Genomic DNA, 144179 nt, shown 5'->3' on the forward strand with positions numbered 1-144179 from the left:
AGTAATTACCTTTTTAAAAAAATCAATATTTACCTTTACATTTATTAAATATGAGGTACATTCTACAATAAGGGTTAAAATCTTTTCCTGCTTTTCTAGAAATATTTATTACATTGCAGAATCACTCTGATGAAATCTAAAAAAAGATTGATTTTTTAATTCCATTCCAAGTGATGCTAGCTATTTTCCAAGAGTGCTTAAGAGTAAAAATAGGATTTTACCTGGCATTTTTTAAAACACTGATTTCCTTTTTAACCCAAGAGTAAGTTCCCCAAAATACACAGTCTTCAAGGTAATCTATGCACTATTACTCTTCTGAAAATATACACAGTCACATATAAAAGGTTTAAAGGCACATCCCACAGTGTTAGCAATAATAACAAGAATCTTCTCTAGTCTGGAGAAAAGAATTGGATGGTTGTATGCAAAGATTAAACCATAGAAGGGACTGAGAAACAAATTCTAAAGGAAAAATAAAACGGGGAAAGCAGAAATACACTGGCAAAAAAGCAGCTTTGGTAAGTTTGACCAAGACTGCTATTTTTTACATGCTACCAACTCATTGCAGGACCCAGACCTTTAGTTCTGCTGCTTGTACATGGAAAGAGTCTGTTTTACAGTTTCTGTCACCCTTTACCTCACAGGACAAGAAATTCCCAGCAAAACAAAGGAATTTTAAAATTACACGACTGCAGCCTCAAAGAACAATAATAATCAATAAACCCAACAGTCAAATAAAACACTAGGAGTGTAAATAGAAAAAAGAAAAAATTAGGACCTAAAAAGAAAATAAAATTAATGTCAGCAGATGCATCAGAACATGGAAGAAATTTGTCATTATTTGTCAACAGGAGGCAGTGAGTGCAAACTAAAATACAGAAGATTATACCTGAAGAGAAAAAATAAAATCACTTTACAGTGAGGGTAGTCAAGCACTGCAATATGATGCCCAGAGAAGCTATGGAGTCACTGTCCTTGGATTCCCAGTCCTGGTCAATCTGCTCTGGCTGACCCGCCTTGAGCAGGGGAGCAAAGCTAAATGGTCTCTAGAGGAACTTTCCAACCTTAACCTTTTGCTGAGTGATTTCATCTAATGGCCAAAACCCTGTCCATGAGGCAGCACTTGTTCCAGGCTGCCTGCCTTGGTCCAGTCTGGTCCAAACAAGGCTGTTCTGCTTCCAAGGCTCATTTGATCTGCATGACTCCACCCCACCCCTTGAGAAGGCAGCAAGGGAAAATAATCTTTTTCTCTCAGGTTGTTTACTAAGGTCCTAGGCTGACTGGAAAAACACTTAATTTTTTTTTTTTCTGAGAACAAACCAAACAGATTTGTAACACTAACCCTTCCCTGGTTATTGTCTGGGGCAGTAAGCTTTAAAGTCATCAATGCGATGTTAAGTTTATGCATTAAGTCTTTGTGCCTATTATGTGAGGTTGCTCAGGGGATGATTTACTACCATTGACTATGTTAAAGGCTTTTCACATCGCTCCTTAAAAACTTATCTGGGGATAAAAATAGACCACAGAAATCAAGAAGCAATTAGTCTTTTTCTGCTGAGTTGAACTAGTTCTGGAACACTGTCTAACTTGTCATGTTTTCCTTTCAAAAGAAATAAAATAAAAAAATAAAAAAGAAGTGAAAGAAATCAATCTAAAGGTGAAGATAGATCCTGCACACCAAGTTTATTTGACTGTTAAAAATCAGACAGTAGCAGAACATTTTGTATGCAGATTTGCTTCAAAACCTGCCCTCTATCTAAACATGTCCTTGATAACCTAGAGAAATCAACTGATAAGATTGACTGTCTCAGTGGGAAAAAATAATGAAAAGGAAACAAAATGTACCTCTTCTAATAATTAAATATCAAAGTCTACAAAGTCACACAAGGTGTCTCTTGTCAGATGTCTGGGAAAGAAAATTTTGGTCCTGTAAATCTTGCTTCTTTTTCTGAAAAATAATCTAATGGGTGTGATTTCAAAACATACATTAATGCTCTTACTGCAAATTTATTTCTACAAGTATGAATCAGCAGCAGAAAGGCAGCTCAAGAGATTTTAAGGGTAGGAGCTGAAGGCAATGACAGCCCAGCATGTACTTGTGAATGGGAGCAGTAGAAATCAAAGCCTTTGCCTTCTGCTTCATGGCTTGATTGACTTGGCAATTACACAGGCCATTGCTCTGATCTGCTACAAACTTTCTCTCACAGCATCAAGTCTCATTTTTTAAGGGCTTATGTTCCTGATCAGATTTCTTTTTCAATAAGGACCCCTTTTCATCAAGGAATGCTTGACATATAGTAGAGTGAGGTAGAAGCAAAGAAAGAGAAATTATGTAGGAGCAAATTATGAGTGTCCAAGAACAAGTTGGCAGTATTTGTTCACGTGGAAGAAAATCATATTAAACACTTGCTGTATTCCACAACATCCCAGAAGGACACATTGCTGTGTTTTATCAAGTTATTGCATCCTTTTTGAAATCACAGCCATTAACTTTCTGTTGTTGACAAACTCAACAGCCACACAAAGGCCACTACTTTGGATTTAAAAGCCAGTGAATCATTTCAGCTTGCTCTATACATAGTCTGGTCTTGCCATCTCTTGGATCACTATAGCTCCTTTCAAGCTACAACTTCTGTACAGGACATGGAGGTCACACATTCAAATGACTATGCTGCAAGTAAGAAAATATATACAAAGGATTTAGCAGCCCAGGTTTTAAAAAGAGAGGAGTGTAGAAATAGATTTTTATTCCCCTCGTATCAGTAAGGAAGAAAATAGTTTCTGTGATTCTCCAGTAAGAATTTGCTACAGAAATACTCCAGCATTCTGTGATTGTCTGCAAAGGAACACACATTTATTAATCAATCATACTCCTTCACAGACAAAATGACTGCCAAAGGCTGACTTGCCTATCGACAAATGAAACAACAGCAGCCCCAGGAATAGATAACTTTCATCTTCCCTTGTGGTCCATGTTGAAGCAATTAAGACACTAATGCTTTCTAATGGTACCCACAATCTATATGCTGCTCTTACATGCTTTGACAGCTTGGGATTGGCAGAGTTGAATTTTTTTTCCTCATTGAGTGAATAAGGAAGGTTTTAAGTTCTATGAATGAAATGCATACTCTTGTTTTAAAGAATGGAATAGGATTTAAATTCTGCACTCAGACAGAAGAAAAATTAGACACTGCACTTTTCCAATTCCACCAAGAAGTGAGGAAAGATGCTTCTCCTTTCTAATGAAGTGAAAGAAATTACTTTGAGCAGTTCATTAACTAGACCAGGGATCTCTGTGTCCTGATTAGCCATTGGCTGCATCAGTCTGGGCATGATTTTTGAGGCCAGAGCCAGTGTGTCCTGCTGCCAGGTGCTGCCAGATACTGGGTGACCTCTTCAGCCTCTGGTGGCCACAGAATTCACAGAGCACTGGTGAGGACAGGGCAGGGCTCAACCACAAGCAAGGCTTAGTTTGCAGTCCCTTATGTCCCTCTTCTCTGTATTCTGTCTGCTTTGTTAACCATTGTACAAGACAAGCAAGATGGGCAAGAAGGGGAAGCAACCTTGACCCTTGATTAGAACCAAACCACAACACACACATGCCCCAAGCCAGAAACAGCACCTGCAGACTCAAAGGTTGTGACAGCCATTTCTTGCCTGAGAAGGCTGGATACTGGCAGAGACACAGGGATGAGCACACAGCTCCCGAGAGCCCCAGTGAACCCTGGCCTACATTTCCAGTCTCTCTGGTTCAGCTGCCCTCACACCCAATTGTGCCCAGCCACGCTGCAACAGCAGCAGCTGTGGGGCACAGCAGGATCAGCTTTTGTCACACACCTATCCCTGTACTATTTTATCCATAACCATGTCCTGGAGTTGGCTTCTCAAAGTCACTGGTGTTTTAGGCAGCATCAGGGGAGAAGCAGAGGAAGAGCTAGCCTCAGAAAAAGAAAGAAGACGAGAAGATATGTGGCTGCTGTGGGGCAACAGTTACCAATAAAAGTCTCACTGTTGTGTAATTTTTCTTGTTTGATGGCTTTGGGAAGCCCACCCATTCCATTCCACTGTAGGATCATCACATCTCAGTGGAGATGACTTATTGCAGCTGAGATGGGCAGCCTAGCCATGGAAGCACACTTTCTGCTCTGCTGTCACACAAACCACCACTGATATCACTCTCAGCACATGGTTTGTTCTGCTTCCAAAATATTCTCAACTGCCTGTCATTTCACACTCTCCTGCCTTCATCTTCCTCATCCTCCTCATTATTTCTTTTGCATCTGACAGCTTGTCTTCTCCTTCATCTATAAAGAAGTACAACCAAATTGCATAAGCCTGTTGCATAAATCCCAACTGCACACTCCCCAAGATGCCTGTCATGATGCCTTGTTTCTGGTATTCTGTTCCTCACCACCCCACATCCGCCCCCAACCCTAATGTTCTCCAGCTTTCTAAGTCTTCAGGCAAGAGCTATCGTACTATGATTTTTTCCCCCTGGTGTAATGTCAAAGGCCAACTACCCTGTCAGATTATTAACGACAATTATTGCAATTACTAATTCACGAGGAACTATTTTGCAACTAAATTAAATATCTAAAGTAAGAGCAAGTATATGCGATGAATACCCAAGAGCTGTCAAATCTCTGCAATTAGTACCCTGTTCAGAGCTAAAGGAAAAGCCTTTGAAGCATCACTGAATTACAGATTTTTAAATTTTTTTTACTATATTTCATTGTGGAGTCGGAGAGAGGATAAATCACAATAAACTGACAAACTCCAAGGCTTCTAGGTGCATTCATTACCCGAAATCTTAAACTTCAAAAAACTTACTGCGTATTTACTGACCGCATTAGAAAACAGCAGTAAATTTTCATTTCCCTTTTGGTCTATTTGTGTAAAAAAAATTCAAAGCAATAAAACCAGACAACTCTGCTGCAATCAAAACTACTTCATTTTTTCATCTTCTGTTCCCTTCACCATGTTTAAAGCAAAAAAACCCAGGCTTTCAGCCAAGGCTTCAGTATAATGCCCAACCATGAGAGAAAAACTTCTTTAATCAGCAATGCATTCACAAGTAGTATCATTCTATTTCCCCTGCTAAGATGGAGTGAAAGCAGTATATTCTGATGAACTGCATACAGCCTCTAAACAAGCCAGTGGGATCAAAACAAGAAGTCGCGACTCTCCATCTTATGGCATTTGTTCAAAACCACACTTTTTCTCTCCTCCACAGAGGATTTTGTAAAAACCTATTTCAGAGGTTGGTCTTTGCTGAAGATGGAGCATGACAAGTGAATTGTGCAACAAGAAAGCTCCACAGGCAAAGTCATTTGTGTGAAGCAACCTCCACTCCCCTGTTTGATGGCTATGGCTGTGGAGCTGCACCAGATGGGGTGGAAGTTTCCCCCCTGGGATCAGAGACATTTGTTCATCAGACGCCCGTGCCAATGCAGAGGAAGCTGTGCCAAGGGAAAACACTGCGGGCATTTGATTCTAGCTTCAGTGTTTGTCTCCAGTGCAGGCTGCATTTCTTTACTCTCCTCTAAGGACTGTTTCAGCATCACTCCAAGGGTTTGCACATTAGGCAAATACTTCCTGTTAAAGGTTGTCTCAGTTTCACCCCCATCTCTCTGTGCTTGAATCTCAAGCAGTGAAAGCATTTAACCATGGGAGCTGTGAGCCCAGCTTTTAGGTGGGCATTCTTGTTAGCAATCTTTCTACATGGAAGATGAAATCATAAAATATTTAGTTAGAAGGGACCCATAAGGATCACCAAGTGCATTTGATATCTCTATTTGATGGATTCAAATCAAACAGTTGATACATTCATTGGTATACAAAATGTTAAACATGTTATTAAAAAAACCTAAATGATTTTCAGTCTGCAGGGAACACCTCTGGCTAGGCAGTGTTGGCTGGATTTGGGAAACCCACACCAGGAATGAATTAAACAAGTGTACTCAGTTAAAAGCAATCCTAAAAGCAAAGCTTTTATAATTAAGATACTATAAAAGAGACCCAAATCCTTCAGAGATATCAGAAATGCTTAGAACTCCAGTGCTGTTTGTCTGCAGTCAATTCTCGGTAGAGAATTTTCCTTTGGGCATTGTCTGCTCATAAAAGGAATATTCATTCCATCAGAACTTTTTGCCATTTGCTGAGCTTTGACAGGCTGGAGAATGATGTCCCCCACAGAGTCAAACCATGTGTAAGAACAAAGCCCATATGGCTGTGTTGCATTGTTCTCCTTTCTCTCATCTCTCTCAACAGATAATTTCTGAGCACAATTTTGCAAAGACTTTTAAGCTATAATGCATCCCTAACCAGAAAGAAACCCAGTAAAACTTGCTGCCTCCAGCCTTACTTAAAGTCCCTCAAAGAGCATATTGATACCTGGACTCAAAAGACATTTTTCAGGTCACAGCTTTTTAAGGAAAACTTGGCCTTCTGCAAAAATTACTATGTTCCATCTCATGCTTTGCACCTGGTTATTATTCAAGCTGTAGCTTGTTAGCATGAGGACTTCCTACAGGCTTTTATGGCCTGATAAAGCTCCCAGTATGCATTATAGCCTCACATTAGAGCTGCATAATACTATTAATAACCAAATGTGGAAGGGCAATTTACTGACGAATGACTGTAATTTAATACACACAATCCACTAACAATGTTTTAAGAAAAAAATACATTATATATAACAGAGAAATATCATATCATGCTTTAAGAAGGGACTGAAGGCAGCAAGGCAGAGATAACAACACCTATTAATTATAGGCATTCCAGACAGTCTCTTTGCTGGCTTGTTTTTAACATTCATTAATGTAGACTCCACAGCCATGCCACTGCATGGCACTTTTGCTGAGCCTTTGCTGTCTTTATCATTAGCAAGCTTTACCAAAGCCACCCTGAACCTCCTATGCTGCAGATTATGCTATTCATCAAGGAAAAAAAATCCTATATATTGCAATATCTTTTTAAACATTTGAAGACTACTATTGTGTACCCTGACAGTCTATTCTTTGGGGTGTTTTTGAGTGTCCACATGTTTTCTAGATCTTGCCTTCTCAGTAGCCTCCTCAAGGCTCCTTCTGATTGATCCTTCTCTTCCTGAAAGTGTGATGTTCAAATCTGGATACAGCAACTTTGTTGCAGAGTAGGAGGAGAGATGATCTGCCAGCCAACATCTTTATGGATAATACTTCTTGTTCCCCTGCTGACTATTGAATCTTTGTTGCAGTTAGTGAAAGTGAAGACACAACAGGTCTGCATAACCTGAAATCAGATCTTGTATCATAAATTAAATTTAAAATCTCTTAGCCTTACACTTGAAAAGGACTTTCAGTATTTTGGGAAGCTGATTCATTAATGCTGTCTCTTTGTGTTGGAAAGAGATGACTTCCAACAGTGAAGACTTTCCAAATGCTTTTCCCATGGGTTGTCATGCTGTTGGGGTGGAGTTCTAAGATGTATGTCTGATGTCTGTTCAGCAACTATTTTCAAAGGAAATCCTTGTCTTCAAGGATATTTGTGATCGAACATATCCCCAAAGATCTGCAAGAATCGTGACTATTGCTTATTTGGCATCTTTACCTCAAAAATGAGATGGGAAACAGACACAGAGGTGCTAAACTGAGTGGATTCTCTTACAGCACAAGAGTATAACTGGAGGCACAGGAACTGGCCTGCAGATAACCAAACTACCAGAAGAAATCAATCACAAAAAATGGACACAGAACAAAACAAATACCTCACATGATCCAGCACCTCAGCAAAAGACCAGGAAGTGAAAATACATTAGAACTACTTCCATAAAGAACAATGAAAGCACTTCTGTTTATCTATTCCCACCCACCCCGAGTTACATTTTCCTCAGGTTTCTTGGAGAGTCTGCTGCTAAAATCAAATAGATGACATAGTTTCACAGTGATTACAGTGGCACAGTGTGCCAGTTTCCCCTCTGTCCCTGCATTGACGTGCCCACTAACTGTCATCTCTTGGAATTTAGAGCCAAGGGTCATCCACAAAGTGGAACACACTTCATTTCATGGCTTTCAAAACACCATTAGGACATGATCACTCATCATTTCCAAATAAATCAATCATACCTCCAAGGCTGGAGACTTAATGCCATACTTTATGCTTAACCACCTCCCTCTGAAACAGATTCTCTCCAACAAACTGTCTGCAGGAGGAATATATATCTATATCAGACCAGCTTCCAGGTAGTACTAAATTCATTAATTCCTATTAAATTTACTTTATTTTTTACAAGTGTTTCTCCATCATGTTAAACACCTTCCCTTTCCTCAAATACATTAGACAGATCACCATGACCCAAAGTTCTAAGATATAACACCCCAAATCATTATGAGAATATGCATTGGCTTTTTACTTCAGAGTAGTGCCATGGTTTTTTGTTTCATGGTTTCTTATGTTTATTCCCATCATTCATCTCACCTGGGTACAGAAGAATCATTTAATGTCTACCCTACAAATTCTAACAAATCTGTGAATAATTCATGCAGTGGAAAAGACCAAATTACCACCCACCTGTACCTGTGGATGCTGAGGGATTAATCATGATTTATAAACTCACTTTTCTCTTAAACTGCGTTCCTGTGGTGCCAAACAACACATTTGATCAGCGGCACTGTCAACCTGGGACAGCAAAACAGATGCACCACTGGAAGGCAAAAATTCTTTTCTGGATTGAAGATAATTCATGAGTTGGAGACACTGTAGATCACCTCACCCCAGACTTTGAGGTCAACATCTCATTTCATAGGGGAAGAACAGCATCCACTTATGCCACATCTTCAGCCTGGGACTCCACCTCTGTATAAAGGGGAAAGACAAACAGATAAAACCCACAACTCCTGTGTTGTGGAGCTCAGTATACAGCAAAAGGAAATCAATATTTTCCTTTTTTAGTTACCAGTCAGTGAAACAGATCTGTCTGACCCTCTTCCACACATATTGAACAAAGATTTTTGCTGTTCTGCTCAAAAAAGTACCAGCTTCTGCTGCTAGGTCAGATCAATTCCCTTGTGCCTGCTTTGTAAGCAAAGAGGAAAGTCTTGTATTCTAGGAGCCCTCCTACTTCAAGAATGGAGCCTGAAGTGCTGTCTCTGTTGTGGTGGTGGAGCTCAGGTCTCTTCAGCAAGCAGGGCGCTGCACAATGCAGAGCTCTGTCACAGCACAAGGGTCTCTGCCAGGTTTTGTACCAACCGCTGTTAATTGCTCCAGGGATGCCAATGGAGTATTTGATCCAGAGTTGCTTCCTTTTGCACATTCAGCACACCAGGTTGCCCCCATCCTTCCTTGGGACATTGGCATCTCCCATCCTGGGAAAAGTGATGCTCCTGGGGTCTCCCTGCCCTGCCCCAGGCTTAAGGAATGTCACTGCGGCCAGGAGAGGCTCTCAGCTCTGCACCCACCAGCCACCCAGAGAGACACACCCAGCTGAGACCTTGGAGCTGCTGCACCAGTCCCTCCTCCTCCATCTCCTCTGCCTGTATGCTAAGGGCCTCTGGCTGCAGAGATACCACAGGACAGGCCCAGGGACACTGCCTGGAGCCCCCCCTGCCCTCATCCTGCCCCATGGCCTGAAGACATCCACCAAGGGTCACCACAAGTGCTCATGATGTGTGTGCAAGGGCAGAGCTCAGGCACTTGATGCCTGCCCACTGCCCCACTCAAGAGTGACCACTGACACCCCCAAATGAGCCTCCCAGGCCAGCACAACTCATGAATCATCCCAGCTCCTCCTCCTTCCATGTCGTGGAAGATCCACACAGGGTTTCTGCGCTATTCCCGTGCTCATTTGTCTCCCTACTTGGCAGTGTGCTCCCAGCTGGCTGCTGTTCCCCTTCAGGGAAAGCTTGGAGCTGGGAACACCACTGCACTGCTGCATGGCTCCTCTTACTGGAAACATGGACAAGTTTTTCCTGGAGGTTAACACAGAAAATGCAAATTAGGACAAATCAACTAATTTAGCAATTTTCCCCTTAAATTTGTTTCCAAAGAAACTTAAATTGTTAAACACACGGAAAAAAGCTTTCTTCGTCCTTGTTACCATGAGTGGAAAAAAAATTCCTGATTTCAGTTTCATATTTTTTAAAATGCTAAGATTTTTAGAGAGATAATATGAAATATATTTTTTAACTATGAATAGCAAGAAAATATCCAAGCATGCAAGTTACACTCCCAGATTTACCTTTTCCACTTACCTCAAACACATTGTCAGTAGTCTGCAGTTGTTCATTTTTGCCATGTTTGGGGATTGGGGGTTGTTTTTGTTTGGTGGGGGGGTGAGTTCTGGAGTTTTTTGGCTTTGTATTTTAAAGCTTTCTACCGTATGGATAAAACACTCCCCAAATTCATGATGAGATATTGAGAACAAAAGGAACAATTAGTTTCCAAATATTTACAGGGTAAACAAGCAACATTTCACCATCTATAGCCTTAAGTAACAACCCTCAGTTTATGTTAGGTGTCTCAGTAAAAGTCAGTAAATCTCTAAAGCATAAAAGTATCTTTTCCAAGAAGTCTAAGGCCTTCTATTATATCCAAGCAACACATCAGGCTTTGATTGCTGATTAGGAATAGTCACAGTATGTAGCTATAAATTATTTGACATAATCTTTTACTCAGTAATTTCAGGTACCAGCATTAGGTAAAGACACATAAGTATGACCTAAATCACCCTAAAATATCATGGCTACTGGAACCTATTTAGAAATAGTGCTTTCATGGGAAAGATGCCTGCTCTGGTGCTGGAATATTTCTCAAGGAGGTCAGAATCCACATGGACAGTGCTGGATTGAGTCTTCTTCACATCTTCTTACTGCTTTATTACAGTTTTGTACCTAATCAGTCAGCTGGCTTTGCCTAAATTTGTGTCTGGTTCTAGTTGATGTTAACTTCATGTCAATTCCCAATTCTATCACATGGCTGAAATTGCCCATCTGGAAAAAAAAAACCAAACCAACTTAGCAAGACTATCCTAGGAACATCCAGTGCTTCCTCTTCCTGCAAATGAAGCCAATCAACTGTGAGCTAAACCAAGAGCAGAAATTGGCATGATCTATCAAGCTATCTCAGCTGAACATTTTTTCCCATCATCATATCCCTGCTTTACCTAATGCAGGAAAATTCTTTCAGACAGCTGTGGGGTTTTTTTCTTGGGGTTTTTTTTTTGTCTGTTTGTTTGGGGTTTTTTTTGGCTTCTTTTATACATCACCAGGAACACCTCCCACTGGGTTTCTCAGGAGATTGCTAAAATAACATGAGTAATACAGCACAAGTATTCTATCACTAGTCATTGGGAAGAGGATCATTCTGGCTTTGTCTGCTTCTCTCTGTGATTTCTTTCACTGCATCAGTACAGTCCTTTGTTCTCTGTGAACACAATCATCATTCTTCAATCCTTGTAGTACCCATGTGACAAGTTATTACACTCAAAGTGTTATTATGGGCAAAAGGGGAAATGCCTCGTTTGGGAAGCCAGGAATTCTGTGTTAGACTAATTAAAATCTTAACAGCCTAACTAAAATACAATAAGCTGTTATTACAGTGCAGTTGCAATGACACTAAACCTTGGAGTCCCAATTATCTAAACAACACAATGCACAGCTCAGTAGTGCAAAGATCTCTATACAGCAGTGTTCCCTGATGTTCTGCTCTGCCCCCACTTACCTTGCCCCTCTGGCTCTCAAGTGTGACATAAGTCAGCCTCAAAGCTCATGCGGAAGGACAGGGGATGAGGGTTGAAACACTTTGTTAGCATTCCCAGTCCTTTGCTAGAAGTATGTTCACAATGGTGTTTCTTCCTCTCCTTTGCCAAGAATTATGCCATCAGTGGCTTCTTGCTTCTCCCTCCAGGGCCTCCATTTGAGTAACTTAATACATTTTCTAGGGCTGTTCCAAACTTAAATCTTTCTTCACTGATGTGCAATTTGCTATTATAACCAGATTTGCTATGGGTAAGAAACTCTCTCCATAAACTGAGCACCTCTTCCCTTTGTTACAACTAAAACTGGCTTTGTCAAGCTTTACAGTTTTTTTAACTGAGCATGGTTGGGCTGTCAATAGCCTTAGGGCTTCTAGTATCATCCTGTGCCCCCTCCATTGTCACTCCGTGTCTCTACTCCTTTGCACCACATCCTCTGATTCTCTGGTGGCCTCTACAATACCAAACCTACATTACCCCATGTTAATTTATGCTATGGTAATAAGTATTAAATTCTAATAACTGCTTCTTATAATTGCGTATACAAAATTAAGCTAATTCCACATACTTATACAAAATTAAGCAAGAGCAAAACAAATTAGTTAACAGCTTCCTTGTAATTAAAAAAGAATAAAGAAATGTTGCTGCTAAAAAAAAAGAGTTAAAGCGCTTGGATGGCTAAGATAAAATCAGGAAGAGCCTAACAGGAATCATTCCTGAGGCCTTACAAATTAAGCAGGTTACAGGGCAACAACGACCAAGATGCCCCACTCATCCCAAAGCATGACTCAGGTCTCAGTGTCCTGGGGCTTTGTGCACAGCTGCAGCTGCTGAAAGGTAGAGTGAACTTGCCCGTGTTGCTTCCAGTCCCATGCAACAAATTACATCCCTTCACAGGCAGAGAAAATGCTGAAACAGGATTTAGGAAGAGACACTCCAAATCCAGCCATGCATATCCAGCTATAAATTGATGCAAATGCACCAGGTTCTCTAACTTGCAGCCTTTGCTCTAGATGGTCACAGGGTTTGCTTTGGCTGCTATGAGTACAGATCAGGCTGACAGGGATGGAGATCATGATGTGAGCAGCTGGAAAGGTGGATATCTTGCATCTCCTCCACAGCAGGTAGACTACAAACAGGTCAGTGACATGTGTGCTTCTGCCTGTGCACCTATTACATCTGTTAGTCAGCCAGTTACGCTTTTTCTTTTCTGCTGGATGCAAGATTTTTATTGTTTGTTGATGTGTTTATAATTTGTACTCATTGTGATGAGGTTTGATCCACATAAGTTGTCATCTGGTTGTGGCCTCACTTTACACAAGTTTGGCGCCAAATTTTAGTCAAAAATTGTCATCAGTTCTGCTGAAATATGAGAAATGAGGAAACAAACTGCAGCCTTAGGAGGGCACAAAACAAGCCCATGTCACTTGTCACGCATCCCCTCAATGTCTATCTTCATGTAGGTGGGAGGGGACACTGCTGGTCTACTTTCCCCTCCTGAATACCTGAGAAATATCTAAAGTCTGGAAAGTACTTGCCAATTTTTTTCTCATTTGCCTACACTAAGCAACTTTCTCAGAAACTAAATATAGTGGATCTTATTCTACAAGTCTGTGAAAAAGTCAGTCAAGTCCTGACAGTGTAAACTAAATGAAATAGATTTTTTTGCAAGTATAATGTAGTTTAGAGAAGCAGATGTTATCAACTTCTTGCAGAGAAAAAAAAAGCCACATTTTCAGGCAAAACAGCATCTTAATACATATTAAGGGCCTGCACAGTAGAATAGTTGTTGAAATCCAGAAAAGTCCAATTTGTGAAAGCAAGTAATTGCCTAGAGCTCTCTTTTGAGACGTAGAAAAAAGAAGAAAGCCACTGAAGAACATATCCCTCTATGCTCAGCAGTGTCTGCAGTCCTACATCCTCATTATGCCAGGCACCACACAGAGAGCAGCTTGTAGAAGACTGAAGACTGTGAGGAGATCTACTGTTACATATATTCACAAAACCAGAATTGTTGCTCTGCTTTGAGCTAAACCTATTCACCTTAATCCAATTTATACTTAAATACAGCTTTCCTCATTCAAGCTTCCATGTCACACAATCCAACTGTATTTTCATAGAATGTTGAGGTGGGAATGAGACTCTTGAGATCTTTAGTTCAACCCCTGTTCAGGCAGGGTCAGCTGGAGTGGGTTGCAGAGGACTATGTCCAGTCAGGCTTTGAATATCTCCAGGAATAGTGACTCTAAAACATCTCTGGACCACCCACACAGAAAAACAGTGGTTTCTGATGGAATTTTCTGTTTCATTTGTGCCCAATTCTTATCCTGCCACTAAGTACTATTGAGGATAGTCTGCCTCTGTCTTCTTTATTCCCTATCAGATACTTACACGCGTTGATGAGATCTTTCCAAGCTTTCTCTTCGGCTGATAAGTCGAAAAAGCTCCCACCCCTTAGTCATGTCTGTGGCCTTTATCTGAGCTCTCTCCAGTAAGTCCCTGTCTCTTCTATTGGCCCAGCTCTGGACACCTCTCTCTAGATGCAGCTTTGCCAGGGCTGGGCAGAGGAGGAGCACCCTGCTTTCCACCTGGATTCCCAGATCCTTGTCTGCAGAACTGCCTCCCATCATGATGTGTGATTTGAGCCCACAAACTCACATGCGTGCAGGAGACACAGTCCTCGTTTCTTGCAGAGACCACCCGTGTCCAGAAGATGTGTCAATGTCACACTGGGATTTATTCATTGTCCGTGAGATATTTGGTACAATTTACTTGCCTCCAAAGAATGGCAAGGAGCAGTTGGAAATCTGTTCAGCTCAAGTAAAACTGACTGATCCTCTCTTAAAACACTATTCCCATGTTCTTCTGTAAAAACTATCCTTTCCCGGGAGTCAGAGAACACCTGGCTGTCCACATGCCTGGTTTACATTCACTAATGTGAGTTCTTGATCCAGATGCTGAGAAAACGCCTTGAAATTGCCAAAAGCAATTGAAACCACCTACAGTCTCAGCCTGGGAACCCTCAAAGGGCTGCATTTAAGTAAGAAATCTTCCTTGGTTGGTATGGCATTGTGCCCACACTGTGTTTCCTGTGCTTCAGACTCAGAAGCAGCACCAGGCTGAAAACCTCCATTGCTGACAAAGGACAAAAAAAGCTGGATTAGTCACATTTGGACATCTGCTTCCATCCCTTCTTAAACCTTGAGAGCCTTTGAGTACTTGCTGACTTGTTTCTCCTTTCATGTTTATACAAGTCATATCTGATTCACAGAGGTGGCAGAGGAAAATAATGAGGGAAACACAAGTTGCAATACTAAAAAAGACATATTAGTGTAAACAGCCCATCTGGAAAATGCAAACAAGAGAAACATTATGAAACAGTTTGATCTTAAGTTTCCAGTTGAGCTATGTGGATCCTCCCACACACTCACCCTCCAGGACTGTTTGGAACTAATTTGCAATCCACCACATGCCATGAGGGCCTGAGTCCATGCTGCATGACCCATGTGCACAAAACTCAACAGCAATCCTTCTTTTCGTTTTATCCAAGAGAAAAATCTGTGCTTTTTCTGCTTACTGGTTGTGCTGAGCCGAAGACAAGCAAGGTGGAACATTTTAGAGCAGCTTCCTGCTAATGAGCTAACATTTCCAAAGTGGGCTCAAGCAGATGCAGCTATAAAATACTGTAATTCCAATTCATTAGCCTCTAGTAGAAATGAAGCAATGAATAAGACAGCTCCTTAAGAGTGATCCAAGAAAGAAAATTATGATTAACGTCTGTCTTATTGCCTTAACATCTCTCTTTTTTGTTATATGAGGCAACATGTGTGTTCAACATAGCATTCAAAGGAAATATTTCATTACTCTTATTTCTTCAATCTAAAAAGCTAAATATCATCTACATCAAACAAACGTGTTCCTAACCTACTGAGCCAAGTGGATATGCAATGAGCATTTTTCCTCTCCCTTCAGTATAGTTCTAGTGTTGAAACGATCACACTTCCCACACCCAAGCCCTTCAAACCTTTAACTTCATATGACGTCCAAAGAAATTCCTGCATGATCTGAACTAAATTTGTAAAATTTGCCATCATTCCTCATCCCTCTCAAACAAATCAGTTGGTTGATCAACATGCCAGGAAATAGCTACAATAAACCATTGACCCACTTGGCACATAACCAGTGGACTGAGCAAGGAAATCTCCCACTGCCTTAGTGCCGAGAGATGTGCTTCACTGCTAGTTACAGTAACATGTAGAATTTTTCAATACATCAGCCATGACCTGTACTGGGGCCACAGGCTCTTCAGGGAATTAGCTCTGCCTTTCAGGAGCAGCAAGCTCCCAGCACCAGCCGGCTCGTGGCACTCCATAACCGGAGCTCTGCAGGCACACAAGTCAGGCTCCCATGCAGCAACCAATGCACAGACACACTCTTTCTGGATTCGGGCTCACTTCAGCCTTCTCATTCATTCTGGGATCCTACCGAAATTCTTCAGCTGCTACAGCTGAGGGAAGAAAAGCACAGAAATGCCACTCTCCAGCAGTGGAAATGGAGGCTGAAATTCAGGCAACTCCCATTCTTTAAATGAAGCAGAAAGGGATGAATCCTTTCTTCTTAAAGAATAGCTGCTGCACCAAACACTTATTTTAGCTTATTTTCTTAAGGCAGAGAGGCTTCTCTGAGCCCTCTGAGACAAGCTGCACACACCCTGGGCCCCTGCTAGATAGTCTGAGTTAACACATGCTCACAGCAAAGCCTTTTCTGCAGCCACATATTCATTTCCCTTACACCCATATAAGCAAAAATGTGAGGCCACTGTTTGGAAACATTTTTACTTTCCAAGACAGTTTCAGATATAAATTCTAAAAGAGAACATTATGGTATTTTACCAAGTGTTTTAATATTTTCTCTCCTGTATTGGCATCAAAGGCATCACCTGGATATGCACAAGCCCTTCACTTAAATTATCAGTAGACAAAGCAAAGCAAATAGATGCAGCGCTTATACATATATAGATTCCCCTAATGTTTGGACAGGCTGGTAAATACTCGTTTTTTTAGAGGAAGCCGTTCCAGCCTCTTACACCCACAAATATGCCATTATAGCCGGCTAGAGTCTTTCCAGGCTCTCCCTCTCCTCTATATTTAGCAGATGGACCAGCGGCTCACCTGCTTCTCTTCTTTTAACCAAGTTACCTTTGTATTTTGTTTCTTCCAGGCTTCTTGCTTGAATTTTTGCAGCTGCCACTCCTTTATTCTTCTGTCCCTAGAGGCTTTTGAGTGGTGTGTGACAGATCCATCAGCAGACTCCATAACATCCATGTGCCCCATGAGGGCTGACTGAGACATCTGTATCCCTGGGCCACATCCTCTGCTCCTCTAGAGAGCTGCTGTCCACAAGCGGTTCCCTTCTGAGCACCTAAACACAGCCAAAGACAATGAGTCCTCCTAAAACCTGCTCAGGGCTCTACACCACATTTCATGATATGTGCTCTAAGGCTGAAAAGTCCCAGGAAGAGGCCTTCAATGCCCACTTCTACAAATGGAAAAAATGAAACAGAAAAGGGAAAGGGGAATATGACAACAGATTTTGAGGAATCCAATCTGATCATGTGCCGCAAAAATTAAACTTCATATGCAATAAGCACCCTGGGACCAATGTTTGAATTAGAAGTTTCTGAGTTATTTGTCAGATCAATCTCTGTAAGAAACAACAGGTTTTTAGTGACATTTTTGTATTGCAAACAATTTTTATTATATTCCCCCACGTATTCCAACAGCTGTGCTAGCAATGCCCTTGGTAATAGACTTCAGACTCTCCAGTTTGTTTGTATCTGCTATATTTAGGTTTGTTGTTCAAACCTCTTGATCTGAGTATTGGCATGACTCATCAATTGTTGGCAGCATATTATTATAACTAATCAGCATCTTACAATTAGAGACAATGGCTTCTGAATACAATTGTTGACTGGAATCCTTTTTGAGCTCATCAGCAGTGGCCATTAGAGAAAAAGCTTTACCATTTCTAATCTTGTGTTATTGATCCAAAAATGCTAGAGATAAAACCCTGCTGGGAAACTTCCTGGAGATTATGTCAATACACACTGAGTATTAATACAATAACTTTTAAGAAGACAGACACAATGATTCATCCTTTTTAACACATGCCCAGGCTTCGCAATTACCTTTTATGATTTCCTTATCATTATCTACACTAACTGAAAAGCTTACCTTTCTCCCAAAATATTATTTTTAAGTTTTTACAGGAAAGTCTATTCCAGCCTGAGAATCAGTTTTCCAAGCAGTTTCAAGTGTCCAGATCTAATACACTTTGCAACCACACAGGCAACTACATGTATGAGTTCCATGACTGGCATTTTGGGCAAGTTCCCCTGTGCTGAAATTTTCTCTTGATCCAGCTTCACAATGGAGATCAATCAGTCCCTGGATTTTATTGCCTGTGGAATGTCTGCCCAACACAGCCTCTAAGGAGATTGGAGTGACATTCTACACTGGTGGAAGCCATGGTGTTTGGGGAGAGGCAGCAGCCTCCAGCTTTGGGCCTGCTCTGGAGCCAGATTAGCCAGGAAACCCTGCCTTCTTTTAGGGACAACACACTGCTTGTTGGTTGGTAAGCGGCATCCAAGAGGCAATATTCCAGCTTCCAGCCCTGTTTACAGGCATGTTTCACCTATAATTTGGCAAGGCAAATCATTATGTGGCACACCAAAAAGGTTGCTGATTCAAGGTAGAAGCTATTTTAAAATGTTTTTATGCCAGAATACTTTTTTTTCATTTCAATTTCTACCAGGGAATAATTTAATTCAAAGAAAGATATATTGCCCTACTATCTTTGCAGAAAATTTCAAATGGGGATTATGCCAGCATTTTCACAAACAAATCTTTGTTTGCAAGCCCAGCACACCAGCAGTACCTTCAGAGTGCCAGTGAAGTTTGATGGCATCACCCTCCCCAACAAGGCAGGAAACCTTCAAGAAACCCTGTAGAAATTCTGTGAAATCTAGTTTTTCAACAGCTCATTTTCAACAGCATTGGTTATTAATTACTTTAGCTCATACTCATACAGAATTCACTGTTTGCCAGCTCACATTGTATTAAGTTCATCTACAAGCATTCCTGGCACCCTGTGATACCATGACAAGCCAGGGCTACCTGCACACTTCACAACAGCATCTGTCTGCAGATCAGCCTTCCCAGGCCAGTGTCCTGAGCATACGAGTTTTAAATGCTGTCACTCATCACTCATGCTGAAATGATAGCATAAAACCAGTAAGAACATACAGTTTGGTGCTTTTTCTTCCCCTCCACCTCTCCAAACTATGTAATTTAAGATCTGTTTTTACTCCAGTCCTTGGTGATGGAACAAAACTCAGCAGGAGGGTGATGAAAAAAGGTGCAAATCAAACCTGGACCTACCCTGCTGCAAAACACAGGAGCACAGATTATGGCACATTACTCAGGAGATCACCTCCCCTAGCGCCTCACATTCCAGCACCACTCCTGTGAGAGTCTGAACATCTTATCTGAGAGAGTCAACAGCCTCTGGGACACATCTATACACTATGGAAAATTTGTTCCTCCTTCCCACATGTTGAGTTAGGGAAAGGAAACAGAATGGACATGCTTGATGTGCAGGGAAAATACATCATGTTAGTCTGCACAAGGCAGATTCTAGAGCACACACTTGGGCTGTTAAGATAGGGTTTAAAAGAGCTAATTAAAAAACACCCAGGATGACACTAAATGGATCTATTTCAAGCCCTAAAAAAAGTGGAAAACTAGTAAGCAGGTTCAGACTTCAATCCAAAAATTGTTGGAACAAGCACACAGTGACAGAACACTGGACAGCAGGATTCACAACAGCAGCATCAATTTTATCCTGAAAGACTTTCCCGTTACTCATTTACCAGAACTATCAGCCAGATCCCAAGTCATAATTTCAAGTGTGACATCAAATTGAGTTTTCATATTTGGACTTTGTCTTTCACAGATGCTCCTTCCTTGGCTTTTCTATGCAGCCATCACAACCACACCATGAGGACTGTGACACACAGATTTATCAGTTCCTCAGTCTTTTCCAGGATCCAACAATTGTACAGTTGTTATTTCTATTCTGAGCCCAAATCCATCCCTTCTCCACACTGTATTTTCCCCTTGCTTTTCTCCTGAGTTCCAAAGGAGATGGGAGGAATGAAGACCTCCCCTTCCAAAACCTCCTCTTTCCAAGGAAGGCTAAACTGGATGTGGGCAGCCTGAGCAGCTCCTCAGACTGAACAGTTTCCTTGATGCATACACGATAGCACAGGATTTCAAATGAGCAACTAAGTGCTGGAAGTGAATAAATAATTCAGTAGGAGAGATGGCAAGTGTGCCATTCACTAGGATTAATTTTCTTATGAAAGAAAAAGTCTTCACAGGAGAAGACTTCTTGGAGGACAGCTTTTCTACCAACCAGTGACTTGTGCAAGGATTGCATTGGTTAACTTGTATTCTAGAGCTGTTGACAAAAGTGGCTCTTTAATGTGTCCGGCTGCATGTTCACATTTCTAAAATGCTGCACTGCTGCCATGAGCACCACTCAGGGGGTTCATCATTTCTTGTACAACATGAGCCACATACCAGGTTGCCTTGAGCTCAGAGATCATTCTGCGAAATGTAAGGAGAGATAATAGCTGTTACAGATTCAAGCCTAAACAAATCAATTTAAGAGATTTGTTTCCTTGGTAAGGAAGGAGATTTTAAATCAAACTTTTACAGGTAGCAACCTTATGTTCAAACCTAACACCTCTGCATCAGAGAACATCACCTCATGATGCTACTGGCCTCTAAAGAACTTTTCTGTAATTTCCAGTGAGCTTTATTATTTTCATGGGGAATAAATTTCAGCCACTGACCCATGCTGAACTTTTCTGCTACTGAGAAAATGCAACAGAACATCTGAAAGAGTTCAGAACTGCACATAGAAAATTATTTTCTCTTCCCATTTCCACCTGTCTCTGCATTGTGCAGTCTCTTCTGACTGCACTTGATACAAGGCATTGCACATCCTGGCCAGATTCTCACTTTGGGAACAGCAACATGAACTCGAATTTTGTATTAATGAAGTTGGTTTACTTTGAGAAGCTACTTCACATTTAGTCCTCTGAAGAATTACCAAAGTATGGAGTATTTTAAATTTCTAGCAGGGATAGATTAAGTTCTGAAAGTCTACATAGATTAATGTGCTCTAGATCCTCCTCTATCTCTTTCTTTCAGTAATTACTGGTCACCCAGGAAGAAAGATTTTGAGGGCCAGTAATTTCAGTCAGGTTAATTAACTTGTGATTTGTGTCTGCTCTTTATCAAGAAGCAGCAATAAAGTCTCTGGATTTACACTACTGAAATGATTTTGCTCATTATATCTTTTCAGTTTTAGGTGAATATAAGGTGTTAAATTTTAGTGCTTAGAGCCTTCAGACTGAAAACATACCTAATCCATCCAAACAGGAGGCTACTGCCAAAGGGGTGGTCTGGCTACCCAAACGTGCCACTTGCCGCCTAAATATTTGCACTATTTCCTATTGACTGGATTGAACAGTCAGTGGCTGCAGCGCAAACCTTTGATCCAGCCAGAAAAATAACACCTCCCTAAACTACCCATGGTTAGACTGGAGTGAACTCAGCTGTCAGTTTCCTGGCAAGCACACAAGAAAATGTTGGATTTGATGCCCAGTGCAAGGAAGCAGCTGGGAGATTGGAACAGCCTCTCTCAAAAATCAGTCACTCCACAGTTGAGTTTAACCTACTGTTCCGTGTTGTGGAGAGGCAGTGGGAGGGAGTAGGCAGACCAGGAGGATGTACAAATCTTGGTGAGCTGCTTAGTACATGGAGAGATGAACCTGCTTGGTTAAAATGTGTCTCCGAGGTTGGTCTTTGCTGAAGGCACTGCAAGGCAAGTAAACTGAGTAACCAGAGAGCACCATGGGCAAAGTTGTTCTTGCTCAGCAACGTTTATGACACGGTTCCTTTGCCTAAGCAATTTAAATGAAATAAGAACCCTGGAGAATACACCTACATCTTGAGTATTACCATGGAATAGATCACAATCGCACTTTATGTGTCAGAAATTCTAAATTAGAAGAAACTCCAACATTATTTTTAAAATTAAAAAATAGCAACTACTGTATCACACAGTCAAGTGAAATGGGGTATTTTCTCATAAATATGCAGAATTTTGAAACAGGACAGATATTCTACCAGGTGAACATCAGAACTGAGAAGCCATCACTTGATCGCTGAGACAAATACCCCAGTGCTTCAGATTCACACTCCACCTAAGTACCTTTATCTTCTCCACTGAAAAACCTTTTTTTTCTTTTCATGAAAAGGGCTGAGGAGAGGTCGATTATAACTGAATTAAAGATGATACTTGACAATGAAAATTATGTCAAGAACCAGAAGAAATCACCTGTTAACAGGGAAAAGAAACCCCACTACATCTGTACCTTAACATCTTAATAACTTCACCTGTTCCTCTAAAGAATTTCTTTCTGCTAATACAAGGTAGCCCAAGACTCTCTTCAGCTTTTCTTGCCTGTTGGTACAAATGTACTCTGTGCAGAGAATAGTCTTTGGAAAACATACATGATGGTAGGCCAGAACAAAACATTCTGGAGGACTTCCAGTTCCCAAGGAAGATTTTTATGAGCCTGCTATCTGCTTGAACTTCTTTGAGGCATGGTGTGACACAGGATAGGAGAGGGTAGGTCTCCAGGCGATCACTCTGGTGTGCAGCAATCCAGTGATGAACTTGTTTTAGCCTTTGGAACTCAGTGTGATGCAAACCCCTCAGTCTTATCAGGCAACACAACTGCAGTGACTGTTACCTGCCTTTGTCACTGCTTTATCATGTGGCAGGCACTGTGTGACTTTTGAATTCGGCCTTTCTATCGCTGTTCTCTATAAGGAGCTCAACTAGGGCATCTAATTCCCAGCTTTGAATCCAACAGTGCTGTTCTGGCAGCACAAAGGCTATATTAGCCTCTAGGTAAGTGCTTTCCAACTTGACCTTGGTTGGAACTCCTACTTATTTATTTCACAGTCAATAGAAACACTCTATCCTACCAATTCAGTTTAGTACAGGTGCAACTTTAGCTTCCTCATTCCTCTAATCTATGTACATCCATTTCTATGCTAATTTGACTTTTCACTGTTCCTTAACCACAAGCAGCAGACTCTCATAAATTTCTTGTTCTCTTATTTATTCACCTGCATTAAAATGTCGTCTTGTGACCAGAATACTCTCAAAGTGTTTCAATGACTACTAGTTTTTCCATTCATTTACAAGCACTAGCCTTCTCAGAGTTATTCCAGGAAGGGATGCATTAATGTAGGAGCTCATTGCTACAGAGGATAAGGAAGAGGAATCCTGTGCAAATGCACTTCCATTCAGCCCTACCACAATAACTGGGCAAAAATGAGCAGACATGAGAAAGGCATCCACTTTTTTTTTTTTTTCTTTTTCTTTTTTTTTTTTTTTTTTTAAGTAAAAACATTTTCATAGAAGTAAGATGATCTCCAAGTAGGGAGGTCTGCTGCAAATGCCTGCTCTCTTAGCCTATCTTCACCACAAATGGACCAGTTTTCCAAACACTGGTATGAGAGTTGGTCCTGAGAAAGCACCATTTACCCCACCAGCTCAAACCATTGGTTAATCCAGCCCAGTAACTTCACTGCAACAACAGCCAGCTCCTCCTGCTGCAGACACATGCAGAACAGAACAGGTTTGCCACCTAATGTCAGCCAGTCCTCATGAATTCCCTCCCAGGGTCACAGTTGCAGCCTCGCAGTGTCCACACAGCAGCCCTGCCCTCCCTGCTGAACACACTCCCCCAAAATCAGTAGTCTGATCAAGGCACAGAGGTGTTAGTCAGGAGGACACTCTCCTCCCTGCAATCCAAGGTCACCCTTCCCCATGTGCCTTTATCCAACACTCAACCCAGCTCCCCTCCTTGCCCAGCCAGGCAGCCCCTAATTGCAGAAGGGGGGCAGGAAACCCAGCCAAGCCCCCTCACTAGTGCACTGCTTTCCTACTTAGACCCACCAGAGAACTGGGACAGGCCAGCACTGTTTGCAATGGCACACGCAACTGGAGCTCAGACAGACCTCATTAGGCATTGACAAATCTACCTTTAGAGCTGAAAGTGAAGCTCAAACACCAAAGTAGCTGCAGAAATGCATCTTCAGACACTGGGCAAATTCTCAATTTACCCAGCATTTTAAAGAGCCTTACAAGCATCCTACTCAACATGCCATGGCACTGTGAAGGATTTCTTGTGGACCTTTTGAAAGTTGAAACTTTCTTTATTATTCAGTAAAAGGTCCAGATGTTGGTTGTCCAGATTCTGCCACTGTCATTACAGATTGACATTGCTTACTGAGGTGCAGGAGGAGACATGCAAGGGATATAACCAGACCAGGACAAACACGACATGTGCCACTTTAGATTTATATCCAGAAAGGACTCATCCCTATGTTCTTCTAAAAAAGCCTCAGTCTTTGCTTCAGAGGCATTTCTGAACATTAGGTAAAGAAATGCTCTCTGCTCTTTTCTGCAGTGACTGAGGAACCTGCATCTTCTGAGCTGCAGAGTGCACTGAAAGGGCATCTCAGCTCCCATCTGACACACCAGCCCATTGCTGTTTGTGGCATCTTTCACTTTCCTCTTCCCACAGCCACTGCAAAGGCAGGTTCCCTTCCATGTTTAACCTGCTCTCCTTAACAACTAATAATTCCTTTCTGAATTGCAAGCAACTTGATATTTTACCTTTCTCCAGTTGTTTGACATTCTTAATGTGCCCTTGATATGAGACTGATCAATGTCTTCATGCTAGAAAGATTTAAAATATCACTTCTATTTAAACCTGTTACATTCTGCTCCTTAATAATGTTCTTCAACAGCTTAGGACAGCAGAGACAAGGCTAAGGACTTTCCTAGACAAAACCACAATGGGTAAGCAAGAAAAAAAGAGAGGGAGAACAGTTATGTAGAAATCTCGTGGCAATCAGAAAGCTCCTTGCATCAGAATATCATGTTTTTCTCAATAATAAAACATCAACAAAAAGAAAAAAAAAAAAAAGATGTATCTTCAGTTTGTGCTCCAAATGTGCATAAAAGAACCTTTTCTTCATTTTCCTATCCCCACATCTGTAGAAATGAAGGCAGAAATCAGATGTATCTATTCACTCATAAATAGCTGAGCATCCGCATTCTTGGTTACACATCCATCAGTGCCTAAATTTTCATATCATAGTTGATTAGCCAGCACTACATTATGTTGAAGGAAATACTACTTCCCTGAAAATGGCTATTTGAATTTAATGGTAACTGTTTTATATCCCAGGGGTATTATCACTATTGCAGTCAGATTTCTGCAATTAATTAGTTCATCGTCTGCCCTTGATGATGAGGAGGCGCTTCTCCATGGCAACATTGATTTGTGAAGTTTAGTTTCAGAAAGAGAAGAAACTGACAAACCCTCAGATTTCAGCTACACCAGCAGCGAGAGCACTCAGGCTGCAAATCCTATGAGACAGGAGCTGCTTGTCCAACTTGTGCTGTGCTTCAGTGCTTGGCAGCCTGAGCACTGCCCAGTGCCTCACTGGCCCTCTGCTAGGGTCTTGCAGCTCATTAGTGTTGACTCATTATTTCAGACATGTGAGAAAGCCAGCCAGCAGGAAGGGAAAGAACATATTGTGTTCCATCCTCATCTAAGCAGCTGAGCTACTGGGGAAGGGCCATTTATTTCTTGCTCCTTTGTAGGAGGACTTGTTTTAAAAAGTTCCCATTGTTTGGCTTGACCACGCCCCTGACATCTAATACTTTGCTGGAATAATAAGAAATAGCACCAAGGCTTTCGACAGTTTTCTATGTTGGAAGATCCTAAGACAGTCTGTACATTTGGTGAAACACACTCAAGACATCTAATAACTTTTCCAGCACTTAAATCCTCTGAGTTGCAGAACAATAGAGGCTTAGCAGACATCAAAGCTGCCACAAAGCATTAAACTCACACAGCAAAATGAGACAGAATTACTATGACTTTACCTGGGTTTTAAGGGTTATTGATGTTGAGAAAGTCAAAAGTTGCAAATACTTCCTCATTACTTCAGTAAATTGTAGACCTACTGCTATTTTGTAAGAAGACACAAAACCTCAGGAGAATTAATAAATAATATGAGAATATGTAGCATGAAGTCAAAAAAGCCAATCCCAAATTTTCATTTTCCATACAATTCCATTGTATGTGGTTGCTAAACTTCTGGATTCATAATGGCTGCTCTGTTCTAGTCTGGCTCTGAACATCCCCTAATGAAGATTTTCTGTTTTGAAAAATTAACTGGAGCAGAGACAAAAGCTTTGCTTTCTGCCCACCAAGTAGCTTAATGAGGCTGGTTAAATTCTCTTGCTGGTATAGCAAACACCCCATTATTTGTACAAAATAACAGATCCCCACCAGAAGAAACCTTCCCATTTCAAGAGTGCTCCTCGTGGCTTGTCTCCTGCCCCTGCCAGGGGGAGCCACAGGAACTCCACGGTTCCTGGAAACACTGGCTAACCCCCGGATCTTCACTGGATGTACCTCTACTGTGAAAAATTCTGGGGGTGGGGAGGGTCATTTAGACACCCTGTCCACTGTTGCGAGCAGGGCCTTCTGAGTTAAACAACACTGTTATGACCTTGCTGCATGCTCTTGAAGTAGAGCCTCCTCCAAAGACACCATTGCTGTTAGAACCACCAGCTTCCCATCCCCACTGCTGGTGAACAAAATATCTACATAGAACTATAGATCTATTCCAAACACAAAACCATCCAGGCTTTAAAAGCAGTGCAGATCACTGAGTAAGCCCCCGGCAGCAGGTGCCTTGCAGGCCACAGAAGGATGTTGGGTGGGGGCAAACAGGCAATTCTAGTCCCAGCTATGCCTGACTTAAGGTGCTCTAGTGAACTAGCAGATTACCAGGCAGTGACAGGAGCAAGGCCCAGCGAGCTCACAGCAGTAATTGCTAGGATTTCAAGTGCACTACAACTCTGCTCTTCAGGACTTGCTGGCCACTCTGATGGAATTAATTTCATCCTAATGCCTCATTGTTCTTATTATGTATCCTCCTCCTCCAAATATAGCATTTCAAATAATTAAAGCCAGGTTAATTACTCTGTCAGCCACTGGGAACACTTACAGTGCCACCACATGTGGCAAAGGAACCCAATGCAGCTAAACAACCTCATAATGTTTTCTGTGTGTCTGGATGGGGGAAAAAATCCCCCACCCTCTTCTGCATTTTAATAAAAAATACTAACTAAAGCATGGATGCTATGTGTGAGATTTGATGGGGTATCTGGTATGAGATTTAAAAACCAAAGTTATAAGTGCTCACAACAAAGCAGGCCAGCAAAAGGCTCAGGAACTCTTTGTCTTTTAGGGGGTTACATGCAATAGTCTGGCATTGCCAACTGAGAGATGAACTTCCTTAACCCCAGCCCCGTGAAGGACAAGGGAGAAATACAGCTGCTGGCTGCAGAGGCCATAAGACCAGGAAGGAAGAATTCAAACTGAAGACAATTCATCGTAAGAGCAAATAGTATGGATTTACCAAAAACATCTGTAAGCTGGAAATCAGGATGTCCCAGCCAGCAGAGCCATCACATTTTTAAACAGCCTTCTACAAAACAACAGCTTTACACATGAAGCAATGCCAAGACAGTGAGAGTGAATATACGAGCGCCTGGAAGTGACAGTAGGGAAGCTTACTTTCACAGCCTGAGGTATCCTTCTAGTCTTAGTTTTAAGTTCTTAAGTACTCCATAAGTCCCAGCAGATTTACTGGGACATTTTTTCACATACTCACCTCCCCCAGACACCAATGTCTCAGAGCTCAAGCATTTAACAACAGGGCAGCAGTTCACTCTCTAGGCTTTTGATCTACCCATCATCTAAACCAGAGAGATGAAAGCATTTCTGCTCTCTGGGAAGCACAGCTACTACTTACTTAGGATTTCTACAGATAAAATATCTGGAACCACACAAAAATTTTCAAAGTCTCAGTAAGCACCTGTAAGGCTAGAGAGGTACATAGTGCAACATCTGTTACACCCGAAGCAACAAGTAGCCTGTGTTCTCTCTGGTTTCTTTTATAGCTTGGGCAATTCTGCCGCCATGCTTTCATTTGCTGCCGTCAGTTCAAACAGCATTTGTTCCCAGGTTCATAAATGTTACCTAAGTGAGTTTCCAACAGAAGTCTGCATGGATGTTTAACTAGCAATCTAAAACTAATCCTTATCTCTCTTTCCCTGTTCATCACATCATTCAGAAGCTTGTTTGCACTGTCACTTTCAGGCAGCCTTAGTAAAGTCTGGGAACAGCCATCTTCCACTGCTAGCATTACAATTGGGATTAACACATCTCCTTAGACTGAGCCACTCACCTAAAGTAGCAAACTGCACCATTTACTCTTTCCTTGCTGGTCAAAACTCCTGTTTTCAGAAACTGCAGAATGGATCAACAGCTAAGAAAAGAACAAAAAGCACAGTTTAAAATTCTACACTTTTGTAGAGGACCATTTCTCTCCCTTGACATAATTATCTGTGAAGCCCAGTAATAAACAGTTTGTTCCCTAACTCCATCATGCTGCTTTCAGGGGTTGTTTCCTGGGACTTGGGGTGTGTATATACCATATTGCTATTTGTTTTTTTAACTAGACTTTGCACACACAAAGAGGTACAACAGTCTTTCATCTGAGAAATAGTGAGCCATGTCCTTTTCCACTCATAACCCTTGGACTTCCTTTTCCATAAACCCTGAATCTGGGTGTTGCAGTGACTCTGAGAGCAAAACCCAACGGTGACCTAACCTAAACCAGATTATATCCAAATTCTGCTAATAGGGAAGGATACTGTTGGGGCTTAGGTTTGTTCCTTCTTTCTCTAAAGAATTTTTTTCCCCATAAGTTACCAAGGAGACCAAGTGTTGGATACTTGAGAGTACTTAACCGAAACAAAGAGGTGGACAAAAGTGGAAGGGGGAGATAATGCAGGTAAAAGACAGAGCTCGAGGCAGCTGCGGGCTCTTCTTTTTCCAGCGTTCGGGGAGGGGAGAATGGCTGTTGCTGGCTGGAAGAGTTTTCACTGTGGCCAAAGGGATCCAGTCCTGGGAAATCTACTATCCCCGGTTCGGCCTGAATCCTGAGTTTTCTCTGCCACCTGCGGGAACTGGGCCGGCCCAGCCTCGCCTTTGGCTTCTTCGGTGCTGCACCTCTTGCTACAGTGTGACCCTGCACCCCCTGCGCTGCCGGGACATCTTGCCCCTGCCTTCCGAGACACCCTGCCATCCCAATTACCAGCCCGGGACTTTTCCACTGTTTCAGCTTGGTGCTCTGAGGATCCTGCAGGGACATCAAAACCAAACTGCCCTGGGTTTTGTGAAACAAAGCCCTCAAAGTTCTTAGTACTGTTTTCGTTTGTTATTAATGCTGTAGTTGTTTGGTGAGGGGTTTCTTTTTGGTGTTTGTTTGCTTTGTAATACATACTAATAAAGAACTGCTATTCCTATTTCCCAAATCTTGCCTAAGAGCCTCTGATTGTAATTTATAATTGAAAAAAGAGAGAAAAAAAAGGGGGAGGGGGTTTACACTCTCCATCCCAAAGGAAACTGCAGTTGTTTTTTTTATTACCTGGCAAATACCTGTCTTCCCAAACCAAGATAGATACCTACAGGATAGCAGAATTCACTGGATCAGGCTGCTTTGCCTTTCAAGTCCCTCCACCTTCCAGATCTGAGCACAATAATCACGAAAGTTCAGGGATAGTACTGTGAAAGAAGATTTTATTGTACAAGGAGTTTAATAAGCCTGCATGTTAGAGACAGCTTCCTGAACACTGGAAAAGTTGGGTAAAATGTCTAAGTTACAAATTAATTACCCAAGATGTGTGAGAAAGGTAAAAGACCATTTCTGCTCTTCAATACATATATTTACTAGAAGCTATCCCTGTCATGAAGCCACATGTTGCAATAAGCCAAGCTATGTGATCACTTGCTAAAGTGATTCTGTCCTTACAACAGAATTATGAAGAAATAGGGGCAATAAATGACATCATTGCTCCTTTTTCTATCTACAAATAATGATTTATTTTTATTGTTTTGAAATACAATATTTTTATGGTATTGAAATACAGTTTCCAGAGCAGGTCTCTGGAGATACTTAAGTAATATTAAAGGCACCATAATAGACCAAGGTTGTAGTGCAGCTACACCTACCACAACTGCTGGGTTGCTGATAACCTTTGATTCATTACCATGGCAGCAAAGAGTGAACCATGCCCCTGCCATGTGGCAAGTAAACCACAAACCCACAGTGTGACCAAACACACAAAGAAAACTTTCCCTTAATAAGACAGTCAACACTTTTATCAATGCTGAAGTTCAGTGACCACTTCCCATCAAAACTATTATGCAGAGCACACATGTATCAAACTAGGCAGGATTCAGCTCCTCAATTGCAAAATCTCAGGTTGAACCATAAAATAAAAAATGCAGGAACTGGGAAAGCACAAGGCAAGTGTTAGCCTCTGCAGGAAAACATCAGGGTGAGTGGGTGAACTCCACCTTGGAGCAGTGTGCCCTGGTCAACAGGCCAAGGGAAAAGGCCAGTTCCACTCTCTGTTTGTGAAACCCCTTGTGGAGCACTCTGTCTATCTCAGCCCTTCCAATACTAGACAGAAATTGGCAAGTCTATTTTAGTGACTATGGGTGACAAAAAATCCCAGACTACCAAAATGAAGCAAGCATACAGCTGAAGGTAAAGTAGGACACTTTTTTTCCAGAAAACCTTCTCATTTGTAAATTCACACCATCAGTTCAGTCTCAGGAGGCTATTCTGGCACTATATATGATTCTATCTGAGAAAAGCATCCCACCAGTTTCTCCTGTGTTCGCTAAGATTATATTTTAAGCAATTCTTTAAGCACTCAGAGCATCTTTAGACATTTGGAACTGCAAGCAACTGCAAAAGCAGTAGTGCCTTAATTGCACTCACACTCCATATGGTTTAGCTTCAAAGGCACAGGAGCAGCCTGCCAGAGCTGACAGCTCATCCTGGTGCTCAGCAGCGACGTGTGGGGTGCACAGGGCACATTCTGTGTGGCTCGAACTGGGAACTGGTGACACAATGACTGAAATCACCTGCTAAGCCATCAGCCTCAGAACGAGCCACTGTGCTGTCTCACAGCTTCTACACCTGTGACAGACCACACCACACCGAGGAGCACATTCCTGGGCACAAAGAGTCCCTTGCAGTAGCATTTTCAGTTGCTGAACGTGTCTCATCCTGATGTAAAAGGATTTTCTTTCCCCAGTTCACTCTTGTATCTCCAGGCGCACTCACACAAAGGAGAAGTGGCATTATTAACAATATGTAATTAAAGGGAGATCTATTCTCTGGCTAGACTATAGCTTTCATTTACCAGAAAAAACCCCATGAATTTTACCAGAAAATTTCAGAAAAAATCCCGTTAATTATTAGGAAATATTATAGTGGAATAATTTTCTGAGACACAGTTATTAAGGCTAAGACATGAATGATGGAGGATACTGATAAAGAACACAAACCTGATACAGCACAGAAATAAACCTAAAACTTACTTGTGTTGCAGGACATTTTTTTCCTGATAATCTGATATGTAGAATTTGCAGAGGACTGCAAAATCCAACTTGGTTTCACTTCACAATAAAACCATGCATCTTCAGATTTCACAAAGGCTGAACACAAGTGTAGGTTCTCTTGAAAAATTTCCAGTATCAGCTCAAATTAGAATTTCATCCATGTTTTTTCCAAGGTTTGCAATTTGGGAAACAAAGAAGTGTTTCAGTTTTGTCTAAGCAACTTCACTATACATACAGTGCTCTCTCAAATAGGATAAAGCAGGAAAATACTATGTTTCAAAAGAGAAAATTCACTTGAAGGAGCACAGCAGCATTGCATCATGAGGGTCACATAATTTTCTATTCCCCTCTATCTTCCAGCTGACTGCACAAATGCTAAGCTGCACAATAATTACTCCAGGCAAGCACAGACCTAATGAGGGCAGCAGCACTGACCACCTACCTGGCAGTAACCACCAGCTTTCTTTGGTAACCGACTGTACAGACCTAAGGGAAAGCACAATCACTTTGTCCTGACATTTATTGTTTTAATTGAAGATACATAAAACCTATTATAGGCAGCCCTGTGTGTTCACTGAACATATTTTGTGAACAAGAAGCATTTCAATAACAGCAGGGCAATTCATAGAGGGAAACACACAAAACGGTACCATTGATACTTTTTGTCTAAACAAAAGACTTCGGTTTGGGCACTTGCCCAAGTCAGGGGAGATCCAAACAGCAGGACAAGCAGCTCACCTGTATTAATGCACCAATGGCTCAGAGTTAAACACATTTTACACCTAAGCTGAATTCCATCTTTATGCCTTCACCAGCTGGCTGCAAATGGTGACTTTCTGGAATTTCTGGAATTTTAGAAAGAGCTGGCCCAGCTAGCCTGAGTCTGTATAAATATGCAAAATGCTTCAGTCTTCTGCATTTACAGAACCAGTGTGTACTTATCCTGGTATTACAGCCAAACATGCATGGAAAAAAAAAATCAGAGACACAACATTATTCTTTTACTTTATTTATAGGAACATTCAGTTTTGAAGACAGCTATTTGACAGTTTTCAAAGTATTCAAGAACATTTCTAATGAAGAGAGACTGATTATATTTTAATTATTTCCTGTTGCTAATCAGGGTGAGATACAAGCTCTTAATACAAGGGAAGCTGTCTTGAGACAGGGTGAATGCTATCCAGATGCACAGTAGTCCTCAACAATCACTATTCCCTTCAGCCTTATTTGTTTAGTGCTCCAGTAAACAAGTGGGACTTCATTGGAAGTCCTTAAAATAGTCCTTCGGCACTTGGGTGGCAGCATATACCAGCATCCAGTTTGGTAATTTTTTTTTTGATGTGGGCTTTCTTTTTCCCCCTTCTTTTCTGTTTCATCTTCAAAAATGTCAGGTGTGTAGGTCTAAATTAACTGTAATTCAAAACAAACACAGGTGCTAAATGCACAGACGTACAGAAAATACAAAGCTCAGTAAAGAGACTTCATATTCCAAGTCACAAAGGGAAGGGAACAGGTTAATCAAAAGCCCCAAATAGAGGGGTCTTGTTTAGAACTTGTTAGTTATGTCAGTCAAGCATGGGCAACAATGACCTTGTATTTCAAAATTAAATTTCCGTCTCCAAGTAAACAAAGCAATGCTTAGTTAAATGCAGAGGAGCAGCAAGCCTATCTTTCTAAGAGGAAGTAGTAAATAGGCTTCAGAAGAAATATGAAAGATTTCCTAGAGAATTCCAAAACTCCAGTTATAAAAGCCAGCAAACATTTGCTGTTGGAGTGTGTTATTATTGATACAATTAAACTTGTAAGAAATGCCAAGATGGAGTTTGTGACAGGGAACAGACGGTTTCCTGAACTGCATCAATCAATATGCATGTCATCATATACACATTGTGTGTAGGAAGCTCACAAGAATTTTCCTCTGCTTATTTCCCAGAATCTTAAAAAAAAAAAAAAAAAAAAAAAGGGGGGAAAAAAAAAAAAAAGAAAGCCGTGTGACATCAATGAAATATTTTTATTTGCATTAGGTACAACTTGTCCAGTTAGGGGAGTTAGGGGAAGTTCAATATAATGTAATTTAAAAAAACTTTCCTCCCAGTTTTTTGCAAGCTTTGGCATCTCTATAGCTTGGCACATAATGGGAAGTGCCCGGCTTGACTGACTTTTGTCTAAACTATCAGTGAGCTCCATATAAGCTGCTTAAGCATAGCCCTTAACGTGCTCGTTTCAGATTCAACTTTACTTGCATATCACCTCAGTGGGTCTTTAGACACAAAAGGCCAATGGCTTTTCCAAGCAAAGACTTGCAAAGCTCTGAATCGTCTTCTGTATTCCGGTACTCTTGCAAGAGGAAGACGTATCTGAAAGCTGAAGCTTCCATTACAAGAGAAGCCAATGCCACTACTTGCTGTGGCTATTCAGTTGTAGTTGAAGTTGTTTTCTACTTTCAGCTGACACTTTGTATTCTGGGGTGTTGACAGCAGTTTATTCCACCCCACCTTCCTCAGCATTCTTTAAAAGAATAGATTTTCTTCAGTAAAAAGGCTAAATTATTTCCCAATACAGTAACTCAAACTACTTACTGTATAATCAATGTTTTTAGATACAAGAATCCACTGGGCATTTTATTTCACATAGATACCCATGGGGTCAATTACACTTGCTGCGGAAATCACGCACTTGAGTATGATCAAGCGACACTAGAAATTCAATTAACTTTAGCTTTCCATATGAACCTTTGGATGGACTAGGGCACAGCTATGTGGCTAATTAATCTGTATACAGACCCCATGTTAAGCAGATGGTGAAACTTGGATGTGATTTCATAGTAACACATTTGAAAGTGACAATTCTAAATCTCTCACTTTGTTTCCAAACTGGCTTTGGGATAACCTACTATAATCTGCAACAATCAGCTAAGTAGCATCAACATCCAAATTAACCAGATTCTTCCTGCTATTAGTACACATCCAAAACTGAGGAGTTTTCTAGACAGTGGTTACGTTTGGTTCATTTAAAATTATTTCAGAAAACAGAGTCACTGCTTTGACAGAGAATAATATTTTTCTGTTTGTTTGCTGATTCCTAGCCCTACTATTTACATTATTATTCTATATTATGCTTTATTATTGCCAGCTATCCTGTCTCAAGAAGGCAATAGGCAAGTAGTCTAATTGTCACCCTTCTGTATAAGCAGAATTTTTTCCTCCAAGTTCCATTCCATGTTTGCCTTTTTTCTTGCTTTCTCTTCATCACGTATCACCTGAAAGGTGATTCAACCATCTGCAATGTCACATCATCTTCATTTGTCCAGCTATAACGAGAATACCTAATGTTAACAGGTTTCCCATTTTCCACTTTGAAAATTTCTTGGAGACATACCACATCCTTCAAGCTGTTACAGAACATGAAAGCGGAGGAAAAGAATTCAGTAACACTGAATCTCAACCATTTCCATATAGAGTTGAAAATTAACTAACATTGTCCAAGAAGCCAGAGCAGAAAGGTAAAGAGACAAATATGGAACAAAATAGAACCTACTCTCCATCTTACAACTGCATTAGGTATTTTCTTGTTAATAAATCCCTAACTAGGGGTATTAGTAAGAAATAATTTAACCAAGAATATAAAAAGAATGGAAGTCCTAGGGAAGAGACTGCTACCTCTCCTAGCTGGAAAAAAAGAGAAGTATGAGATGATTGAACAAAGAAAAACACTAAGGACATAGAAGGAGCAAAGGTGTAGGGAAGGGACAGGAGACAGACAACCTGCTGAATTAACAGATACAAGTGGGCATTTTTAAGACCCCTGACAACTTTTCAGTGTGAAATCCTCAATGGAACTGAATGAAACACTGTGAAAGAGCAGAGGAAAGAAGGAGAACTTGCAAGCTCTTGTTTATACCACTGAGTGTACAAAGTCAGAGGATACCATGGGCTTTGCTGGCTGATCAAGTAACAATCCCAGTGAGAGATTCTGGAAAACCATATTTCTGTCCACACAAACCTTGGTAATGGCCACACCAATTCTAGAAAATTAGAGACCACTCAATTTTGTTACATGCAGTAGATACATCTGTGCCATATGACTTAAGGTGTGAAGCCCACTCAGGAAGAATCCAGGATAGGGGGAAGTGTAAAGCAGATGCCTTGACTTTTCAGATAAAGCTAGTGGGACTTTTAAGGACCAATCTTTCAGTAGCCAGTTTTAAAATTTCTTGAAGAACCAACACAAAACACATCCAAACAGGTGAGATGTTTTGCCTTGCCCAATATTTGGGTTTTTTGCCACTAATGCAGGGTCATTAGCAGTATTTATGGCCACAGGAAATTGATCCACATGATGAAAGTAAGCAACACACTGCGATGTTGCAAGCATTACTAACAAAGCACTGCACTCTGAAACAGTGTGTAGCCTCCTCAAGCCATCTCTTAAGCCCTTTGTCCATTTTCTTAGCCTAGCTGGATAAACCAATCTACATTTGATGCTATCCATCAATCTGAATTTTAAAGCTAATACACAGACATGTTTTTAGCCCATAGACACTTCTTTCTTACCTCTCAATTCACATCAAAGAAAAAAGGAACTTTCTTAGTTGTGGGAATAAAGTCAGGCTCTTTCAGTTTTCATGTTTAATAGGAGCAATCACGTCAGTGGTTGAAGTCTGATCTTAAAAGAGCCAGGCTAGTCAAACATAAGAACGAAATCCAACTGCTCTACTTGATAACAAATTAAGCTTTTGCTACAAATAGTGCCTGACAGCAATCATTCCCAAATTATGACAGCAGCTCAGAAAAGTTAAGTATATGTCTGAATTCTTTTTCTTGCCACTATGGTGACAGTAGAGACCACACCTGGACAACTGTCTGCCTCTCCGCTGACCAGCCAGGAGGCAACTGGTAGGGTTGAAGCCTCTTCTGCAGGTACACTGCTGCACTGCACACAACCTCCTACTGCATACAGCCATATAGCAGCAGGGAAAGTGGCATTTTCTGGAGTTTGTTATAAAGTGAACTGGGTAAACAACACTGGCCCAAAATATTTCCCTGTCAAGGAATGGAGGTATTCAGGCACAGAATATCTGAAGTCATACAGAGGACTATAAGACTTCTTCATAGGACAGGCAAGATGAGGTGTCAGGGAAACCGAATCTGCAGACACACCTTCCTAGGAACAGGATCTAATGTGGCAACACTATTAGAAGCAATAATTCAGAGACCAAAGACAGTAATAAACAAATAAAATCTAACATTGGGAAAAGGACAAAGAAAAAAAAGACAGAGGAATCTTTTATCTTAAATTTCTTCCTCTGACAATCAGCATTAGAGAAGTTATTTCCTGTAAAATCTCTGATAATAAGTCTAATTTAACCTAGTACATTTCAGATTGGAATTTAATAAATCCGTGGCTAAACTCAGTCGAATTGAAATGATGTTTTAATATATTTAGCACACTCCACGCATTCTGTCTGTAGCCCTGCAGAGAAATGCAGTTTATCTCAGTTGATGAGGAAGCTGGAGTCTCAAAATAGTGAGGTAAATTCCGATTTACAGTCTTGATTACTAGTCCCACAAAGGGGTAGAAGAGTCACAGTTACACCTGTAGGCTTTTAAATACAATTTATTTTCTAGTGAGAACTGAAGGATCTAGATTTAGATAGAGCATAGAATCAAAACTAGGATCACAAAACAAGCACAGAAAAAATTTCACTGTGGGGTTGTCAGTGGAGATTACAATGCCGAACATCCTACTTGGGTTTCGCACATTGAACGATTATTACTAAGACTCACAATGTATTTTTTGTGCATTTTCAGTATAATTCCGCTAAAGGTATTAAGCTATTCACCCTGACCCATGTCATACCTTTTAGTAAATGCAGAAATACCACATCTTTACCTTCTGTCAGAAAGTCAAATCCACTCTCTCAATACCCTGGACATGTATCACAGGAGGACAAAAAATATCCAGGCCACCACCCACAGGGCAGTCAAGCAGTAAACTACACAGACATTTATTTTTTCACCTGGAGCTTTACCTGTCCTTGTCAGCAACCTCTGAAGTGGTCCAAGTTGTCAAAACAATTTGGTCTGCTCTGCAACTACTTGTTGGTACAGCACTCACTCAGACTTCATACAACATAGTGGTTCAGATTAGAGCGGTTTCAGGTCTGTGGCATTAAAAAGTTACTGTAATAAATTTTAATCACCTATATAACAACATAGAACCTGAACTTGCATCCCTCAGAGGACAAAAGAGCAGTAACATTGCCAGAAAGAAGACAAAGTTAACAACTAAGAAGGTGAAAAGTTTCCCTTCACTCTTCATGAATTACCACACATTTTTATTGCGTTTTCCTTGAGCTCAATACACAATACATTAGATCAATCGTGACTGAACAATGGGACTCCTTTTATAATATCTTGTTAAATATTTCCTTACTTTCAGTAGTACAATTTCTTAGTTTTCATTTGTATTGTATCCACAACCATTTTGGACATACTTCAAACATTAAACCTTATACTATTTATAATTAGACTACCTTGTAGAATTTAGAGACACTTGGGGAGAGGACAATTTACATTTACCAGTGCTAGAGATGTGAATCAGTAAATCTTCCCCCACTTCCTTCACCGGAGATTCTGGGTGTTCACCTCTTTGCTGGATTTTCACAGAGTACTACATGCCTTCTGTTATGTAAGACAAAAGTTAAAAGGATTTCAGCATGCAACCACAATATTCCAAAGTGGTACTGTTAGGAAAAAAAAGTGCTCTGGATATACAACCACAGAAGAAACATACCACCAAAAAAGTGGATGCATTTTACTGGACTTTGCATTTTAAGCAATCTAAAATCTAAACAACAGAAGAAAATTTTATATTTTGAATATTTTTATTCCATTCAAATTACAAATACAAGCATTTGAAAATGTACAAAAATAAAAAAGGACATTTTCTACATTTAAAAAAAGCAGATCAAACTTACTTCTGTATGTACAATCCTTTCGGTGAGAAAGCCTAATCAGCAGACATTTATTCTGTTCTCTTCTGAGCATCCTATGCCAAGTCCCCTCCCCCAAATCCAGCCACACTCAAAACTAAAAGCAACAATTCAAGAACCTAATACACTAAATGTCCTCGAACAGATTACAAAGAAACCATTTCTCACAGGTAATAAACCTGAAGGTGATAATGTATTTCTCTAATGACTTTATGGCAAACTATATCCTGATGGGTACTTTGCAAATCAAGTGCTCTGTAGTTTGTTGATATGTAACTTGGACAACACAGTTGGATTAAATTTTTATTTTTAAGTATTTTTACAGATTAAAAAAAAATTACAGCTTTTTTGATAGCATTCTTCCTTCGCCCAAAGTTTTAACTCTTCAAAAAAAAAATTATCTGCAAATAATTATCAAAAGCAGTAGAAGAGGTCTGAATCCAAAATAAGTGTTTTTCGCAAAAGGGATTGTAATAATCACCTGCTCAATACCACACTGTTCTAATGAATGCAGAAAAAGCACGGCCACAGTGAGAATTTTGAACCATTCTGTAATGTCTATTCAGATATTTTTGGTATCAAGTTTTGCTCAGTAACATTGATTAAAATATCTTAAGCAGTATAGTTCATCTCAATGTTCTGTCATTCATTTGGCCAATACACTGTTTTCTTTCCATGTTCTGACAGCTGATGCTTTTCGAAGCTGCAGTAATGTAAAGATAGGTGAGGCTATGCTCATGTAAAGAGGTGGCTACCTAAACTAACGCTACAGAAAAACATTTTTGGGAGACACAAGCCCTTCTTTAGGTCTCAAATACACCAGGAAACTTTAAAATTGAAAACAGTTGCTCAATTTAAATGAATGTGTCCAGTTCCTCAGAGAAAAGCAAGGTGACGATGCTTCAAAGATAGCTCCCAAGAAGTAGGTTCTGTCCAGCCTTTCTTTTTGCCATTCCTTCAGTTGCCAACTTCAACCACATCATTTAACAGAAAGCTGCTTAGCAAGAGAACAGCTAATGCCTACTTCTACAGCGTCCAGAATACAGGTACCCAAGCCATAATCTTCTAGCTGCTACCTGTAACAAGTTAGAGGCATTTAATTTACCGGGCCTGCTGTGGGCAGGGATCTCATTAAGATGTGCTGTGATGGAGATGAATGCAGGTTGAATATAGGTTTAACAATGGCCCCGTGCCTGCAGCACACTCACCTATGCTAGCTTTCAATTCTGCTGCTTCTACAGCTTGACTCTTGCCTCCAAGTATTTGCAGAGAAACACACAAATACCCCAGATGTAATGTTCAGTTCTGTACAACAGGTAGTTCAGCATGACACAGCCATTCTTTACGTTTTGTCCTTCACGTCATCTGACCAAAAAAATCATCATTCTGTACTTATATGCATACGTACTTAGAGAATACTCAAGACTGTTAAGTTTCTCTGACAAATTTTAGATACAACCCATTTTTCTACTGTCTTAAAATATTTTAAGATTGTCCTATGAGCTCATTTCAGTACTAACACATTACATACATACTTTTTACTTGCTAAAGATTTACTTTTTAATTCAGAGGAAAACTTATTTTTCTAGAAAGATCCTGAGCACACTTTTTAAGCATTACCACAGACACACAAAGATCCATGTGGGATAGATACTGTTAGCACTGATAACAACCAGAACATTCTCCAGTTCACACTACTGGTTAAGATTAAAGGACAGTGCTGACAAGCATTTGAAGTTGACTGAATCTTTTCTTTTCTTGCTAAAACATAAGAATACATCACAGGCAGTTTTGTTGCAAACTGAGAAAAAACCAAGGAATGTATTACCAAGGAAAAGAAACTCTTGAGCACCTAAAATAGGAGTCATACTTGGGAAAACAGCTAAACAGCAGTTTAAGGGTAAGATGTAGCTTCAGAAAAGACACTTACAGAAAGTTGTCTGCCTAGTCATCTACCCCCTTCAACTAAGTTTCATGTAGACCTAACTGTAAAACCAAAGCCAGCAGCAAGCAAAATCAAGAGACAATAAAAAGCTTTTGATGTAAGGGAATTGCTTCACTTTTAACAAGGTAGGAAGATAAACAGTGTAGTTTATGGACCAGCCAGTCAGTATTTGAGAGGTAGTCTCGTTGTTCATTTGACTGAGAGAGGTAGAGCTGGTTGACGAATCAATAGCTAAGGCCAGTCAAAATCATATCCCAAGTTTCCTATGATGGAAAAAAATGTCTCAGCCTGAGACTGAGACACAATGTCACAAGGGATTCAGTTGTCTGGCTCATATTTATTCGCTTTTACATGGGTAAGGTTATTGTAAAATATCCAGAGAGAATGTTCCCAGAGACAGCCAGTAAAAAAGCTTAACTACATTTTGGCATGTGTCAACCACTTAATACAGGTTATATATCTTATGACTGTGAAGGTTAATAAAGCTAAGTGGCTCTCATTTGGCAGATCGATATTACTACAAAAGCACAGACATACCAAAGACTAGACGCAAGTCTCAAATTCCATATGGTTTACCTATATAAAATTCTTCATACAATTTCTTCATACACGAAAAAATTTAGAGATTATTTTAGAGATGAAAGCCAACAAGACATGAGGGTCAGACAGTCAGTAATACAACCAGTAACAAAATCCTTGCTAAGGACATCTGGGTACAGAATCAGACATAATGCTCCCTTGGATTGATGTAGACTCCTCCAGGTCCTGAGTTTTGTGGGTATCTGTTGCTCCAATTTTTGTAGTAAGTTTGCTGATAAACAGGATACATAGGCTGAAGACCCTCTTGTTCCTGTGGCTCTTCAGCCTCACAAGTAAGTTGCCTTCCATTCACAGCATTCTAAACACACACAAGAAGTAATAAGTTTCGTAGTTTATGTATAGAACCTGCATTGGTAAAGCTTTAAGCAAAGTCAAAGATACAAACACAGGATCTCCAAGACAATCCTATGAATGAAGAAACAGGAATTGAAAAATTCCACTATCAGACAGAGTTAACCTCAAATGTTTGTTTCAAATGAAGCTGGACTCTAAAGCTCAATCATTCTAAAGAGCAAATCACCAACTACGAAAATATCTGTCAACACTCCTCTGCTTTATGTTACTCACCAAGAAATGAAAGCTGGAGTGTTTACTTATGTAAATTAGTCACCAAACTACTATAGAATATTAAAACGGTACTGCCACTTTTCACTTAACCCACACAATCCAACAGTTATTGACCAGGATGGACAAACTTTTTTTTTCCATGAAAACCAACATTATGACTTTACAGTATGGAATAAGATTAAATCAAAGCTTCACACAGGAATTCAAGACATTTTATGATTTACCATGTGCTGCAAGTTTCCAGCATCTCTCTCTCTGTACTGGCTCTGCAAAGCAAAATTTTCTTTCTGAAAGAAGAAAAGTTACAGGGGAAACAAGTCAAGATTCAACACTGCAGAACAGTTTTGGTTAATACAGAAACCACCAATCATCCCAAAACGCACTCTGCCTTAGGAAGTGTCTTTACTGATTATAATTTAGAATCCTTCTTACAGTCCAATGGCTGGTGGAAAAAAGGCAAGGATCAGTCAGGGTCACCTGTCCCAACTTGTGTTCCCTCTCCCAATATCTTGTCTCCTTCCCAATCTCCTGTGTACACCCCAAGCGCATCTGCTGGCAGGGTAGTACAAGAAGCAGAATAGGTCCCAATGCTGTCCAGCAATAAAAACATCCCTGAGTGATCAACACTATTTTCAGCAGAAATCCCAAACATGGCCCCATATCAGCTACTGCAAAGAAAATTAGCTCCATCCCAGCCACACCGCCAACTATAAGAGATGAGGTTCAAGATCATTTAAGGAATCTGGAGATGAACAAGTTCATGGGGCCTGACGAGATACATTTGCAAGTTCTCAAGGCACTTTCATAGGAAGTGACTAATCCACTACCCATCCTATATTAGAAGTAGTGGCAGGCCCATGGTTCCCACTGGATGGGAAAGGAGAAATAAGATCCCCACATCGAGAAACAGAAGAAAAGATGACCTGAGGAACTACAGATCAGTCACACTTCAGTGCCCAGCAAGATGACAGAGCAAATTCTCCTGGATGCTATGCTAAGGCATTTGGAAAATAAGGAGATGGCTGTGACCGTCAACATGGTTTCACTAAGGGCAAATTGAGCCTGACAAATTTAGTGGCTGTATATGACAGGACCATAGTGTTGGTGGAAAAAGGAAGAGCAACTGATGTCACCCACCTGGACTTGTGCAAAGCATTTGATGCTGTCTCACATGACTTCCTTGTCTCTAAACTGAGGAGACATGGATTTGATGGGTGGACCACTCAGTGGATAAAAAACTGACTGGATGGTCACACTCAAAGAGATGCCTCATCAGTGGCTGAAAGTCCAAGAAAGCACCAGTGACAAGCATCATTCCTCAGGGGTCCGTATCAGGACTAGCACTGTTTAACATCTTTTTGGCAATGTGACAGTGGGATCAAGGCACCCTCAGTGAGTTTGCCAATGACATCAAGCTGTGAGGTGTGGTGACATGCTGGAGGCAAAGGGATGCCCTCCAGAGGGACCTTGGCAGCCCTGAGAAGTGGCTCTGTGTGAACCTTGAGAAGTTCAACAAGGTCAAGAGCAAACTCCTGCATCTGGGTGAGGGCAATCTTAAACGCAGGTTGGGCAGAGAAGTGATTGAGAGCAGCCCTGAGGAAAAGGACTTGTAAATGTTGGTGGATGAGAAGTTACTTCATGCAGAAGTCTGTAAAAAATCTCCCTTCTTTCAAATTTATCTTTTTCTTCACCATTATGATGGAAAAACTTCATTTGAGAAATGGGCTGTTTCCAAACATCTAGTTAATCACCAACTGCCTGGTTAATGGGCGATCTAAATCACACCAAGTAATGTCATCTAAGACATGATTTAGGGTACAGTTTGTACTGTGGTATCATCACTCCTAATTATGTTCTTCCTTTATGCCACACTTAGCATAGGATCACAATAGGCTAAAGCAACATCTTTACACAATTGTGTGTATTTTTAGTTTTGGAGTTCTTTTCCCAACAGTGTCACAGTGGTAACAACACAAAGTAGCTACGCTGCTGATCTTTGTGCAGAAATCCCTTTGAGACAAATATTCATACAGGTAGGTAACATTTGCAGTGGTCATACATCGATACAACTGATAATCCATATTCTTACCTTCAAGAATTATTTTGAAGAGAAGCCAATCTCAGTAATATTTCATTCTTTCTTACTTTCTCCTCCTTCCCCTTAACCTTTTACCTTTCCACATTTGTTTAAAGTGTTGAAGCAATTTTGAGTTAAGTTTAAATATGACCCCCAAATGCATTCTAAAATTCCTTTAAAAATCATCAATATTTCCCAACCTTCTCCACTCTTCCAACAGTTATTTTTCACCATGTTTAGAGGTCTATTTTTACAACTTTGGTTTGTAAAACTTTTTGGCCTGTAATTCCATTTCGAAGTGTACCTTCTTGCCCATAAAGTCACTGTGCTTTTGCTTCTCAAATCCTAAAATGCAGCCTGCATTTCTGAGAATACACAATTTACCACTTAGTAGGCAGCATTGCTCTTTCATACCTGAGCTAAGAGCATGAGTTCAGCACACAAGGAGGCAAAACACACATGGGAAACAAGAACAGTCCCATCTCCACCAAAAGCTAATGGTCTTCAAAAAATAACCAAACCAAAACAACAACAAAAAAATCCACTTGCTTGAGAAATTCTACCAAGAGTGTATGTTGGCATGATTTAGACACACCGAAAACCAGAAAAGAAAATTCCAGTTGGTTATTCAATTAAAACTGTAAGTCAAAGAAAATCATCTCATATGGCGTAAAAAGACAACACCTTTACTAGATAATGAAATTATACATTTTACAGCCATGGAGCAAGTGACAACCAAAATAATAGGATTCTGTCAAACAAAACTGGTGCTGAGCTACATAGTCTGTGTCTTCCTGCATAGAAACAATTTGGGGTTCTGTGCTTGGATTCCTAACAGAAGTTTGCACTGTATTACCATTACATTTTGCAGAGTTTCATAGAACCTCAGTTTTACTCTAAGAATTCTCCTTCTCGAACAATTCTTCAAAAGCCTAAAACCCACTATCTCGCCATAAACCTCATTTTACCTTTTCTGATCCTTTCCGATTTAGAACTTCCATTACAAAGGCATCCACTAAAAAAAAAAAAAAAAAGCTTGTGCATCATTCTAACCCCATCTGGTAATTTTTCTTTTCCTATTGCAAGATCCTTTATCAATACAGATGATTTTATCCATGCACATTTTGTGCTCCCTTCCATTCAATCTCGTTTGTCCAAGGCAAACCAAGTTCTTTGGTTTAAGGCAAATGATAACAATAATGCTTCCTTTTTCATCAAGGAAGGGATAGAAGGGATATTCCCACCTGCATGAAAAGCATTTAGGAAAAGAACTAGAAGAGTGCAAGAGAGCCATAATCCATAAATTAATCAGTATTATACTAGGTTTAAGAGTTCAGTGGCTGGTGTTTTCAAATTTAATTCAAAAACATCATCATTTGGTAAATGGTATTTGATGCTTTTAATGGTGCTAAGACAATTTCACCTTTTTCTTTCCTGTTTTGATCAGTAATACAAAAACTACAGTTAATGAGCTTTTCTTGGCTCAATAAGTGAGGCATTCTTCCAAGAAGAAAGTGTAAAGTCAGTTTTCTCATGGCCAGACATACCTAGTGGGCTGCATTTCCCTTGTCCACTCTTACTCCTGTTGCTACAGAAGAGCCTTGTTAAATTCTGAATCCTTCAACAACTCTTAATGTTGCACTGAATGGTGCAAAACCTGTTTATCCTCTTTCCTTCAGAAGCACCTGCAAGGTAATAATAACTTCTGTTCTTTCACATTGTCCAAGACTGCCCATCTCAAGCATGTTTAGAAGAAAGTAAGTAAGTAAATTTTTGCCTCTTAGCAATATATCGTTTGAAAGTGAAACTAACTCTAATGATTCCAAGGACTGCTGGAATTAGTGCACCCTCTTACACACCTTTTAAAAATATTATGCAATACAAAAATTCCTCTTTAAGCCACTGGAATTCGTCCATTGCTCAACTTCTCCCTGATTTGCCTCACAAACCACATTGCCAAGCAGAGATTCCTCTCTCATCAAGGATGTAACCTTCAGGCTGCTCACCACTCTTTCACATTACATGTAATAGATAGTTCTGAGTAACAGAGTATTTCCATGTCAATGATTATTAAAAGAACACCTGGACAAAAGCAGCAGTGCTGTTGGCAAGAGTTGACAACGATACACATGCAGTCTTCATAGTAAATAAAGCTATAATGTAATTTTTTTCCATAGTATTCCCATGTTTTGGACTTTGCCGCATTCTTTTAGGGCCATAAGTGAACCAGTTTTTCTCAGTTCTGAAGTGATTCACATGAATACATGAATTGTTATCTGCAAATACTAGTACAGAGAAATTATGAGTGCTCAGTTATATAGCACTTGTACATACTGGTAGCTTATTATTAACACTAGCACATAAATGATAACATATATTTAAAGCAAACCGAAAGTTTCCAAGTCTCAAGAAATATCCAGGAAAGACACTGGCTATCCAGTATTATCACAGGTCCAGAACATTTCCCTTCATTTTAATACCATCACCTGCTGACTCAGGCAAAAAATTAGTTAAATACTGATTCTGGGATACAAACAGGAAAATTTCAGCATCATAAGTTGAATCTTGAATACTTTACAAGATCAAAAAAAAGCTACTGTCCACGATTTGAACAATAACAGTACAGAAGATTGAAAAACTTGCACATTATTTATAACAACTCACCAGAATCAGCCTAAATTGAATAAATCTATTTTCAATTCTAAGTTATTGCAAGTATACAGAAGACACCATTTAAATTCACTCTACTTTGCACCTTTGTGCAGCCTATCATTTGCACTCAGACTGAACTGATCTACTGTGGTTGATAAAGCAGTAACATTTCCCCTTGTCCCGGTTTAGATAGACTGGTATCTGCCAGGGAGGGTTGGGGTCTCCCTTGAAATGTAAGCCCCTCTCCCCTTTTCCAAATTATCATAAATTTGCAATTAAAAGGCTGTCAGGCAAAGATTTTGGGAATAGGTATAGCAGTTCTTTACTAGGGATACAAAAATACAGATGTTGTAGTACTGAAGAATAAGCAAGCAAATAAACAAACAAGAAATCCTAGAAAAAACCCTGACAGAGTCAGAATTACAACCTGACACCCTGTTGGTCAGGGTGTTGGAAGCAGTCCAAAGTAAGCCCTCCTGGAGTGGCAGATGTGGTTCTGTTGGAGTAGAGATGGTCCCGTTGGAGAAAAAGGGTCCAGTAATGGTGAGATGGGTCTGGTCTTCCTCCAGGGATCCGGTGGAAAACTGGATACCTAGTGGCACTGTGGCTCCTTTTTATCTAGGTTAAGGTGGTTTGGCTCCTCCTCCCTATGTGGAGCAGCTTACAATAGTGCAGTGTAATGTGTAATGTTATTGATGAGCTCTTAACGGTCCATTAGCAGAAGATATTCCCATGGAAGTAGTGAAACAATGAAGAGAGATAAGTAGCATTCCACCATCTGATAAGCGACACTGACCCATTTGGGCAAAGATAAGCAATTCCGCTCCACCCAGATGGAATAGAATAACATGCTCTTTTCAAAACCCACGACATTATCCACCCCTTAGTCTATTACCATCTGCATCATACCTAACACAATGAACCTTTTCACTCAGTTCTCACTTAGGATTAGGTTTCCTTGTGGTACACAACTGGTTTTTCCACTTTTTTGCATTACCCACCAAGTGTAACCAGGTCCTTGAGCAAAAACAATCCCACGAATGGGTTCACCTTTGCCTGAGGTAGCGTTAATCCAAACAGTCTTTCCTAAAATACCTTTCATGTGTACCACAGGGACTTTATCTCCATCCACTGTGTGCAAGGGTTCAGACTGGGCAGGACCAGCTCGATTGATGGATCCTCGAGTGTTGGCCATCCATGTGGCCTTTGCTAAGTTCATTTGCCAATTTTTGAAGGTTCCCCCACCAAGTGCTTTCAGGGCAGTCTTTAGTAATCCATTGCACCGTTGAACTTTCCCGGCAGCCGGTGCATGATAAGGAATGTGATATATCCATTCAATGCCATGTTCTCTAGCCCAGGTGTTGATAAGGCTGTTCTTGAAATGGGTCCCATTGTCCGACTCGATTCTCTCAGGAGTGCCATGTCACCACAGGACTTGTTTTTCCAGGCCCAGGATGGTGTTCCGGGCAGTAGGGTGAGGCACAGGGTAGGTCTTCAACCATTCAGTGGAGGCTTCCACCATGGTTAGCACGTAGCGCTTGCCCTGGCAGGTTTGGGGAAGGGTGATGTAGTCAATCTGCCAGGCTTCCCCATACTTGTATTTGGACCACCGCTCACCATACCATAAGGGTTTCACTCACTTGGCCTGCTTGATTGCAGCACACGTCTCACAGTCATGGATGACCTGAGAAACACTATTCATGGTTAAATTCACCCCCCTCCATCTTGTGCCCACTTATAGGTGGCATCTCTGTCCTGATGACCTGAGGCATCACGGGCCCATCGGGCTAGGAACAACTCTCCCTTGTGTTGCCAATCTAAATCTATCTTTGACATCTCTATCTTGGCAACCTGATCTACCTGCTCACTGTTTCGGTGCTCCTCATTAGCCCGACTCTTGGGGACATGGGCATCTACATGGCGGACTTTCACAGACAGCTTGTCTACCAGAGTGGCGATGTCCTTCCATTCATCAGCAGCCCAGACTGGTTTTCCCCTATGCTGCCAGTTGGCCTTTTTCCACCTTTCCAGCCAGCCCCACAGAGCATTGGCTACCATCCACAAATCAGTGTAGAGGTAGAGCTTTGGCCACTTTTCTCTTTCAGCAATGTCCAAGGCCAATTGAACGGCTTCGAGTTCAGCAAGTTGACTCGATCTCCCTTCTCCTTCAGTGGCTTGTGCGACCTGTCGTGTGGGGCTCCATACGGCTGCTTTCCACTTGCGGTTCATCCCTACGATGCGACAGGAACCGTCAGTGAAAAGAGTGTAGCGTTTCTTCTGCTGGCAGTTGGTTGTATGGAGGAGCTTCTTCAGCCCGTGTCACTTGTTCCTGCTCCTCTTCATCTGAGACCAAAGCTTTCACCTTCTGGCCAGTTGGTAATTACTTCCAAAATCCCAGGGCGATTTGGGTTTCCAATGTGGGCGCGCTGTGTGATAAGGGCAATCCATTTGCTCCATGTGGTGTCGGTGGCACGGTGGGTAGAGGGAACCTTTCCTTTAAACATCCACCCCAGCACTGGTAGTCAGGGTGCCAGGAGGAGTTGTGCTTCCGTGCCAATTACCTCTGAGGCAGCTTGAACTCCTTCATAGGCAGCCAAGATTTCCTTCTCTGTGGGAGTGTAGTTGGCTTTGGACCTTCTGTAACATAGACTCCAGAATCCCAGTGGTTGGCCTCGGGTCTCCCCTGGCACCTTCTGCCAAAGGCTCCAGGACAAACCATTGTTCCCGGCTGCGGAGTAAAAGCACATTCTTCACACTTGGTCTGATCCTGACTGGGCCAAGGGCTACTGCGTGAGCAATCTCTTGCTTGATCTGAACAAAGGCTTGTTGCTGTTCAGGGCCCCAGTGGAAATCGTTCTTCTTGCGGATAACCAGGTAGAGAGGGCTCACAATCTTGCTGTACTCTGGAACGTGCATTCTTCAAAAACCTATGGCACCTGGGAAAGCTTGTGTTTCCTTCTTGCTGGTTGGTGGAGACATTGTTGTGATCTTGTCGATGACCTCAGTGGGAATCTGCCGCCGTCCATCCTGCCACTTTACTCCCAGGAACTGGATCTCTCGAGCAGGTCCCTTGACTTTGCTTTTCTTGATGGTGAAACTGGCTTCCAGGAGAATCTGGATGATCTTTTTTCCTTTATCAAACACTTCAGCTGCAGTCTTTCCCCACACAATGATGTCATCGATGTGCTGTAGATGTTCCGGAGCCTCACCCTTCTCCAGTGCAGCCTGGATCAGCCCATGGCAGATAGTGGGATTGTGCTTCCACCCCTGGGGCAGCCGGTTCCAGGTGTACTGCACGCCCTTCCAGGTGAAAGCAAACTGAGGCCTGCATTCTGCAGCCAGAGGAATGGAGAAAAATGCATTGGCAATGTCAATAGTGGCATACCACCCCGCTGCCTTGGACTCCAGCACGTACTGGAGTTCCAGCATGTCCGGCACAGCAGCGCTCAGCGGTGGTCACTTCATTCAATGCACGACAGTCCACAGTCAGTCTCCATTCTCCATCAGACTTGCACACAGGCCAGATGGGGCTGTTGAAGGGTGAGTAGGTTTTGCTGATCCGCCCTTGGCTCTCCAGCTGACGGATCATCTTGTGGATGGGGATCACGGCATCTTGATTTGTCCGATACTGCCGGCGATGCACCGTCGAGGTGGCAACAGGTACTTGTTGTTCTTCTACCTTCAGGAGTCCCACTGCAGATGGGTTCTCTGATAGTCCCAGCAAGGTGTTCAACTGCTTAATGTTCTCTGTCTCCACAGCAGCTATCCCAAAAGCCCATCTGAGTCCCTTAGGGTCTTTATAAAAGCCATTCCTGAGGAAGTCTACGCTCAGAATACATGGAGCCTCTGGGCCGGTCACAATCGGAAGTTTCTGCCACTCCTTCCCAGTCAGGCTCACCTCGGCTTCAACCAGAGTCAATTCCTGTGATCCCCCCGTCACTCCGGCAATGGAAATAGGTTCTGCCCCCACATGTCCCGATGGCATTAGAGTAAACTGCGACCCAGTATCTACCAAAGCTTCATATTTTTGTGGCTCTGATGTGCCAGGCCATCGAATCCACACAGCCCAAAAGACCCGATTTTCCCATGCCTCTTCCTGGCTAGAGGCAGCACCCCTCTAGCACTGGTTATTTTTCCATTCTTGGACATACATAGTAGAGGTTCCTTTGAGGGAATCCGACACAGCATTCCCACCTCCGTAATACCTGGCAGCTTGCTCATGGGAGGCTGAGGGAGTTCCACTTCATTCTAGTGGAACTCCCTCTGTTAGCGTTTCTCTCCTTGAGCTCACGTACCCATGCTGCCAGGACAGAAGTGGGTTTCCCATGCCACACTCCCATGTCCTCCCCATGGTCACGCAGATAAAACCACAGGTCAGCTCGAGGGGTGTACCCTCTCTCTCTCACTGGGGGACGTTGGGCTCTGATTCTGGGGCCTGTGACTCGCACCGGTGATGCATGGGAACTGTTCCTTCTCATCTCCTCTCTCATTTCCCTCATCTCCTCTTTGAGTTCCTTCACCACCGCAGAGACATGAGCCTGCATTGGGCCACTGATCATACTTTCATAATTTCTGAGCTTGTTGGCAACAGAACCCACTGTCTCTCGGTTATCCTCGGCATTAATTGTTGCGATGAATGTGGCGTATTGAGATGGTCCATGAGTTGCCAGATTCCACAACATGTGCCCTGTGCATCTAACCTTGTCGGGGTCATTATCATGCTGTCCGGTCCTCCCAAAAAGTACTTCCAATACTGCCACTTCTCTCAACTGTTGGATTCCTTCCTCAAGGGTCTTCCATCACGTTCTATTGTTGTGCTCTTGCATTCTGTCTCTGTGGACAAATCTCTCTCTCACACTCATTAGAAGTCGTTCCCAAAGGGGAAGGGGCCTTTGCTCCCTTACAAATACCTGATTTATACCTGAGTCCTGGGTCAAAGGTCCCAAATTCTTTGCTTCAGCACTATCCATTTGTATGCCTGTACCCATAAGGTCCCAGACTCAAAGTAGACAGGCTGTATAAGCCTCACGTCCTCGTTGTACAATATCTTTTTGCAGATTACATAGACTTTCATACGTCAGGGACTCAGTAATGATCTCAACCTGTGGCTCTTCTGTGGATTGTGAGGGTCCTCCTGTCTTATCCTTAATATCAGGATCCACTGATTTCACTTTAGACTTCCTTGTTTCCACAGGGGTGACTGTTGCTGGCTGTGGCTCTCCCTGTGGTTCAGCTGGAACCTGGACAGTTGTAACGTCTGTGGGTTCCACTGCCGCACCATCAGACTCTGCCTTCTTGGGGCAGGGTTTTTCATGAGCTGGGGAAATGTACTCCCTCAGCATCTGGCCCACCTCATGCATCTCTTTTACCAGAACCTCAACGCGATCCGGGTGGGTCCTTTCTGAGGCAGGCTGTGGGGCAGAGTCAGGCTCTGGGGTATCATCCCTATTCTGTGGGGTAGGTATCAGGGTGGTTATCCAGGTCAATCTTCCCTTATCTCTGAATGCTAAATATGCCTGTTAGCAGCACCAGCCATTGTATGATATCATTAGCATTCAGAGAGGATTTAAACCCTTCAAAGACTGGTAGGGTAGACCCAAAGAGGTGGGTAAAGGGTTGGGAACAAAACTCCCTCGGTGTCATTTCCTCACAGTAGGTACCATTGTTAAAGTGACTTCAAAAACACACAGTTAGTGTATGATAGCCCTGAATCCATGTGCCTGCCTTCCAGAGGAAATTAAAAATCCATGAGTTCTTCACCTTATTAAGCCATAAAATAACCTGGATGACAGTCACAGTAGCTTTAGTTATGGGGCCCATATTTACATAAGGGCTTGCAAATGGCAGAAATACGGCCACAACCATGTGCCACCCAAAACAGGGAAAACTGGACCACATGATGCTGTCCCAAAAGGCTTCTATACACAAGAACTTAGGTCACCAAAGAACTGCTATTCCTTTTTTCTCTCAATGCCCTCTAGCTGCATGTTGGGTGCCAAAATCTGTCTTGGTTTAGATAGACAGGTATCTGCCAGGGAGGGTTGGGGTCTCCCTTGAAATGTAAGCCCCTCTCCCCTTTTCCAAATTATCATAAATTTGCAATTAAAAGGCTGTCAGGCAAAGATTTTGGGAATAGGTATAGCAGTTCTTTACTAGGGATACAAAAATACAGATGTTGTAGTACTGAAGAATAAGCAAGCAAATAAACAAACAAGAAATCCTAGAAAAAACCCTGACAGAGTCAGAATTACAACCTGACACCCTGTTGGTCAGGGTGTTGGAAGCAGTCCAAAGTAAGCCCTCCTGGAGTGGCAGATGTGGTTCTGTTGGAGTAGAGATGGTCCCGTTGGAGAAAAAGGGTCCAGTAATGGTGAGATGGGTCTGGTCTTCCTCCAGGGATCCGGTGGAAAACTGGATACCTAGTGGCACTGTGGCTCCTTTTTATCTAGGTTAAGGTGGTTTGGCTCCTCCTCCCTATGTGGAGCAGCTTACAATAGTGCAGTGTAATGTGTAATGTTATTGATGAGCTCTTAACGGTCCATTAGCAGAAGATATTCCCATGGAAGTAGTGAAACAATGAAGAGAGATAAGTAGCATTCCACCATCTGATAAGCGACACTGACCCATTTGGGCAAAGATAAGCAATTCCGCTCCACCCAGATGAAATAGAATAACATGCCCTTTACAAAACCCACGACACCCCTACAGTTGTTTTCAGTGACTCCAGAAGTTTATATCACATCTGAACTACCCAGTGAGAGCCTCACCTGGCATCTCATTCTGGGTAGGCAAGGCAGCAATTGGAACATCAGGTAATACAGTGGTGAATACAGACATTTAGTCACACAGGACAAGACATCCTGACAGGCTGCTGCCTTGTTTCTTTTGCCTCTTTACAGCTATCCAAATGTTGCCTTGTTACGCCAAAACAATGCAACCAATCACTTCTTGGCTAAAGGCAGTATTTTGACATTTATTGCTGTTGGACAAAATGAAGCTCTTGCCTCAAGCATAACAGAGTACATACTGATCAGAGGCAGTATCAGCTAGGAAGAGAGCCTCCAGCTCCAGGTCTATTTAGTTCTGCAGTTCCACAGAGAGAAAAAGACAGGTACACTAACAGTTCTGCTAACATACATTTCTTAAATACAGCCTAGTTAACACCTAACCTGAAGAGGAATCTTTCTCCTCCCAAAACAACTTAAAACTCTGTTTATCCAATTTGAGGAAAAAAAATATTCAATTCAGTCTCTTTATGGTTTTTTCTCTATTTACAAATACATTTCCATAAAGAATTTAATTAAACATTCCAAGACTACAGTCAATTTCAGCCAAAGTTCTTTAGTATCCATTAACACAAGCCACAGTAAGCACAACCTAGAAAAATTCAAAGACAGTAAAGTTCTCAAGAGGAAAGCAATAAGGTACAGATTTTCTTATGTCTACTTCCTTTATAAGCTGCTCTGTAAAGGACAAATAATTGCATTTCCTAGTGTTGTTATTGTGCCATCTCGCAGCACTACAGATGCACAAACACCACAACTGACCATATCTTTTGATTCTGTAAGAAGGAGAATATTTTTCAAATGCTTTAAGCAGGAATATTAGCAGAAGAATGATTCATCAAAAATTGCAAGTGTTGAGTACTGTAGTAACAGAAGAAATAGCTATGATGCCCAACATGAGCACAGAAGAGCATTGGTTCTTTTGTGTCATCTTTGGTGCTATACCACCTTTACGGTAAGAAGATGAAAACCTATTATTCTTTATGCCAACAAAATGTTTTCTAACTTCACAATGTTATAATCATCAAGCTGCTCCTACGGCAGCAACGGATCTCAGAATAGTTTCCTTCTTCATTCAGCAACAATATACACAAGTATTACCCACTGTAACGTTTACAAAATAAGGAAAGCTTTTATCAGCAACTGATACTTGGTGAGCCTTAGTAACCATCCATCACAAAAAAAAAATCTACAAGAATATTTTCAATGTTATTAAAAGCTCATCAAAATTCTTCTTTAAGGTAGGTGAAGATTTTTTCCCCCTCTATGAGAAAGGACTTTTACAGATCCTTAAAGCTGCAAAGATACACCATAATATTGGAAAAAATTTATTTCTTATGAACAAATGATTGTTTTAATTAGCTCAGTTAGAATCACATTATTTATGGTATGTACTGGGGATGGAGGAAAAACTTTATTAAAAACAATTACAATATAATTCTTACAAATACTCATAGGTGATGGACGTTTTCTTCAATGTAAGCAGAAATGTAAAAGATCTGACAGATTAATTTAATATAAACACACACACACACACAAGACACTTTAGGGGCCAAAGCCAGGATCTATAACTGACTGGTTTGTTTTATGAAGTGCAATAATCAACGATATTAGCTTCAGTCATCTCTCAAGAACAGATCTCCTCTATAATGCCTAGTGCAAGGAGAAGCCTGAATTCACCTGGAGTTTTCCAAGCAGTCCAGTCCACCTCAAAACCATGCTGTAAGGAAGAATGTAGCCTTACCCTTCCTTGCTCTCCACTTATTCAAACTGTTTCATTTGCTAGAAGCAGCTTTCCAGTGTGACCTCTATGAGCCTGTTTGATCAGACTACAACCCACACAAACACTCAATGCTAGTAAAGAAGTTTTTTGCCCATTGCCGTCTTGCTTGGACAGCATTACTTTAGATGACAAGAAGCTGCCCCTGAAAGCACACTAAAAATTCAATTGTTTGTCACAAAATTGGTATGGGTCTTTTGCTGCTGGTAAATGCAAGAAGAAAAGATAAAATTGGAAGTTACATAATTGCAAGTATTTAAAAGTGATTTAGTGATCTTCAATGAGAATCAAACTCATACTTTGGTAAATTAGCCATGTCAAAGCCCAAATTCCAATCTATACCCATCCCTCAAACGTTAATAACTCAAATGAATGACAGATGTTACTAGCAAGGGAGCTGATGATAAGGTCACTTTTTAAGTTTACCAAGCATAATTTTTCCCCCTTATGAAGACTGCTTTATAAAGCTATGTATATTTTCTCACCAGGGAATTTCAACTATAGTCTTTTCTAATTCAAAAGGAATCATGTCTGTCAAAGGCTGTTAGAAATACAAGATGATCTGTCTACCAGTTTCCTAACCTCTAAGGATGACTTTAACATTACAGATAAGAGATTGGGATATCACATATGTACGGAAACAGCTTGGTTGTGAAACCATTGAAAGACTCCATATATTATTCGGAAAGCAAAATCAGATCAAATTAAAATAATTAAGCAAAGTTAACACTTTCCTTAAGTCAATTTAAGATGTATATAAACACTTACTCACCTGAAGCATAGCTTCTTTCTGTGGTACTGTCAATGTTCTCTCCTCAAATGAGGCTGGTTTGTGAGTGGGTGGAAGATCAATCCTGTAGTAAAGAGGGAATGAAATATGACACATCATGTTTGTGAAGTCCAGTTGAGTGGTCAGATATTATCTGCCAAATCACCCAGCACTCAGTACTCATGGACAAACACCTTCCAGTCAGCAATGACTCAGATATGACATACTGTAATGGAGCATGTCTACCACTGGCTATTATTCAGCCACACACTTCTTGTACAAAAGCACCACCCAGATTTTGTTATTTATTGCATCCTGTGTTAAGCAGACTGAACTTCCCCCATACACTCCAACCAAGGAGGATTAGACACTACTGGCATCTAATATAGTTTTTGAGATACAGCTTCAACAACATTTTTAATGATAGCCTTTCCTTACAAAGCCTTTGAGAAAGAAAAAGTCTTGCACATAAGAATTACTAGTAAGGCTATTTTAACTTTCTCAGTGAAAGCAAATAGTTATAAAATAACTTACATGTGTAAGATTAATATAAATATTCTTCAGATACAGAATTTAAGAGAAACAAACAAGAAACAGCATTTCCAATCATGTTAGAAGTTGCTCAAAAGACTTTTGACTCATCTTGCTAACTCAGTGCAAATAAGGAAACTTATTTTATGCTAAAGGCTCTAAGTTATTTTACTCTAGTTCTTATTAACTATATATGCAGACATGAGCAACATTCCTCATTCAGCTTACATGTTAACTGTATATGGGATGTAAGAAACCGTATATGGAATGTAAGAAGACTCATATTCACAAATATTCTAAGCCCTTGTCACATTTTTATGCATGTTCCACACAGGATCTAGATATCATCCACTTTAACTGACAACATATTTTCAGATATTTTTGTTTCCTTCTTTTTTTGTTTGATCACGTTGAATAAACTGCATGTCTGTGCCAAAGACTTGAAGAAACAACCAACATTCCAGAAAGCACAACAAGTCAGTAATTTCTAAGCATGTATCTGTGGGAGCTTGCTTAATTTTATACAAACATTTTAGGATGAATTTTAAGAGGCCTTCACATCTGCAAATCATGGCCAATTTACTTGCAAGTTAGACCTTGCAGTTGCAACAAACTAGCAGTCACTGGCATCAGTCAAGAGAGAACTCTTCTTTGCCCTCCAGTCAAATCCATGAGAAGTTTTCTTTGAAAAAACCCCCAAACTTCTCAAGAGATAAAGCATTATAATACTTCTAAAGTAATTCTTACCTTCCTCATTTCTTTTTCAGAAATGCAAGAGTGATTTCATATTTGTCTACTCTGAAAATAGAGCCCTGAAATTACAAAAGCTGAATGGCTGCTAAATTAAGTCAGACACCTAAATTCCTGTATAGAACAAATGGTTTTGGCATATCACTTTCAATTGAATAAAAAAAAAGACCAGCACATACTCACGCTTTGTCAAGATAGGCTGGCCTTTTCTTCCTTGGGGTCAGCAGCACTGTCACAAAGATGGTAATGATAAAAAGAGCAAGGACTGCTCCAATCACAGCCCCTGCTACAGCAACAGAAGATGTCTGCTTAAAGGGCACATCTGCAATGTGATAGCATAGATTACAACTTTAAGAAGTTCATATTCTTTCAATACTCAGATAAGCTACTTCAGTGTTGCTCTGAGAAATGCTTCTTCCTTCCACTTGCCAAACAAAAAGCCTTGTCCTGTACTAGTGCTTTTGCAGTATTGCCTCAACTTACCCAACTAAAAAACAGGGAAATCAAGAGTTCATGAAATCAAAACCTGATTTCAAAAATTTCATGGACTACTTTTAATAAGTACTAGCAGCATGCTTTCATTCTCAATTTCAAGGTCAGATGACATTACAAAACATATGGTTTGCACTTACATGAGCTAACAAGGTGTTAATTCAAAAACCTGGGCAACTATGGTTTATTGACAATCTTTCTTAAAGACACTTAAGTTCACAGAAAGCAAAAAAAGAAAAACTTAAAAGCAGGGTATAAAAACCCCATTTACTACTAGGAGCAATGAACACATGAACAAACAGTAAATACTTGGCTTACACTTATCAAAGCAAACCCTAGGACCACCTATCATCTTTATGACTTCACACTTCAAGCTACAAGAAAGTAATTATCATAAACAAATTTTAATAAGGGGAGAGAAAAAGCTGTATTTTTTTCCTTTTAAAGCATTTTTCTTTTGACCTTAGCATTGTCAAATCCAATGCTGAACAACTCTCATACTGAATTAACACACTTTTCAGTCTTTAAAGGCCACTCCTATCACTATGCTGAGATATCAGTTTTTAAGTCTCAAAACTGAAAAAGCGGCTAACATACTTTAACTTTAAATCATCAATGCTTCAAACTGGCATCAATAGCCTCATCAAAAAGTTTCACAATTGGAATAATTCATGTCAGCTGCAGTAAACACTTACCTACAAAATTTTGGCAACATACATTAAACAATGCTCTGATTTACATTGATTACTGAATCAAAAAATTTAACAGCCCAGAAATCGAAAATTAGCACGGTTGTATACATGTAACATATTTCTAAAGCAGTCTACTTCAGCTCTCATCCAAATGCAACACAACCATTCTCTATTTAATCTCTTACCAAAGGAAATTTTGAGGGTCTCTTCAGCTATATTTTCTATTCACAGATATAAACCCTGATTTATCAATTCCTCATATTTCTAATGTTCAGCCTGTATGCTGGAAAGCTGAGCAAAATTCCACAATTAAAAAAAAAAAAAAGCCAAAATACAACACTTGACCTGCACTCAAATAAAGCAATTCCTGTCCCCTCACTGCTTATCAAAGATCTGACATGAATATTCCCCTGGGATCACATTCACAAAGTATATTTAAATAAATTGAAAAAAACTGAAATATGCCTTTTTTTTGGTGATTTTCTTAATGTTAAGGAATAAAGTCCTAGTGTAACAACTAGCAGAAGTTACTTCGCTCCTCAAGATGAATGCAATATACCACCTTTGGTTTACATAACAGCTTTCCTGGAATAAGCTCCATGTCTCCATCAGATACTATAAACTATCCTGGCTTTGGCTGGAATAGAATTAATTTCTTCTTAGGAGTTGGTAAAATGGTTTGGATTCAGCATGAGAATAATACTGATAACCCACCCATGTTTTGGTTTTTGCTGAGTCGTGTTTATCCTAAGTCAAGGACTTTTTTTTTGTGTGTGTGTGTTTCATGCTTGGCCAGTGAGAAACTGCACAAAAGAAAACTGGGAGGAAACATAGTTGGGACAAGTGACCTGAACTGGCCAAAGGGATTTTCCACACCACAGAACATCATGACAAGTATATAAACTGAAATTACCCAGAAAGAAGTATTGTGCATCACTTGTTTGTTTTCTCCTCCTTTTATTATCCATTACTATTATATTTTACTTTGTTTTCTTAGATTATTGAACTGTTCCTATCTCAGCCTACACGTCTTACTTTTGATTCTCCTCCCCATGCCACCAAGGTGGGAGAGAGAGGTGTGAGGGAAGCAAGCAGTTGTGTGGTGCTTAGCTGCATGATGGGCTTAAACTATGACACAAGCATAATTCATAATTTTTCCTGAAGAATGGGCACACGAATCAGTGGAAGGGTCACCTAACCACTGCATTTTAACTGGCTTAAGTTCAGTTTACACTGGGTGCCCTCTTCTTTAAGTGAGAAAGTCTCAACTAATATACATTCTTAGGTCCAGAATTTTTGAAGATGCTTTGGTCTTGTGATTACATCAGAAGAGTTTCTTGGCTGTTTCATCCTAACTTCATGGTGCTTTTTTTTCCATTAAAGTATGCTATGATGTTAAAACATCTTAAAGTACTATACTTTTAATCAAAGTCCACCCATTGAGTCTCGTTTTGGGTGAGATGACAATAAACACACACTTGCTCCTGAACACCAGGAAAAAAAAATAATATCCCAGCACAGTGACACACAGGAATTTAAGTGCAATTACCACAGGGCACATCTTATTTGTTTTTTTTTAAATTGCTTTGGCAAAACATCAGTAACCAGTGGAATGATCATAAGCCCAGATCACCATGCCAAGCTGAACAAGCCAGAGAGCACTTAAGATGTATTGTGGCACCTACAAAACATTTCAACCACCAGATGGTCAGAAATAGATGCAAATTAATTAACTCCAAATGATACGGTTAAAGCAAACAAAGACTATAGAATGAAGAAACAAGACTACTTCAAAGTATGCAATTCCTAGTTAGTTTATCAGCTGTGCTTGAAATGAAATGCTTTGGACAGCAAATACCTCCATTTATCATTCTCTTAATCTTCTTAAAAGAGTTTCTGAACACTTGTTTTATAAGCTTGGGATCTCCACGGGGAAATACTAAACAGCCTGTCTCAAGCAGCTTAAACACTTTAGTTCATTCTATCCAGCCTCTGGGTTTATTGTGCTTTTCCATCTCCAATCTTTAAGAACATACCTGTGAAACATTTTTGAATACTACCTATGTTCCAGAATGTAAGAAAAAGTTTATTCACACAACAGCCATTTGTACGTACAATCAAATCTTTTTACAGTAGACATAATGTACAAAACATTGCAACGCGCGTAAGCCTTATCCCTATTAATAAGTTCAACTCCAGAACATTTCAACTTCTCAACTCATAGGAATTAAATATATATATATTTTAAAAATCAAAGCAAAAAATCCACAGAGACAAAAGCAAGATATCCCATGTGGAAAACTGGTTTATGGTTATGTTTATTTCCAAGTAACACCATCTTTTAAAGATGATATATCAGTTTTTATTTGAAGAGAGGTATAATCTCTTTATTCCAGAGATAATTTGGATCAGAACCCTCTGCTAGAAATTCCACTCCTTTTCTTGTGTTTGCACTCAAACTACAGATAACCACAAGATCACTTGCTATTGTTTTTGAGACTTTGGTCAATCACATATCAGTACTCCATTAATCCAAACCCAAACTTAAGTTGTTTAAGGATGCTTTTCCATTTGAATTTCAAATAAAGCTGTTGTCTTAGTCTTTTTTGAAGACATGCAGTCATATGCAATCACAGTGTATTGTCTACAACGCTCAATACAACTATTTTTGTGAAGGTCTAAATGCTGTAAGCTACCAAACATCATGAGGATAGAAAAGAACTTCCAGCATCAATGCTCATGAAGCTGCTGTAATTATGCAGCCTATTTCACGTTAACGGTAGCAGAGACTTTTCCCTTTTCAGGTTTCAAATACTAATAGCCTTATCAGCTTCAGTTTCCTCAAGCTAAACACTTAAAAATGGCACTTCAAAATATTTACTATTCTACTTATGAATTAATGTTTTTTCTGGAATTCATCTAAAATTATTTCATTCCTCCTCAAATAATCAGCAGATTTAATTTGGTGAATCTGCTCAAGACAAAGTAGAACTATGTCACATGTCAGACAAGATTTCCTACGTATAATGGATACAATGTCATTTTAAAGAACATGTAAAATCAGTATGGATTATTTGCAGGGAAAACAAATCCACTGCGGTACAGAGACTGCACAAATCATCTGAATTCCTGTTTCATAGCTCTTTAGTTGCACCATTGAAGAGTGCATTTTCAATACCTGAAGTAGCAGCGCAAGTGTCCACTTCCCTACTAATAATCTGAAACTCTGGTTACCCTCTTCAAAGCAGGCATTGTAACTTAGTTGAAAGCAGCGTAAAACCGCTGTTTTAACTTCTGGTCATAGAAACTCTAATGCTTTTTGGCACCTGGGAAAATAAGCACATTCACATTAGCCTCCAGCTTTGGAACTTATATGGGTGTTTTCTCCTTAGTTGTGTCCAAATAACCAGCTTTTAAATTCAATGGTGAGATTCCCACAAAGCCTCCAGAACAGGTCTCAAAAATTGCACCCTGTGTACCTGCAAAAAGCATCTTGTATGCATTAATGAGTTTTGACATCCTGCCGATTACAGGCCTAACAAAACACCTTACTGTATGTATATATACAGACACTAGAATAAGCTTTAGAAATCAATGACTATAAAAATAACTTTTCATCTTATTCAAATACAAGCCTCTGACCTGTTTACAATTACTCCTCAAAATGTTGTTCATAAGTTAGTTTCAGTGCAATGACTTAACTTCTAAGTATATAGTTACGAGAAGGCTCATTAAAATGCTAAGAGGTATTCATTTTTATGCAGAAAAAACCCTAGAAAATAAAGCTTTAATTCTGCAGTAACTCATTTAAATTGGTAATGTATTTGCTATATAGAAGCATTAAGTTTACCATGGATGGTGCCTAGATTGGAGTAATTCAAAGCCCCCAAAGATTATATTTGATCATTGCCTTGGGTAAACTTATTTTTAAATCAGAGAGCCAAAACAGCCACTTTTTATTCTTAAACAATATTGAATGGCAACTTGAATTTAGCCTTTTCTTTTTTTTTTTTTTTTAAACTCTGACATAGACCAATATAAGCACTCTGCATTAAAACTCAAATCTTAAACAGTAGTACAGCATTGGGAAAAAAAAGCAGCTCAAATACATTTTCCCCAGATTCAGTATTTCCATTGCATCAAGTCACAATATAAAAACTTTCAAAAAAAAAGTTTCAAAAAGTTTATTCCTCCTCTTGTGTAAGTATAAACAATCTGAAAGTGACCAGCCAATGAAGTCAACTGCAGGTACACGTTTAGTTTTCAGTGGTTACTACACATACCACTCCCTCCGCGATATTACCGCACCATCTAAGTGAGAAACAAAGTCATCATCCTCATAAAATTCATCATGCATAAAACCCATTCCAAATGTTCCACCTTCATGGTAATCCATTGGTCTTTCATAACGGTCCTGGTACCTGTTAGTATTATCTACATTGTTCAACTCAGGCTTTCCAGAGTCTTCTAAATAATCTTTAGATATTAAGTTCATTGGGTGCTTTGTTTCTTTTTTTATACTGCCAGGGTAAGAACCCATATCATCTGACTGAAGAACATCTATTTGGGACTCTTTTTGCATATCTGATGGAGGAATGTAGCTCTTAGCAAAGTAGTCACCACGGAACGTCTTCCTTCTCTTATAGACGACAGCTCCAACCAGAGTACCAAGAAGTAACAGTAAAAGAACCCCACCCACCACACAACCGACAACGATACCCCAAGTGTCGTCCTGCTTTGTTGGCAAGGTTGATGTTGGGAAATTTATAATTTTAGGTTCTGTTGCTAAACCTGTGGTGCCATCAGTCGAAGGATGCCAGGGAACCGTGGGCAGTCGAGTGGTAGTAGTAGGAGGATCTAATGGAAAGAGCAAAGAAGTAGACAAGACACAGAAAAGGCACAGAATGTCAATGCGAGCTAAATCAGTTAGGATTTATAAGAAAGCAAAGTTGATGGGTATGTTCTACAAGAATAGTTTTTCATTCTCAAGTTCATGGCACTATAAAAGTCTTAAAGTACTTATAAATTTTGAACTAGCTTCCTTACACATGGTTTTGAGTTAAGCTGCAGCAGAAAGTACGGGAAGTGAACAAAAGAAAAATAACCTTCAGGTAAACAATTTGCCCTCCTCAAAGTAAGGAGATGGAGTTTTTCCACTCAGATGGAAAAATTATTCATCATTATTTACCTCCTGTTTACCTGTTCATCATTATCTACCTCCTCGAAGGAGGAAAAACCCAAGCAGCCCTCTAATTTTCCATCCAGCCATAGGGAATTCTGGATCAAATTAATTGATTATGCCACAGAGTCAATTATTTCACATTAAATTCCCCCTTCAGAAATAATTCAGGGCACTGAATAGAAGAATGAAAAACTATGAGTTGTGTGTGCTCAGTCACGTGAACTACAGATTTTTAAGCTATTCTCTCCAAAAACATTTGTTTCATTAATAAAACTTACTCAGCCTCACCTTGGGATTAGTGAAAGAAGCATAGTTAAAAATGGCATGTATTAATCTCAAAGTAACATTTATGTTGAGCAAAGAGCCTTCAGGTTTTTAAAATAAAAAAAAAAAAAGAAACATTTGAACCAAAAATTGTTTCTATGCATTCCTACTATAAGTCACTAGATCCTTCATGCACAAAGAAATTTCCATATTCATTCCTCAATAAAAAATATAAACTGATTTCATGTCAGGTTATGAATGTAAACAAGAGACTGCCAGATACCAAGCTTCTCCAACATGGAGCTTTTTCCTTTGTTCTTAAGGTCTACTGGAGATGTATGCATCTGTATTGCAGACAAGGTTCCAAGCGATGGGCTGATGACACAGATTATACCAGTCAATCACAATATTATATACAACTCCACGTCTGATTTCTATGCCACGCTGAAAAGAAATTACTTTTTGCTTTGCCCAATGCAAGCTAATTATTTTAAAATCAAAAAAAGCAATTCTAAACATGTTATTACAGCTTGAACCTTTCAGAGAGAATATTACACGGACAGCCAAGTAGCTCATTATATCATGTTATTTAGTTAAATGCCCATAAGCAAGATCCATGAAAGCAGTACTACCACCACATTAGAGGCACCCTAAATTTACCACCACAAAGAGTAAACCAGGTAGAACTAGAGCTCTGTCAAGCTTTGACAAATCACAATTAAATAGCCATAAATATGATTTTTAATCTCACTACTCAGAGGCAGACATACAATTTTCTCATACTAGACAGAATGCTCACATTTGTTATGATTACTACACACCTTGCTGCTAAATGCAACATTTTAAGCATGACATAAGTAAAGTTTTACGCAGATTTTCGAAGGGCATAATTATATTCTTTAACTATGTAAAAAGTGATGGTTTGTTAGGGAACTATACATAAATGGAATTAATTTGACAGAAAAAAAGAAACTGAACAAGAAAGATGCACTACTAAAATGAATAAGAGGAATTCAGATTAAGATTTTAGTATAAATTGATTTAAAGTGGGTTTGATAATTCAACAAAGAAGTAGAGATTAAAGAATCCAAGTTTACCAGGGTTCTATGTCCCACACATCCTAGGTCATGAAGTTCAAATCCCTCTTCCTTGAAAAGGTATTTGCTTTAGACAAAAGATTTGCAACCTTGAAACAATTTCAAACAGTACCAGCAAAATCCTTCCAGACTATATATACTTGTTTGGCTTTAATTAACTGGCTTTGTAACTTTTTTGCCTCTGATACTGAGGTCTTAAGTCCTATCCCTCCACATCCACAAGTAGGTAGTATTTGCATCCTGGCAAATTTAACCATTGCATATGTGAAATAAGCACAGTGGCAATTACAATCTTATTAATATATCAGAAATTCAATGTTTTACAAAGAGTTTTTCCTTCAAAACTTCCCATTCATCCACCAGTTGTGAGATTGTCCAGTTGCATTACCAACAAGTCCTAATTAACATATTAAATCAATTGCAAACACAGGAACAATTAAGCATTTTTATATGTATTCCTGCAATACATAACCATGATACCTCTAAGTTTTATTTATTTTGGTACCTTTTATTGTTGAAGAATGACAAAATTAAAACGGTCCCTTCTTGCTTATAAGGCCAATTACAACTAAGATTATGTGAGCTCACTTCTGATGTCACCCAGAGCTTTCTAAATGTAAAACTTTTTTTTTTCTTTTTTACTTCCTGTACCAAGCAAGTTTCCCAAACAGAGAACAACTAAGATGAGGAATGGCAAAGTTTTACGTCTACCTCACAATATTTTGTTTGCAAGTCACATCTCAAATGCCATCACCAAATCAAGAAAATGCCACTCTTATGTGTGGCTAGAAAAGACGGTATTATTTAATTTCAGCAAGTTCTTTAATTATAATATTTCACATAATCACTGATATATGTTTCAGTTCTTAATGCTTTCCACATAACATTTAAATTTTATTTCATATGGCATTACTCAAAAGCAACAATTTCCAACTGATGACTTCCTTTAACATTTTACTTCAAACGCAATGTTTAACAGCTCTTGTCTCTTTCACTGATGTAGGCTTCTGTTGTGGCACAAAGCATAACATATTAAAATATCCATGTGGGTCGGGGAGCTGAAAGTAGCCGAAATTCTGGAAAATATTTGGGTTTAGTTTAAATGCATCCTGATCTCAGTTTTTGTCTCTTACTATTTTCTGGGCCCTGTTCAAATCCTTATTATATGCACCCTGTAATAATGATGAGGACAGGTAAAGATCCCAACAAAATTTCTTCTACTTTTACATAGCTACCATCCCCATTAAAATAAGAGACATAACTGAAGAAAGCAAACCCCAATTTTCTGGTACGAACATAGCAAGTCAATTGGCTCCTTCAATACACAATGAAGGCAAGTTTCCTAGTTGGCTTCCAAGCCTTTGACACAGTCTTCTGCCAACAAAAGCAAAACTGGCTCTTGACTTCAAATGAAGCTCTGATACCACCTCAAATTAAAGGACCATGGTCCCTGTACACTGACTAGTTTTCACACTCTTAATTATTTTCCAGATGTTTCCCATCAAAGTCAGTACCAACTTTCAACAGTGTCAGCTTGATAGTTTTATTTTTTCTTTAAATGACTATTCTTAATATAGTTTTCTCAGCTCTTACAATACCAACAACTTATCTTGGCCAAGGGAGTTTCTACCTTTAAGTTTAGTACAGGCATCCAACTAACATGACATGTTTTGCATCCCAAATAATACATCTCCCCATTTCTTCAATCCTCCTGCAGTAACACATCCTTCAAATGTCTGGGACTCACCTCCGCTTCTGGTGCCAATTCAAAGCCAACAATAAACCAAGTGTCAGAGAGATGAAAATGGAAGGAGATGGATGACTCATACCTAAAACCAGGCCACTATCTTCACAGTCTTAGGTTTAAGTCCTGTCTAGGTATTATCAGCTTATCATTGTAAAAAAAAAAAAAAAAAAAAAAATCAACTGGAGAACACAATGTTCTTAAACCATAAACCATTTTGGATTTAGTTCACTACGAAGTATTTGAAAGGTAAAGTGACCAGCTCTACAAGAGGTAAGATAATTCAATACTGGTATAATTTCCTTGGGTTAAAATTTGTCATTTAAATACTACAGAAACAAAGTTTTGGAAGGAAAGGTTCCTTGGAGAGTTTCTTTTTGTATTAAAAGTCTGTCTGGTTCCAAAAGCCACAATAGAATGGCCAAAAATAATTCTCCTTATTTGAAAAAAAAAAGGATCCCACACCATTCAAGATGCAAACGTCCCCTTTTTTTGCCTCCTACAAGACAAGTACATGCTATCAATTCCTTCTAATCCAAAAGTGAGTTGGCTTTGCACAAATTACAAGATCTTTCTCTGCACACGTCATTTTATTGAGTGGCAAGTATCTGCCTGTGTTTGTATTACTTGTATGTTTGTACAGATACATACATACTACTATGTCTTAACTTGCTGTTCTTGCTAAATTATCCTTGATGTTAACAACCTAAAAATTAAATATTTCTGTGCTGCTGGGTCTTAAAGATTGGCTCTTTCAACTACTGAAAGTTTATGTAGCAACTCGTTTATGAGAGCAGGGAAAGTCAGCTTTCCATGGAAGACAAATCTGAATGTATGAGAGAAAATTTGGAAAATAGATTTGGAAATCTATCATTCTTTCTTTCTTTCTCCAGCCATTGCTACTCTAATGTCAAGTAATAGGTGAGGACACTGCATAAGCCTCTCCCCACAAGGTCTTGCCTACAAAGGTTCCACACTGGAGCACAACATTTTCCAAGGATATTTTCAGTGTGTGTTCCCCCACCTCTATTTTGGCAGCATAATACTAAGATGGTACCAACAATTTCTCTCATCAATCATCCACTTTCAAAGTTCAGTGTGTTTTTGTGGTTTCTAGCTGGGAATTTCATGCACCAAATGAAAGATTTTGGGGTTTTTTTGGGACACAAGAGAAACTTATGATTAACATAACTTCCAGCATGGAAGAATATTCAGGAAGACCATTGAAAATTCAAAGTCTGCTAGACCAGGGAGCAAAAGCCCTTTGCTAAAGAGCAGTTTGTCAACATCCCTTCCAATATATAATTTAGAAAATAAAAGAGTGCCTGTATTCACAAGGCACTCTCAGAACAGAGATTTAGATGCGAAGCAGCAAAACCTAAAGCCAACGATCAGCCTCTGCTATGTTAATCCTCAAAATGTCCATTCTACAAGAAGGTGACCTTGTACTTACAAAAACCACCTTCCTAGGATTGCTGCCTAACAAAGGCTGGCTTTACTTTTAACAAAAGTAATCTTTTCCAAAGGCTGTCATGACAGAGGAAGTATGTTCCTACCTTAATGCAAGTCTCGCAGGTCACCTCTCCCTTGCAAGGGGAGAAAGGGAAAGCCTCAGTAAACAGCATGAAGGTGAAGGAACACAGAGCCAAGAAAACAAAGTTCAACTCCTTGTGTAAGAAAACTGAGTAAATCAACATTGTACGACGAACTGCTTTATATATCAAGCTGACAGCTTGCTTTGGAAAACTTACTTCAATGCTTGAACTCCATGAGGAGCATGACTTGCTTTTGCTGGACAGCTATAGAAAAAGTTTAACTTACATCATCAAATTAATTAAAATAGCAAAGATATCCACACCTTTAGAATAAATAGAATAAAAATAAATAAGAATAAAAAGAAGTATAAGACTTCAAACACCATTTTAGTATTTTTCTATTCCTATAAAGATGTAGAATCTCCAGAAACTGAAAGCTGAATTTACCATTTAGTTCCTGTCAACTACTCCTCTTTCATTTCTGTATTTCACTTCAAGAATATTAACAAAGCTTAGAAGCACTTATTAAAAATATAGCTTTGACTTTTAAAACAATGAATATCACGATCAAAACAAATTTTTTGCTCAGCTTACATTCCAAATCTACAACACATTTCAACGTGATGGTTTTTTTTTCTGGCAGTTAAAAATCTTACCAACTACAAGCATGGTGACTGTTCAGAAACATTAACTTCATAAATTCTTTTTGACAGCTTCATAATTAAATCTGAAAGATGGTGTGATTGTACAGTTTTGTCCATTAACTTCCAAGTTTCACTTCACATTTTATGCCAAGTTTTATACAGTGGCTAAGAGCAAACATAGACATGCTAATTGATTATCTCAGCTTATTGCTCTACAGTACATCATTGCCGTGTTTACTATTAATAGATACCTGCTGAGTTATGTCAAATATCAAAGGTGCTAAGTGGATTGATTATTAGTCACTTGCCCATCCCGCACCATTTAAGGGCATTTTAGTTATTTCAGAATAACTTTTCAGAGTGACTGGTTCTTTAAGAGTTACAATAAAATATGCTTAGTATTTGTTTCTGAAAATACAGATGTTACACTAATAATTGCTTCACCTCTCCCATTTTTATCAAGTCTCCTATATACGAAAAGTTTATACACAAAGCTTTTAATCATTTTGTCAGCATGATCAACATAACACTTTAAAAGACTGAAATTTACTGTCAGTTAAAACCTTTATTGTTACTGGTGTGCCTAACTGGCAGAACCATGACCCTGTATGATTCTGCACTAAGTGAGGCTCAGTTTTGTCCCCTCCCTGAAAACAGCTAAGGTTTGCTAATTGCAGTTAAATTGCCACAGCACAACAAAGTTGCTGAGCAGGGCTGAACAGCAGCACACATGTAAACAGTGCCCAACAGTTCACAGCAAAGGCCAACTGTTGCAAGCTTAACTATCTCTGCACTGAGCTGGTTTAAACTCTGTAACATTTGCATTAGGCTAGAACGTAAACCATCACCAATGCCCAGCTACCCTGCTTTACAAAAACTTGATTCATTTTAGGAAATAGTATCTATGATTTCCTGGTTGGTCTGTTTTAGTCTGTCAGTTGAAAACATAATTTGAATGACAGCCTTTAATTTTCATGCATGACAGCCATGGTAAAAGGCATGAGGTCTATTTACAGCACATGATATCCACAGAACTGGCAACTTTAACAGTGGACTTGAAAAAACTCCCCACTCCTTAGAGTTAGAACAGGGCTGAGAACAGAGCTATTAACTGCATTGTTATTTTTTGAGCAAGTGAATTTGAAAGTTATATTCTAGTCATACATTTCACCCTATTCAATGATAATATTCCAACTTTTTGAATTGATATTTCTTACAATGTGCCAGTTTTTGTAATTGTTTTGAGACTGCTATGCAGCCAAGAAGTCTTCCCCATAGAAGCGGCATTAGAACCAAAACATTTAAAAGTAACTTTCACAGAAATAAATTTCATAACAATTGGCAGCACTTGAAATCTTTTAAATTATATAAAATTCTAGCTATTAAGTCGTTTACAAGTAATTCAACTGTCTCAAATTATTTATAAGTTTCCAGTTAACTAGCTCATTGACTAGACAGTTAATTAGAACTTACTAGCTTTCCACAGTGGCCTACAGTGCATTTATATCACTGACTGCAACATTATCATTCATTATAAAGATGCAGACAACTCAAAAGTGAATTCTGACTGATGTGGCTTCAAACATCTTGTACTTAAAGCTTTAGTCATAAATTCTCCTTCTCATTTTAACTCTTAAGTGTTTATATGGAGTTTTAACAAAGAAATCATCTATGTTTGTATCCATCATCTCTGTATCCTCTAACAGGCCAACACATGCTCTGACACTTAATTTGCTTAATGAAATAACTAATGTCAAGAACTTACTGAAGAGTAACAATACAACAGAATGAAGTTTTAATTTTCATGTCTGTTATCTTTCTTAAAAAACCCTATAATACTAGCATTTATTGATCAAGCTGGAGATTAAACTAATTTACTTAATCCCTTATGGAAATCTGAACAGCTTTTCCACACTTGTACAGAAGTACTCACACTTACTGTAAGTCACGCTGTTCTTTCACAAAAAGGTGTCACAGTAAAACATTAATTACATTGTGTTAAGGATACAAGGGTGTGTGTTCCAACAGCAGTAGTGCTTCACAGACACACAAATTTGCTATATGGTACTAAGTAGATCAGTAAGAGTTTTGCATGAGGTATTTAATTTGATGATTACCGGGTATCCGCAGCCCGAGAAAACGAAACAAGTAACTGGTGTAAAACACACATATTCAGAACAACCCTAACATCCTTAAAAGAGAGCATCTTCAGCTTTTCTAAATGTAGTTGTTTCCCTTCCACCAACACGTGTTTTGCCAACTTATTATAGCCAAGGTAGTTTATTGCAGTCAACACGTCTTGTCAATCACAGGTTAACACTGCAAAAAAAATTAGTTTAACTACCAAGAGAAAATAATAATCTTGGAAGCACCTTAACCTTAACAATTTCCACTATATGTTGCTATTCAAGAGTCAGTTTAATCCCAAATTGTGCTGTAGCTTTTAAATTCACACTTTCAACAGCTTTTCACACAAAAAACATATATATTTCATATATTTCATGCAGTGACTAGTGCTTCAGTTTTAATTCAATCACTGACAAAGAAAAAGTTCCAAGCTAACATACTGTCTTCACTAAGAAGTAAGACTTACCTAATATGTAGATAGTCTTCTGATCACTTCTCTGACCAAGGGCATTAGTCACCTTACAGACGTAAGTCCCAGTGTAGTTATAAGTCAAAGGACTGCTGAACTGCAGAGTATTGTTAACAGCCAACAATCCCTCAGGCCATTGTCCATCTAACCTAAAGGAACAGTTATATTTCAAGGGTATATATTTACAACTAGTTTAAACAGAAGTAGTTTAAAATAATCTATTATTATATCTATTATATCTATTATTATTATTGCAAATAATCTATGGAATGAATTTTTCACTGTGCTCTGACACTTCCAGTGGGCTTTCCTTTGATATTCTCAGTGTACACTTGAAGATTTATTTAGTATTTAATTTCAGGGCCAAATCCTATAAATGTCAGATCTGCTGGAACTAGCAAGCTCTCTAAAGTCAACACTACTACAGCTAAGAAAATAGCATCTCAAAAGAACTCGGAGGAACAAGAAAACCCAAGCTCTGAAAACTAAGAATCTAACTAAGAAGCACTTCTGCTGTCAGGATTAGCTGCCTGCTCATTTGCATCCAGTAAATATGTCTGTTCATCCATGCTTATTTTAGAGGACATTTTGACTAGAACTTCTGAGCAAGAATTCAAGCAGTTTCTCCTCTCCTGAGCTGCTGTTTTTCATCTCCCATCAGTTTTCTGTCTAAACTACAGCACTGAAATGGAATGTGGTATTTGGTGATACACTTGGGTAAAAAACAGGTTAAAAAAATATTTTTTATCAACTGCCTTTTTTAAGTCTATCATTTCCCTGTACAATTCTGCCTGAGATTGCAGTAACAACTGTGTAAATACACGAGAAAAAGGGGAAAGGGCAAAGGCCCTGGAACTATTCTAACAGAGCTCCCAACTGCCCATTAAACACCTGTGTCATTTCACACCATTGAAAACCATTTTGATTTACCTAAGTACCTATTAACAGCTAAGCAGGCCTAAATCAATATTCAAACTAGATCACTAGATGACAGTATCTTGAAAGCCTTTAACAAGCATGCTTTTTTAAGTAGTACTGAACAAAAAGGCACCCATCGCTTTAAAACAGGAACTCAAAGGAAAAGAAACAAACACTTCACAGTTAACATTAAATGCAATCTTCAAAAAATATGGTTCAAGACAACATTCCTACTCCATTGCTGTGATTATTACCCAGAATGGCTTCAGCCACATAAGATCATCAGGTCCGTACCTCATAATTCATAGTACCAGAAAGTATTTACTTCAAGAAACATTGTGAAACAGTTAATTGGTTTGAAAGCTCAATTCTAATAAAATTCTCATACATGCAACATTTAAAAATATTACTAACCATGAAAATATCACTATCTCAGTAACTACAGTATCACCTTGGAATCCAAGGGATGCAAGTGGTTGGTAAGGTTGTTCTACAACCTATTGAAATCTGGCACCAGTCAAACAGCGCACAGTTCAACACAGGATTTCTCATTTCTCAAAGCTCAAGATACCCTTCTTTTACATGAATTCCCCTCCCCTACACATGAAGTCCCTCATTCACCAGTACTACAGCTTTTTGCATGGGTTTTGTTGTTGCTTAGAAAGGCACACCAAGTTTAGCCCAGAAAATTTAGATTTCCTGTAAAAGTTTGTTCCATTTTAAATTCAGGAAATCTAACAGTGATCTCTGAAGCTTGGATGACTTTAAATGTATTTAAATAGGCTTATTTCTTCTAGAATTGTGAACAGTGGTAGTATTTATTAGTTCTTACATATGTTTCAAATTCAAATGAGAGAACTGAGAACCCAGTGTATCTGAAGAAGCAAATGTTTTTTTTTTTTTTAAATATGAATTTTTTTGTGCTGGAATTTCTCATCACAGTGATTTTGAGCTAAGCCTGGAATGGAAACAGCAGTCCACAGATTCATGAAATGTGGATGCTATGTAAGCTTTTAAATTTTTTCATTAGAAGCATAAGCAAATAACGGTTGGATCCTTACTAGATTTATTGGTCTTTACTGCATTTATTGGTACACAGCTTAGTCTACCTTGAGTAACTAAAGAGACTTTACCCTGAGAGTAAAGACAAACTGTTTAGGCACGTAAATTTACAATACACCCACTCACCTGTATTCATACCAACACACATCTTGTATTCTCCTTTTAAAAAGCTGGATAAAACCATTATGACAAATGCAAGTCATATACTCTGTTTTCAAAACATGTATTTACTGTAAGCAAAGTGATTATCCTACTTGAATCATGTGGCAAGTCCCTTTTCATAAATATTTACCTGGTCCACATAAATTCCATAGGTAATGGATTTGCATCAGCATTACATTTGAGCTGAACATTTCCTCTTCCGATGAACCAGTTTCCATCATAGCCAGTCACTGAAACTTCTGGGGCATCTGACAAAAAAAAGATTTCATCTATGAACAATCACAACTTTTTTACGTTAAAAGCAAATTACAAGATCAATAGAACAGAAGGGTATTTATGATTCTTTTTTTTTTTTTTTAGGGGAATGTGTGCTTTAGTTGTTGGTTCCCTTATTGTTTTTAAAGACCACCACCAAAATATACAGAGAACATGACACAGTTCCAAGCTACAACATTAACATGCAGCAATGAAAAAATTGTTTTAATTTGTGTGACTTTTCCAGTGTGTTTTCAGCAACCACACAGCACCTTGAGGAAGTGAGAAGACTTGAGAAAAAAAGAATCAGTTTCATGTTTTTGGGAAGTGAGGAATGCTAACCTAGAACTACTTCTCACTAAAAAGATACAGCAAAGGATCAGAAACAACCTTGGGAGTACCCAGGTAATCAGGAAATCACCAAAACGTTCACATATGCCAGCTGTAAAGATTAAATTATCCATTGGCATCAAAATGTAGAATTATGTTATGGCTCTAAAAAGCCAGGAGGTGATTTTAGAGAGGCCTCAGAAAAATATTCAAAAGCCAAGGAACAGACAAACCACTGTGATTTGGGATAAGCTCTGAAACTGAGATGGAGAAGCAGTTGCAAAAGCTACTAAGTGTCAGGGAAGACTGAGGAGCACACACTGCTTCTCGCTGCTGTGTAACTCACTATACAACTTTGTCAGAAATTCTGAAACGTGCATTAACACTAATCTCAGATGAAAATATTAAGACCAACTTGCATCCTCACTTCATTTTCAATAGGAAACAATTCTTTTATTCACTGTTTGAGATAATACAAATCCTTTTTAGTTTTATTACTGTATCAATGGCCCTCCAGACTAGAACTTCATTTCAAGATCAATAAAACAAAGTAGTGCTAATCCCTATTTTATGCCAAAATAAGTGATTCTTTATCAAACAGAAGAAAACTAAGCCAAAATCAAATTCTAATCAAATCAAAACAGCCAAGTCTACTTTTTCCAGCCACTGCATTCGTTCCACTTTAACTGACAGACTTCTGTGATTTACGAACTTTAAAGCAGCACACAGCCAAGACAGGACACCAAAGGAACAACATGAAAATAGTTGGTTTTGTTCATATATGCACTGTCTAACAAAAAGGGACCACATGCCTAAAACTTATTTGTCTTAACTAGTTTTAATTAAATATTGTAAGCCACCTTGCCTTTGTATTCAAGTCCTTTAAAAGCCATACATTTTTTAAAGAAGTCTGGTACAGGTTTGAATTATATGAGCAATCTGAAGCTGAATAACAATAGCAAGGCATGTATGTACTATGTTCTTGACTCTTTATGCTAGTTAGAGTAGACAAAGCTTGGTGAATAATCTGAAAATAATTTATTGACCACCACAAGACCTATTTTCAACATAGCATATCAAACACGAATCTTCATTAGCATTCTTTTTTAACACTGCTGAAATTGTAAGACACCATAAACAACTTATGGATCCACCTTCACGTTTACCCATGATTCAAGATCCAAAACAGTAGAAATGTAACAGTATTGTAGCTTCATGACTTTATTTTCAATACAGAGATCCTAGGCATTTACTCCTGCATGACCTGCCTCTTATCAGAGCTTTTTTATACAGTTTCCATTTCCGTTATTTTCCTGAAGCAGAAAGTGTTCATCTCCTTCCTGTGGAAGGTATACAGTGATTAAGGGGGAGGTTGCAAGATATATACTAGGAGTCATTACCTCACAGAATACTTACACTGTATGTCCAACACGTAAGGGTATCGTATCTCCTTTTCAAAGGCAGGGTGCCTCACAATGCAAGTTATGTGTCTTCCTCTTGCAAATCGTGTAGGGACAATCACATAGTGGCTTACAACTGTCACTGTTTCATTTGGAAACAGAGTAGAGGTGGATTCCATTTCACCAAGGCCGCCTTCCCAGTCAATCTGTGCAGCAGGTTTTCCAGTGGCTGCTGTACAAGTGGCTGCTATTGTCCTATTTGCACCATCTATTAGAGGGTTTGGTCCTTTCGTTAAGCTCACAACAGGTTCAACTAAGGAAGGGGAAAAGAAAAGGAGATTTAAACAAGAACTCCATATCTTTGAAAGTGTCACATCTTAAAAGTTAGACAAGATCTAATCCATTTGCAAATGCTCATGTTAATCAGACATCCTAGATATAAGACTACACATATTTTAAGAGATGATAGCTCTGCAAGGCTTTGGCCTGCTGACACTATCCCCCTTTGTCCACTCATTGAAGTTCAGTGTGGTTCATTCACCACATTTAATGCACTGACAAGGAATTCCAGAATGGTTAGGTCCAAAATGCCAATTGCAGTGCTCCAGTTGCAGTGTATGACAACAGAGAGCTTAAGGCATAAGGTTGAAATTACACTGCATTTTTTTTTTTCAAAAAGCTTAGATTCCACTGCATTTTCAAGCATTCAAGAATTAATCTATACTGTCGGTTTGTGTCACTTGAAAGCTACTTCAGTGTTGTAACACCCAGCATTAAGAGTTTTTCTTGATCACTACGATACAAATGACTTCTATGCTGCATCTTTATTACATAAACATACCACACATTGACTAAATGATCTAATAGGAATATGTAATTGAACATAACAGTTATCTAAGTTTTTGAGATACAAAGTAATCTATATATAGAAATAAAATTTCAAGAACAAAATAAAAATAAAATTCACTGTTTTATACATAAATAAAATTTTGCCTATATATATACACACACATTCTTGTGTATGAAACCCTATAAAGTTAAAAAATGGAACTCAATACTAAGTCTAAGACTAAAGAAATCTGCATGTGGAAGGATGTGACCTCTTTGTAAAGCCACTGCTCACCCCAAAACTTTAAAAACTTAGGGAAACACTTCTTTCTAAGAGGAAGTTGAGTTCTTCTTGTACAAGTCTACTGCTGAGGGCCATGGACTAAAAAGCTTCCAAAAAATTTCCTTCTGGCTTAGCAAATCTGTTTGGGCCCTGTACAAGCCACCCAACAGTTGCAGCCCAGGTCTGAAAAACTACCTGGTGCTTCAGATACAAACCGTGGCTGGGCTATTTTAGTGTCTCCAGTTCTGCAAGGGACAGGTTTGCAGCAGCGTACCAGCCCATTCCACAGTCCTGGTCTTTTGCGCTAATCTGACTACTGGAGTCCTCTGAAGGAAGGTCATTGCTACTCACCATAACCCTTCAGAATCCACCTCAGTGGATCAGCCCTCACTAATCACAAAGCAGAGGCAAGTAGTGCAAGTTCTGTGCCTTTCAGTATCAGAAGGAGAAAAGTTAGTTCAAGGAATTTCTTTTCAATAAATTGAAGCTGACCCACAGACACATCTTGCAACAGAATAGAGCGAAGTTCACTGTACCTGGCAAGTTTTCCAACTACCTACACCTTCCAAAGATAACTGGGTAACAAGTATTTTCAGCTTCAGCCCATCCAGTGCCAGGATCAGTTTTTGACTGTTTTGTGCTCAGTCTAACTGTTCAACTGAACAAGTTGGTTTATTATTTGCTCAATTACGCTGAAGGAAAAGGCAACTATTAAACGGATAACCTTAAAAAAAGGTGTTTTTTCTGTTCTCTACTTAGAAATGCTTGAAGAAGATAAATTGTTATGAAACTGAAGATTGTTTGGGCAGATACTGAGAGCAAATTATTTTCTACTTTGTTTCTCTGAATGCCTACCCTCTGAGATTTGTAACCTACCAAAAAAAAAAAAAGCCAATAGTAGGTTTTTTTCTGCCAAGATGCACACTCACTCTTCTAGATCTGAAACATTTCTAATACAGCTTCTTTCAAAATCTGATTCCCTCTCTGCAACACCAGCAACAGCTAAAGCTTTCTGCAGTAACAAGCTTGGATATCTGAACTGGTGCATATATGAAGCATTGTCTCATCTGCAAAAAAAGCCTTTCAAACCTAGTATGGAGAACTTGACATTACATAGCTTTGTTATTTGACAATTTGGTTCTCCTGATTTAACATGAACATTACTGCCTTGTCCTACCCAAATCACTGGTAGAGACTACTTCAATAGCTTCTGTAGTATTACTAAAATGCAGAAGAAAAACACCCAAATTTATATTTAGAATTTTACATGCATGAAAAGTCAAATTTTTGAGGTATTCCTCCCTCCTCAAGATCTCCATAACAGTAAAATCAATTAAATTAGAAGCTATCATTAGCATTTCATGCCAAAACTGTAGACTCTAAGTTTCAGCTGGAAATAAAAGCTTAATATGTTCGATTCCTTTGATTTTTCTTAAAAAAATAAAAAAAGTATGCAACTGTGTAATTTTTCCTCCACCTCTTTGTGAAGGGAGACATAAAGTAAACAAGAACTCTTAATTAAGTTGAAGAGATGTCCAGACTCAAAGCAGACTACTCAGTACTGTACTTCTAGAAAAAGAAATCTTCAAGTAGCCAGAAAGCACAATAGACTAATTTAAGAAACCTACTTTCTCAAGTGATACCAGAGATTTTTAGTTTGAGTTCATTGTGTAATGCTTGGTTTTACACTTGTCAACTAGACACAAAGGTGAACTTATTCAAAACTACTCAGTGTCATGAAATATACTTATTCCTAGTCCTATGTGTTTCCATGTTTCAGGTTTTTTTATACATCACAAATGTTTAGGCTTCTACTGTCACATTTTCCCATAAATTGTGATTCTTGTACTACACTCCATCTGCAAGAAAACTAAATAGCCACATATTGAAAAATGGAAAGCAACTACTGTTAGGATACTTATTTCTATAGCTTATCATGCAGGACTACTTTGTCCCAGCAAACAAAACAAAACCGGCAGAAGCCCAGCCACTTATTCTATGGCCTTTCTAGATGTTTCACTCATGTTTCACTTAAGAAGAATCTGGTGAATGAATCCATAATTACAAGGGGCCATTGACATCTCATCTCTCACAGTGCAAAATAGTTTTACCATTTTCAGTTTGGAAAAGAGATCACGCAAGGTACGGACCTTGGAATTTTTTTTTTCCTGTGGTAAATTTTTGGTTTTTGAAAGTGTAATTTCTATGTGCAGTCCTCTTATCCCAGGACCATTCAGTGCACCACACAAATGTGATTTTCACTGACTTTCTCTGCTCACAGTGGTGCTGAAGGACACAAGAGGCAGCTGGGAGAGCATTAAAGAAGCTGCTACACTCACTCTGTAGGAACATTATGCTCTATTTAGGCCAAATGAAATAGATGGTGAGGACAATGCTTTGTGTGGAAAAAAGAAGCCACCAGTCCCCTAAGATTCAAAAGTAGGACCTATTTCCACAGTGTAAGAGTTCCACCTAAAGCAACATGATGGCATGAATTATACTTGAATACTAAAGACTGGATGGCTGAAAAATGGAAGCTAGATGAGCAGTTGTTCAAAAGGTCTGAACTAATTTGCATAATCTGTGCTTGCCCTTTTACTGACTCACGACCACCACCTAATTTAACCCAGCCTGATTTTATTCCATTTTCACCTCACATTCAACATGGACATATCAGAAATCTCTCGCTGCTCAAGTCCTTACACTTCTTTACTGGAAAAGAACATAATACAGCATCCAGACAAGAGCCTTAAATCCTACTGCATTAAATTTTAAGGTCAAAAAGCTGCTTCTTGGTTTTCATGTATTTCATAAGCTTTTTTTCAATTGCTTCTGTTAGTTTTAAAACTATTTTTCTGCACACACTGGGCACAGGAGGTCTGGATGAAGTTGGCATGATTACAACACAAATGAGATTATTTCCTCCTGGCATTAAATTCACTTAATTCCTTGGCAATGTTATGACACTGGGAATTGTCATCCCCTTCATCACAACTGACATGTACTTGATTAATTTCTTTCCAAAACAGTATTTCAAGTTTTAATTTTCTCTCACCTCAAAACCAGAAGTTTTATCTTTCTGTGTAGTTCATCCTGTTTGCTAATTAATAATTATTAACTTATTAAGGTTTTCTTGTTTTAGTAGTTTGTGGGGGGTGGTTTGCTTGCTTGTTTTAAGGCCAGTCAGTTCACTAATTTGCCATCGACTTGATACTTTTTCTTGGCTCAGAGTATTCTGTAGTACTCAAGAAGAACACGTACATCTCATCAACTAGCACTTCTCAACTGCCATTATTTCATCTGAATTGTCTGAGAGGATCCAGTGTCTATACTGCCCGACATACATCATCTTTTAATTCCTAATCAGAAGACTTTCTGCATTAGAGTGTCTAGGATCTAATTCATGGTCACAGACCTACACCTTTGACACTCATCTCTACAACTCATTCCTCATTTGGAGCGTCGGTAAGAGCTAGGCTGCAGAGGAACAAGACCTACTTTATCAATACTCATGATGAGAAATCCAACTTAGCAAGGCAGAGTCAAACCAAAGCAAGTATTTAAAATAGCCATGGACAGCACTCAAGTTAGTAACATAAAAATTATGTCAGCTCTGCAAACTACTCTGTGACAAGCCATCTCTTCTGCCCTGAGACACCACTTTGCCTCATTTGGTCAGCATCTTGGGGAAACCAACAGCTTGACACAAAAATTATTTGCCGTTTTTTGTGCAAGTTTAACAAGGTAAGTTTGACAAACCAGTTTTAGAAAAGTTCAATTTACCTGTTTGATCCTAAAAGCATTTTCCTATTTCCACTGTCTTAACCTCTTCTTTTACAGTACATTTCCTTAAGATAACATGAAGCACTAAAGACAGCAAACTGGGAGTGGGCAAGGTTATCAAACACAGCTAGTCTGTTAAACTTGGGATGCATAAGAGTTTTTAAATATGGTCTTAAGTGATCAGTGCACTGTGGCAAAACACAGGGCATTTTATCTTAAAGGTTTTTTTCCATTTACGTTCAGTGTCTCCACTTTACAGTGTACAAGCATCTAGTACATGACTAAGTATGTCCACTACACATGGGGAGGAAACTAATTCTTTGCTAAATAAGAGCAGACAGGGACTAGGAAAAAAGGCAATCCTGCTTCAACTGGAAACAGCCTTAGCCTTAGGACAGGAACTTTTTTCCTTACTCAAGGGAGAGTTTTTTAGAACAGTGGGAGACTGCAGTCAATGCATCACTGAAGATAATTTTAAGTTACATCAAGATTTAAATTACAGCTATTGCATGCCTTAAGATACTGATGAGCTTGGAATTGTTGAGTTCAGGCCAGCAAAGTTCACAAGTTATTAATTTACAAGCATATCCTGAAAATCATCACTTCCCTGGTATTTTGACTGTTTAAGCTTAGATGTAAGTGTAGCAAAAAGTTTCTAGAAGGACAGAAAATACACTGCTAAGGCCAAAGAACTGAGGTCCAACAGAGGGACATGTAAGTGAAGTTGATGGTAACTAGGATGGAAAAGCATCTTTGCAAATAACAGCTTGGTTTTGCCATTTAGAGGTTGATACCGAGTCCCAAGAGACCCACAGCAATTGGCAACCATCTACATCAATGATGAAAAAAGCTATGATCAGAACTACTGTATGCCAGACTAATACTTCTTTGTCTATTTCAAGTGTAATTTTTCATAATGCATATTTAATGAAACAAGTGTGGAATAATAAGCACAGGGGCCCTACATGTGCTTTCCAGGCTCCCCCAGAAATCTGATATTATGAGTACAGAATGGACACAATTACTAATGTTACCTGAAAAAACAAAACAATCTTAGAAATAGAAATTGATTAGAAAAGGTGACTAAGAACTTCTCACTGCTTATTGTAAAGCACAATAGCTGAAGCCTGAAGTTAAAAGACTGCTACAATAACCACAGACATAACCACTTGCAGTACAGAGGGAAGTCAGGTGAAAAAGAGGACCATAAGACCACAATGCTTTGTGCGTCACACAGAATTTTGGTCAAATTCCTGGTTTTAAATCGGATTAAGCCAGTTGCTTTTATGCATTTATTTTACCCCCCCCTTGTGGTGAAAACCCAGTTTACATACTGTGCTACAGCCATCTGATTTATCCCATTGAGTATTTTACTGCTATGAAAAGCTGCTATCAAAGACCAAGAGACGATCCCTAAAAAGCACATCTGCTTACAGAAACAGTCATTGACAACCACCTCAGCTACAGAAAATATCATCTGACTCCTGGCAGGAGATACAGAAGTACCTTACACTAGTGCAAGAGGAATACTATTGTAAGGAGAGGGCAAATTAATAACAGGTTACGTTAGGCTTTCAAGTTTCAGGGTAATCATTTTACCTTATCCTGCAGTAACACCTGAGTTACTTGCACTTCAGCACTAATTCCTTATGACAGCAATACTCAGCCCTCAACAAGAGGGACAAAATTAGTGTAAACAAATCCCAAGTCTATAAAAACTTCACATTATGACTATCCACAAACAGTCAAGAGCTTAAATTGACTTTCTTCCCACAACTATCAGCAGTCATCTAGATAGTTTTGCTTTACATTTACACTGTGCAAAGAACAGTTTGCATCACCAGACCCAAGCAGTTATATTATCATGTTAGCAGCACATTTATGAAATCATAGAATTGTGTTGGAAGGGACTTTTTGAAGGTCAACCAGTCCAATTCCCTTGCAATAAGCAGGGACATCTTCAACTAGACCAGGCTGCTCAGAGTCCCATCTGAATATTTCCAGGTGTGAGGCATTGATCCTCACTGGGAACTCTCTAACCTCATTACATATGATGGACTATTTCACTGAGACAACCAGTTATCAACAGGGTTTAGAAATACCTGCTTTTTCTGAAGATCAGTGGCTACTCTGTACTAACTGTAGGAATTTAGCCAAGGCAGTAGCAAAACCCAAGTTCAGCAGCTTCCCAGCACATACACACAAGTCCCTGGTATCAGCATTGTCTGTCAAAGCTCTAAAATGCTGCACTAATACAAACTGAATGTTTATTTTAGCATAATGTCTGAATAGGAACTGGTTAATTATTTTTAACTAGACAGTCAAATAACAAGTTCTAAAGAAGCAAGACCCAAAAGAAGTCTCCTCTATGACATTAATAAAAATAACACATTGGTAATGAAAGACCAGCAAACACATACTTTGCATTTTCTTTGGGTTAAATGGTAAAATACAACTTAGTAGTAAGTTTGCAGGATTTTCCTTTCAAAAAGAAGCTGACTTACCTAATACTGTTATAGTTGTTGATGCCTGTGTATTTCCAAGTGGGAATGTAACTGCCTTGCAAACATATTCTCCTGCATCAGAAAAGCTTACATTTTTTAAGATGATTGTTGCATCAGTAAGTGAGTAGTTTTTAAATGCCACTTTTCCTTGGTATTCTTCTTGAACAGATATTCCATATTCAGGGTGATGAACAGCTATAGTCTTTGAACTTTTACCATCTATCTTCTCCCAAGAAACTTGTGTTATTGTTTCGTTTACATCAATTATGCATTTCAGCGCAACCTTCTTCCCCCAAACTGCTGTCACATGTGGATCAACAACTGGTCCAGCTAAGGCACCTAAAAACAAAGCAATTGTTAGTTGCTACACAAGAAAGTTACATTGCTTGGTTTTCACAGCAAACCTTCTTTCATAATTAGCTAACTTTTCTAGAAAAGAGTTCCTTCTTTTTTCTGAATAACTGATTCACAACGTGTGGAAATCCTACAGAAACATATTTCAAGCAAAAACACCAAAGCTGGCACAGATCAATAATTTTTCGGAGAATACTGCCACTGATACACAACTTCATATAAAAATGACCTGACAATTATGTAACTGGTGTAATAGTCTTTTGGGAATCAAACTAGATATGAACATTTAGTGAATTCAGATTTACCAAAAAAACCCCAACACATGGTACTTTTTAGCAGTCTGATTAGTGATATAGAACATCAAGCAAAAACTTAAGTTAAATTACTGCACTTATGTGTTTCTCCTTAAACAATCTTTTATTAAAAAATAAGTTGTATATTTTATATGTAGAAATAAGTGAAACTTCTAGCACTTACCATACCAATAAATACTTAAAAAAGCAAAGCAACAATTAAAAAAACAAATAAAACGCCCCCTATCAAAATCCCACAAACCACTCCATGTTTACAGTGACAGTCACTCAAAGACCTCAACTTTAACTTTTCTACCCTACTTCCTAATGAAGACGTTTACCATCATACATGTGCAATCTTTCTGCTTCAGTGTAGTGGGGTGTCTTCACACAAGATCTTCTCTCAGACAGTGAATATGCAAGAGTAGGCATAGTCAAGTGCTTGCTTAGGATTCAACATATTTCTGTTTAATACCTAAAATGCCTTCCACAGTAGCAACTGCATTCTGAGCTCAGCATTTTTCACTACCCTCCTTTCAAAAAAGAAAATCCCCTAGGATAAAGCAGTTCGATATACAACAGGTTCACAATCTCTTTGGCCAAACAGATGCTCCAGCAACTTCACTCATCAGTTCTCTTGGAGCAAATTAACCTGATGAAAAAGAGTCAAAGCCTTAGTCCACAATGTATTTCTTTTTCCTGTGCTCAGATTTTAACAGAGCTATGTCAAATGCTCTGATTCTCTCTTCAGACCCCACACCAGTACTCAGGCTGCTACTGAGGAAGTTCACTGATGACGCAGAAGTCAAACATAAATTTTATTAGCCCCATTCTCATAAGAGTGAAGAAGTCACTCAACATGAGACACGAGCTGCCTTTTCACTCACCAGGCTCACACAAAAGGCAAGACATTTTCAGGGAAGAAGTCCTTATATGCCTTTATCTACAAGTCCATTGTTAAAAGCTTTCCACTTCCCATCAATTGATTTTTCATTGTTCAAACCATTTCTGAATCAATTAAGTCAGCCAAAAAAAGTGATTTGGTTATATATTTCTTCAGTATAAAACTACTGACTAACACCAATAGCACGAATACCTTTGGTTACACAAATAACTCAAACTATGCCAGAAATTTAGACCAATATTGTCGATACATCAGTTGCTAAGTGAGGCTGGTGAGGGTACAAAAAATAGCAAGAAAAGTAAAAAAAAAAAAAAAGCCCATAACATGTTTCATATACAGAATATCTGCCATGACAAGTAGTGCAAGGACATTCTATTCTCCTCATACCTCTTATCTAACACAGTATAGTGACAGACACTGGAAAGAGGACAACTATTTGCAAACCAGCATGCACAGAGTTCTGCCCAAACTTCATCTCCACTTGCCATTGCTACATTTAAACATAAGGTGGAACATTCCCTAAAAAGTATTTGACATTTGCTTTCTACCTTATAGTAAGGCTCACAAGTTACATTTGTGAAATGTATTTCAGAACGTACAGGATACACATATTCTATAATGTAATTTAAGCAAAGAAAACCACAATTTCCTTCAGGAATCAGCTTTCTGCAACAGTTAAATCTACTGAATCTTAACCTATATTAAGCTTTAACAAAGTGATTAGCTGTATATAACCCCAAACAACTTGGCATAGAAAAGCCCCTCAAGTGAACTTACAAAAACTGCCCAGACTTCTGGGGAAGGTAACAAACTGAACTGAAAAAACATCCCAGTTAACTGAATGACACACAAGTTCTTTTGCTTCCTTTTACTTTCTTTTTGGTAACTCTGCTCCCAGTCATTGGAGGCTTTAGCTACATAAAGATGACCACTGTACATTTAAAAAGTCAATACTCAACCATTTTCCCACCAAGGAATTCTTCTAACAGCTCATTTGTCCATGAGAACATAGTGTTCTCACATGAATTACATGAATATTTTCAGAAGTCAAACTTTTTCATTGCTTCTATATTTACGATTTACAGACTGAACTGAGCAGGACCCATATATATTTATATACAAACATACTTGCAGCTATAGAATGTTGATCAGCTAGATCTTTCTCCTTCACCTTCTCCAGCAAGGGAGGTAGAGCTAACAGATCACTACTCCAAATTCTACATTTTTACATTTATATCATCTTCGGACATATGTTCAGACTCCAACAAAAAACCAAACCAAAACAAAAAAACCCAACAAAAAACCACAAAAAAACCCCAACCATATTTAAAAAAATCAACTTAGTTACACAAATAATTTAACTTGAACTTAAATACAGCTCATACAACAGTATATAGACTCCAAAGTGTTTAAAGTGCTAGAAATAGTTTAGATCTGAAGTGCCAATGCCACATATTTAATTGGAACAGTATCTCTTGTTTAATCTCCACCCAGTTATTATTTAACTAGCTGCAGTTGCAGAGCAATCAAGCTAATAGTTCAAACTAGCGAGCTAATTACCATGCAGATATTCAGGGCTTTCCAAGGCTCAGGATGCCTAAGTTAAGTATCTCCTTTGACACAAAGACTTCCACTCCAGAGTCAGTATTCTGCTCACAGATTGTAGTTGAATAATGAGCTACATGTCTCCTCCAAAATACACATTTAGAGGCTTACAATGCACAAGGTTCTGAAGAGCAGGACACTTCAAGAGCACACTATTCAGGTCCTTAACTGATCCAAAGTACTGGCACACAGAACATATATTTATTGTTTTAATGAGGCCTAGCCCTTCTCCTCTTGAAATCTGACCTTCTCTGCTTCACGTTCACAATATTGAAGTTTGTCATTCTCAACAAACCTTATGGGTACACTTTGTATTTATTAGTAATCAAGATGTTTTGTAACTTCAAGGTAAACACAGCACCATGAGGTTTTTTTACTTTTTTCTTTATATTTCTCTGAGTTTTTACAGATCTGCCTTCCCTTTCCTTTTTGTTCCCTTGGAATACATAAGATTGTAATGTACTGTTTCACATGCAGCCTGATGATATTGCCATCTCAAGCACTTTAGCATGATTGAATTTCAGCTAAGCCACTATACATGAACTGATTTTTGATCACAGTAATCCAATGCCTTGGCAATAAAGTCAAGAATCTCACCTGAAACACAAGGCACTGACTCTACTCATGTAACTTGACAGAAAGTTTAAAGAGTAAACAAACCAAAAAGATCCTTAAGGCTCACTTGCTGCATTAAAAGCCACAGAACTAGGTGCTATCAAATACTGACCATGGTAACAATCTGTTGTTCAATGTCAATTCTGAATTAAGCTTCTACCACTACCTGAAATAAAGATACTGATATGACAACCTTCTTAACACAAAAAAGTCTTCATGCTATGGAATGACAGAATACCTTTTTCTGTAAATTTACACATTTACAGTCTTGGTATTTGCTGCAATAAGTAGCAGATTTAGATTTTCTACATGAAACAGCCATGCACAAGTCTAATTATGCAATGCATTTTGTTGCCCACTCAACAGCACACTTCCAGCAAGACAAGGTGAAATTTTCTAGCCACTGATTCCCCACAACATGTCAACTATTTCCACAAGACAAAGCCAAACTACAGAAGAGCATAACACCGAATTTTTTCCTCTCTGTCAGAAAGTTATTCAGCTCATGGGTATATGTGGCCCTAGCATACACTACTGGCAGGGAACTCAAAAGAGTTCCAATCAAGAATGGAGCAAAACAATAAGAACATCCTACTTCACTGACAGCAAGTTGCTATGTCAGCAGAACTTCCCATGGAACACTCTTAAGTTCAGTCTAAGCATTATTGTTTGGTCAGTTTAATTTCAGCTGACATCAGAAAGCTTATTCTTATCCTCCTGTGTCAGGACTAATCAGGTACCTAAAAGACTCTTACCTACAAAAACTCACTTGTTCTCTTCCTGATTTAACTCTCTTAATTAGCTCAGTCAATCACAAGTGGCAACACAACACAGGCAATGAGCACAGCTCCACAAATCTAGTGGCACTTTCAGATTAGTTTAGCTTGAAAAGCAAATGACTTTTAGACACTGCAGAAAACAAGCTGAAACCTCAACTCGAGGCTTTATAAAAATATATGCTTAAATGACTGGGAAGAAGTCAGTGTGTCTTCCACGCCAGGGCACGATCAAATTACTGTGTCAAAAAAAGATCAGAACCAAGGAATGGAAGAGATTCAAGATTAAGTAGTACAAAATGCCTCAACACTAGCTTCCAATTAGAAGTGCTAAGCAAGTACTCAGGAAAAAACTGCAATTACATCAAAGAGAGAGTATTATAACCTAGTGTTACTCTCACCTAAGGATCTGCTTTGCCACAATCCTTGCTTGAAGTGAAGTGTCAATCAGTTTTTTGGGGGCAAGTGAGCTGGGATGAGGAACAGCACAAGATTAGCTTCTGTAAGCATTGCATTTACAGGACTCAGCTCAAGTTCCCTTTTTTTTTTTTCTTTTTGCACCGTACTTGCCTTATTTTTTTTAAGGAAGAAAACCAGGGATGTATTACTTCCATCTCAGAGAGCAAAGCTTAAAACCTTGTTTAGTGTTTAGCACACAATATAATCGGCATAGAAAAGCCTACCAGAATGTAAAAAGTTTTGGTGAAATGAGGTATGGCAATTCCATAGTCTGAAGCCAAGATTACTGAAATTCTCAGGCGCTCTCAGGTTGCTTTTTCATTTTCCTGATGTTCAGAAGACTGTACCTTTTAAATCAGAGGTCAACTTCACCTAATACCAAGGAAACTAAAAGCATTATGATGTAGCTCATGCAAATCCACCACTTGAAAATGGTTCTATTAACTTCTGAATGTTAACTTTCTACACCTGCAAATGGCCCAAAACAAGGTTTCAGTCTTGACTCGCTTTAACACATGAGCAGCTCTCCTCTAGGTGACTACAGCCTGACTTCTTACAAAAATCATAGAAAGGGGAGCATCATTTCTAGTTGAAAATTATGAAATAAAGTTGCACAAAGTTGTATGTTTTCCAAGCAACCTAAAAATCAAAGAGCCTGGCAACGAGAACTGCATGAAGAGGTCAGACAAAATTTCAGTGCTGCCTCAAGTTAGCTGTTGCTGAAGGGTTTTACTAACATCAGGCTCCAGACAGATGGATTCTCAGTTAAGTGCTATCACAGGATGTTCTGCAGAATTCTGAAACGCTCTGAACCTCCATCTGGCTGCTCCTAAGCGTAAAGCTGCCAAGATATTGCACCATTCAGCCAGGAGACTTGGGTTACTCTGCTCCTTCACTGCCCTCAGCTGATGGAAGAGACAGTCAGTTATCACCCTCTGGTTGCTGAATCAACATGTGTATCTGCAGAGAGGGTGCAAGGAATAGAAATTATTGTTGAGAAGGCTAGAGCTACCATTTATAGGGTAGCATCCAGAGCCCAGAGAGAAGACCCACAGTGCCTGTTAAAAGGCCAGGTAATGCAATACTGGACAAAGAACTGACATCCTGGCACAAAGGAGTCAAAGATGACAAAGTATGCAAACCTCTTCAGCTCCACAATAAATGATTATGTACAAGACTGACAATTGCAACATAGAAAGCAAAGAAACAGATTTTGATAAGACACTTGACTCAAATGCAACACAAAAATAAAAGTAGTTACAACTCAGAGTTTAACATTAGCTTGAGCCCAGCTCAGAGTCGGGTGGAGCTTCAGAGAAGCTCTGCCCTTGAAGTCAGGCATGGCTGTTACCCACCATTCTTATTTCAGAATGCCATTTTCTCACGTGAACTGGTGCTTCTGTTCTAGTTTAACTCCACGTAAAAGAGCACCTGTGCCCCTGTACACTCTGCTTCCCACCATGCTGCACAGACCTTAAGTATCAAGCAGCAAGACAATCTAAGACACTAGAGGAAATTAAAAAAAAATTAGGCTCATGATTCAAACATATTTGGGAAGGACACCTTTAGAAAACCAATTTTATAAGGTTGAAACTTTAAATGAAACTACTCGCTAATAATGTTTACAAAGTCCCATGAACTTTAAAACTTCATGTGGAATTTTGACTTAGACCATATTAACATCAGTGTCCATTTTGCATGTTCTTACATTATAATCTTTTATACATATTAACACGTAGCAAATTAAGACATCCACGTTCATCCTGACACTAAACTTTCAGATGTTTATAAAACATGTTGAACTAATAAGTAAGGCATGGTATAAGGCAGCTGTAAATTCTTCTGGAATGAATATTTCCAACTCTGTTTCACCAAATCTTCCAATCCCACTTCCTTTTAAAGGGAAATAAGCAGGATAACAAGGTACTCTTTTTCCAATAAATGGGCCAGGCTCAAAAGCAGGACTGGAAGAGAACATCTCAAGTCCCACTCCCTCAAAAAACTAGTAGTAAGAGTAAACAAGTAGTTCAAAAGTTATCCATACACACACCACTACTGCCCAGCCACCACAAAATGCTTAGCAATCCCATTTAAATAAATTCAAATCCCTAAGTATCAGAGCAATAGGCATACACATGCAGAAGAGATTGAAACAAGCAGTCCCTCACATAACTCAAACCTCTTACTGGAAAGTTTGTTAAAGAGTTCCAGATAATCTCAGAAATCCTTTGAAACACAAAAGATGAATCAATAGTTCTGACAAGCTGATCAGAAAAGGCTGAAGTCCTCCTATGTGGTATCCAGTTTAAACACATAACCAAAATATTTAAAAGAAAACTGGAGGTCAAGAGGTGAGTTGTACATCCGAGTCTTGGTGGGGCTGATGACGACTGCATTATACACAGAGAAACAAGTGAAGTTACACTTAACAAACCCTTCCCACTAAGGCAGAAAAATACCTTCAGGCTGCAGTGGGTCCAAATGAGACTAGCAGCCAGCAGGAACAGGTCTAAGTAACACATTGAGGATGTTAAATAACTGGTTAGAGAGCAAAGAGTGTTCTGAAAGCTACAGCAAGTGTATGGTAATTACACCTCAAGAATTGAAAGTGACACTATAGAATATGCTAATATAAGTGCATGCTCTAGCCAACATCAGTGAGGCTCCATCTGGAGTTGTTCAGCTTGAACAGCACACATCGTATATTAGCCATCTAGAGAGTCTGAAAGCAAAGTGTGCTCAGAGGCCTAGAAAACATGACCTACAAGAAAGGACTGGAAGAACTCATTATTCTCATAAAAGGTAACCCAATAAAGGTCTGAAAGTACTTACACTGCAAAAAGAGAATGCCTGAGAAGATTAGGAAGGAGATAAACCAGTAAAACAGCAAAAAAACCTAACAAAAACAGAAGCACAAAAAACAAGCAACCAGGCCCACTGAAATAAAGAAAATCTTTGAGGCTACAGAACATGAATTCCTCATATGAACACCCTGGCCAAAGTAACAAACCTCCACACCCTTTAAGAAAAGTTTGATATATAGTAATTAAAGAAAACAAACTCCCAAACTAACCTGATTCTGCAAATGATCAAAGATTGGCTTCATTATTGTAAGATTAACAGACATTTTAAGTAAAGCAATAATCCAGTCTTCCTTAAAATTCTTGCTAGCCAATATGACACACATGCTGAAGCATTGTGTGTCATATTCCATCCCATACACTTATACCACTTGCTCTAGCATGGCTACTGGTGACACCCAGACCTCACTACTGTGAGAAGACTTCAGAATACACTGCTTTTACAAGTCTCATTCCCTGTCCTCTTTGTAGAAACCTAATGTTTCTTCAACTGTGTTTAAGACTATCTTTGACTTGCTTTGCAAATCAAGAAACCAACCCAGTTATACATGAAGGATATAAGGAAAACACAAAATAGAAATTAACACTGATGGTATCTGGAATGGCAAATCCATTTCATTTTTAATGTTCAGCAACTTGAAACACATGAAACAGCACCAGTGCTTTCGGCTAACAGATACTTTCTTAGAGCACTTTCAGATACTTTTTTTCACCCTCAGGTCAACTTGCATTAGGTTTAACTTGAATATTGCAACTCGTTAAAATTAATAGCTACTTTCTTATCAAATGTATTTATTTCCTTCTATTTGTATCCTTTAGTTACTTTTTTCAGTAAAGGCTCTCCTCTTCATCTGGGGGACAGCCAGATCACAGCAGGTGACCAGTCTCTGCTATGAGGTTTGTTTTTTTTTTTTTTTCTGATCCACAAGCAGATATTCATCTTTTGTCACGTGTTTTGTAAAAAGCTTTTAACTCTTCAAAGTGGTATATGTAACTCCCCCTGAAATCTCTGCTAGCTTCAGTTTGTCCTCAGCTGAGTCACTGTAGCATCCTCAAATCACTCATTACAAACAAGTTTTCTCAGCAACAAGTAAGATTTGGGAGAAATGACAGCCTTCAGCTTTGAGAAAAGTAACTCGTTCTGAGCATGTTTGACAAGCTGAGTTACAACCTCATGCTTAGACATAACTCTAATGTTGCCTGCTTAAAATTTATTTTAAAAGCTCAATCTCTTCATTCATTTGCAGGGCTGTGAGTTCAAGGTGATGAAAGAAATTCCATTCGGGAGTTATCCAGGAACACCTAATCACATAGTTTTAGTCAGCTAGTGCTTCAGCTTTTCTGACTTCTATATATAAACTGCCTCTCATGATACAGACGTCACACATTACACAAAAATTGACATTTCCTGGACATCAGTTAATTCTTAAAAGGTTACAATTCTAATATTGAATTCAGAGCTAAGAAATTTCAAAGCTGGCTTTACTACACTTCAAGTTCAAAGAGGATGCCAATACAACATTGTGACAGAGTACATGCTTCCCAACAGTGCACTGCCTAGTTCAGACCTTGTACAGGCAGCTCCTTCAAAACAGACCTCTGGCAAGCTCACAAAACTGGCCATCACATACTCAAGGCCTTCTTTGCAACTATACAAATATTATATATTTATAATGATTCATACACAAAGTTTAACACTCTCCTCCACAAAGGATGTGTCACGGGCATTGCTGAACAACCATTTACACTTCAGCTTGCTTAACTATTCAATCCCTCAGTTTCTTAAGGTACTTCAAAACTCTGTAACTCATCTTTATTCCAATTTGCCATAAGTAACTAGTAGTTATATACAATTAGGGCACCTCATACTCCAGGAAATGCAATAGACAAGATCCTACTATCCTCCAGCACCACCTACAACTACAGCTTCCACCACATGAATTCTTCTAGAAAAACTTCCCAGACCATGGTGACTGCTAAACAGTCTGGTCAGAAAAATACCCTGCCACTTCCTTCCAGGCCTCTCCACTCCTTATTTAGAAAAGCAATTTAATGCTATTATGATGATATTTTTTTTTTTTTTGAGGGGAGAAGAAGTTGGGGGTGAGGGATTGAGCACTAAATATCACAACAGTCTGAGGAGTTACTGCCCCTCACTTCTGCCTTATTTCAAAACATGGAAGTTACCAGTGACACAGCAGCATATTCTGTTCCACCTAGCCACAAACTTGCAAGAACATGGGCTAGTGCTCCCGATGCCAACCCAGCCCAAAACCCAGCTTTCCTTCCAAGTTAAATGGCTGTTGTTTCAACCCTACCATATAATAAACTCGCCATTCCACAGAGTAACAAAAAATCCCCCAAAACGAGGCAACTCAATCAGAACCCAAAAATACAATACAAAGTGTTCAGTATAGGATTCTTGTCACTGCTGTTTGCTCTCTTTCATTATAAAGTGGCAAGTCACTTTTCTGCTACACAATGGTATTTACATAAACTGCCACCCTAACCATGAGGATAACTATAATGTGCATCTTGCTAGATTACCCAAAAAACTCATGCCTATCCCAGGGTCTAAACTGTGAGCATTATTAAGATATTCTTTGACTTAATCACTCTGACTTCATTTGTCAGACTGAAGCATCCAGACTCATGTCATAGGAATCACTATTCATCAGTACCACCCTGCAGAGGGGAGGGGAAAAAACCCAACCAACCAAACCTCCACAAAAATCCTGTGATATCTTCAAAGTTTTCAACAGATCACGTCAAACACTGATGTAAGCCACAGTGATCATTTCCAACCAGGTCACCTAGCAATTACCACAAACACAAGTGAACTCCTAGGCACAGGTTTCTTCACAATGCATTTCTCATTGGCAAAGTCAAACAAGCTCTAATATTGATGTAGAGAATAATGACTTCATGTAGGTAGAGGCAAGGGACCTCAAGAGGCCACTCAGTCCTGCTCAAAGTAGGTCCAGTTATATCAGACTGCTTGAAGATTTACCCAGTCAAGTTTGGAATATCACCACAGGACACCGATTCCTCAAATATTTTGGGCACCTTCTCCCACACAGTGGAGTTTTACTTCCTTACATTAGCTCAGGATTTCCCACACTCCAGCTAGTTCCTATTCCCTTGTGTGGGGCATCTCTGAAGAAAGCATTGATCTACATTCTTGATACATTCTCATCAGGCAGCAAACAAGGGCTACTTTCCTGCAGCTTTCCCTTCTCCAGGCTGATCAGGCCCAGCTTTTGCAGCCTCTGCTCGCACACCCTGTGCTCCAGTCCACACAGTGACTCACTTCTGGGCTTGCTCTGGTAGCTCTGTGTCCCCCTGGTACCACGAGCCACAAACTGGACACAGTGCTCCAGTGACAAAGAGAGGTAAAGGATTCCTCCCCTCAATCTGCTTAGCAGAGCCCAGGATGAGGTCTCCTTTCCTTGCTGTGAGGACAAACAGCTGATATTGCTCAATTTTTGTTGCTCACCAGGGCTATAAACCTGTGCCTGCCAAGCTGCCTGCCAGCCCCTTAAGCAACAGCCTATGCTGTTGAATGGAGTTGTCTGAGTCCAGATGTTGGACTTAAAAATCACCCAACTGTTTGGGCTGGAAAAGATCTTTAAGAGCACCAAGTCTACCTGTGGGCCTGAGAGATTTTTAGGCTGCTAGCAGCTGCTACCTTTTCCCAAGGAAAAGTTTCTCAAGAAAGCTTTTTCTCAAAACAATCTTGGTAAACAACTATCCTTTCTCAAAACAATCTCTGTCCAGCTGGTGTTTTCTGTTTGTCTAGTTTAACTAATGGCATTAGAGAGGTGTCATTCCTACTCACCAATCATGTTAAGTCTGTATCAGAACACCTTATAAAAGGTAGCAAGAATTTAGAAAATGAAGCCTTATTTTTCTATACTCTTTGCCTTCTGAATTATTTGGAGTCTTTCATGTCCTACAGCGACATCTACCCATTAAGTTAAGACTGCCAAGTCGAACACTAAACTAAGTGTCACATCTACACGTGCTGAGTGACAGCACTCAATATCATCTGCTCCATAACCTTCCCTGGCACTGAGGTCAAACTGACAGGCTTGTAGTCCCCCCAAACCTCCTTGCAGCCCTTCTTGTAGCTGGACATCACATTTGTTAACTTCCAGTGAAAGAGAACTAGGACTGCTGGTAAATGATTCAAAGTGGCTTGGTGAGCACTTCTGACAGCTTTTTCAGTAGTCTTGGGTGGATGCCATCTGGCCTCATAGTTTTGTGTGTGTCTAAGTGGCACAGCAGGTCACTGACCATTTATCCTTGGATTATGGGGGCTTCATCCTGCTCCCCCCATCCCTGTCTTCCAAGATCAGAGCCCTGGGTACCCAGAGAACAACTAGTCTTAACATTAAATACTGAGGTAAAAAAAATCATCATGTACCTCATCCTTTGTCACTGTCTCACCCCACATTCAATAAAGGATGGAGATTTTCCTTAGCCCTACTTTTGTTGCTCAGGTATTCATAAAAATAAATTTTTACTTTCCTTTACAGCAGTAGCCAGATTAAGTTTCAGTTGGGGTTTGGATCTTCTAATTTTCCACCTGCAAACATCACACCCTTGCAGTCCTCCTGAGTTGCCTGCCCCTTCTTCCAAAGCTCGTGAACTCACCTTTTCCTGAATTCCAGCTCTCTGTTTACCCATACTAGCCTAGCTCAAAGCATTCTAGACACTCTTCCTCACCTTGCCAGCCTGCCTTTCCTGAGAGGTACAAATCCAGCCATGCAAGCTATTCCACAACACTGCTGGAATCCCAATGAGATCCTAAGTCTGCAATTGTGCTCATTTGTGCTGCCTTCAATACAGAAGGGATAAAAACAATTTCCATCACATCCCCCTTGGGCAGTTGTTGATTGCTCCTTGCATCTTTTCTTTTCAGATTAGAGCAAAATCAGAGGCCATCTCAACATGCATAGTTTAAAACCCTCCTCACAAACTAGCAATGCTTTTGGAAAAGAGCCCTCCACCTTACTTCATCAGGCAGACCCTGCCTCTGGTTCAGTAGTCCCTGTTTCTCAGGGAAAATTCAGTGACTAGAGAAGTCAAATTAATTAATACCTGATCTTTCATGCATTTCACAGTATTTACACCAGGCAGCACAGGAAAGCTGCAACAGTCAGCCAGAATCTACATATTAATTACAAGACTGCATGGCACACATGCTGAAATGACAGTCAACCCAGCTGGCTAGGAGAAGCAATGAAGATATAAATTAAGAATTAGCATATTTCTGTGCCTGTATTTACAGACTTGTGCAGTGCTACATCAATACTTCATTGTTTTGTTATTCAGTAACTTAATTTTCCATAGGTATATATTTTCTGTTCTTCCGACACTACACAGCACTTCTCAGACTCCACCTCTCCATTCATCATCAAGGCAAACTTAAGTTGACTCAGAACTAATTAACGGTCAGTTTCTGGATTTCACAATTATGATTCAACTTTATGTTAAGGCATAAGGTCTAACAAAAACGTGATCACATTCAAGCTACATGTCCTAGAACTACACCATATTTTACCTACTCAAAGGCAGGAGTGGAAAGGAAGATTTCTGAACTGTTCAGTTCTGATCAATGAAGCCAAGAGTACACAGGTTGCTTTCCCTTATCTTAGTTCATCCAGTATAAACACAGTGCAGTTTAAAAAAATCAACAAAAACCCCCAATTAACTCTGACAGATACCACCAGAAATGCTGGCTGGTTTTGACAAGCCAAAACTATCGACATTTAAAGGTGTGCCACACTGAAAAGCAAGGTCTATGAACCTCCTAACCTAACCAAAAAGTTTTAAGCACAAACCTCCTGACTTGGGATAACTTAAAACAAATAAAAACATCACCACAAAACCAACTATCTAGGGCATTTCAGCCATTTTGGGGACAACAAGGCAAATGAAAAAATAGTGCTGTATTAACATCTTTGTCTTTAGTAGGACATTACTTTTATATAGGAACAATAAAGCAAAAGTTCAAGCCACACAGAACTGAACATCACTTCAGCTTTAAATGGAGAAAGGGACACAGCAGAATCAGAGAGACTGCCCACTGTATTTAGTGGTATGAGTGTACATGGTCCACATAACTACCAAAAACTTATGTACAAGCAGAGTTTCTGAATTGCTTTAAATAAACACTCTTTTGGGTTCTGGGGAGTTTCTCTTTTGGCTTTTTTTGTGAAACTACTAAGTAGTACCTGAAATTCTGAGTGCTCAGTAACAGTTATAAATACGCAGCCTTTCCTGTCCTCTGCACTGTACTTCCTACACTGAAACCAGAAAGCCATTGATAACTGGTCAGGAACACTGACCCATGTGTGACGTCCTAGAGGAAGGAACAAGACCTTCAATCCCTAGGAAAGCCCTGACTGCCTTAAGCAGAGCACTCCTTCACTTTTTGTATGTTGTCTTTTCACACACCACCTACTCTGGGGAGAACTGAGGTCTGCAGGAACAGAAGGCAAGTTGTACTTTGCACTACATAATGTTGCCAAGTCTCAAACAACTTCAGAAGGACAGCTAAATATTAACTTCACATTTTCAATTACTTGTAAAGTTTTAGTGTTATCTGCCAACATTGAACAACTGTGGTCATACAATGAAATATAAAACAAACTTATTTTGTCAGGAGCAGCAAATCTCAGCTGTCCATAAAAAAATCTGATGAGTTACCAGTTACATTACAAAGTTATGGGATGCCTGCTGCCCCCTGCATTGCTGACACTGCTGGCTTTTTTTTAGCTCTTAAGGCCAGCTCGATGCAGGTCATTCCAGAAAGTTAACCCTTTTTTGTCCAGGAAGTGCATCACGACTTTAAGCCTAGGGAATGCTGTTTAATAGCTGCTCAGTTTACTGCTAAGCTACATTTTCAGTGTGTCTCACACTGCCACCCTGCTCTGTGCTGTCCAGGATTGGTCTTACTGGCTATTTATTGAATAACTGAAAAGATGTGGCCAGATCTTTATTTAACCAATTCTCTAACAGATATAACTTACATTAGGAAGTAACAACGGGATCCAATTTTGAAGTAAATTTTTAACAGTCAAACTGATTTATAGGAAAAACTTGTTTCAGACTTTACTTTGACATTTTAATCTAAATAGAAGACTTTCAACTACTTCTACATTTCTTCCAGGGCTAGCAACTATAATATACTAGCTCCTGCCTGCCCATGCACACTATGAAGCTCATTTAGACTGAAAGGGACTTCTGGAGGTTATCCAATCCCATCCCCAGCTGAAAGCAGGGCCAACTTTGAAGTCAGATCAAATTGCTCAGGGGTCATACCATAGTCAGGTTCTGAATATTTTCAGAGACAGAGATTCCACAACCTGTTTCAGGGCTTCGTTCTCTGTGTGGGAAAACATCCTGCTAACACACTATAGAGATTTCCCTTGTTGTAGCTTGTGTCTGCTGCCTCTTAGCCTTTCCCTGTGCATAGCTAAGGAGAGTCTTCATTTTCCCTCTCACTGCCTATTAAACACTGTCAGCAGAAATGAGGATTCCCCACTACAGATATTCCTCAAAGCTGAACAAACTCACTTCTCCAGCCCTCTTCATACGTCATGTGGTGACTACCTACCTTAGTGGCCTTTCACAGGCTCCTCAGCACTGGCCTCATACTTGGGAGCACAAAACTGTGCATGGTACTTTTGAGCAATCTCACAAGCTCCAAATAGTAGAGGTCCAAATTGCTTTTCCCAACTGTCTGACCATGCCCAGTGTGCTCTTCCCCTTTTGTGCCACAAAGGCAAACTGTCCCACAAGGACCCTTGTGTTCTCTCCTGTAAAGGTACTTGTCACCACGCTGCACCACATCTCTGCTGCTGCATGGGGTCATCCCCTGCCCGGAGAGACTTGGCTTGGTGCTTGCCTATGAACTTCACAAGGTTTCTGACCTGTGGACATCCCATGCAATTAGCCCAAGTCTCCAGCAGATGAATTGACCCTCACAGTCATTCACAGTATCCACAAACTTGCTTTAAGTGCCTTACAACCTGGAAGAGAGGTCAGAACACAGACAAACTGCCTCTGCACTGGTGCCACCAGTGACAAGCTTCCAGGTGGGCTCCATACAGCTGATCAGAACCTTCTGAGTTCAGCAGGACACAAATTTTAATCGACCTAATAATCCACTTCCTAAAACATATCTCACCGGTCTGGCTGCAAGGAAATATTAGGAAATCCTATTAAAAGCCCCTTAAGGTTTATAACACTCACTGTTCTTCCTCTGTCCAGTATCTAGTCTCATGTACTTAGAGTAATTAATTCAGGACCTCTTTCAACAGCAGTCTCAGATTGTGGAGACACCACCATAACTGCTCTTCCTCACTTCAGTTTTCACCTATTTGAAGCCACATCAATTTATTATACCTAAGACATGTCCCTCAAGACTCAGAATACACAGCTATAGAGTAGTTCTGGAAATTCACCACAAAAAGAACTTTCACGAACAGTTCTATAGAGTCACACAGTCCTCACCTCTTTCTGTAAGGCAGGACACTGCAGAATCATTTAAAGATTTTCCATGAAGATTATACAAATCTGTTTTCCACAAAAGATTACATTCTGATTTATCAGGAGGTAACATAAGTTATTTAATATTCAGGTGGCAACACTGAAACATCAGTTGTGATAATCTGGTTATAGTAAAAAACCTTACTATAAAAACCTTACATCTGTTGAACTTAGCAGTTGTGTTACACATATAAAATCAGAATGGTCTGGGTTGGAAGGGACCTTAAAGACTGGAACTAGACCATATAAGCTACATGCAGAAGCCTGAACTAACTATGATACCTCAAACAGAACTTAGTATGCTTCTTCCTACAGACTCTATCCTGGATAAATGGCTATATTACACTTGCAAGTTATCAGAGGTAGATTATTTTACGCTACCTCAGCTACCAGTAACACATCGAAACTTTCAACAGGATGCATTTAAATCTCCCAGAAAGAGATTAATAGTATGGTCACAACCATCACTTTCTCATAGCTGATTACTTTAGAACTACAGCGTCTTTTTAAATGATACAGTACCTTAAAGAAGTCATAACAACATTACTTCTGTTTCAAGGAAGTTTATCTGTTGAAATCAAAAGTACACTGAAGTGTTTAAAACACAGGAACAGTAGCACTGGTGAAGGGCTGAGAAGTGGGTTTTTATAATGCAATTATCAATCTTTACAAATATATTCAAAAATTATATTAAGCTTAACAGCTCTTGACTTCCCTTCTCCAACCATTAGCAATCAACCTTAGAAGAGTTAGCTATTCATTTGGCAGGGGCCAACAGATGATGTTGGAGAAATTAAAGGAATTTGGGAAAAGAAATTACCCCCAAGTTATATACAAGTCAGGACTCTTGCTCCCTAAGTTAATCTGTTGCTGTGAAGAAGTTACTTGGTATTTGATGTAATTTAACTTATACTTAACTAAAGTTACTATTTTTCTACCAAATTATATACACTGAAAAGAAATTAAGCTACGCATCTTGAACATTATGTCAACTTCTTCATATTCTTTTCCAGCATCTCTTCATTCAATAGGCTGGTTTTGGTTATGCTTGTTCCAGCATTAATTAGTTTTCGGCTTATAGCAATACACCACATGCAGCATGGGTGGTATTTCAAGTTAAAAAAGCAACAGAAGTGGGCAAAGAATGCCCACACAATACAGGAGTAAGGAAAAGTTAAATCCAACACTAATCTACGCTCTTCTAACTGAAGGGCTAATGAAAATAACAAATCCAAAAGTAACCAATAAATTCATCAGGCTAGCTCAGTTGGTTTTTTCCACTCATCTGTACACATATCAGCTATGGAGGCCTGCTTGAGTAGTCTATTCACATTTAGCAGGAGATTGCCATTTGAATGACTCCAAATTTGCACATGCCACTGCATTACACTGATAGCACTAGCACCTGCCAAGTATTCAAAACAACACTCACTTTCAGAAAACATCCTGCTCTGTACAAACTAATCCCAGGACTAGTTTAAGAGCTATAATGTAATACAAGCCTTGACTAATGGAAAAGGAGAAAACAGTGAATCCCTGTAGACATATAAAGTTATCTTAAATGCCAGATAATTAAAATCTGATGTGGGAAGGGGGTTGGGGAAGGGAAATGGGCAAGAGCTGTCTACTGCTGCAGATAATCTTAGTATCCCTGTCAACTCAAGAGTTACACACAAGTAGCCTTCACACAGGCTAAGATGGATGCTATTTATAACTATCAAAAATTAAAATTGCTTTTACTCCTGTACACTACTTGAAAAACAACTGAAAAGAAGCAAAAATACTGGACAAAAGAATGCAGCTATGATAAAAGAGGATTGTCCAGAAGCTTGTTACTGCTTTTCATTACCTGAACTAAAAGTGATCTTCTTGATAACACACTGTTGGGGATTAGGTTTGTTCCTTCTTTCTCTAAAGAATTTTTTCCCCATAAGTTACCAAGGAGACCAAGTGTTGGATACTTGAGAGTACTTAACCGAAACAAAGAGGTGGACAAAGTTGGAGGGGGGAGATAACGCAGGTAAAAGACAGAGCTTCAGGCAGCTGTGGGCTCTTCTTTTTTCGGCGTTCGGGGAGAGAGAGAACGGCTGTTTCTGGCTGGAAGAGTTTCACTGTGGCCAAAAGGATCCAGTCCTGGGAAATCTACTATCACCGGTCCGGCCTGAATCCTGAGTTTTCTCTGCCACCCGCGGGAGCTGGGCCAGCCCTGCCTCGCCTTCGGCTTCTTCGGCGCTGCTCCTCTTGCTACAGTGTGACCCTGCACCCCCTGCGCTGCCGGGACACCCTGCCATCCCAGCTACCAGCCCGGGACTTTTCCACTGTTTCAGCTTGGTGCTCTGAGGATCCTGCAGGGACACTGAAACCAAACTGCCCTGGGTTTTGTGAAACAAAGCCCTCAAAGTTCTTGGTACTGTTTTCGTTTGTTATTAATGCTGTAGTTGTTTGGTGAGGGTTTTTTTGTGTTTGTTTGCTTTGTAATACATACTAGTAAAGAACTGCAATTCCTATTTCCCAAATCTTTGCCTAAGAGCCTCTGATTGTAAATTTACAATTGCAAAAGAAAAAAAGGGGAGGAGGGGAGGTTTACACTCTCCATTCCAAAGGAAACTCCAGTTGGTTTTTTTTATTACCTGGCAGATACCTGTCTTCCCAAACCAAGACACACACTAAACTTTACCTACCTTTACTTTCCCATACACTTGGAAAAACCAAGGTGAAAGGAAAGAGGACATCAACAGAAGCTTTAAGACCTTCAAGGTTTTATTTTTCCTTCCTGCCACTAATTTTCTTCTATTGCTAACTTATGGACAGACAGACCAATTTTTGGGTTCACACGTGAAACCGTCCAAAGTCTGAAAGTTAACTACCTGAAAAGTAACTCCTGAAGCACTCATGCATTGGATAACACAAAAACAGTTGGTGTTTTCACTGTGAGTTGGAAGTTGTGCTACACCTCAAAGCTCTTCATCACCAGCCCATGTACTTAGCTGTGTAATAAGCAACAAAGGGCCAGCTTTTCTAGAATCAATGAAAATATTGTCCATGAGCCCCCTCAGGAGCCTCACTCATACACACCTCCACCTCCTCTCCATGCACTGTTTCACACCTTCACCATCCAGGACATCCAGCAGAATAAGACAAGCTTTCACCCAATGGCTTTGTCATCTCTCTCCATGACAGAGACAGAAACACAATAATGATTTCCCCTGACGTAGCCTTTACTGCACGTGTCACTCTTTATTTGCTTCTCATAAACTTCCTTGCATATTTCCAGATTAATTTTCCACATTCCCACCTCTTCTTGTAATTTCTTCCCATCTTCAGATGATACTCTTTTCTAAGCAATCCTTCTGCTTTCTAACCAGGAATAAAGAATACTAATGACCCCTTTAACAAGAAAGCTTGATCAACCTATTTCATGCCTAATCAAAAAGTCATCATCTCCATCCTCTCAATAAAAATACATTACTACATTTCAGATACCTATTAACTCTGAGGCACTGAATACAACTGCACGTCAATAAAGTACCGCTCAAGAATCATGCTTTAGGCTAACCCTACCAAAAAAACCCCATAGAAACACAGAAGAGTTTTGGCTAAAGGTACCTTTAAAGCCCATACATACCTCCACCCCTAACAACCACAAAGCCCAAGAACACATGGCATAACAAAGTAATAATAATTAATTGCACCTATGCCTATTTTTCACTTAGCAAATCTGACCACTCACTTCCAACTATCAGTTGCCTTAGAAAATTCCTGACAGAAGTTTCTGCATAACAATCCGCTTACCAATCAAAACAGAAGTCATCAGGGTAAAAAAACCAACCAACCAAGAGAAGTTCCAATAATCCTCATTCAATACAACACATCTATTCAAAGCTGGAAACAAGAAGCACAAACCCAACCAGTGCTAGAGCAAAGTAATCTGTCATCACAGAGCCACATAAGAGGCACACACAATCTCAGCACTCTCACTTCTTTGCACACACATCCAAGCAGTCTGCAGCAGCTGTGCCTTCTGATAAAAGAGCTGTTTGGACAAAGCTGAATTCAGCCACACAACAGCAGGGCAGGCCACCTCCACAGCAACAGGCTACTGTAATACCAGATGCAAAGATTATTGCTCTTCAACAGATAACCAAATCAACACTAGAAAAGGACAACATTTACCAACAGCACTGCAGGTAGCTGGCACTTAGCAAGATTATCCTCTGTGTACCAGGTTATATTTTTCTCTTACCTTAATTTCATTCACTCCAGATTTTGTTTCTACAAATTAAAATTCAAACTTTTGATTCTAGAGTTTCCAACTTATTTATCCTTTGAGCTCCACAAATGCTCCACTCACTAGCCCCACACACTGCCCTCTGTAGCAACACACTCCCAACTCCTTTTCCTTTCTCACATCAAATGCAATTTACATCTGATTGTGCTTACCCTAAAAGCTCTACTACAAGCACCTGAAGGGTAATCAACTGCTACAGGTGCTCTACAAAGGTTACATATTTTTGCTTCTCCTGCTACAGCACAGTCTTTTGTTTCTCAATATCATCCTGTCAGCAATACTACATAAAAGGGAACAGAAAGAAAGCAACCTAGATTTGACCATATTTCTAAACAGGATACTTGACTCTCTAATCTCACAAAAAGTAATCCTGCTAGAGCTACCTTTTGTTCACTATCAAGCAGTATTCATATTCCATGACATAAAATTAAGTTGAGAAGGCAAGAGAGAAACACTGTTAAAATCAAGTAACTGTTCAACTTTTACATAGCACAAGTGGCTAAACAACCATCACAATTCTTTTATTATACTCCAAGCGTTCAGATCCTAACTCAAATAACATTGTACTTCATTTCCATATATATGGGAGTTCTTGCACACCAAAAGCATCACAGTGTAACAGTAACATTGAAAATTACAGACTTACCACAATGAAACAGCTAAGAATTCTTTAAAAAGATCACACCACATTTTCCAATGACTTATCCTCAAGTACAGGCTAGACAAACTTCAGCCAACTTTTTAAAAATTTTTTATTATCTAACAATCCAGATTTAAACTCTCCTATCTGTTGTCCTTACCAGTGCAGCTGCTATGTTTGAAACACAGCAGTTTCATACACTGCCCAACCTACTACATGGTTCATCACTATGTCATTCCAACTTTTCAAATATCTTCTACAGCATTCCTATTCCTTCTTTCACTGCTATCATATTGCTTCACCAAACACCTGCTCAAATGGGCATTTATTTCCATACCATTAAAAAAAAAAAAAAAAAAGAAGCATATTTAGACATGGATTTCTAAACCTTTAACATAACATTTAACACACAATGAGGAAAAAACATTCTGTTGTCTTTCTGGTCACTCTACTACACCTTCCCATTTCCAAGTTAGTAATCTGCTCTGCTTGACATTCTAATATGCCATGACTCACCCTGAAAAATTAGTAAAAACATTTCAAGTGAGATGGTTTTTGTCAATAATTACTTGGGAATTTTCTTTTTTATTATTTTCATATACGGTACACTGCACACGTATATTATCTACACCTTTATAACCCAATCCTTCCAGCTCTACTACTAGGAGTTCTGTATTCCAGCCTCCTTTAAAAAGAAAAAATCATTGGGATCTTAGAAGACATATGTATACTTCTTTGTCTAGCCTTAGCGGGAAGCTTAACGTAACCAGTAATTTAAATTGAAAAAAAAGATACTATTTCTTCAACAAAATACCTGAAAAATGCATCTTGTACATCCTTCCTTTCTATTCACCTCACTTTATGGTTCTGCTTATTTTTAATTCATGCTTACATTCCAAAAAATTTGGCAAAAAACTTTTCACTGTGTGCAAACTAACAAGGCACTGGAATTATGAGGAATTCATTATTTAGTAGCACATAGGTCTTCATTTGCAGCACAGATGAAAAGTATTTGCTGCAATGCAAAATAAGTTACTTCATGGATTAAAGGTTAGGATGATGCTTCTTATGGATGCCATGCACAACCCCTAGTTCAAGGTTACACCAGTTTGATCATGCAAGTTTAGTACACGCTTTGTTGCATCGTGCACTGTTTGACTGGGAACTGGAAGAAGTACTTGTACGTATAACCTGAAGCCAGTAGTCTTGCTTTTGTAAGAGAAGCAGCATTTATTAAAGCAGGTCTATTTTTACACAAAAATACAAAAGTTGCCGTTATTTCAGATACCTGATACATTTTCTCTTTCCCCCTTCAGTTTTTTGGTGCGAGTGTTGAGAGTTTTTTAGCAATATTTCTCTGAGGAATTACAGCTCAAATAAATCATTGTTTCTAACCGTCAATCGAAATGACTGGATAAAAATTGATTTGGTTTTGTAGTGACTTTATTCTATTAGGGTTGGCATTTTCTGCGGTACCATTTTCAAATCTTCCTTTTGCTAGCATCATCAGAACTGGCTGAGTAGCAGCACAAAAGGCAACTAAAAGTAATAAGTGGTTTTGGGCTCCATCTACATGAAAATATGCTCAAAATATATTTAAGAGCCCTCTTAAGATCCATAGTAATAGCATTTTTCCTCAGAGTCATATGTTACAGCTGCAGAAACAATGAAAACAACTGTGGGAAATTTCAAGGTGAAAAGAAAACTAAAACTTAAGATATTGCCAGGGATACTCTTCCCCTGCTGATTACCTCCAAGTCCAAAAGTCTGTAGCAGTTAAGTTTTCCATTTTATCCAGAGATTATACTTCAAAACTTTGTGCTTGAAGAACAAAATTATTTCAACACAACATTGCCGCTTCTGGCAGATGTTCTGAAGTGTTATCAGTCAAGTTCACTTATGCAAAAAAAAAGAATCTGGGAAGACTGACATCCGAATTACGCTCATCAAGACTAAAATGGTTGAGTCTCTGTATGACACTAGGCACAGATGCTCTTAACTTCATTGTTACTATTAACTTCACATTTAGATGTAAAAATAGCTTGTCAAGGTTATGTCAAGTCTGCACCTTCACTTATTTAATTGCAGAAGAGCAGAAATAACCCTGAACAAAGAAAGGAGAAAAGTGCTAGTGCAAAAAGTTTGCCAACCACATGAAAACTAAGTCTTCAAGCCTTAAAGTTTGAAATGTGATGACTTCTCAATATTTACAAACTTAATAACAATCATCTTTTTTGAAAGCTACATCATTGCCAGAGGGGGGAGACTATTACATGCACGAGCACAATCCTAGAGCGCCTCAACTCCCTCCCTGAGAAAGCATTTCTCAGATACTACACAAGTGTTATACGGCGGCATGGCTTGCTCCTTCCTGGGTATTTTTATCGCATGAACCTCCAGAGACGACCTCCTCTAACTTGTTCCTCCTTCATTAAAGAGGGAAGGGACACAGCGTCTCCTATAATAAAATATCCTTGCCAACTATTCATTACTGCATTGGGAATACAACGGCAGGATGAAGGTTTTCGATTTGCTCTTGTCCAAGTCTACTTTTATCCCCTCTCATCTTCCACTGCTGTAAAAAGAAATGACATTACGCACACTACACCGCATACAGTACAACATAAATAAATAAATAAATAAATAAATTCCTGTTCCCTTTCCAACTGCTACGTCGCTTGTTTGTTCCCCACAGGAAGATGAACGGGAAGGGGGGGGGCGGTGATGGCATTTTCCTGCGGGCGGTCACGCCAAGTCCGGCGGGGCCCCGCACCGCAGTGCCCTCCGGCATCAGCTGCTCGGGATGAGGGCGGTGTAGGGCGAGCATACGATCCCCCCTCAGCAGCAGCGGCGAGCGACCCGACACCGAAACCAGCACGGGTTTCACCCTCAGTGAGAGGGAACGACGACACGACACCGCCGGAGGCAAAGCGCGTACTATTCCTCCCCCCAGGTGCACCCTGGTAGCACAAAAATCCTTCTGTCCTTCCTACAGGATGGGGAAGGAGAAGGGGGGGGGGGGGGGGAAGCGCCCGTGAATTCCCGCAAACAAGCGAAATGCCGCCGCTCGGGACGGGAATTATAGCGGATAACCTGCCGCCCGCCGGGGAAGCCCCAGCCTCGGAGAATAAACTTCCCCTGCCGCCCCACCCGGGCCGCGGCCGCCCCAGCCCGACCGCCAGGGAAACTCGGCCTCCCGGGACACCCGGTCTCCCGGCGGCGGCCGCAGTGGATGTTCCCGGGGGAAGACTCCGTACGTCTCCTCGCTGAGGGCTCCGGTTCGGACTCCTCCTCACATCCCTACCTCCTCCACCATCCCAGCCACGTCCCGCCCGTCTCCCCCCAGGGAGGGCGGCCGGCAGCCCCCACCACCTCTCCCCGCCGCCGGGCGCCACACAAAGTTTCCCTCAACTCGGCCGCGTCCCCCGACGCTGCCGGGGCTCGGGTTTCTCTCCTCCTCTTCCTCCACCCGCCCCCTCGACCGTCCGCCAAGGGGAAAAGTTCTACTTACTGCAGCAGAAACGAGAGAAAACCAGCCCCAGCAGCCCCAGCCCCGGCCCAGGAGGCACCGCCGAACGCAGCAGCCGCCGCCGCCGCTGCCACCACCGGGGGGAGGCACCGCCACCAGCCGATAGGAAAAGTTCCCGGCGGGCGGGAGGAGGCGGCGAACGAGGGAAAACAGCAGCAGCCTCCGCAGCGGCTCCAGCCCCTGCCATGCTCCGGGCTTGGCTCGCAGTCGCCGCCGCTACGACGCCCGGTCCCGCTGCCCGCGCCGCCGGCACCTCCCCACACGGTGCCTGTGTCACTGAGCGGGGCGGGGCGCGCCGCTCCCGCCCTCTCAGAGCGGGCCGCACCACCCGCCGCAGGGAGGGGGGGCCGGGGGAAGGCGGGACGCGTGTGCCGGGCGCCTCCACCGCGACCCCCACCACCTCCCCCCCGCCTCGGGGCGAGTCGCCTCGCCCGGCCTTTCCCGTCCCTCTCTGTGGGACTCGCAGACGCACCCCCGGCATCGGGGGGGGGGGGGGGGGGGGGGTCCCGTTGGTATCAAGGGCGCCGCGGGAGGCTGGTGGGAGGGGGCGTCACGGCGTCCTCCCCCGGAGAGCTGTTGGTATGTCCCGCCCCGCCCCTCCCGGCACCGCCCGAGCGCGGTCCGGGGCTCCCCGGCCGGACAGGGTACCCGCGCCCCTCAGGCTCCTGTCGCCGCCGGGCTGGGCCGGCCTGGGCGGCCACTGCCCCGCGGGCTGGCGATCAGCCAGCAGCGCTCGCCCCGGGCGGGGAGCGGCGGGGGACCGGCCGGAGCCCATTCTGCCAGGCGCCGGGCACGGGCATTCCTGGGAGCCGGGAGGTCTGGCGAGAGCCGCTGCCGTACGGCCTTGGGAAGCCGAGCCGGTTCCTCCTGGGCGGGGGCGGCTGGCCGCTGGGCTGGGACCCCGCGCTGGGGCCGCTGGCCGCGGGTGTGCAGCCCGTGCCTCGTGGTTTTGCCAACAATAAACTTTACCGACGTTGTCCTCGCGTCGCTTACGCTGCCCTTGGCAGAGCCCCGTGCGGGGCGTGCAGTGTGTGCCGGGCGGCGAGGGGTCGGGCAGGGGCACCGCCACCACAGCACATCCCGACGGGGCTTGTGCCGGCGTCTGGGCGGCACCCGGGGACCGTGGGGCGCACGGCTCCGAGGCGGTGCCGAGCCCGCCAGAGATGGCAGGATCCGAAGGTCTGAAACCATCCAGGAAAAGAGCGAGCCCTGCGCAGAGCTCATCGAGGAATACCAAATACGGCCCTGTGCAGCCCTCGCAGAGGGGCCGGCAGGGGTCCGGGGGCAGCAGGCAGCGTTTCTGTCACGCTGTTGCCTGCAGGGATTCTTGGCTGTGGCACAGCACATAGCTTTGCTCTGGGAAACGCTGCCACCGACGAGGGCAGAGCTGCCCCGCAGGGAGCGATGGAGCCCCAGGCACGGGCGGAGACCGATTCTCCGGGTGTTGTCAGGGCAAAGTGACCGCTCGAGGTGAAGAGGGAATTCGTGCCTCTGCCCAAGGTCCCAGGAGTCCAGCTAAGGGCTGTCTTAGAATTAGAGCAGTCTGTAAAAACAGGTCACAAAACTAAAGGTGACTTTTCTAAGAATTGCAGTTTCTCTGCTGCATCTCGGCGCTGATCGTCAGTTTTGTGGGTACAGTGTCGATGTGTATCCCCAGACGAGATTTTTCAACAGCAAAATACAGAACCTTAAAAGAAGTGGCTTTAGAGTCTTGCCTCTTTACAGCCTAGGTGTGCTTTTTGACTTGGGATGCACTATCCTTGCAAAACCTCAAGGAAAATACTGAATAGCTATAAATACCATACTTTTTCCTGAAACATTGGTGGTGAGCGGGTTTCACATAAGCACCACAAATTCCCCAAAATAGTGTAATATTTGCTGATTTCTTTAGACAGTGGACATGAAGAGTAGTTTCTCTCAAAGATACGCATGGCTAAGTTGATCAAATGCTCACAATAGTATGTTCATTCACTCTTCAGGCACAGTTTGCCAATCAACTGGCCTCATTTATTTGTAACTGTGAAACAAAACAGAATTCAGGCGAAGAGTTACTACAAGCAAATTGCTGGCTATGATGGATGTTGGACATTCCTCAACATTTTGCTGTGAAAGCCAACATAACTGAAAGGACTCAAAGTTTTATGAAATCAATGTAATTTTGCCAGTCTAATCCTCAGTTACTGCAAAACTGTTCTCATTCCAATTAGCAGTAGGCATGTGGGGTCACTCGGGTGGTACACAGGATGCTGTCCAAGGGTTCCCAGACATGTTCATATGGCAAACCTTTTTGTTTAAAAGGGTTTCTCACTCTGCTGATACTTTTGATGCCTGGTGCTTTACTCTGCTGTTAGACTCTGCCTTTTGATTCCATGGTAACCAATGTATTCCCCCATGCCAATAAACCTGGATAAATATAATACTGAATTAATCATTAGAGACCCATTTTTATTTATGATAAGAGCCTTTTTACCCAGGAAAACTAATGAGCATAATTGTAGCAGAATAATTTATACTGCTATGGCTTTGCTGATGTAACATCCCAGGTAGATGTTTTAATTGGGTGTAATTATTCCATTTCCCTGTATAGACGAGTCCTATATAGATAAATCCCATTTTATAGTTAGCAGTCGAAACAAATTACATTTTGTAATTACATTTACACTGAGTTTAAGGCGTTCTTAGGATGGGTAGGAAGTATAATGGGGCCATAGTGTAACTGAGAGTGCAACCTTAAAATCGTGTTTGTGGCAAGTATATTCAAATATATGCCATATATTCAAGTATATGCCATATGCTATATTTTTATTCCTGCTCATTTCAAAACAACAAAAAGCATTAAGTCTGTTTAAACTAAAATGTTTTGAAGGTCTAGCACCAAATTATGTACATCGATTCATGCACTCTAAGGAAGCAAATGCAATTTGTCATATTTAAGCGGAACTGTGCCCAGTCTGTAGGTAACATCTTCCAGTGCCAGATTCAGCACTGTTGTAATCAGGCATCCTGGGGACTTTGTGGTGCAAAAGGAAATTTGACTTCATGATATCAAGTCTAAATTTGGCTCCCCGATGCTTAGAATGCTCCTGAAGGCATGATGCTCCAAACAATTAATCTTGCATAATATGGAATAAATGCGTATAGGACACACTGGCTCAGTTCTTGTAAATCCATTGTCACTGGCATATTTTTTTCCATAAAAAGATGGTTTTCCACAGTTGGCTGCAGTCCTATTCAAAAGCATCTTTGAGCTGTAGAAATACAAAAGACTGTACTTTATTTCCAATCCCTATTTCCCTCTCTTTCTGGCCATTGTCCACCCACCTGCCCTTCCCCCCTGTGCAAAAAAAAAATCCCTTACCCTTAGTTTAGACCAGGGAGTTTGGCAAGTGTTTCCTTCTCAGTTCTTAACCCTTTTGGTAGTTTGAAAACCAAGTCCTGAAGCTGTGTGAAATTAACTTATATGCATAACATTTGAAGTGACGGCACAAATTCCCACTGGAATGAGGGGCTATTCACTTCAGTGGGAATGGGCAAATAGATTTGTGGCAGAACAATGTGCTTTTCTCAACACCCTCGCCTCCATTCCAATGGATGGGACCGGGCCTCCCTGGCGATGCTTGTGTACCACTACCCGTTATGACCCTTTAAAATAAAACCACCCCAAACCAACTCCAAACAAAATCTCCCTCTTTTTTTCCTGTGCTTCCAGCTGGGTGAGATATGTAGCCTGTTATTGCATGGAGTTTCTGCAATTTGCTAACAGGTGGTTGTGCTTCTGCATCGTCCCTCCAGCTGAAGTCAGAGTAATTGTGTCTGGGTGTGCCTCAGCAAAACTGCGGCCTGAGGGACTGTTTTCTCTGCTTTATGGAGAAAGGTGCTTGTCCAATTCCTTGTCTAGAAAGCAATGGAAAAACATCTCTTTCTGTAGGCTGTGCAGCAGGCGTGACTGACAGCAGTGCCAGCAAGACCAAGGGACATGGTCTGCATATTTATATGCATGCATTTCCTGACTCAGTGGTGGACTCCTTGCTCTGATCATCCATGGATGTGTTTGGGAAGGGCTCAGACAACACCCCACAGCACACAGTTTGGATTACCACTCCACTGGTAGAGTGTGTTTTTAACACTGTTGGATACACTGAGGAATTTTTGGGGGAAGGGTGCTCTATAAACATGACTGTTACGCAGAAATTATTAAAATATGGAATATATTATAAAGCTGGATTATTCTCATGTTTCCCACTCTTTACATACAGTATAATGAAAAACAATCTGTGTTGTCACCTCATAAAATATCTATCATAATATTTTGATTTAAATCATAAACAAGCTAAGCCAAGAATAACATACATACAGTTGCATGGTATATGATATTTTTAAAATCTATTTGCCAATCCTCTTAAAGATGACATACTTAAATCTTGTTTCAGTCAAAGACTATCCCTTTAAGGAGAAATACGAGTATCTGACTCCTTCTGCCTTGCAAAGTACAACTAGAAAATTGGTTCTCTTGCTCACAGAGTGGTCAAGCTCTTGATGTGTCTCAGAAAAGTTCCAGACCTCAAGCTTTTTGTCACAAAAGAGTAATGCAGTTACTGACAATAATTGCTCTCCAGCATTGTGTTTCATACCCATGATCAGGAGTACATATCATCCAGTCTGCAGTGCAACTGTGATTCCTGTTGTCTCAGCCAAGAGATTTAAAACTCACAGCCAACGAAGTAAATTCCTCATACATTTCTGGCAGACAAAAAAAAAAAAAAAAAAAAAAAAAAAAAAAAAAAAAAAAAGGTGAGGAAATGGTAGACTTTCCAGTTACATCTGTCTCCACTTACCTCATTGTCAAAGAGAGCAGAAAACTTCAGGATTCCTGTCAGAAGCATATTTGCAAGACAATGCTTCCCCGTTTTTCTTTCTGCTCTGCTTCCCTTTACTGTAGTCTCTTGCACTCCTTCTGTAGGCTCGTTTTGTTGCCTTCCTTTCTTCTTCTTTAGCTATTTATTTGTATTTTTACTGAAGTGTGATATTTTATACTAATAAATACAAAACATCCTTGATTCATACATGTCTGTTTGGACAGGTGCAGAATTTGCTTTTTTTTTCTAAAAACTACAACCTTTCTAGGCACAAGCATCATGTACTTAAGATGAGCAGAAAGGGCACAGAAAGCAAGAAAGAGAAAAGAGAAGGGAATGGGTGGAGAAGAGAGGACAAAGAGAGAACGAGTGAGTGAGGGCTTGTTATGGTACTATGACATTTTAAAAGCAGATGTGGTTAGAAGTTAGAAAGAGAGGAAGAAACCCAGAAGACCATGCCCTGGTCTGTAGCTGGGGAGTAGCTGGTGCAGCAGAGGGAGGGTGCTAAGTGCTGTCACTCACCCTGGGGCTGCTCCCTGGCTAAAACTGTCAGGAGGAGCTGAAGGTGTTGCCATTCTGCTTGCTGCCAGTTGGACATCCCTATACTCAGTTCCCTGCCCTTGGCACTGGTCTCTCCAGTGGCCGAACACGCCTCCAGGCACCCCTCCACAGTCTGGCTGACTGCCTTGCACCACGGAGAGATGCTGACCTTCTGCTTCATCCCAACTCTGTGGTACAGTGATGGAGGACGGGTGATTATCCAAGATGGTCCTGGTCCAGCTCTGTAGGAGGATTATTGCTGTCCTCACAGAGGTTTCTCTCACAACTAGAGATAACCAAAATCAGTCTTCTTTTCTACAGTGTCAAAAAGAAGAAAGATAACTTCCATAAAAGAAATATGTATCTCAATGAGGTCACAATTTTATAGTGCATACCTACATTTTACAATGATATTTTCATTACGCCAATTCACTGACATGGACTCAGCCCCAGCAGGAGGTTAGTTCCTGATTCAAGGAAAAGGAAAAGAGAGGTTTAGCATTCATTTTAATGCAAGCATTTATTCATTTTTAGTATCTGTACTGTTACACTAGCTTCACTTAATTATGGGAGTAGAAGCAGGTTTAGAATTCCCTGGAGGAGCTTGCGCTTTTCTTTTTAGACTAACTCTCTTCATCTTCACAACTGCTCCTCCCTTAGTCTTTTCAATTTCCTTGAGAGTGCTTATTCTTATCCTTAAAAATGAGCACATCTTGGCAAGAATTTAACTACTAAAAATGGTGTAAACTTTGTTTTTCTTCTTTTCTCTCATCTTTTCCTCTGTGGATTGATAGTTAAATGCAGCAGGTTTTCCACAGTGTGATGAGTGCAGTGCATGAACCCAAAGGTTGTGCCTGCCTGTACCTTAGGGATACAGCTTGGAGATGTAGTGTGTGAAAGATGCATCAAGGTAAAGTCACAAGGTAACTGCAGTAACATGCTGTATTCCTGCTGCTTGCATCCATGTTTGATACTTGAAACTATCTTAACTTCTGTGAATTCAAAAACCAGCATAAGATTAAAACATAGCATGGTTCAGTAATAAAAGGTCACATTATCACTGTAGTTTTCTACTGTATGAAGCCTATGTACATTGCATTTTCAGTTCTGCCTGTTTTGAGTATCTACAAAAATTGATGTTCCCCTGAATCTAAGTGAAGGTTTCAATCTCTGAATGATTTTTGAGCACATTTTATCTCACAGAACAAGTATTTTAAAAGATTGAGTGGCAAAGAGGAGTTTTTACACTTCACTTTTACACTTTTACATATGTAATTGAATTCTGAATTTTCCCTTCTACTTTTAGCCTGAAAAGAGTAGCCCAGAATGCACCGACACACTTTTTGATCCTTTGAGGGAAAAAACCCCAAAACCTGAAGGAACCATATTAAACTTTAAAAACAAGTCTCTGTGCACAAAGAGTGCTCCATTTCTACACATCTTTTTAATAGACACTGTTACAGGCAGACTAAAATCCTCAAAACCTCTGCTTTTACCTGAGATCTGTTCCAAGGTGTGTTTTTACACCAAGGGAATCAGCACTGGTACACACGAAGGCATGACTGAGGCTGGAGTCTTCATCTATGTAAATATATTGCGCCTCTTTAATTATACCCATATACAAGAGAAAGATGCATTTATGAAGAAGCAAAAAGCCTTATATCTGTAAGGGGGGAAAATTGCCTTTATTGAGAATAACTACACCTAAACTGCAATTATGTAACTGTTTTATGTAGAAATCACCTCCTGATCAAAATCATTATGTAACAAGCACAAAATCTGAGTAGATTAAGAGCACATAATAGTGGATTAATTTATTTGGTCATCCAGGGAAAAATGTAATTTAAATTGTGCCAAATAGAAATTGCTCAATTTTTTGGCTTTTATACACGTTTCTGACCCCTTCAAATTAGGTCAGTTTTTAAACAAAAGCATAATTTAAATGTGAAGTATCAGTGTTTCATTTCAGAAATATTTACTGTTTCCTTGTTGCAGTCCTCCAGAATGAGACATTCTGCAAGTTTCTGGAAGCTGTCCCAAATTCACAAATGTTTTCAGATTCTGCAAAAGTGAGGTTTGGATTTGTAATATTTTAGCTGGTGGGGGTGGAGGGTGGAGTAAGGGTACATCTACACCTTATTTAAGTGTTCACAAGGCCTGGGGTTTTTCTCCCTTAATTTATAACAATCCACTCAGAAAGGATTAAGTGATCCAAATCAGCCCATCCTGTAACAGAAATACAAAAGTCCTCTTTTCAACTTATGTGAAATGTATCAGTTTAAAGGAGTATTCTACAAGAGATGTGCAGTAACTGAAACACCTAACATTCTTCTGATGTCATCCTTTATCAGATATGATCTAGGAGGAATAGACGCTTGACTGGTAGAACACACTCCTCTGTGACTTGAGGAATGAGAGGAACCCACTTAAAAGAAAACTGACTCTAAGTGACATATAGATGTAAATACCTTGAGAAACAGGCTGTAAAACATATTTCTCCTGCCCACAAACTCACACCTGCTAATGCCTCATAAAATTAGTTGCATCCTCAATACTGTCCTTCAACAGCAAGTTTTAAGGCCCAATTATATATTTAATTATTTATGTTTTGTCAGTTCCTTTACATCCAAGCACATTCAACAGCATGTCATATGGGATCAATTCTTCAACAGTGATTTTATTATAGTTTCTATATAATGTCACTTTGGTATATCCACCCTGTTCCCACCCCTGAGCATATGGTGTCTCTTTTTTTAATACATCTGAATTAGAGAAAAGTATCAACATTAAGTATGAATCTCTTGGTTTTTGATGCTTGACAGTCATAGAGTTGTTTGCAAATGTTTTTAATGTCAATTTCACTTCTGTACCACAAGTGTTTTGTTAACATCTGTCCTGCAGCAGATGATCAGTTTTATTTAGTGATTTATTTATGTATCTATATTTTGGTGTGAAAACACAGTAGTCACTCCTGGGCTTTAATGTGTGGAAGGAATGGAGCAGAATGAAATGCAGTCAGTCACGCTTTGCACTTGAAAGTAACAACGCCATTATTTCTTTGTTTTCTGTGTAATCCTAGGTATAATGGGCCGAATGGCAAAAATGAATTGGGGTCTTTGTTGCAATTCTCCCCCTCAGCCAGAGCAATGCTTTCTCTCACATTGCGCGTATGTCGTCTATCAAATGTTTAAGGACCTTTTTGCACCAGCTGCTATGCTGTTTCTCTTTTTGCTTCAGCTAAGCTCTCTAAACAGTTTGATGAGCATGAGAGATGATGCCAGCCTGACAAATACTGTTCTTCAGATTTTTCTCTGGAAGTTACTCGATAATGAAACACCACAATGGTGGCCATATTCACTTTTGGGGCAATGGGAGTTGTCAGCCCTCTTATCATCGAATCATGGAATCACGGAATCATAGAATCAGAGAAAGGTTTGGGTTGTAAAAAATTCTTACAAGTCATCTAGTTCCAATCCCCCTGCCATGGGCAGAGATACCTAGGATGACAAATCTGAGAAAAGCCATTACCTCATGGCTTTGCAGGGCACGGACTTCTTGTTTTTTTTTTCTCATGGTTTCTTTATTTCTTATCTATTTAAGATAATATGGTCACAAAAACTTGTTAATATTTGCAGTTCTGTTGTGTAAATGATTTCATGTGGTTCAGGAAGGGCATCATCCGGTTCATGAACTGCATTTCCAGGGAAGATGACATGTTCCACTATAGACTACTGCCACTAGCCTTGAGTGGGCTGGATATTTAACTTACCCATTTCAAACTGCAATTATTATTTTATGTTATATTCCTAGCAATTCTTTATTTTTAATCAGCTATATTCTTCTCTGCTGGCAATCAATTGAATGAAACTCACAGTAAGTAAAATGGGAAATACAGAGAAGCAGCAGATAGTCCTGGTCATTCTGAACCCCTGACGCCCCAAATCTGACTCTTTTGAACATATCAGATATGAATGGTTTGTCATGAGCTGTAGAATGGTGCAATGCTTTTATTAGCATGGGGTTTAAATAAACTGCATAAATAGTTGTGGTTATATCAGTAACAGAGTGATTCTAACAGATCTTGTTGGGGAGAGGCGGTGTTCAAGCATAAATGCCAACAGCGCCCAAAAACATGTAGATATTCAATGAGAAACCAAGCACATTTTTGCCAGGACAGAAAAGTTTCATATTTTGATAGCACAAAATATATAGCCAAATTGTCATCAAATTTCCAAGGATTCTTGGCTGACTCTGATCTAAAATACTCAATCTAAACCCTGACAGTCACTTTTAGCTGCATTGTTTGTTGACTGTATCACTTCAGTTTCTCATGAGGCACCTCCATCAAGGTCATAAGTTCTGAGAAAGGCAGATGAATAAAAAAAGCTTCTCCAAAGTCAGACTGACTTGTATTATGATTGATTATATTTTTATTAATAATCTCAGAATCATAGAATTCTGGCTTGGAAGGGACATCAAGGATCATATGGTCCAGCCTTTTCTGGCAAAAGCCTTTTCTGGTGTGGAAAAGATGGCCCACCTGAATCTTAAAAGTGTCCAGTGCTGGGGAGTCCCTGGCAGGATTCCAGTGGCTGATTATTCTCTTTGTGAAAAATTTTTGTGTCTAATCAGAATGGCCACAGGAGTGACTTGTACCCATGAGGAACCCATGAGGGAAGAAAACAACTTAAGTGAGGCACTCATAAATAACTTCACTTGTAAGGATGTGAACCCTGCATGAGAACTGAGGTGTTAGAACTCTGGCCTAAAAGGTGATTTTGGTGCTCTGTTCGGTCCATAAACAGAAGACATTTTACCCTCCACTGTATGTGTGGAAAATAGGGTAAATTATGTGCTGCACAACTCCTTTCCAGGAGGAAAAATGCTATAGTCCTTAATTTTGGTGTATTATGAACAGAGCTCTATGCTATTAAATATTTATATGTCGCTGACCAGAAATACATAAGTATGTCTTTTAAAAGTTAAGGTCACAGAGGTAGAAGACGGACAGTAATTTTTGGTTTTCTAGTTATATGTTACCAGAGGAACATTTCTTGTGTTCATCGCAAAATAGAATTGTAGTTGGAACCCAGTCATCATTTTCATAGGTTACATCTTTCTACCTGTGTATGAGTAGGTGTGTTTATCTAAATAGTGTGTTAGATGCAACCTTTCTTACGAGTAACCTGATCCTGCAAAGACTTATGTGTATGCTTTATTTTATATGCCTGGTATGACCAAAACAATGTCTCTGACATACGTAAAATTCAGCCTGTGTGTTAATCTTAACAGTACAGAAGCACTGATCTAACTTGATTACAGGGAGTTGGGAAATTGCACCAAAATCTCTTGTTATAATCAGAAAATGTAGGTGAATTCAAGTCAGATTTTCTCACAAGGGAGTATATACACCATTTCAAAAAAGGCTGGAATTTCTGGTGAGAGTGAGAGTCTCCAAGACTAAAAGTTATCTGAAACCTCTATGTCAACCTCTATTTAGCAAATCATGTTTATTACAATAAACATCTTCAGTAGACAGAGAAGACAGCTTGGGCTCTGATAAAGAAAGGAGTCACTAAAGTCCTGATGCAGGGATATGTATCAGAGACTCAAATACAGACTCTAACTCAGGCAAGAGAGGAACCTCAGCCTGGGAGATGAAAAAATATTTTATGTGAGGTGCTAGAAAGCTTTTAGATATAGCTGTGGACCACTCACAACTGTTAAATTCAGACAGGTTGGAAAATGCCTACTGGATTTCTTTCATGAAACAGAAATATTGTTTCTTATTCAGCTGTTATAACTGTGTCTATTGTTCCTGCTCCATTTTGCTGAGAATATTTTTGCATCCTTTATTGTTATAACAGCAGGGAGAGGAATTTTTCATTTCAATTACTGTGAAAGTCACTGAAAGTACAGTTTTAAAGTGACCAAAATTGTTCACACCAATGAATATAATTTGGCAAATAATTACAGCTGAAAAAATATGGGAGTAGTGTAAAAAGATCTGAAATGTTTCATTTTAAAATCACCAACTGCTTATTTTGACATATTTTAATGAATCATTTTGAGTTTCTTCTTTCAAACAACATTTTTTATTGGCAAGTGGTCTATATTTTTTAAAGACAAAATAATTAGAGAGAACAAAATTACAATGAAATGAAAAATCCACAGAATAGCTCCATTTCTATTTCAATGTAGAAGATTGTTTCCATATTTTTATTGCAATTATTGAACTAAATAGAATCATAATTTATTCTGCTATATTAGTAATAATTGTAGGTGTCAATAACCCAGTGTATGGATATCAATTTAGACCCAATTACATTTTGAAAGAGAAAAACCACCTCATAAATGTGTGACAATGCAATTAAGTTGTTTTATCAATGTTCACAGCTAACACAATTGACTAAAGGTGTCTAGACCATGTGTGAATTCATGATCAACCTAACTTGATCCTCAGAACTGAAGTATGTTAGAGCAAGGAATGAGGTCAGGACTGCAAGTAGGCCTGGCTTTATTCAAGTTGTCCTTTGAAAGATGTACAGAGTATGACCAGGCAGCTTTGCAGAAAAACCTGCCATGGTAAGAAGCTCATCAAGGGCCGACAGAGTTCCTGGGAAAGCTGGCTTAAGGCCATCCAGCATAGACAGATGTAAGGGGAGGTGTGAGCTTGCTTTATTTCCTGAATTTGTGGAGATCTGCTGAAGAAGCAGAATGGAACAGCTGCAGAAGCAGAAAGCTCATGACACTCAGAAGTGAACATCTAGAAGATGTGTTTGGAACACACCAGACCCCAACTTCAGAGCTTTGGCATGGAAGTGGAACACTCAGGGCTCATATAACGGGCAGAGAAGAGTTAGGATATGTGGCACAATTCCAGAGTGTACAAGTGTTAACTATTAAAAAAGCTGTGCTGATGCAAAAGACAAAAAGGATTTGGATCATGTTCTTTCATTTATTTTTTTTTTCTGAACTGATGTAAAGCTGATCCAGTAAAACTCCACCAAGCATCTGTCAGCTCCTGGTTGCAGCACAGAAATCCTCAATACAAAATTCTCCTCATGAAATGATGGGGTTCAGGCCTTTATACAGAAGACTTCTGATCCACCAGTCAGTTAAGAACCACCACACTACAAAGTTTAAACCTTTTCTCCTACATTACAGCAACACTGCAATGATTTTGTAGCTGCTTATGCAAGTACCTCGGTAAGTTAAAATGGCTCTATTTCCCCTTAGCTTACAACTAGTGAATTAAAGTTGGCACATGCCAACTTTTTCACATTTGTGTGAAAGAACAACAGAGGAGAAAACTGAAGGGATTGGTCTTAATACCTTAGAGCTAAATAAATATTTACTGAGTTTGATTCTGCCATCGTTTCATGGCTAATGTTAAGTACAAGGTGACTGCAGGACTGCTGAAAATGTACTAACAACATAAATCTGCTGGTTTTCCCCTCATTTTGAAATGTATCATAGAATCCAATTTCATGGCACATTTTGATTTTATATATACCCCTTCCCAGGTTAAATAGCCATTTTTTGTCACCTGTGACACTTTCATTTCTCATATATGTTTCTAAAATGCAAGGCTATGTTTCCCTGTTTAGATATACCTTTATGTTAAACTGTGGCAAAGATTTTCTGCTGCAGCAGCTACTTTTTGACTCTTATCGTGCCAGCTACATTCTACAAAATCCTCCCTGTTACAGGATTCCAGACTACCCATAGATCACTCCAAACAGGAATGTGAACATTCAAAACCAGCTCTCCTGCTAACAAAAAGAACTTTGTTGCTCTCTATGTAAAATTTGGCTCAAAGTTAATTAGATTCATTCAGAGTAGACAACTAATGATATTAAAATACACATGTAGGTGCAACTGTGTAACTTTCTGATATTTTATATGAGTAAAAAATCATGGGACTAATTAAAAAAATTAGAACAATGTTTCCTACATTGTTTCCCTCCATGCAGAATACCTATAATTCACAGAATTTGCAGGTGTAGGTGAAGATGACAAATTCATGTGTTGTAAAGTGTACCTTCAGACCAGCTGACTAGCTTCAGACATTTGCAAAAGAGGTTCATGCCACTCTCCTTCTTTTGGCTCCAGACCATTTCCAAAGTCAGCTAAAGGCCTTAAACTTAGTCCTCAGGCTAATTAATGGATGGAGCCCCAGCAACATAACAGATCCAGTTTCAGCCTCTGAATGGCTGAGACAGATCCTTCTTCCTCGAGAGAAGCACAGCACAGAGTAGGGAAACTGCACTTGCCCACCGCTGGATTGCATCTCTATAGCACATCCAGCTGCCACTAGGAAACCTTGTAAAAGTGCTTGGCCATGCAGACACAGTTTATGACTAATTGCCTGTTCAGATGGTTATGGCAACCTCCCTTGAAGGTATGTTACATGCCTTTGTGGAAGTCATGTGACATTTGACAGTTTCTTTAAAAGTTTAGTAATTTAACAAGGAGTGCCCTCCTTCTCCCACCATAACCCTCCAGAATAAAAATTTCACAGTAGAATAGGAAAAACTCAGCTAAGGTCATTAAACTGTCGCATGGATTGCACAGAAAGACTGAGGCTCAGGGTGAACCTATGGACACCTAGAGGAAGTGTCTTTTACAAGGTGTTCTTTGACTTGAAAAACATAGAGGGATTAATCTGGTGAAAAATATATTTATTATTTCCATTCTGGATTTTCTTCAAAGACATCGGAAAAGGTGCAGTTCATCTCATCCTAAGTGGATAATCGAAATAAAGTAGACAAACATACCTTTGAAAGTGCCTCCTTCTAAATTTGAGCAATTAGAAAAGCTGAACTAACTAGCTCAGGTGCAGGCATTGGCATTATAGACATGAAAATTATGGAAGGAGAAGTCTTATGAATACATTTTGGAGAGAGATTCATCACAACTTTTGCAAGTCATATTTGTATGAAGTTTGCACCTGAGCAGACTTAATGTGACTGGAGACAACCTCAGTGTCCTCTGCACAGGCATGAAAAGGAAATTGAGAAGCATGTGGGCATCCTTTAAGTGAAAATGGGCTATAGTTTACAAGGCAAATGGAAGAGATGCTGCACCTTTTCTGACTACCCCTCTTACAGTCCCCTCTGGTCACTGCTGGTTGTGTGCATTGTCCACTGTGCTGTGATGCCACTTGTGGGCACCATGCTGTAACCAGCCCAGACTCAGAACAGCTACAGAAGGGAAGGTGCAGGATTTCTAACCATCTTGTCCCGGCACCGACTCTTTGAGCAGCTCCATAGGGGAGTAACAACTCCACTAATTGCCACAAGTGACTCCTGTTTTCTCACACACACAAGCAGTACAGTATCTCTACCTTTTGGAAGTTCTGAATTTCCTTACTTATTTCTGCTTATCTGAAGTTGTTAAATTCCTGTCAGGTTTTTGTTTGTTTGTTTGTTTTTGTTTTTTGCTGTCCCATAAGAACATAAACACTATTAGCATACAGGAAAACTATTGAGAGTAACAATTTCATGGAATACACAAGAAGTAAGGAACAGCCTCTGTTGAAACCTTGGAGGCTCTAATACCTCCAAGGAGGTTTTGTCTGACATGAATCCCAAGCATAACTATGCATATGCAGCTCTTGTATATGCATCTTTAAATGTGACACACGTACAGGGGTGTCAGGCTCTAAAGGACACAGAGGCTCATTTGAATGTTGGTTTAATGTTGTGTGCTGTTACTCTTCTCTCCATGTGTATGAGGACATAAGAGTACACGTGTGTGAGTTTATGTCTAAAAGCACTCTGTTTTGAGATTTACCCTTGACTAATTATAAAAAATGGTGCTGCAAACACATTTTTCACTCTAAGACTTCTCCCTTCAGAGGCATCCTTCTCAAATGTGAAATGTGGATGGTGTTTTCTCTATTTTCTGGCACCCCACAAGGGAAGTAATTTGCAGAACATACCCTCACATTGTTAATCCACATGACAAAGCCTTTAGTTCCACTGAAGGATATAGTTTGGGAGAGCTTAACATTTTGGAGACCTATGCACACTGACATACAATCAAAGCAATTTTTTACTGACCTCCTACTGATTTGTTTTCCAGCTTAGTGCCATACACTAAAAGTTCAGTCAAGACACTGAGTTTTAGCTTCTGAACCTGAGCCATGTAACACTTGTCAGGTTATTATGAAAATTTCTTACCCATATCAAACAATAGATTCAGCATCAGCCAACTCCACTGGCTGTTGTAACATCTCTTTTTTTACTTTCCAGAGAGAACATTTTCATCATTTCACCACAAATAAGATTAATATTGAGACAGTCAGTGATATGTCTTGATATTTTGATAGAGTGCAGACACTTTCTGTTGAAGAAAAAAAAACTACCTTCCAAAAACAATAAAAGGAAGAAAAATAATAATTAAGAAAACTTACCCAGCTACAATCACACATGGTGATGTTTCACAAGTGCTCACAAGACTTCTTCAAAGTTATGACATCAACTTAACCAAGTGAAGGCAAGGATTTTTGGAAGGGATACCATGATTGAGATATTTTAAAGGAGTGAAAATTAAAACCCCAATGGAAAATTTGAGTGGACTTAATGGAAACATATATTTCTAAAGTATGGTTTGACCAGAATATTGAAATTTATGAGTGTAACTAGTTAATTAGGCACTTTTATGATCATTGACAACCAGAAACTTGAGTCCTTTGGATAAGCTTGTCTGGAAAACATGGATGAAAGCAGAGATGATCTCCTGTTGCCATGATAGAATTAATTAAATACTGTCTCAGAATGATGTCTTGGTTGAACATCTTATCATTACTTAAATATGCTCTAACATATTTTATCCTGGTACTATTTATGGTCACTGCTTACTCGGAAACCTAAAAGATAGGCCAATAAAAAAAAACAAATAGACAATACTGTTGTATAAAAAGATGCCATAGTCACTCCAGAATTCAAGTTAAATCAACATCTTGACAAAGTGCATTAAAATGTTATGTTCATCACCCCAGATTCTTATTTGCATTATTTCTATTTGGGTCATCACTTCTCATGTGTAACAGGTAAAAATCTTTATTGTCTAAGTGATATTAGCTTTAAATAGGAACATTTTTTAAAATGTTTCTTACTGTTCAGAGTAATGATGGTACAGAACTGTAATCTTCCACACAGGGATGCTAAGTGAAAATATGAAAGTGCTCTAGTCATAAATATTATGGTGAATACCTCTGTAAAAACTGTGAGTCCAATTTGTGTTTCTCATGATGAAGAAATGTGTGGCAAAATTACAAAATGACCAGTTTGAAAAATGAAATTCAGTGTCTAGTCCTGCTTAATGCTTATAAGTATTAGAGAAAGAAGTGTACTTCAAGAATACAATTTATGTTCCTTTTCGCAATTCCTGTGCAAAAAGGCCATTGCATTCATTAGACTTTCCGTGTTAGAGTTACTCTTGATATTTATCCAACCTCTGAAGCCATATTACTATAACTCTGAAGCCACTTGACTACTAAACATGATCTCTACCTTGGATATATTAAATTCTATCCAGACTGTAATTTACATTGCCATCACTATCAATTATACCACACGTGTGTCCAGGACTTCTGAATAAGTGTAGGAAATATAAGTGCACACTCAAGCACTCTATATAAAAACATTTATTATCTTGCCATTCACTGAGACTCCAGAGATGTACAATGCAGCTTATACAGTGCAGTGATAATATTGGCAATATTCCCTGCATCATGGAAGCATGGGCCATCCTTTGAAATTCTCCTAGGAGACATAAATTTGGTAGCCAATCAAAGCCTCAAAATCTGGGATGTGAGCCCTGCAACAGACCATGTTTTTGAAGCAATCCTACAGCTTTATATAGTCATAGAAATGGCATTGCCCCCCACCCTTTCTGATTATCATTTGAATGATGTTTGTTGCAGAACTGGTACCTAAAGAAAGTAAACCTCTTAGGTAAATTATCTGCTAGATGAAAGTCACTTATGTTAACCATTCGGCATTTTGTGACTGGATTTTCTTGATGGAACCTCTTTTACCACCTTTCTGTGGGACTGAAGGGAGTACATAGTGGCCCAATATAAGAATAAGTAAAAGAGTATAAGAAAAAAATTCTCTTTAAGTTTTTCTGTACTAGACGTCAGGGGAAGGGATTCTGCATAGAGTGTACATACTCACATTTATTTATGCAAATAATGATGTAACTTGAGATTTCTCTTTCACCCAGTAATATTTGTATGTAATTCTCTCATTTTCAGTATCCACGCTATTGTAATACCGTGCTAATTTGTACTTGGTCTCTGAGACACTTCATTACATCTTACTGAAAAACACAACTGACCCATGTTTGCATTCCCATGACTGAAATAGCATTGGAATCTGCATGCAGGCTTCTCATTGTCTTTGCTTGCATTAGTCTTCTCAGACTCCTAGTAAAGGAGATTTTTGTAAACTGCTCATGGCTTCTTCTGTGCCTGTTCAACACTGTGCCAGTATCACTCGAAAATTACAGACAACTTCAGTGAATGCATACGTTCAGACTGCTAGGAATTTATGATCTTTGTCTTCTTGCTGCAACGTGAGTCTGTACAAGTTTGTCTGACATGTGAACTGTGCAAAATCTTTTCTGAGCCTTTTTTTAAGCTCTAGTTTTATCCATGGGAATGCATGGCATTTTATTACTTCAAATCTGAAGCTCTTTGTTGTAATGAGGACAGAATAGCAGAAACCAAAAGCTTAATGAAGGAATTTTAGTTAAAACAACTAGCTAGCTAGGACTCTGATCACCTTGACTTATAGCAATTGTAAATATAAAACATATAATAAGAAAGTACTTTCGTTCATAGAATACAAACACTAAAACAATAAAAGCATATTTTCCGATACACATTAAAGTTGTCTGTGTTTTCCTGATATCATATTTTTTATTTTCAGCAAACTTAATCTGGTTATTTGAGGTGATTTAAAAATTATGAATATAATTTCTTTACAGCGGGACAAATGCAGATATGTAGAAAGTAAAATATTGACAATTCAAGTGACTTCTTTTGTGACTGTTGTTGTTAGTTAGGTTGAGATAAGAATCACTTCCAACAGGTTTGTATTTTAAGTGAATGCATCCCATCATATGGTGCTAGCAATTAGTAGAAACAAGATGCCAAGTAGAAACAAGATGTCAGGCTCTGTGAAATCACACATAACATTGTACACAGACTAATGTGCTATTCAGGAGGTGATCGCTGCAGGAGGGAGGAATGGAGTTATTCCCCAAGAACTGTATCAGGAATATTTTGATCCAATTCCCATGACAATTATTCTTGCCTTTTTTGCTTTCAACAATTTATTTTTATTGGGTAACCCCAGAGTAAAATATCACCAATCTTCCAGGGAAGGTATTGAACATTCTAATAAACATTTACATACATGTAGAAAGACACAGCTGTCTGAATACCTCTGGTTAAGACTTCGTTGTTTTGATCCAAATCAATCATACAATTTTGAATAGGGAGTGTTTGGCCACATGTGATTTACGTGAGCTGCTTTAACATTAAAACAAGATATCTGATTCTGTGAGCTGCAGATCATTTCCATGGAGGATCTGGGTGTTGTACATTCATGTGTCGATCAGTTAATATTGAGAATGTTCAAGTATTTGCAGAATGTGGACCTAAGGAGAGAGGTTCATATTATTTTCCCTTTCACTACCTCTTTCCTCTCCTGTTAGAAGATGACTGTCCCAAAGAACATTTGCTGGAATATCTACTGATGAATTATATCATTGCTGATAGCTTTCAGTGAACATTGCTGTTGTAAGTAAAAATCCTGTAAAGCTAGGATAAAAGCTTTGAAGATAAGAAAGATTACCATGGGAATGTCATTATTTGGAGAGAAAGAAGTCAATGTACTCCCATAAAAAACTTTAATAACTGTTTTACATAAATGCATATCAAAAGGGAAAGTGCCAGGATCAGTAGGTGTTTGGTGGGGGTTTTTTTGGGTTTGATTTTTTTTTTTTGAGTCATCTCAATTTAGATTCTCATTTAGTATAAAGCACGGCAGTTTTGCGAGAATAAATGATACTACATTGAAATATATAGAAAATGCCTTCTCCCCTCCCTTCCTCTCGTCTGCCAGCCCTTCTTCCTTCATCCCTAGTTCCTCTTCCCTTCCTTAACCTTCTGTTCCTTTTCCCTTCCCTTCCTTTCCTTACCCTCCCTTTTCCTCTCCCTCTCATCTCCTCAGACAATTTTCTGGATGACTTTTTAGAAATGCATTCATTATGAAATATGAGTATCAAGAGTAATAAATCTTATAGGATATTGTAATTCTCAAATATGAAGAAGCTAACTTCATACTAATAAATTATATCTCTGGTAGAAGAATGAAGACTGAATCTGAGTTTTCTTTCAGCCTGGATTAGAGTTGAAAAACTCAGGATATTTTAATTAAAGCAGCCTAATCAAAGTCCAGATCATGCTCTCAATTTTTTCTTTTCTCAGAGCAGAGGAAATAACAGGTGCGCTAGAACTGCTGTCTTCCCTTCAAACTACAGAAATCAGATATTCCATTACAGCTCAAAGTTCAGTTCCCCACATCTACCCTGAAGGAGGGCAGGTAAATATCTGAGTGACCATCCTCCACTTTGGCTGATAAAATTCTTTGTAGCTGAGACATTCTAATACAAATAGTTGTTTATCATCAAGAGCAGGAAAACTCTTCCACATCTTTTCCTTCCTATCCAGGTCAACTAGGTGTGACAAGAGCTGTGGGACTTAATTTGTGAGTTATAAATAGGGAAAGCAAGCTTGTTCTTTACTTATAATTGTGGTGCAGCTTGGTAACAGGGTGCCTATGTGCGCCCCAAGTCATGAATTTCTTGAGGGGTTCAGGAGTATTCCAACTGTCTCCTCATGGATGAGATAATGGACAAGCTTGAGACAATGGACGAAAGTGAAAATAAGTGATTAACTGGACCTTCATAATGCAGTAGTTGACTGATTGTTACCAGAGCTCACCCAGTGGGAACTGCGGACTGATCTAGAAATTGCCCCTGGTGAAACTAATTTCTATGCCTAAATGTGTTTATTGCCATCCTGGCTGGAGTGTACCAACATGTCCCTGTTGCTGAAGTGATTGTACTGTACATAGATAAAACATTTGTAAATACACAATAGAAACCACTCCTCCAGAAATGGCCATTGTGGAACATCTTATGTCTGTAACTATGATATTTAAGAAATGTTTTCTGTGTAGGATGTTGGAGTAGCAATGACTTATGCACATGCTGTGCTGGTCATGTAGGACCCTGGCCTGCTGGATTATAAGAACTGAGCAAAACTGTGGGTTTAGGGGTCTGTACTGATCCAGGGGAAGATGACACTGCAAGGACCCTTGCATCAGGCACGCCCATTGTTGCTGGCCAGTGGCTGATTGTTCTGTTTGGTAGATTTGATTGCCCATGCAAACCCAACCTTATGCCAAAATGCCAGTAAATAATTTTTCTTTTTAGCAAGCAAAGCTCTGCTTGTGCTAGCCAGGAACTGACTAAAGAAGAAAAAAGCTGATTTCCTGAAGTCCTCTGGCCGGTGAAGGATAATGAACCTGAAATAAGAATGGCTTCCAGCCACATGGAACAAAGTGAGCAATCTTTGGTCAGAGTTCCTCTGCTTTCTTCCCTGCTGACTCAGCTGGCTCCCTTCTCCCTCCCCTCTCACTGCTGCTTGATGTTTCCAGAAGCTTCTGGGTTTCAATAAACCCATCCTGCATTCTCCAATTTGCCTGTTGAAACCAGCTGTAAGAGACCTGTCTTGATCATGCAGGAGCCTCTGGCTTGCAAGTCTTAAACTTTGACCACTAAACTACTTCCCCAACTTAATATTTTCATAGCCACTTTGATCTCCATAGACTTGGGAAACCTTTACTTGATGAGATAGGATGTTCAAAAATGTATATCTATTTGTAATTAGATCCATTTTCAGTCCTCAAACTGAAAACACAAACATGGTATTTAATGCATCACAAGGAAGATTTTAGTATTTTTTTTTTTTAATTTAAATTAAAAAAAAAAAAGGAAAAGTAAGAGAAGCTGAAGTGGTGAATGCAGAAGTGGTCAGAGGGCATAGGCCCTGTTAAACAACTTTCACCTTTCAGCAGTAAACATGCACGAGCTGAAAGTCCAGAGCCTCTCCCAGGAACTTTACTACTGCCAGGTATTCCTAAAGGAGCAGTGTGTGATTTTTCACAGCTGAGGGCAGAGTAGACCCCGCCCTGTAGATGATGATTACAGGTTATGTATAACAGCATTTGTCAAGTACTTGAGGTGGTGGTGAACAGCTATAAACTTCTATTTCAGGGTTGTACATTCTTTTCAGAGCAATCTCTAGAATCACAAAAATACCAAATAGTCAAAATCAATAACAGGAATTGTTCTTTCCAGAAACTGCTGCTTCACAGAAAATACCTGTTTGATGTCTCTTTTTTTATTTGTTGCTTAGATCATAAAGCTGTGGTATGCTACAGTGCTGTAAAGACAATTGAATTTGAGAAGATGAATATGCTAAGCAAGCTGAATCTTGAGAAATGACAATTATGTAAATATCTCAAATACTACCTCTACAACAGCAAATATCTGTAACCTGTGTGAGTGTCCTGGACTTCAGCACACTGGGTCACTATTGAAGAGATGAGCAGAGGGAAAGTTAGGAGGTTTGCTTTCTGCTCTGCTGGAAATTATGGGCACGCTACTGTTGGAAGACTTGGGAGTTTTGGCACTTATTTTAGGAAGAAGTAGAGCAGTCGTGGAGAACTCTGCACCTAAGTCACAAGAGGGATTCAAAGGGGAGCCAAAAAGATGTGAAGTCAAAGCAGTAGTGTTTCCTCTCCACCAGCTTCAGACACTGACACCATCTGTGCTGGGGGCATTATAAAGCAGTTGCCACGATCTTCCAGGAATTATTTAATGAAAAAAAAGTCTATGAATAAAACAGAAACAGAGTTTAAAAAAATAATCTGGAGGAAAAGTCCCAGAGGGCCTCATTTCCACTTGTGCATATTCCATGTCTTTGCAGTGTAAAAGATCCTCAGTGTGCACTGGTTCAGTGTGCATGGTGCAGACATCATGGATCACGTGTATTGTTTGAGAGCTGATCTTACAGTCTTCTCTGGCCAATTTAATAAACAGTGAAGTGCAGAATGCTTGGCATAAAATGTAGCACCATCTGTTCTCAAAGCATGGATCCTTGTCTCAGGGAAGGGAGCTGCTGTTGTTTTTCATGAGGAGGTAGGTAGTTGCCTCACTGGAAGTGAGGCTGACCTGGAGTTCTAACACTATTATTCACAGGAAAAATTTTATCATTCTCCACACTGTTCCTTTTCTGATAAGCCCCAGAAGTTATTTACAGTTCAAATCATTCCAAGGTTGCTGGCTATTATAGTAAGAGAAGAGATTGTGAGTCAGTGCAGTTTGCGTGGCTCAACAGCAAGACATTTCTGCAGGTTACTGCCCTGTGGGGCTGCATTCATTAAAGCAAAGGCTGGACCAAAACTCCTACAGGGAAGTGGGTCATAAGCTGATTTCAATGGTGGTGTAAATAAAATAGATGGCATTCTTGGTGGGCATTTGCTGTTGTTTCACCTGAAAAAGAAAAATCCTTTCCTGCCACTGGAACTAGGCTGGTCAATTTCAATAATCTTGACTAGAGATACAGGCTTAAAAGGGAGTTCAATTCCCAAAAAATGTAATTAAAATAAGGGATTACAGGGTTAACAATACCCTTTTTGCACTTTTTAATGGTAAATGCTACCATTTAAGATCCGTATCTTAATATGGACATGAAAATGCACACATAAAGGGTGTAATAAATGTCCATGGCAGAAATTTCACTTTAGTCTCAGAATGAAAAAGCCAAAGACAGTCAACCATGAGACAACACTTCACAGAAAATGAAGCCTCATCAGTCTGGTGCTTGTGGAACCTCCTGTGCAATGGACTTTTCACTGAGAACCTTTTTTTACCACCGTGAGTTTAATCTGATTTACAAATCCCGTGGGTAAATAAGCATGAAAAAACAGAAAGATTGTGAGACAGCAAAGTGTTATAACAAGAGAATAATAACTAATGCTAGAATTTATGAGTTCTCAGGTGTTGTTTTTTTAAAAACTAGTAGCCAAGTTAACAAGCTTAAGTGCTGCAGTCAATATTTACATAGCATAAGTGAGTGGGACTTGTTTTGCCACCTAGGGTGCAGAGGGGCTGCACATACTATTTTTTAAAGTGTTCATAAATGTAGGAATAGCTATGGTGTCAATTGCACTAGAAGATTACCAAGAGCCTTCTATCCTGAAGTGTTTAGCAACTTAATTAAAAGATCTGAATCCTCATGAGTCCAAAAATTCTTTATTGTTTAAAACCATAATCTTCTTGTTAAAAATAAGGGGTCCAGTCACACAAAATAATCCAAAGCCTTTTGCAATGCATAATCCAGTGAAAAGACTGGTTTTGGTACAAAGTTGTCTAAGCTATTTGTAGCAGGTAGGGACAATAGCAGGATTTGAAAGTGGTCAGCTGTTTGAAAGATCTCTGATAGAAATCTGTGAGGGAGAGCAGCAGTTCACTGTCTTGGGAGGACTTTGTGAAAAGAAAGTTGTTCACATTTGTGCATTTAAAAAGAAGCATCTCTGGAATGAGGTTGGTACAGGCCTTGTGTCAGAAACTGCAACTCCAATTTGCACCTCTATTTACATACATTTAAATACAAATAAAATTGCAAATCATTTTAGCAACAGCTGAGGATGAAGCACAGATAGGCCAAGGAAGGGTAGAAAACTGTCATTAATATTCATTTATCTATGTTGCCAAATCACCACTTTTAAAATAAGGGTGGGATGTCAAACAGAGATGTTTAATTGGGTAAATAACTTCTAACTGCTTCCTCATGCTGCTGGAAGGAAATTCAAAGGATTTCCAGACATTAATCTTTTCATTAATCCAAAGAAAATCCTTGGATGACGAGAAACAGTTACAAAGTGGACCTCAGGGACTGTGTTATGTAAACTGTGGGACTAATCCAGGCATTCAAATATGGATATCATGACCTGTCTATTCAACTGGTGCTTAAATTCATCTTGCAGCTAGTTATACTGAAGGATATTCAATGTGGCTTTTACTGCACTTGTGCAGATAAAGTCTCTATCAAAAACCTCTATCACCTATTTACAGGACAGTTATATCTGCACTTCAGACTGCTTTGCTCTCTTCTGGTGCCCTTCATTTTCTCCAGCCCCTTTCACAAAGACGTGTTCAAATGCTGATAAGTAAAAGGAACACATCAACCTGGACCTTTAAAGGATGGCAGAAGATGTGCCCAGATGCAGAACCACCAGTGTGAATGCTGCCAGATTTTCATTGATCAAATATATCATGTTCAACAAGGCACTCCTGCAGCTTCATAACTTCCCTGAGCTCCTTTATAGCGTTGCCAGGAGCCTTTAAGTCACATATCTTCTCCTAATTTGACAAAAGTATAACTGTGTGTTCAATGCTCCTTGTCTAGTATGGACCAATATCTTTTTTTGATCCTTCAGTTTACTTATTGTTGACTTTAGGTAGCTGAATGTTCCTCAGTGATTTTCAGATAGATCAATATTAAAAAGTGTTAAGGTGGACACTGCTTTTGGAAAAACATTAGAAATTCCTTTAAAAAAAGATTATTTTTTTCTTAACTGAGGGCTTGTTCTAATGATGGGAAAAACTCATGAGTCAGCGAGGAATGATGAACTAATCTTTCTCACAAATAGCTGTATCCTTTGTTTTTAACAACCCAAAATTTAATGAGGTAGAATAAATCAATTACAGCTGTTTCCGGTAAACTAAATGATACTACTTCTATCTCGTTTGGTTCGGGGAGGTGTAATTTTTTCACTTAATTTGTTAATCATTCCATATTGTAAAAAAGTTTGCCTTTTGATTAGAGGATAAACATACAGGAACTTTCATTCTCCACAGAACAGTATAAATGAAATTCAGGTAAAAAAATAACCATTTAGTTTCTTTTCTGAGCTGTCTGTTCCTCGCCTGTGTACAGAGAAACACAAGAATATTTAAGGGAATACGTGAGGAAGAAATGCGAGAGTTGCATTCTAGGATTTGCCCTATATTGTGCTCCCAGGAGCCAGGCTGTGGTAGTGACTAATTTCTCTTGCTATAGATGCATCCTGGGATTTTAACAAGCCAAGTTTTAAGGTGATTTAGTGGGGGTGAGAGATAATCCACCTGTTTGAAGGGACAGCATTCCCATACTGATGAAGTAATGTAACACATACAATAATCATCTAAATCAGCATAGATAGTTTAACAAGAAACAAAAGTTGTTCTGTGCATGGTGTTTTTTCTCCAAAGCTTTCTTCTGAGCTGTTAAGGCTCTCACAGAGAGCCCAGCAGTATATTTTGTGGCCAGACTTTTTGTCTTGGCTGACCATGGCCAGGCTCCTAAATCCATATTTTGGCATTTAGCTGGGAACTGACAGAGCACCAATAAGCCCCACTGAAGTAATGGCTTTTGAAAACCAGCCTTCCTTCCTTTCTGTGCTGAAAATGGACTTAAAAGCCTTCATTTGACCACCTAAAATTGAAAATATTGTCTAAATATTTTACATTGACCACAAATTAACTAAAACTGTCAGCCAGCAACAAAATAAATTAAAGTCATTGCCTGCCCTGAACAAAGTTGCTTTTTCTCTTCAGATCAGATTAAAAAAATATCTGATGCCTTGTTCGGCATATACCCCCTGAGCAGTTCCTCTTTCTTTCTTTCTTTCTTTCTTTCTTTCTTTCTTTCTTTCTTTCTTTCTTTCTTTCTGTCTGTCTGTCTGTCTGTCTGTCTTTCTGTCTTTTTGTCTGTCTTTCTGTCTTTTTGTCTTTCTTTCTGTCTTTCTGTCTGTCTTTCTGTCTGTCTTTCTGTCTGTCTGTCTTTCTCTCTCTCTCTGTCTCTCTGTCTCTTTCTCTGTCTCTCTCTCTCTCTCTCTGTCTCTGTCTCTCTGTCTCCCTGTCTTTTTTTTTTCTTTCTTTCCCCTTCAGAAAAACTTCATCCTAGCTATTAATTTCTCTCTCTTCAAACCATATTAACTTTAATATGCATTGCTCCCTCCTCAAATCTTTGTTTTACTTATCATCTCCTTTTTGCTATACCCCAGAAATGTGAACTTCTAATCTACATCTTGCTGTAATTCTATTATATTTTCTTTTTAACACATATGATCCTAAATCAGTGCCCTTATTTTTAGAATCTTCTAACTTTCCCATGCAACTAATTTAGAAGTCATTCATCATTTTCTGACTCAATTTTATTTCCCTCTTTATGTTTTCCTTCCCCTAATAAGAGAAAACTATGAGCAAAGAAGAAAAAAGAAAGACAAACATTTTCATCAAAAAAGCCAGTCATTTATTTTGTAGTAGATCTTAATGTGATGTGGTTAGCAGAAAAATATCTGGTTTAAGTACAACATTTGTGAAAGTGAAGTGGCATGTTTGTTTTCCAGTTGCCTAATTTTAACCTTTTCTTCAGTCTGGAAGAACAAATCAAAAGCTACATGTCAAAATGAGTCAAAAAGCACCTTTTCCTTCACAGCCTTGTGCTGCAATGAATGATAAATGCTAGTCCCTGCCTCCTGAAAGCAAACCTTTAGCAGGCAGACAACTATTTCAGAGAGCTGCACACTTTGTAACAGCAGCAGTAAAACAGGGAAAGTTCTGTGCAGATCAGAACAAAATACCAAAATCTCTACCTGTACAGGTTTATGTTAGTGGTGGTGTTGAGAACAATCTGCAGCACCTTTAGCTTGCAGGGTAATGTGCCTTTTCCACTCACTGCAGGAAATAATACAAAGAACAAGGCAGCAATACCTGAGTGCAAACAGAAACACCCAGCAAAGCACGGGGAAGTGACTGACTGAAATGTTCAGAAGTGCCCAAGAACTCTTTCAGCACAGAAAAATTGAACATGGTGACACATGAAGGCACTAAAAAGGTGAGGTCCGGGCCTTCTTCTCTATTTTCTCTTGGAACCTGAGAAGAGCAAACACCACTAGAACAAGTAGAAACACTTTTATAATAAAGTAGAAATTCTTATCCTAAGGGCTGCAGTAAATTAGGCCTCCAGTCCAGTGACTGCTAACAGGACATCCGCAAAGCAAAGAACGGCTGCAAAATGCCCCGTCTGTGGGCGTTTCCCTTACTGCTAATGAGTAATTATCCCTGCCCCCCGTGACTGCCCTGCCTGCTGTCACAGCCCCTGTGGCGCCCTGACGGGGCGGGTGCAGCAGGAGTCGCTGAGCCTGCTTGGGACAGGCACTCCAGTATCAGGGAGTAAGGGAAAGAGTGGCCTGGGAATGGTCTCCCAAGTGAGCAGTGGGATGAACTTGAACCAACCTTTCCTCTCACATTTCTTTTTCCAATCTTGTGGATTCATCAGCTTCAAGTTGGAAAGCCTTTTGGTGCTCACTGGAGGTGGTACTGTGCTGATGTGCCTCCATGCCAAATATGCTGAGATTTCCTGCTGTGGAAAAAATGAACGAAGGGGAGGACAAAAGAGCACACATGTGTATTCCTAATAAAAATATAAGCACCAGAAGTGTATGGCCTGATACATTTGGATCACATTGACTTGACAAGTTCCTGCCAGCAGTAAGAATGAAGGAGAAGTCAGCAAAGTGACATGTGCATGTGCTTACAAACCATTTTTTAAGTAGTCAGATGGCCTCTTGTAAGGATGATTTTTTTTAGTTCAAAATGTGCCCAAACTGTTTGGCAGGGGAGGGGGGGGGAATCAGCTTAGCTTCAACAACTTGCAGCATAACAACTGTCAACATGTTCAGCAATTTCAGGCATAGATAGGAGATCCTTGGACTTCTTGCTTGTTGGGTCACTTTGATGCCTTAAGATGTTTTCATTGTATCCAGATTCTGTATTGCATTAGTCTATAACTCTGAACTTCATGTAAAGCATTAACAAGTTCTCCTCACAATTTAGTTAGACAAAACAATCCTTTTCCAGCCCAAGAAACAAGGACACCATTGCAGGCCCAAAAAGTATAAACAATAGTGAATTGAGGAGAGCAGTCTGAGATGACAGGACTTCATAACCTGAAGCTGTAATTGGACAATTAACCCTAATACGCAAATGGACCAAAACTTATAAAAGTGAAAAACTGTGACCCGTTATCCATCCAGTCTCTTGTACTTCCAAGGTGTATCCTTTGAAGGCCTTTTTAATAATACCTTCTTTATTCCTTTAACACTGTCTAGCCTCTGCTCTAGGTAGCCTCTCAAGGCATCAACTTGGCCTGTGAAGACTTCCAGGTCCTGCCCTGTCATAAGGTTGCTAAGGATCTAATTCATGTGTTTTCACTCATACCTGATTTGCTCTGCTGAACTGAAACTTGCTAACTTCTTAATAACAAACTTATTGTCTAGGTGCAAAGCTCAGCTTTTAAATCATTACCAAACCATTTACCTGATTCATGCAATATGATTATTTCACTTTACTGCTTCTGAAGACTAAATTTGGGAAAAGTCTGTAATGCCACAGTGAGTTTATATTAGCCCTCTGGCTGATAGAAGCAATGCCATTTATTCCCATCCCTGGTAGTATTTCTGCACACAGAGTCAGCATTTATACATGTTATGTTCTGGGGTAAGGAGACCAACTCTGAAGCCTCTACAGGAAACAGTTTTGGGTTCAACAACGCTGTTGTCAACTTTTTGACTTCACGAAATTTCAGATACAAAAGCAGACGTGGGGAAAGGCAAGATGAAACTTTCAGATTTGGTTTCAGTTCAAAATCTACTTCAGATTGCAACTGATACAGAACTTCATTTATAACTCCAGACTTGGATTTCTATTCATCTAAGGTGCATGGGAATATTTCTTTGTGTATTGATCTCCATTTATCATTTTGAATGGTAATGAAAATTTGTTTTGCATTTGCCACTGATGTAGTTCATGTTCAAAATCCTTTGTGATGACATACATCATCACTGACACACCCAAACATAATTCCCATACTTGGGTTCAAAGCTCAAGTATAAAGCCCCTCTTCACCTTCAGAAGTGAGACATATCTTACATGTGGGAGTATGGGTTTTCTACACAACATGTAGAACATCCTGTCATGGATTGTTTTGTTAATTTTTATCTAAGCATCACAAGGAAGCCATCAGCTGTAAGCATGTACATACTTTGCAATCCTAAGGAAGGAAAAGTGAGGTGTGCCGTCTTTCTGTTGTCTATACAGAAGTCTCACCAATAGATCCACAGGAAACTGCATCCATACCACTGGTTTAAGAGACACTGATCATTTTGCATGTATTTGACCTTTGTTAGGCTGGATTTTAGGTCTCTCTTGAGCCTGATGAAAGAACTAGCAAGCTCAACAACTTACACAGCAAGTGTTAAGCAGCTAAGTGTTATTTGCTTGAACAGCTAAGTGTTATTTGCTTGGATAAGCAAGCTTAGTATATGGAAGTCTTCAGTACTCCATACAGTTGATAGACTGATGGAACAGGATGTGCTCATGAATACCAACAGCAAGTCTCCGGAAATGATAAGTAGGCATTAATCACTGTTAGCATATTGAGCACATCTACTACCTTTTACAGCATAAACATCAGAAAAATGAGAAATTAAGTAACACTAGATGAAACCTGACAATACATTGCATTTATACAACTTTTTTTCTGAAATACCTGTTGAATTAGAGATTTGTAAGTGAAATACAGGCTGCTTTACAACCTTCTACTCCTGACTCCCCTGTGTGGTGTGTCTTTCCCCTTAGAACCTCTCCCTCCATTGCGTAATTCCCAGGTTATCCGGAGCTACCACCCTCCTTTAGGTTGTTTTTCTGTTGCCAGCCTACTGGACACATCATAAAGTAGCAGGATATCCCCATTTAGGATTTAGATTCACTCTGCTCAGCTATGAGCAGCTCATGTTAGCATCTCTGATACATGAAGGTTGAGATCAGCCTCTGATGGGTCAGGTCACAAGGTAGGTTCAAATTCACTTCAGGCAAGCTGAGACTATCCTCCCCTCCCTGCTGTTCTGTCTGTAGCACTTTGTAACTGCTTTGGAGGAGTTCTCAGCTCAGTATTTCAACCTTTTGAGCCCATTTTAATAAGCACAGCTCATTCTTACTGTTGGCAATATTACTATACATTACATTAGAGGATACTGATTATTAAGACAAGTAGTAGCCAAAATAAAATGTAATTTAAAAAATGAAACATGCGTGTGTAGGGAATGTGCAAATATTTGGAAGGCACAGTTCATAAATGGTTCTGGACTAGCACGACAGACACCCTACTACAGAGAACTGGAAACAGCTGCCCTGAAAAAAGGACCTTATCTGATGGTAGTTGCTGGCGGGTGAGTCAGTTAGTGGCTGCTCTTACATCAAAGTGGATTAAGGAGGAAAAAATCCTAGGTTGATGATAGAATTGAGATGGTAAACAGTAATAAAAATGGACTAGATCAGAAAAGAGTGGATATCAACCTCTGAACTGCTGAGTAACAGGCTGGGCATGGACACTGTGTAAGAATTAGCCCGGAGGTGTAGAAACCCTGTTTTTCACACGGGGATTAAGATAAGATAAAGCAGTTGAGATAAGACCTCGTAATATTTGCTGTTTCTCTAAGAGAGAACAAGTATATGATTTTCCTTTGCAGCTAATAAGGATTCTGAACCCCACTAGTGTCCCTGTTATTAGAGCACCATAGAAGATGAACCCCACCCATCCAGCTGGGTTTCTGGCATTGCTTTACTATAGAATGAAGAACACCTCCAAAGGCACACTGCAAAGTGAGGTCTTAATTCAGTACGGACTCAAGGAAACATGACACTTGTCAAAAGATCTAGTAAATGTTAAAGTGTATAATGTGGATTCTTCAAGATCTCCCATCCAAGCTCACATCATGCCCTAGGCTGCCAGACTTTGACATCATAGCCCATCTCACCATGGGGCACAGACAAAGCTGCTGCAAAGCTTTAGTATTGCTGCGCACAGTGAATGAATCACAGATCCTGGTCATTTGAGTGGGCTGAGTAAGGTTTGTTAGATCAAGATACAGACTTCTGAACAAAGAAAAACATTTAATGAAAAACTGATGTTTTCCCAATACAAATGAGTAAGCACAGCAATTTGCACTTATATAACTCTTTTCATGCGCTCCAGAGCTCAGAGCTTCTTAACAGTGGAAGGTGATTTTTTTCTTTACTTACATTTTAAAGGAAAAACTGAAGCACTTGGAAATGACTTGCACAGAGTTGAGTCATAACTCTGATCAGCTTCTTGCTGTCATTATCATATGTTGCTGCATCCTCTTCACTACCAATTTAATAGTTTATTGTTTTGGTTTCTTTGCTGTTTGCATACAGATAAGTTTAGAGCAGTTGTGGAATGATTTGCTATTTCATTATATAGATTTGTTCTGCAAGCTTTGGAGTGTAAAAACACTTTCTGTACTATCCATTGTAATTTACAAATAATTAGGGCCAGCTTTATTAGAACTAGTAAAGGATGAACAAAGAACTTGATAGCACATATTTTTGCTTTGGCATCAGCACTGGCTTACGTAGCTCTCACTTTGTTCTCTTGCATAACTTTTTCATGGTGCTCCATTTTTAAATCTGATTCACTGCGCAAACAGTTGTTGATTCACAACAGAGAGGGTGGTATGTAGGGAGGGAGTGGCAATGGGCAGTGAGAACTGCCCTCTCCAGCTTTGCTAGTCATACAAATTACATTAATCTTTCAGTGAATTAGCTGTGTCCTGGATATGCTGAATATAAGGCAAGTATATATTTTAAATGCGCAACCCAGATATTGCAAAGGTTCAATGAAAAACATGCAAAGTCTTTATGTTCAGGTCACTAGTTCAAATCACAAGTAAAAGATCTGAGGTCCATTTCTTCGCAGAGGAGTGCTAATAGCACTGATTTTTGCTCTTAGTTCTCTTGTTAAAGAGGCAAGAGCAAAGGGAATGCATTACCTGCTCTGCCCTAGAGGCAGGTCAAGGCTGAGCACGTTGACAGGTCTGCTGCTTGCTTTGTCCCTGTTGAATAATGAGAAAATTAATCCCTTGGGTAGTGCATGTGACACCCTCTGACACCACAAATTCAGGCAGATGGAGGGAAGAGATGCAGCGTCTATGGATTCGTGCTGCGTAAATCAAATGCCACTCAGAAGTAATTTGTATTGGACAAATATAAAACTGATGCAACACAGAGTCACACCAGCTCCTAGCTGATCAATAAAAATATTCAGTGAAGCCATTGCAAATGTCCAGCTTTTAATTGGCACATAAAATTTTATGAAACAGAATCATCACATAAACAGTGACAGCATGTAAAAACTGCATCAAATACACAAACAAGAGCTTAAGGGTAATTCTGACTGGATGTATTTCATAAGAACCTGTTTACCTATGATATCCTTCATGAACTTATATTGAACTAAAGTCTATTAAATTGCAGTCAACCCATGAAATCATTACTACAAACATTCATTATTTTATGAAGCAGCCTATTGACGTTCCTTAGCCTGCATAAAGAATTATGAACTCTTGTTACACTAGCACACCATAGCTTGGCTTTAGATTACAAATTCATCACTGTGTTCATAAGCTCTCCACAGTGTTTCTTTGCTTATGTGTAAAATATGTACACATTTACCAGTCCTTCTAGAATCACACCTAGATAGAAATGATTATGTTAAAATGCCAGCGCCTGGCACTCGTTCATGTGCCAAAATGAAGCTGTAGTTCTACTGAAGATGAATTACAGGACGGCATACAAATAAGGCATGCTTTTTGCACTGTGTTAACAAATGAAGTTAAAATCCATGCATGTATAACTGTGCAGTGCTGGCAAGTCAATCTATAGTCCTGTGAGTTTTAATCATGAGTTTGAAGTTTCAACCTGTGCCTACCTGAAGGGTTCTCAGGCTGGTGATGCTAAGTTTTCCAAAGTTCTAATAGTTATCAGTAAAAACCTGACTCTAAACAGTCAAAAGTGGGAAGATGGAAAAAGTCTGAAAGATCATGAAGATTCACTCTGGCTCTAGGGAGACCTGAGGAGGAAAGCAAAGAATAATAATGGAGGTTCTGCCAGTCATTAACATTTTCTTTCCATGTTCTCCCAGAACAAAAGTCTTCCTAGACCTTGTGAGTAACCCCACAAGCAGTTCTTATTTTATCCCTTGTAGTGAAAAGTATCATGCTCTGTCATGCACTTCATCACTGAGACTGAGTGACAGATGATGGTGCTGACCACTGTATTAGGCATTTTCCTTATCTACCAGTTCCTTGGTTATGGTTTACACTAAACAACATGTCAAATGAAGTCTGCTTGGGAGAGCTGGGGGCTTTGAGTAGCAGTCTCTCTGCTGCAGCCATGCTGAAAACAAATGGATTACTGGTGATGTACACTAGCAAAAGTATTTTTCTCATCTTGTGTTTTGTGAGATACCATATGTGCTCACACAGATAATATAAGACAGCACATTATTCCAGGATCCTGGAGACTTCTCTGATGTGAACTGATAAATCAGTCCTGATAAGAGGAAACAGCTCAAGTCCAAATGAAGATATTCAATTATGTGAGATTTTCACTTGCCAGTGCATTCTGACAGACCCGTTTACTATGTCAAAATCTTTTTAAAATGGACCTGAACATTGCTGACAGCATAAAATACATTAAAACTTCTTTTCTGATTTGAGTTATTTATTTGATCTGTGTAAGTCTTGTGTATTTGGGGAGCTCAACTCCTGCTACTTGGGGAAGGACATTTGTATAACATTTGTTTTTCACATTGTTATCCAGGACATTAAAACAATATGACTTGGTTCAGTAGTGAAATATGGACTTTCCACATCTCACTGCATGGGAAAACAAACTTGCATGCATGTGCTTTGCATGAGGTCTGGGCAAGGTCCTTCCTACAAGGAAAATACAATGCTGTTATGCTCCCATTATTACAAAGGGAGCCAGAAAACTTGCTTAAAAAGAATGGATCCAACCCTTCATTCTCTTAGAGTGTTCTGGTTTTTGTTTGAATGAGGCATTCTCCCATTCTGAAGTATTTTATGATGAAACAGTCTTATTTCAATTTCTTCATTTTTTTTCTTCAGTCCTGTCAGTAAATGTAGTGCACGCTGGTTGAGAGTATTTCTCTCCTAGGGAAGAACATGCTGTCTATTATACTTGGGCTCAGCTGACATTCTCCTTCAGTTGCACATGTTTAACTCCATCAAAATTACAGGGACAGAACCTTCAACAGGTAAAATATTTACTTACAGATAGATATTTGATATACTAGCTTTTGAGAGGTAACTGAGTATGACCCTTTCTTCCACACTTAAAAATCACTGGTATAGTGCTACTGGCTTACTATGTGAAAAACGGAATCTAGTGTTGGTTTGTTACACAATTTTCCCACTTAAAAAAAAGTATATATACAGATGCTGTGGATATAACTGTGGATTAAGAAGTTCTGTTTTCTCCTAGGAATCACTTTGAGGCATTTTTATGAAAAAATAAACCAAACCAAACCAAATTACATCACTAAAATGCTGGCTTATAAAATTTTTAAATAAATTTCTATTTTCTTTATTAAAAATGCCTTTATAATTTATTTCAGTTAATATGTAAGTCAGCATTTAAAAGCAAAGAAAAAATTTAGGTTAATAGAATAGTGAGGTACTTTCTCATACCATTGACACTCCTGGAACTTGGGGTTGTGGTGTATAGCTAACACAAATGAGTGACACATCTCAGGTGGCTGATGGAGACAGCATGAAATCACTGTTTTCCCTAGAAAACCAGATCAGCTATAATGTAGATGACTGTGAGAGAATTCAGTGATGCTATATTTGCAAAATTATTTCAAATTGCTGTATTAGTCAGGAATGCTACCCAGTTTTCTGACAGTTGTTATACAGTCATGTAATATAAACTGGTGGTGAATTAGTTGGCTCCATAGTCTGGGTTCCCAGATGTAAACATTTCAAAATTTTGTGATGAGAATCTATGCTCTCAGTCTGAGTTTGTTTTGAAGGTATGCTCTAGTTTGGGAACTACATCCTTCAAAAAGACAGAATTGTTACCAGAATCAGAAACATGTGTTGATTTTAGCCCCAACTTAAGCATGAGTTTGGGCATGTGTGTGTGTATATTCAGACTGTCACAAGGACATTATAATTAATTTCCTTCTAATATGCTCAAAATATTTTCTTGTGCACTGTAAATTTTAATAAAGGAACAACAAAGCTTGTAGTGAGATAGCTGCTTGCTCAAACATAAAAGTTTATTAAAAAAAAAAGAAAAAAAATGTCTTCCTCTGGAGTCAGAAAGGAAAAACATATGTGCATACTTCATTCTGAAAATATTGCCTGATTCTCATTGGAAGTCAGCTGACATTAGAGTTAAAAAGTTTATCCCAGCATGCCCTCTGCAAAACTGTGCCTGTATCACTGACAATCAGACACAAAAAACCAACTCTTTTTCAGTACAGGTACAAAAATCATGTTTAGATATAGCGGGGAGAAAAACAGTGATGACTTCTTGTTCTTTTCCTTTAAAATAATCAATTTCTTCATTTCCCATTGCTAGAATTTTCAAAGCCTCAGTGTTAAAATTAGAGCTCCAGTACACAGATTTGTGATGGGATTACTTAATTTCTGGGAGAGTTTGCAGGGTGACTGGCCTTGAAAAGATGGCAGTCTCTTTTCCTCTCCTGCCAAATGTTTTTCTTTCATTTTCTCTTTTTCTGGGGTGATGTGAAAGTCAAAGATTCTCATACCAACAGTGTAATACAAAGAATGAAGTATTTCTATTAGAAAAAGAAGAAATAAGTTATCTGTTAATTTTATTGCTGTGTATAAACAAATGCTAATAAAATATATACCCATGCAGTAGTTCTTTTGGGGTGAGGGATTAGGTGTTTAATGTGAGTCTCATGTGTAAACCTATCTGCTGCTCCTTGGAACTCAACTGCGATAACAGAAAGAACATTGCTCCAGTCCTTTCAGCTCCCTAAAGCCTTCATATTTTGAGTGTATGGGGTTTCTTTGTCTTTGACAACAAATTATTTCTTGTCATTTAATTGATGATTGTTTCAAAAGTGCTGACATAATACCTCAAACTTCAAGACTTTTCATAAATGACTGGA

At 39.6% G+C, this 144179-nt stretch overlaps 1 protein-coding gene across 2 annotated transcripts; it reads right to left on the minus strand.

The window, feature by feature from the left end:
* Nucleotides 1-38318: 38318 nt before the first annotated feature.
* NECTIN3 (nectin cell adhesion molecule 3) lies at nt 38319-107808 on the minus strand. 2 transcript variants are annotated; one of them, XM_066175071.1, is made up of 10 exons: nt 107538-107807; nt 82673-83011; nt 75291-75587; nt 73420-73537; nt 71145-71296; nt 62805-62942; nt 57085-57223; nt 55624-55705; nt 41782-41844; nt 38319-41288 (listed from the first exon to the last, which is right to left on the minus strand). In XM_066175071.1, the coding sequence occupies exons 1-10, from the start codon at nt 107740-107742 to the stop codon at nt 41112-41114; spliced, it is 1710 nt and encodes a 569-aa protein (XP_066031168.1). In that variant the 5' UTR covers nt 107743-107807; the 3' UTR covers nt 38319-41111. The 2 variants fall into 2 exon arrangements, with proteins under 2 accessions (XP_066031168.1, XP_066031160.1); XM_066175063.1 differs by lacking the exon at nt 62805-62942 and having other exon boundaries at nt 107538-107808.
* Nucleotides 107809-144179: the final 36371 nt, after the last annotated feature.

The sequence above is a fragment of the Chamaea fasciata genome, unplaced genomic scaffold (genome assembly GCF_029207755.1).
Source record: "Chamaea fasciata isolate MVZ Bird 193981 ecotype frontalis unplaced genomic scaffold, bChaFas1.0.hap1 SCAF_2, whole genome shotgun sequence".
NCBI lineage: Eukaryota > Metazoa > Chordata > Aves > Passeriformes > Sylviidae > Chamaea > Chamaea fasciata.

Coding starts and splice junctions, on each gene's coding strand:
- NECTIN3 (XM_066175071.1), bottom strand. CDS start 107,742: ATGGCAGGGGCTGGAGCCGCTGCGGAGGCTGCTGCTGTTTTCCCTCGT. Junction 55,706..57,084: donor CCAGCCTATCTTGACAAAGC/GTGAGTATGTGC, acceptor TCTTTACTACAG/GATTGATCTTCCACCCACTC. Junction 41,845..55,623: donor AGAAAGAAGCTATGCTTCAG/GTGAGTAAGTGT, acceptor TTCTTCTTTCAG/AAAGAAAATTTTGCTTTGCA.